The 127,039-nt window shown below is 59.8% G+C and overlaps 7 protein-coding genes, 1 long non-coding RNA gene and 2 pseudogenes across 39 annotated transcripts; 1 reads left to right on the top strand and 9 right to left on the bottom strand.

Annotated features, from left to right (window-relative positions):
* Positions 1 to 2,004: 2,004 nt before the first annotated feature.
* Positions 2,005 to 15,630, bottom strand: LOC127486922 (natural cytotoxicity triggering receptor 1-like; annotated as a pseudogene).
* Positions 15,631 to 23,685: 8,055 nt separating this feature from the next.
* On the bottom strand, positions 23,686 to 36,719 carry LOC138846779 (leukocyte immunoglobulin-like receptor subfamily A member 6). The gene is given in 10 exon segments (XM_070063484.1): positions 23,686 to 23,816; positions 23,929 to 23,979; positions 24,181 to 24,553; positions 24,620 to 24,921; positions 25,025 to 25,312; positions 31,339 to 31,563; positions 31,566 to 31,649; positions 31,820 to 31,852; positions 32,721 to 32,770; positions 36,619 to 36,719. Coding segments are annotated over 10 exon segments (1,638 nt in total).
* A 1,336-nt stretch (positions 36,720 to 38,055) lies between these two features.
* On the bottom strand, positions 38,056 to 46,849 carry LOC100347457 (natural cytotoxicity triggering receptor 1). The gene is given in 7 exon segments (XM_070063482.1): positions 38,056 to 38,150; positions 40,031 to 40,078; positions 40,233 to 40,265; positions 40,268 to 40,510; positions 41,353 to 41,763; positions 46,496 to 46,575; positions 46,836 to 46,849. Coding segments are annotated over 7 exon segments (924 nt in total).
* A 1,946-nt stretch (positions 46,850 to 48,795) lies between these two features.
* Positions 48,796 to 51,920, bottom strand: LOC100343623 (leukocyte immunoglobulin-like receptor subfamily A member 5). 2 transcript variants are annotated; one of them, XM_070062922.1, is made up of 5 exons: positions 51,514 to 51,914; positions 51,318 to 51,353; positions 50,861 to 51,148; positions 50,475 to 50,777; positions 48,796 to 50,109 (listed from the first exon to the last, which is right to left on the bottom strand). In XM_070062922.1, exons 1-5 carry the CDS (start codon positions 51,560 to 51,562, stop codon positions 49,973 to 49,975), a joined length of 813 nt encoding a protein of 270 aa, XP_069919023.1. In that variant the 5' UTR covers positions 51,563 to 51,914; the 3' UTR covers positions 48,796 to 49,972. The 2 variants fall into 2 exon arrangements, with proteins under 2 accessions (XP_069919023.1, XP_051684700.2); XM_051828740.2 differs by lacking the exon at positions 48,796 to 50,109 and having other exon boundaries at positions 50,197 to 50,777; positions 51,514 to 51,920.
* Positions 51,921 to 54,445: 2,525 nt separating this feature from the next.
* Positions 54,446 to 88,235, bottom strand: LOC103345057 (leukocyte immunoglobulin-like receptor subfamily A member 5). 28 transcript variants are annotated; one of them, XM_070062913.1, is made up of 7 exons: positions 86,358 to 88,235; positions 86,166 to 86,201; positions 85,715 to 85,999; positions 85,473 to 85,572; positions 84,598 to 84,648; positions 55,270 to 55,428; positions 54,446 to 54,707 (listed from the first exon to the last, which is right to left on the bottom strand). In XM_070062913.1, exons 1-7 carry the CDS (start codon positions 86,389 to 86,391, stop codon positions 54,518 to 54,520), a joined length of 855 nt encoding a protein of 284 aa, XP_069919014.1. In that variant the 5' UTR covers positions 86,392 to 88,235; the 3' UTR covers positions 54,446 to 54,517. The 28 variants fall into 28 exon arrangements, 22 of the variants coding, with proteins under 22 accessions (XP_069919014.1, XP_069919017.1, XP_069919002.1 ...); XR_011384157.1 differs by lacking the exons at positions 54,446 to 54,707; positions 55,270 to 55,428 and adding exons at positions 83,517 to 84,085; positions 85,239 to 85,325 and having other exon boundaries at positions 86,358 to 87,297; XR_011384156.1 differs by lacking the exons at positions 54,446 to 54,707; positions 55,270 to 55,428 and adding exons at positions 83,517 to 83,769; positions 83,907 to 84,085 and having other exon boundaries at positions 85,270 to 85,572; positions 86,358 to 87,274.
* LOC138846611 (natural cytotoxicity triggering receptor 1-like) lies at positions 75,259 to 79,855 on the bottom strand (annotated as a pseudogene).
* Positions 87,191 to 88,598, top strand: LOC138846614 (uncharacterized). The gene is made up of 2 exons (XR_011384159.1): positions 87,191 to 87,314; positions 88,223 to 88,598. It is a non-coding gene; the product is annotated as an uncharacterized lncRNA (long non-coding RNA).
* Positions 88,599 to 99,132: 10,534 nt separating this feature from the next.
* On the bottom strand, positions 99,133 to 106,975 carry LOC138846778 (leukocyte immunoglobulin-like receptor subfamily A member 6). The gene is made up of 8 exons (XM_070063481.1): positions 106,966 to 106,975; positions 105,296 to 105,607; positions 104,619 to 104,669; positions 104,415 to 104,511; positions 104,041 to 104,105; positions 99,976 to 100,050; positions 99,511 to 99,872; positions 99,133 to 99,429 (listed from the first exon to the last, which is right to left on the bottom strand). The coding sequence occupies exons 1-8, from the start codon at positions 106,973 to 106,975 to the stop codon at positions 99,133 to 99,135; spliced, it is 1,269 nt and encodes a 422-aa protein (XP_069919582.1).
* A 3,650-nt stretch (positions 106,976 to 110,625) lies between these two features.
* On the bottom strand, positions 110,626 to 116,154 carry LOC100347041 (leukocyte immunoglobulin-like receptor subfamily A member 4). 2 transcript variants are annotated; one of them, XM_070062920.1, is made up of 5 exons: positions 116,035 to 116,154; positions 113,476 to 113,778; positions 113,079 to 113,360; positions 112,563 to 112,862; positions 110,626 to 111,131 (listed from the first exon to the last, which is right to left on the bottom strand). In XM_070062920.1, the coding sequence occupies exons 2-5, from the start codon at positions 113,774 to 113,776 to the stop codon at positions 110,995 to 110,997; spliced, it is 1,020 nt and encodes a 339-aa protein (XP_069919021.1). In that variant the 5' UTR covers positions 113,777 to 113,778; positions 116,035 to 116,154; the 3' UTR covers positions 110,626 to 110,994. The 2 variants fall into 2 exon arrangements, with proteins under 2 accessions (XP_069919021.1, XP_069919022.1); XM_070062921.1 differs by lacking the exon at positions 116,035 to 116,154 and having other exon boundaries at positions 113,079 to 113,301; positions 113,476 to 113,657.
* A 1,883-nt stretch (positions 116,155 to 118,037) lies between these two features.
* LOC103347271 (leukocyte immunoglobulin-like receptor subfamily A member 5) lies at positions 118,038 to 123,399 on the bottom strand. 3 transcript variants are annotated; one of them, XM_070062896.1, is made up of 10 exons: positions 122,536 to 123,399; positions 122,338 to 122,373; positions 121,893 to 122,177; positions 121,449 to 121,751; positions 120,798 to 120,848; positions 120,119 to 120,235; positions 119,761 to 119,824; positions 119,646 to 119,683; positions 119,374 to 119,429; positions 118,039 to 118,403 (listed from the first exon to the last, which is right to left on the bottom strand). In XM_070062896.1, the coding sequence occupies exons 1-10, from the start codon at positions 122,567 to 122,569 to the stop codon at positions 118,335 to 118,337; spliced, it is 1,053 nt and encodes a 350-aa protein (XP_069918997.1). In that variant the 5' UTR covers positions 122,570 to 123,399; the 3' UTR covers positions 118,039 to 118,334. The 3 variants fall into 3 exon arrangements, with proteins under 3 accessions (XP_069918995.1, XP_069918997.1, XP_069918996.1); XM_070062894.1 differs by having other exon boundaries at positions 118,038 to 118,403; positions 120,119 to 120,137; positions 121,893 to 122,373; positions 122,536 to 122,629; XM_070062895.1 differs by having other exon boundaries at positions 118,189 to 118,403; positions 121,893 to 122,373; positions 122,536 to 122,629.
* Between the last annotated feature and the right edge of the window lie 3,640 nt (positions 123,400 to 127,039).

Genomic DNA, 127,039 nt, shown 5'->3' with positions numbered 1-127,039 from the left:
ACATCTGAGGAACCCCTGAGAGAGCCGGCCGGCGGTGTGCCGCTCCTCTGCGGAAGCGGGGGAAGCAGCGGGGGTGCCACCCCTCCGTGGAGGCTGGGTCGGGGGGAGCGGCAGCAAACCCGGGAAGGGCCGGGCAAAGAGAACAGCGCAGACTCCGGAGTCGTTCCTCCGTGAGTGGGGGAGTGACACATGTGTTCGTTGTCTTTCTGTTCCTTGAGAGCTGTCCATGGTGCACAGTTCTGAAGCTTTGGGGATGATCAATTCAGCCACTTTCTCCTTTGTTCCTTGTACTTTTGCCAACAGCTAAGATGCTGTGATGAAGTCTGAGGTCATATTTACCCAGGTATTTCCTTCTAGGAATGTTTAAAAAAACTTTTCAGAGACTGATTTATTTGAGAGGGAGAGACATAGAGAGGAGAGACAGCGACAGATTTCCCACCTGCTGGCTCACTCTCAGGCTGAAGCCAGAAGCCGGGAGCTTCTTCTGGGTCTCCCACGTGGGTGCAGGGACCCAAGCATTTGGGTCATATTCTACTGCTTTCCCAGGCACATTAGCAGGGAGCTGGATCTGAAGTGGAGCAGCCGAGATTCAAACTGGAGGCCATAATGATGCCGGTGCTGCAGGTGTTGGCTTTACTCCCTAAGCTACGCTGTGGTGGGGTGGAGTCCCCAGCCCCTTAACTGGAAACTCGGGAGAAGCATCCAGACACACACTTAACCCCGCCTCACTGAACTGTGTGGGAAATGCAGACTTGCAGAGTAATCAGCCATCAGAGGAAGCCGGCAGGCGTCCACACTCTTCCAGAACACCGGGTGCTGCCGTCCACCAGAGCCAACCGTGTTGTGGGGTTTATGTTAGGCGAGCACTGAGAAATCCAGATGACCTTGAACTTTCTGTGCCTGAAGAAACCCTGCACACACTTTCAGTCTTTCACTTCTGTGTGGTCCTCTGGGAAGGCGGAGTCCCACGTTCATCTCGGATTTTACCTTACAGTTTGATGAGCCACAAGTTTTTTAAAATATTTATTTGAAAGTCACAGTTACAGAGAGAAGGATTGAGAGAGGTATCCATCTGCTGGTTCAGTCCCAATGGGCCCTCACAGCCAGAGCTTGGCTGATCCCCAGCCAGGAGCCAGGTGCTTCTTCTGAGTCCCCCAGATGGATGCAGGGGCCTAAGCACTTGGGCCATCTTCTGCTGCTTTCCAAGGCCATAGCAGAGAGCTTGATTGGAAGTGGAGCAGCCAGGACTCGAACTGGTACCCACAGGGGATGCTGGCACCTCAGGCGGCAGCTTTTATGCATAACGCCACAGTGCCGGCCTGGATCCATTAACTGTGACCTCCCACATGTGAGCCCATGTGTCATCGCCTCCTCTGGTGAGTGCAATTTTGAATCCATCTTGAGTGACTGGTGTCCCGCCCATGTCCTGGCACAATTGCTAAAGATCAAGGGGAGCGAATCCTGGCATCACCACCCTCTAGATGGGCTCCTGTGGACACTCAGGGCCACTGAGCTGTGTGTGGTCCCTGGAGAGGAACAGCACAGAACCGCACGGGAGCCTGCAGGGCGGTGGGCAGGGCTGGGGGAGGCTGGGGCCCCTTCCCAGAATGTGCGTGGGAGCCCGGGGAAGCAGCACAGCCAGCCGCCCACCCGGGTCCCTGCCCCTGAGCAGCATTCCTGCAACCCCAGGTGAGCTCCGCCCGCTTCCCGAGGCTTCTCACCTTGCATGCCCGGCCTCCCCCCTCCACCGGGGCACAGCCTCACTGACCCAGCGCTGTCCTCTCTCCAGGTCATCGCTGGCCTGCGGCTCGGGTCCTTCTCTGGCTGTACCAAGCCTCGGCCAGCAGAAGCCCGAGGCCCAGCAGGACGCCACGCCCATGTGGATGAGGTTCTCCAGGGTGTGGTCCTGGGTGCTGGGGCTGGGGCGTGCATGGAGGGGTGTCCGAGGCCGGCCAGCCTCAGTCACCTGGGACCCCACCTCCCCGCAGCTGCCTGAGCCCTGGGTCAGGCCTTTAGCTCACTCACCAGTGGGGGAGCCTGGCTGGGGGTGCGAGGGGCTGCTGGTATCCGGTCCTCCTGAGAACAGGGACAGGACGTGAGGATGAAGAGACCCCAGCCCTGCCCCGGACTCTGTACTTCCAGGCCCCCATGTCTCACGACGCAGCTCAGCGTGGCCCTCTGATGAGCCGCCTCCACATCACCCTGTCGGGCTGCCCTGTGCTGCTGGGTCACCAGGGGAGCCCCATAGGGGCCGGGCCACGCAGCACCCACAGCCTGGCGAGCTTCTCCCTACAGCAGCCGGTCCAGGGCCCATACTGCACCATGGCCTGTGCCGCTGCGTCCCAGCAGTCTCTGACCTGGTCTAGAGACCCACTGAGCCTCAGGGGTGTGAGTGAGGCCCGTCCTGGGTGGGGCCTGTCCAGTGCTGCATCTACTCCGGCTTCTGTGGGAGCCTGGCCCAGGGCTGCCGGGAAGGGTGCTGGGCAGACCCCGAGATCCTGTGTGACCCCATCAACCCTCTGCAGGGACCACCAAGGGCCCTGCTGGGTCAGAAGGGAAGAGGGGCTGGGCTGCACCCTGGCTCCGACCACACCCTTCTCCCTCCTGCCCTGCAGTCCCACCACCCTCACTCTGGGTGTCTGGCCCAGGAGCCCAGGCCCCGCACCCAATTCCCATCTACGCCTTCTCTCAGCGTCCCCGTGACCTACCCAGCTCCTGCTCAGGTGTGGCTTCCTCACTGTCACCCCAGCTCCAGGGCGGCACTGGGCTCTGAGCAGCCAGCAGCGCTGAGGCAGACACAGCGGTAGCGCCCCGCGTACACCTCGGCCATGAGAGGGTGGGGAACTTGGCGTTGTTTCCGGGCTCCAGGGGCATCGCTCTGTCCCAGGGCTCTGGGATTCCCTCTCTATACAGACGACACTCCTGGGCCTCCAGGGTCCCCAACACCACAGGGCCCCAGGCCTGCCCAGGGCGATCACAGAGCCTGGCTCAGCCCGGAGGCTGGGTCTGGGGAGGGTCCCTGGAAGGAAACTAGAGGCTGGGTCCCAGGACCACGTCCCCTCGCAGGCCAGGACCCTCCCAGACGCCCTCCTCACCAGACAGGGCTGCTGTCCCCACCCCAGCTGCCCGGGGTGGCCCTTGTCCCATGGCGGGGGAGGGGACTGGCACAGTGGGGGCACGCTCACCTGCCTGCACTCGGGTCCTGGGGCCCGCACAGGCCTGGAGGAGAGCTCCCCGTGAGAGGGTTGCCCCTGCCCCTGTGCCCGTCCTCTCCTCCCCGGGGCTCCTGAGCCTGGGGTCTCCAGGGAGCAGGGCCTGGCTGTGGGCGGGGGCGGGGCGGGGGCGAGGTCCCTCCCAGAGCAGGGTCTCCCCTCCCCGTCTTTCAGACTCCCCCAGGCAGAGCAGGACCACCAGGGCGGGGTCATGGAGTCCTCTCCGCCGAGGATGCCGCTCCCACGCCCCTCAGCCACAGCTTCCCCTGACCCGACCACCCCGCTGCGGGGCCCTGAGGCCTCCCAGGACCTGCGCCGCCCCCTCCCTGCCGCCTGCCCTGACTCCCGGGGGAGGCGCCCTCACTGCGTCCCCTCACACACCCCTCTGCCCTGAGCCTCAGCTTCCCCGTGTGGGCGGACACGGACTCACCTGAGGCGGCCTCGCGCACTCGCACACCGACTCTGGACTGCGCATGCGCACGTCGTCAAGGGATTGCTCAGGCGCACACCGCCACTGGCCTCACGGACACAGCCTGACACGTGACTGTACGTGCGCACAAAACAGGACGACGCATGCATATGATGACACGCTACAGCACACACACCGACCCGTGACTGCGCAGGCGCACGCGGACATGCTGCGCTCACACGTCACTGAGGGGAGTGCGCGCTGCTTTGCCGCTGTCTCCGTAGAGGAAGAGTGCGGACCTTGTAGGAAACGTGAACCCTGACTGCTGCTCTGCGCGGCCCTGCAAGTCCTCGCCAGAGCAGGTGGGCGAGAAGAAGCCACAGAAGCGTCCGAATTGGGAAGGAAGAAGCCACGTCCGCTCTTTCCTGATGACGTTATCTTCTTACCTAAAGACAACCCAACGTCTCAACCAGAAACTGCCCTCACTGGTCACCGTCAGGTCGCAGGATCGCGGTCCACACACGAACTCCCGTCAGCGCTCCAAGGGAGATCCACACAGCTCCACTTAGCAGAGCCCAGACCTCCAGCAGCCTGGAGTAAAACAAAACTCATGATTTACATGGAACCACAAAAGCCCCAAATATTGAAACCACCCTGAGACTAAATCCCCAAGCAGAAGTGTCTCACAGTCTGATTCAAGACACACGACACAGCTGTGGTGTCCACACAGCATGGCAGCAAATACGAACACACGGGGACCGGGAACAGCAGAGAGAACCCAGACGGACGGTCACTGTTACAGTCTACTGATTTCTACAAGGGCATCGAGAACGCACACTGGGGAAGGAGAGGACCTGCGGTGTGCTTTGAAAACTGTTTCCATCTGCAGAAGACGGAATGAGAGCCCTGTCCATCGTGTGTTCAAAAGTCATGGCATTTTTATTGTTAGCCACCAAGGATGAATACATGTTTGAGGACTTAGATACGCTCCCTCTGGTCCGCATACAGACGTGGGTCAAAACATGACAGGACTCCCCATACGTATAAGTAATATTGGGTCACTTAAATATCTTTAGGTCTTACCACAATCATTTTAAATTATGTGAAAGGGAACTACGTGAAACCTGAGATAATGAAACTCCTTTTAGAAAACAGAGGGGAACCCCGTGACGGCGTCTGGGCAGTGATTGGTTGGCTGTGGCCACAGAAGCACAGACAACAGAAGCAAAATCCCACGAGTGGAGGAGGTCAATGCGGGGCAGCTGCTGGCGATGCTGGCATCCCAGTCCGAGTGCTGGCTTCCGGCCTGGCTGCCTCGCTTCAGACCCAGCGTCCCGCTGATGGGCCTGGGAAGGGAGCAGGAGACAGCATAGATAGACTCGGGCCCTGACACCCGCGAGGGAAGCAGGATGGAGCTCCAGGACCCTGGCTGAGCATGCTGCTGTTGCAGCCTTTTGGGGGGCTGAGTCACAGGAGGAGGATTCCTTCCCCTCTCTCTCTGCCTTCATAGAAATAAATGATAGATTTAAAAAATGGAATAATTTCAATTAAAACGTGCTTCACAGCAAAGGAACAGTCAGGAGAAGCAGAGGGAGACCCAGAGTGTGGAGAAAATATTCGCAGGTCACACAGCTGTTAAGGGGTTCACCTCAAAATACAGAAGGAATTCAGCAACTCATGCCAAGAAACAGGCTGCGCATGGGGGCAGTGGGCAAAGGACTTGCATTGACGTTCCGGAGAGAAGATGTGATGACTGACAGGTGGATGCAGAATCTCCCAGACAAAACAGCTCTGTCTGTGTCTGATGAGCTGTGACTTCTGGTAATGTATTGAACGCCATCGATTCTTTAGTATCAAGTGACCGGTGCCTGCCTTCACCACCAACAACCAACCGGTGTGGTCATGTCCCCTTTATTCCTCTCTTCTTATAGGAACGAGTATTCTTTGTGAGCGTTTTCTTGGGAGTCTAAGTTTATGGGAGCATCCGTCCCAGGATTTTGCCATCTAACAGTTTCTGTCTCTGGTTTTGATAGCACTTTCTCCGTGTCTGATAAAACGTTCCTTTTTTCTATCCTTGGGAACAGGGTATGTAAATTTTGGAGTGTGTGGGCATGCATGTGTATGTGTGTTTCCTACCTGCGTAAATGTGTGGGAGGAATTCCCATGAAGCTTTGCAGCCTGGCGTTTAGACTGAGGGAGAATGTTGGATTCCCGAGTCACGGCGTCGTCAGGTGTCTCAGGCACATTTTGGTCAGCTATAGACCACCTGAATGCTGGTGCCCCCAACATTCTAATGAAGCTGACAGCTGCCGGCCTGATCATACTCTTGCTGCACGGCTTCTGCGGGCAGAGTCCTAGATACACAGGTCTGCACCACTGCAGGAGGACGCCCGGCCCCCGGTGGATATTCTCATAGGAATACAGCAGCGAGCTCTGCCATTCCCAGCCCAGGAGTGAACGGCGGAGTTCAGAGCCCAGAGTGAAGTAGCTGCCATCATGCAGGTGTGTGCCGGGACTCCTTGATGTCCCATGACCAGACTCACCCGGCACAGGGTTCCTAGAGCCGATCCCCACCAGTACAGGACATGTGGGTGGATTTACTACAACTCCCTGTTCCCATAGTTCGGTTCCTTTTATTTATGTATTAAAGATTTATTTATCTATATTTTTGAAAGGCAGAGTTACCGGGGAAGAAGGGGGGGGGGATGTGGTCTTCCATCCACTGGTCCACTCTCCAGATGGCTGCAGTGGTTATGGTAGACCAAGCTGAAGTCAGGGGCTTGGAACTCCATCCAGGTTTCCACATGGGTGCAGGTGCCCAAGACATGGACTTCTCCCGCTGCTTTCTCAAGTGCATCAGCCGGGAACTGGATTCTGTGGAGCAGCTGGGACTCGAACCCGTGCTCCTGTGTGGGATGCTGGCATCTCAGCAGCACCTTCACTCACTGAGTCACAATGCCAGCCCAGGTTGAATTATTATTTTTCTCCCAAAGAAACCTTTCCTTTAATGAATACAAATTTCATAAGTACAACTTTAGGAATAGAGAGATTCTTCCCACACTCTCACTCCTCCTCCTCTACCCTCTCCCACTCCCAGTCCCATTCTCCACTAAGATTCATTTTCTATCAAATTTATTTTTGTAAAGATTTATGTATTTAGTTGAAAGTCAGAGTTACACAGAGAGAGAAGGAGAAGCAGAGAGAAAGAGTGAGAGAGGTCTTCCATCCACTGGTTCACTCCCCAATTGGCCGCAAGAGCTAGAGCTGCACCGATCTGAAGCAAGGAGCCAGGAGCTTCCCCTAGGTCTCCCAAATGAGTTCAGTGGCCCAGGAGTTGGGTCATCTTCTACTGCTTTCCCAGGCCATAGCAGAGAGCTGGATTGGAAGTGGAGCAGCCAGGACTTGAACCAGAGCCCATATAGGATGTCGGCGCTTCAGGCCAGGGTGTTAAACCACTGTGCCACTGTGCCATCCTCTTCAATCAATTTTCTACAGCAGACCAACTCTAGTAAATATTTAAAGAATTTGCACACACACAAGCGCACACACAGTGTTGAGAACTAGTTTTACAGTTAATTCTTATAATACAACTCATGAAGATCAGAGGTCCTGCATGGGGAGTTAGTGCATAGTGATTCCTGTTGTTGATTTAACAATTAACACTCTTATGTATGACGTCAGTGATCATCCGGGGCTGTTGACATGAGCTGCCTTGGCTATGAGATCCTTTTGGAGGCCAGCGCTGTGGCATAGTGGGTTAGGCTGCTGCCTGCAGTGCCGGCATTCCATATAGGCGTGAGTTCGAGTCCCGGCTGCTCCACTTCTGATCCGGCTCTCTACCAGGGCCTGGGAAAGCAGTAGAAGATGGCCCAAGTCCTTGGGCCCTGCACCTGCATGGGAGACCCGGAAGAAGCTCCTGGCTCTTGATTTCAGATCAGTGCAGCTCCAGCCATTGCGGCCAATTGGGAAGTGAACCAGTGGATGGAAGACCTCTCTCTCCCTGCCTCTCCTTCAATATCCATGTAACTCTGACTTTCAAATAAATAAATAATCTTTCTTTTTTTGATTTAAGAAAGCCTTTTGAGTCCGCAAACTGTCTGTATTTAGACAGGACCATGAGCAAAGTGGGAGTTCTCTCCTCCCTTCAGAGAAAGGCGCATCCTTCTTTCATGGCCCCTTCTTTCCACCAGGATCTCACCCACAGAGATCCTTCATGTAGGTCATTTTTTGTTTCATTTTCAGTTCTCTGAATCCTGAGGTGTTCGCTCTTCCTGTGACGACCCACATCCATGAGGTCACCCTGTGTCTGTATACAGGCAGGGTTTCGTCTGCTGCACGCAGAGAACACACCCTGCTACAGAGGGGAGTGGGACTGGATGGGCATCTCTCACGCAGAATCAAGCGGCCGCAGGGAGGGAGAGGATGCCAGCACCAGGGGAGTCACTGAATCGCACCCCGCAGGAGGGCTGCCACGGGCGAGGCCACGGGTGCCAGCGTTGGTGTGGTGGAGAGGGAAGCCTCAGGTGCTGCTGAGGGGACCTGGGATGGCGCAGTTGCTAAGGGAAAGAGGTTGCAGCTTCCTGCAAGAATTTAAGTGGGACCACGCTCGGACTCCCCAGTCCCATTCTGGGCGCTGAGATCAAGGGGCTGGTGCTGGGATGCAGCAGGTGAAGCCGCCGCCCACAACACCAGCATCCTGTACCAGAGCTCAGGTAGGGGTTCCGGCTGCTGCACTTCCGATCCAACTGAGCTGAAGCCAGCGGCTAGGAGCTTCTTCCAAGTCTCCTACGTGGGTGCAGGAGCCCCAGCACTTGGGCCATCCTCTGCTGCTTCCCCCAGCTGCATAGCAGGGAGCTGGACTGCAGGCAGAGAGGCTGAGACTCCTACTGGTGCTGCACTGTGGGGCACTGGTATCGCAGCTGGCGGCTTTAACCTGGGCCATGACCCCGTCTCCAGGCCCCACATTCTTTAACCTGGTCAGGAGCAGACCAGGAAACCAGTGCTCCCCAGATCCTGTGCCCACGGCTTGTCTTTGCAAGACCGAAAGAAGCCTTTGAAATTTGGAGCAAACCAGCATACGGGCCGGGACGCTTCGGGTCCGTGGGCTCAGCAGGGGTGGTCTTTGCCACCTGTGGGACACCGGGTGGTGCTTGGGGATGCTTGTGGGCTGCTGCTACCCACGCCTCAGTGCACAGAAGGCCCTGGCCAAAACCACACCACACGGAAGGTTCCAGAAACCCTGTTACAGAATGTGACAGTGGTCCTCAACCAGGGACACTTCTGCTCCCTAGGGGGTCACTGTTGGGGACAGGTTTTGTGGTAAAACAGAACAGGAGATTCGCCACACTCAGGGCTTCAAGGTGAACAGTGGGACATTAGGCGTTCACAGCACAGCTCCACCGCCCCCGCCCACTCTGAGAGCGTCTGCATCCAGCACAGGAGCCCCCACCCCAAGCGGCCCCTCTGCCCCCACCCTCACCCCCACCCCCTGAGTCTGCCAGTGAGATCGCACCTGGGGCAGTGAGACCCCACCCACATCGGTGAGACCTCTCCCACACAGGTCGGTGACACCCCAACCATATCGGGGAGACCCCAACAAGATAGTGAGACCCCACCTGGGACAGTGAAACCAAACCCACTATGGTGAGACCCTTTCCACCCACATCAGTGACACCCCACCTGGGTAGTTAGACCCCACCCAGGTCAGTGGGACCCCACCCACTATGGTGAGACCCCTCCCACCAGGTCAGTGACACCAAACCTATAACAGTAGGACCCCAGCCAGGACGGTGAGACCACACTCACGTTGGTGGGACCATACCACTGTCGGTGAGACCCCGCCGGGGTGGGAGAAGCTCTGGCACTTGGGCTGTGTCAGGACTGCAGACTCCAGGGCCACAGGTAACTCCGTTCCCCACCTCATTGGGCACAAAGGGCCCTGGAGGACGGGTATGGGGTCCTGAGCTCTGGTCTCAGCATGAGGGGAGGAGGGAGGCCCCGGTCTCAGGGAGTCCCAGGGTCCATCCCTCGCCCTGGGTGATCATCACTGGACTTCCAGGGTAGCAGCTAAACGAGCCTCTGTCCATCACCCAGCCTGTGGCACTCGGGTACAGCGGCGGGAAAGAGACTGGGGGGGGGCACCCCGCAGGCCAAGGGAGGGAGAGATCAGGACAAAGCACATGATGGGAAGCAGCACTGAAGCGACCTCAAATAGTTCATGGAAACCCAAGCTGTGCTGCGAGTGTGCGTGAAGTTTCAGCCGCAGCCTTGCTATGGAGGACAGGGCTGTTTGCTTTGTCAGGGGAGACCAGAGTGGGTCAGTGGTGGCGGAGCAGGTGCACACACCAAGGAGCGGATCTGCATCAGCAGGCCGTCACCTCCACCCCCGCCCCCCACTCCGTGCAGGTGACCCCCGCTCTGCGGCACAACGCAGACGTCGCAGTCCATGCCGGCCTGGGCACGGCTGGCTCCCTCCTGGGTCCTCCACCTGCAGAGCCAGTCTTCAGCCAGGAGCCACGTCAGAGCCACCAGGACCAGGACAGCCAGGCCGATCTGCAGGAGGTTCTGCATGGTGTGATCCCAGGCGGCTGGGGCTGGAGCAGAGGGGCCGCTGATGGGATGCAGCACTGCACCCACCCGCTCCTCTCCCCTCACCTCCCAGACCTTCCTCCTGCCCCCACCCCGCGTGAGCCCGGCTACTCACCGTCCTGGACTCTAGACACTGTGGTTCCGAGACGGGGTTTCCACGAGCCTGCTGTGGGAAGGGAGGGTCGGCTTTGGCTTCCGCCCACCCAGCCTCTCCACCCCATGCCTCACAGGGGTCCCAGCAGCCTCACCCCGCGGGCAGGGGCCCCCAGGACCCAGGCAGAAGCTGGCGTTGCACTATTGCACATGCTTCTCATGCCTCCCACCCCGACGGGGGCTCTGCGCCCCCCTCACGTGGGTCTTTCTCCACAAGGCGTCAAATCGAAAGCCAGGCACTCCCCTGGCGACCTGAGCCAGCCCCCTGCCCACCAGCCTCCTGGCCAGTCCCTTGTCACCTCCCCTTCCTGACTTCTGGCACTGCTGGTTCCCGCCCCTGTCTTTCTGGAAATCTCTTCGTTCTGAGAACCAATCGACTAACGGGCTCCGTCGGCCAGTGTTCACCCAGATGTCTCCTGCGTGTGCCCAGCCAGGCGGCCCTCTTTAGCCCTCCAAGGTCCCCCTTCCAGGTCACCACTGCTCCTTGTGTGCGACGCCAGGGGGCTTCTAAAACTTCACAGGACATGGAGTTAAAAGAGAAGTTTATGGGGCCAGCGCTGTGGTGTAATGGGCTAAACCCTCTGCCTATAGCACCAGCACCCCCTATGGGCACCGGTTCGAGTCCCCGCTGCTCCACTTCTCTCCAGCTCCCTGCTAATGTGCCTGGGAAAGCAGCAGAAGATGGCCCAGTCCTTTTACCCCTGCACTTTCCATGAGCTCTCTGAACTGCCCTCATATAACACATTTCTCTCTCCCGACATCCACCCATGGACGTTCCATCCACTTCAGCCAGGACGCTTGTGCCCCAGAGACCAGGAGGTTTTTCTGGCTGATGGGCACAGCTGTATGGGTTGCCCGTCCCTTATCCAAAATGCTAGGGCCCGGAAGTGCTCCAGATGGGCTTGTCCTGGGATTTGGAATATTCCCATACACACAGTGAGGTCTCCTGGAGACTGCGCCCATGTCTTAAACACAAGATTCCCTGCGTGTCACGGGCCCCGGGGACACAAGCTCTGGGTAACTTCTCATCATGTCCCTAGTGCACCTGTGTTCTGCATATGGACCAGCATGAGAGGGAGGGTGTGGGTTTCACTGCCGGCGGCTTGTGGGCACTGAACACCACCACACCTGGGGCACCTGCACTGCACTGTGCAGGCGGGGAAGCCCACGGCATCCACGGGCACACACAGGAAGGCTCCAGCTCTCCCGATCGTGGAGGAGCAAGCTACTCACCGGGAGCAGGGGCGGGGTCTGTGGGTTTCAGGCTGGGGTCTCCCACATCTGGAGACAGAGATGAAGAGGACAGGTCGGGGCTGGGGGCCTTCTCTGCCCCCCCCATTCTCCTTCCCTGGCCCCCTGGGGTGGACGTCCCTTCGACATGACCCTGGGGTTTCTTTAGGAGCCCAGGGAGGAGCTGGGAACTGGGGGCTTCCTCACCTGTGACCAGGAGCTTCACGGGCTCACTGGGGAAGGACCACACATGGCCGCTATAGGCGCCAAAACACCTGTACGTGCCTGTGTGTGCCGAGGTCACAGGGCCCACGGGGAACTCCACTGGCACCGCCTGGTGGCTGCCTGTGGGTGGCTGGGCCCGCCTTCCTGGAGCAGGAAGAAGGTGTTGGTCACCATCTCTAGCCGGCAGTAGAAGGTCACATTCTCTCCCGAGGTCACCGTGGGCCCTGGTTGAACCCATAGGGTGGGCGTGTCGTACATTCCTGCACAAGAAGGTGGCCGGTGTCTTCCTGCCTCCCAGGCTCCACCCCTACAACCTCAGACCCTCCTCCTGCCCCCACACCTGCCCCAGCCACAGACACGCCCTCCCCAGCCGTGCTCCCAGGTGGAGCCGCTCAGTGCCCCCAGCTTCCAGGAGCGAGGATCAGATTTTCTGGGAGCCGCTGTCCCCGGGGATTTCCCAGAGATTGGCCACTAGGACCACAACGCCAGCACGGCCTGGGGCAGCCGATGGCCAGGGGCCACCTCAGAGCCCCAGTCAGAGACTCGGGTGGGGCGGCTGTTTGCTTATGTCTTTGGGGGAAACATACATAATATAGAATTCAGCATCTTAACAGCTTTAATCTTCGCCTCGTGTCTCAACTTCTTTTGCAAGCTCAGCCCGTTCCCTCGCAGGCGGTGCAGCCCACGTTTGCCACGCATTCCCCAGGGGACACTCGGCTGCTTGCAGCTCTCGGCCCTTCTGATCCAGGCTGCGGTGACTCTGGGCCAAAGCTCTCTGTGTTTGTCACGAGCCCTCCTGCAGATCCTACCAAGTGCTTCAGTCTGAGACACAGGTCCCCGGCTGTAGGGAGCACCGTGGCCCGGACACCTTCCCTCCGTGGGAGCGGCCCTCCCACAGGACAAGCCTCTCTCTCTGCCCGGCCTGCTTCTCTCCCCTGTCCCAGGGACCCGGGTGCCGTCCTTGGTAGGAGTCCTGCACGATGCCCTGCTGGGCTTCCCTCTCCTACAGGCTCCTCCCAGAGGAAGCAGCCCCTGTTCTGACACCTGCAGAGCATGGCTGGGTGGGGCTGCCACCTGCCCCCACCACTGCATGGCAGCGGGCAGACTCACCGGTGACCACCAGATCCAGGGGCTCGCTGGGCTCCGACCAGAGCTTGCTCTGGGTCGCTTGGGCACAGGATGTGGTGGGTGAGGCCCTATGCCACTCACCCTGGGGATTTCACACTGACTTTCTTACAGGCGGGGTCGCAGCCCTCCTTCTGCCACCTGATCACGGCCCTATGGACATCCAACCACACCTGCGCCCTCGGTGTTCCTGTCAGCTTCAACACCACACCACTGCCTCCCCAGAGCTCCCATCCATTGCTGGCCTGGGTGGCTCCTGTCGTTTGGGTGCCCTAGGGCCAGGACTGGGTGGGTTCACAGCGCATCTGCAGCTCCAGAACAGGGGGGAAGGCAGATGGAGGAGCCCAGTCCTGGGGCGGCCCTGGGAGGTCACCGTGCTGTCCACATGCAGGGGAGACGAGGGAGGGCACAGGGTTTCGTGTCCCCCACTTAAACTCCTCTCGGCCGTGGAGACAAGTGAGACTCCGCACGCACCGCCCCCCGTCTGGAAAAGGGAGCGTGGGCTCTGTCTCCTTTCTGAGCAACAGAACCGGGAGGACCGCGGCCATCTCCCTGCAGGTGCAGGAGCGAGGGTGGGGACGAGAAGGCGGGTTTTCTGTGCTCCCAGGAAGTGACAGTGAACAAGGCTCCGCCTGTGTGACCTGGCTGGTGCCCCCAGGGCCCTGATCACATCTGTGCCTGTGAGTACTCGCCTTCGGGGAGATGACAGTGGCTGGATTTCAGAGACAGCATCGGGACTGAGGCAGGGCCGCTCTGGCTCCGGGGATGGACACCTGGGGCGGGTTTCTTCTCCTGTCCTGGGTTACTGGGACCGGCTCACCCCAAGTTCCCCCAACACAACTTTTTGCAAACACCGACCACGGAACTCAAGTCAACCCTGGCGTCGTGAGGATGAAGCCAAAGTCCCCACGGGGTCTCCTGGGGTGGGGGTCCAACTCTGGCTTTCACCTGAGTTTCTGATCTTCTATTTTTAAATTCAGAAAGTTTGGGAGGGAGGGAGGCAGAGAGAGAGAGAGAGAGAGAGAGAGAGAGAGAGAGAGCGAGCTCCTTCTGCTGGATCACTCCCCAAATGCCTGTGATGGCTGGGGTGAACCGGGCCAATGCCAGGGGCTAGGAGCTCCATCCACATCCCCACACGGGAGGCAGGAGCCCAGCTACCCAACCCGGGACCACGGCTCCAGGACCTACATGAGCAGGCAGCTGGACCCAGACCTGCAGCCGGGAATTGAACCCGGGCCTCCTGTTGCATCATGGGAGGGGTGTGTGTGTGGGGGGGTAAGTGCCATGTTTACATGACAAATAGACACAAATACAACCTTTGGCTTCAAAGTAACTATTCTTTAAAAGGAGAAAGTGTGCTGCCCTCACCCCTTCTCTCAGGCTCCTGTGACAAGCCCTGGCTGGCCGTGGATCAGGGTCTGGGGTGAGGCCAGGACAGAACATTTCCTTGCCATGTTGTTCCTCCTCCAGTGTCCTCTTGGATAAAGTTCCACTGAGCCCCCACCCCGGGGTGGGGGGAGGTCTCTTTGTTTCCTCCTGAGGCCGGTTGTTCTCTCTGAGGGTTTAGCTGCAGTGGGTTCTGCTCCCCGTGGAGGGCCCCAGCTCCCTTTCTGTGGTCTCCCCCAGTTCCCCCGGGGCTGGGTGCCCAGCAGGGGGCAGCTCTCCGGTGGACGCTGTGGGTGTGCAGGTTCCCACCCCACTCGGTCAGACTCAGCCTCGTGCTCTCGTGAAGGCCGCGGGTGTTGGGTTTCACAACTTTGCTTCCAGATCTGCAGGTGCACGCTCCCTGTATGTGGCCGGCTGGGGTGGTGACCGGAGCTTTTCCCTGTGGGCCGAGGGTCCTGACCGCTTTCTCTCCACAGCACTCGCTCTCTGGAGCTCTGCGGAGACCTTGGTTCAAAGCCCCCTCCTCAGGGACTTGGGGCGGGGTCTCTGTTCCCTGGGAGGTGCTAAACCCCATCATGTCCAACCTCCTGGGCAGTGTCTGCCGAGTACCCGCTTCCGCTCCCACTCGAGCCAGAAGCCTCTCAACTAAGCCTTCGTCTCCACCACTGGCTCTTTATTTCTGTGTCCTTGAAGCGAGATACCTATGGGATTGTTTCTAATGTGTCCTGTTGATGTGTGTACATATGTGTATGCATGTGTCTCTGTGTGGAGGTGTGTGCACCCATGTATGTGTGCATGTGTGTATGTGTGTCTTTGGGTGTAGGCATCTGTGCATGTCTGTGTGCATCTGTGTGTCTGCGTGTGAATGTCTGCGTGTGTGTGCCTGCGTGTGTGAGTGTGCTGATGGGTGCAGTTCTGTGCACGGCCTGACCAGCACTTCCTCTCGTGCAGCTGTGTGCCCAGCAGAGCTCAGCACATCCTGCCCCAAGGACCAGAGCCAGCCCATGGCCTCTCTGTGGATGGCCCGTGGGCTTAGCCTGTTTTCACATTTTCACGTGTCTAAGAGGAATCGATAGAAGTCTGTCCCGGGCCATGTGGACATGCTGTGACACGCAAACTTCAGCTCTCACCTGGCCCACTGGGACTCGACCATGCTCCAGCGTGTGCACCGCTCGTGGCTGCTGTGCTGTGCCCATGCCCACCTGGCTCAGCTGACCTCCTGTCCCCAGGGATACTGCCTGGGGGACGGCAGAGGACGTGAGCTGAATGTGGGGGGGTGGCAAGAAGCCACTCACGTCTCATCCTTGCCCGAGTTGTGGTTCCCTCTTCTGTGTTCCCATGCTCCTCTGCACACCCGTGCTGTGGACAGGGCCCTGGACAGCCAGCCAGGAGCCTCTGCTGAGGACACAGCATAGCTGAGAGACACCTACCTGTGACCACAAGCTCCAGGGCACCACTGGGGGCCGCCACACCTGGGGGCTGCCACGGTGGCAACCTCAGAGATGCGGGGTTTCCTAGGACCAGAGCCAAGGTTCCCTGGCCACCCTGGTGTTAGCACTGTGGTAGGGAGTCCTTCCCCCTGCCCCGGGGACTCACTGGAACTTTATCCAAGAGGACGCTGGAGGAGTTACAACATGGCAAGGAAATGTTCTGTCCTGGCCTCACCACAGACCCTGTTCCACGGCCAGGCAGGACTTGTCACAGGAGCCTGAGAGAAGGGGTGAGGGCAGCACACTTTCTCCTTTTAAAGAATAGTTACTTTGAAGCCAAAGGTTGTATTTGTGTCTATTTGTCATGTAAACATGAAACACGCACACACACGCACACACACACACAGAGTGGAAGAGCTAACCCAAGCTAGATAATGTGTGCATTACCTCACAGACGTATTGTGTGCTGGGAGCATCTGACACAGTTTTAAGCAATTTCAGCTGCCCATGCAGTGAGCGTTATTAACTACAGTTGCCATGACGCACACTACACCTCTAGACCTCTTCTCCCACGTGATTCTGTAGCTCTGCTCTCTGACCTGCGGATCCCACGCCCTCCCCTGGTGACCACCATGCTGCTCCCCAAGTCCCTCACAGCCCACACCTGAGTGACTTCCCGCGTGGGTTCTCCTCTGTGTGCAGGTGTGCACCCCCCTTCCAGAAACTCTAAGACACTGCACTTTTCTTCTGGAAACCGCAGACGCGCTCTTCCGTAAAGCAGGGGTCCCAGACACCCCCTCAAGATACATAGGTGGGGCCGCCCTGGGGGTAGAGCTGCATTGGAGCCTGTGCCACCCTGGGGGTAGAGCTGCAGAGGAGGCTGGGCCGAAGCAGGTGTGTGGCGCTCCAGTTCTCAGGTGTGCAGGTGTCTAAGGGTCTCCTCCCCATTAGCTCCTCCCCTGTGCCCAACATGGGCTAGGAGAAGGGAGCCGTGGGGGTCTGGGCCCGGAGGGGTGGTGCAGCCCAGGATCCCCTCTCTGTCCCACACTGTTGTGGACAAGTGAGCCAAGGAGCCGCCCATGCGCTCAGGGAGTTGGCACCGTCGAGAAGTAAAACCAGGAAGCGGGCGTGGTACCAAGGGCTCGAGGGGCAGGTGGGGCTGAAGGGGAAGCTGCCGGGTAGAGAGAAGGTTAATGGTGGACGGACCAGAAATGCCAGACGGGCTTTTCCGGAAACCCGGGAACCTAAGGCACGCGTGCAGAGACCCCAGTACCCTCCTGCGGAGACCTGCAGAGTTCAAACGTGCTCTTCAGGAGACCCCGGAATCTCGAGACCTCACACACCAACTTCCTGAAACTGAGAGACCCCGCACTTCTCTTCCGGAAACCCAGGGAGTTAGAAGCACTCTTCCACAAACCCCGCACACCCCCTTCCAGAAACTCAGAGACCCTGCACTTTTCTTCTGGAAACCACAGACGCGCTCTTCCAGAAAGCAGGGGTCCCAGACACCCCCTCAAGATACGTAGGCGGGGCCGCCCTGGGGGTAGAGCTGCAGAGGAGGCTGGGCCGGAGCAGGTGTGTGGCTCTCCACTTCTCAGTCGTGAGTTGTGTTATGCCCAGATAAGTAGCTCCCCAGGAAGTCATCAGCGACCAGATCACACCGAAATGCAAAGGCAAGGTTTATTTTAAAAGTACAAGACATGGCAGGAATTCATCTGACCAGGCGACACAGGGGAGGTCAGAGGAAGGCCCCGACCTTTGTTTAGGAGCACTTTTAAAGGAAAAAACCACAGGGTTACATCAGCCGGGGCTTACAGGACGGGGCTGTTCTGGGTTTTCTTATTCGGGGGGGGGGGGTCTCCATTTGGCTTGGATTCAGGGAGTTACCTCATTTGGTAATCTCTACTGAGCTGCCTTTGGTCTGCTGAGCTGTCTTTGGTAAGCTTTCATATCCCCGGAATGCCTGAATGCCTGCTTTTACAAGGACTCGGGTCTGCTATGGGAAATGGAAGCTGCTTTTTATTTAATTTTCTTTAAATGGAGTCACTTTGGTTCTTCAGGTTGCACATAGACTTCCTTGCACGCGGAAAGTGCTGGGGAGGAAGGGTGAGGCTCCCTTGGGAACCAGGTGCCCCAGATCCGCAGCAGCAGCCAGGCTCGTAGATCCTCTGGGTCCCTGCTGGGCTGTGCTGGGGACAGCTCTTTTCTCCCATCTTCTATGTAGTGACCCATCACCCAGTCCTGTCACACAGCTTCCCAGGGCGGGGTGTCCTTGATAGTCTGTGTCCATGTTCCTCAAAACTGTCATCAAGGTCATCACCAACAAGGGAATCGGAGAGTCTAAAGAGACAGAGAGAACCAGAGGCAGTATGAGATCCTGACGAGGATAAAGGATTAGGTTCCGACACAGGAAATCTAAATAAACCATGGACTAGTTGAGCTAAGGGAGCTGGGAAGAAATGTGCCATATTAACCTACAATGCTAACAGGGAGCTGGGTGAAGGGTCTATAGCAACCCCATGTGGTAACTTCTCATTTGTTCCCTAAAACCATTCTAGAAGTCTATTAAAAATCAGGTAAAATTCCCACATGAGGGCTGAAGACCCTGGATGTCTCCTCACCCAGCACCACCAACTCTAGGGCAACACTGGGGGCTGCCCAGGTGACGCTCCTTCTGTCAATACTGGTAACACCCTGGGGTGTTGTATCCTGTGAATCTGTGCTACGTTGCCACTGGTAACACCGTGCATTGTTGCATCTGTGGGAGTCCTCCCTATGTAGGCACTGGTAACACCGTGCAGTGTTGTATCCATGGGAGTACTCCCTCTATCACACTGTTAACACCTGGCAGTGTTATATCCTGTGAATCCTCCCTGTGTCTCACTGGTAACACTCTACAGTGTTACATCCGTGGGAGTCCTTTCTATGTCCCATGGTAACACCCTGCAGTGTTGTATCCATGGGAGTCCTGATGAATCAGCCTCCTTCTGCAACCCCAGTTCCTTCTCCACCACCTCGTGTGTGGCTTCCCAAGATCTCCAGTTGGTACAAGGAAGATTCAGGGGTTTCCTGGCACGGGATCTTCACACTCCCACTCCAGGCAATCACAGAACCTAGTCCGGCAGATATGATAGGAATAGGAAAACCCCTTGGAAGAAAATACAGCCTAGAGTTTGGTGGACTAGCAGAGAGAAACCATTTGTTCCCATTCTCGGGGAATGGGAGGGGCAGAAATAAATTAAGATGAGAGGCCTATCATTATTTTATTTTAAAATACTTATAATTTTGTTTGAAAGAGGAAGAGAAAGAGGGAGAGATCCGTTGTTTGCTGGTTCACCACCCAAATGCTGGTGATAGCCAGAGTTGCTCTAGGTTGTCAGGAGCCTGGAGCTGCAGCCAGATCTCCCTCCTGGAGGCAGGAACCAAGCATTGAGCCACTGCCTGTCTCCTAGGTGTGCAGTAATGGAAGCCACCTCAGAGGTAGATCTGGACCTAACCCAGGCACTCTGCTGTGGGATTCAGGCATCCCAAGAAGTGACTTAACTGCTGTCCCAACTCCTATAATTCTGTTGTAAAAATGTGTTAGGCCAGCGCTGCAGCTCACTAGGCTAATCCTCTGCCTGCGGCACCAGATCCCCAAGTTCTAGTCCTGTTTGGGGCGCCAGATTCTGTCCTGGTTGCTCCTCTTCCAGTCCAGCTCTCTGCTGAGGTCCAGGAAGGCATTGGAGGATGGCCCAAGTCCTCAGGCCCTGCACCCACATGGGAGACCAGGAGGGAGCACCTGGCTTCTGGCTTCAGATTGGTGCAGCCTGCCGGCCGTAGCAACCCTTAATGAAGTGAACCAATGGAAGGAAGACCTTTCTCTCTGTCTCTCTCTCTCTCACTATCTTTTTTTTTTATTTTTTGATAGGCAGAGTGGACAGTGAGAGAGAGAGACAGAGAGAAAAGTCTTCCTTTGCCGTTGGTTCACCCTCCAAGGGCTGCCACGGCCAGCGCACTGCAGCCGGCGCACCACGCTGATCCAATGGCAGGAGCCAGGTACTTATCCTGGTCTCCCATGGGGTGCAGGGCCCAAGTACTTGGGCCATCTTCCACTGCACTCCATGGCCACAGCAGAGGGCTGGCCCGGTAGAGGGGCAACCGGGACAGAATCCGGTGCCCCGACCGGGACTAGAACCCGGTGTGCCAGTGCCGCAAGGCGGAGGATTAGCCTAGTGTGCCGCGGCACCAGCTTCTCTCTCTCACTATCTAACTCTGCCTGTCAAAAAAATGTGTTAAAGAAACCCAGTCATTTGTGGAGAAATGGGTGGGACCGGAGAACATGAAGTGAAAGACGCCTTCCCAGGAATCCAATGTAAGTTCTCTCTTCTATGCGGAAGTTGGAAAAGTTGATCTCATAGCAGCACAGTAGGATGGTGATCAATAATGCATCAGAGCGTCTTGTGGGAGAGATGGAGGGAGGTTTGGTCCACAGGTCCCAAAGTGTAATCATATAGAAGGAATGGCTCTAGTCTGCACAGCACAAGGAGGCAACTGTCGCTCACATAACCTGTTGTGTGTGTGTGTGTGTGTGTGTGTGTGTGTGTGTGTTTGACAGGCAGAGTTATAGACAGTGAGAGAGAGACAGAGAGAAAGGTTTTCCTTCCTTTGGTTCACTCCCCTAATGGCCGCTACAGCCAGTGCTGAGCTGATTCGAAGCGAGGAGCTGGGTACTTCTTACCGGTCTCGCAACAGGTGCCGGGACCGAAGCACTTGGGTCAAAAACTGCTGCCACCCAGGCCACAGCAGAGAGTGGACTGGAAGGGGAACAACCGGGACTACTACCTGGCACCCCAACCAGTACTAGAATCCGGGGTGCCGGTGCCACTGGCGGAGGATTAGCCAAGTGAGCCACAGCGCCAGCCCTGTTGAGTGTTTTAATAAAGAACTCGACAAGAGGAGCTGGGGGCCTCAAACACAAGACATGATGAGATGGGAACACCCTGGTGAGATCAGCACACCTTCGAATTCCACGCTGCGCCTCCTAAATTATTATGTGTTCATTTAAAGGGAAAAATAGGTGGCAAAAATGTTTTTGGTAATTGTGTCTTCCTTCTTAATTGAGCTGAAATTCACAGAGCACAGATTACAGACCTGACAGAAATTTAATTCATGCTGTAGCTACCTCTCACATTCACTGTGTCGTGTACCCACCAGCACCTGTCACAAACATCTTCATTAGTGGAGACAGAAACCCCAGACCCACTCAGCAGGCACCTGCATGCTCCCTCCCCACACCCGAGTCCACGTTCTGCCCTCTGAATCTGCACCCCCGGGTACCTCTCAGAGCAAAAGCTGACCATGGTCTCTTTGTGATACCGGCTGATTTCTGTATTGTCATATCTTCAGGGTTTCTCCACGATTATCCAGACCCTCCTTCTTTTCTAACAGGAGAGTATCAGCCGTGTCTACAAACACCGCCTGTTGTGGACGCACACATCTGTTGCGCTTATTCTGGTTGCTGGCATCTTTGGGCTCATGTGAATGAGGCTGCTCTGAACCCGTGGATGCAAACACCGGCTTGGGTTCCTGCTTCAATCCCTGTGGTTATATGTGCAGGAGAGTGTCGCTCCCCCTCTTCATGGAGGAACGACATTAAACCCTGCCTAGGCTTCATATCCGAGTCACGGCACCATTATGTCACTCCCCGTCTTCCTGGAGGAACAACACAGGACCCTGCGCTGTTCTTTCATCTGCTCGGCCCTCCCCGGGTTTGCTGCTGGTTCTTCCCGGGTTGGCTACCGCCCCTCCACCTCCGTGGAGGGGCGGGCCCCCTGCCACTTTTCCCCACTTCCGCAGGGGAGCGGCACACCGCTGGCCGGCTCTCTCGGGGGCTGTACAGGTGTTCCTTCAGATAGATGTTCCCCTTAGATGTTCCTGGTGCATGTTGTCTCTCTCCTCCTTTATAGTCCTCTTCCACCAATCCCAACTCTGCTACCCACACGCCGAGTACGCTGCTCTCCTCCAATCAGGAGCAGGTCCCACAGTCTATTGGTTGAACTGGAGGCAGCTGTGTAGAAGCTGTTTCCCTTCTCAGCGCCATATTGTGGGAGAGCAGATGCATAGAATAAGTCTTAATTCCAGTAACTTAGTCTAGTCCGAGTTGCTCCCAGTTGCTCCCCACAGGAGAGGAATTGTTGGATTGTCAGGCACTTATGAGAAACAATGTTTTCCTTCTTTAGTGTGCTGAAATTCAAATAACATAAAACCAGCTCTTTAAAGTGTATAGTTTGCTGACTTTTAGTACATTCACAATATGTACAACTTTAACTTCTTTTTTTCTTTTTTTTTTTTTTTTTTTTTTTTTTTTTTTTTTTTTTTTTTTTTTTACAGGCAGAGTGGACAGTGAGAGAGAGAGACAGAGAGAAAGGTCTTCCTTTGCCGTTGGTTCACCCTCCAATGGCCGCCGCGGCCGGCGCGCTGCGGCCGGCGCACCGCGCTGATCCGATGGCAGGAGCCAGGAGCCAGGAGCCAGGAGCCAGGTGCTTTTCCTGGTCTCCCATGGGGTGCAGGGCCCAAGCACCTGGGCCATCCTCCACTGCACTCCCCGGCCACAGCAGAGAGCTGGCCTGGAAGAGGGGCAAGCGGGACAGAATCCGGCGCCCCAACCGGGACTAGAACCTGGTGTGCCGGCGCCGCTAGGCGGAGGATTAGCCTAGTGAGCCGCGGCGCCGGCCCAACTTTAACTTTTAAAAAAATTAATTTATTTGAAAGAGTTACAGAGCTAGATAGAGACCGAGAGAGAGAGAGAGAGAGAGAGAGAGAGAGAGAGAGAGAGAGAGAAAGTCTTCCATCTGCTGGTTCACTCCCCAAATGGCCACAAAGGCCTGAGCCAGGGCTATGCCATGAGCCAGGATCGTCTTCCCCATCTCCCGTGTGGGTGCAGGGGACCAGGGACTTGGACCACCTTCTGCTGCTTTCCCAGGTGCATTAGCAGGGAGCTAGAGCAGAAGTGAAGCAGCTGGGACTCAAAGCCACGCCCTATGGGGTGTTGGCCCTGCAGGCTGGGGATTTAATGTGGTGTGTACAGTAGCGGCCCCACATGAACTCTTCGCTCCATTGTCATCCCTCCAGTCACATGCCCCACACTGACTAAGCTGCTCCAGTCCCCCTTTGCCCTAAGTAACTGCTTGGCTTCCATGGAGTTTGGAGTTCTGCTTCCCTGCATATCACTATGCAGCAGGAACCCGAGGTGCACAGCGGGACCCTGACGGAGGAGCCCCCGGCACCCGGAAGGCAGCTGGGGGCGTCTCTTCCCAGCCCGCATCACAGACCTCACAGGGGCTCCTGGAGGGTGGCCGTAAGACGGCTAGCGGCACCCCCACAGAAAGCATGCTTGTTTCAGAGCGGCCGCTAAGCAGTGCCCAGACACCCGCCCGTCAGTCTCCCGGGCACCGGTTCCCGTGTGACCCTTCTGAGCCCCCACACGCAAGGCGTCCCAAGCCCAGGGAAGGACTCGGGGCCTGAGAGGCCGTGAGCGTCCCGTGTGGGATGGACCTCGCCCACCCTGAAATCCGATTTCGCTCGTTTCTTCCGTTACTTGGCGCAAGCTCCGTGTTCTTGGCTGGAAACGCGGATTCTCACGCATGCGCACTGGGAACTGCATTCACCAGAAACAGAGCCAAAGGCTCCCTGAGGGCGGAGCAAAGCAGAGGCGGGTGCGGGTCTACATGCGGCCTGCAGGTGGCGCTGTCCCACCGGAGAGCCAGGCAGGACAGGGCACAGCCACAGGGCAGAAGTCCACAGCTGAATAAACAGTCCCTGACGCCCCCAGACAGCTCCCAGCACCCACACCGTGGGGGACGGTTCCCCACTGTGCCCGCAGAATCTCCTAGTCTCTGCCCCTTAGGGCGTGGCTTCTCTGACCCAGCGCTGTCCTCTCTCCAGGTCACCGCCGGCCTGCAGCCCGGGTCCTCTTGTGGCTGTACCAAGCCTCCGCCAGCAGAAGTCCGAGGCCCAGCAGGACCAAGCCCGCCACGCCCATGCGGATGAGGTTCTCCAAGGTGTGGTCCTCGGGCGCTGGAGTGGGGGAGTACACGGAGGGGTCACCTAGGCCAGCCCGACCCAGTCACCCAGGACCCCACCTCCCCGCAGCAGCCTGAGCCCTCGGTCCGGCCTGAGGCTGACTCACCAGCGGGGGAGCCTGGCTGGGGGTGCGAGGAGCTGCTGGGCTCTGGTCCCCCTGAGAACAGGGATGGGACATGAGGAGGAGACCCTGCCCTCCCCGTGGACTCAGCACTGAGGACCCGGGCCCTCAGGCTGAAGTCCTCTGCTGTTCCAACTCCCTGGTGAACTACCCTAGGTCCTCTCCCCACCCAGCCCTCTCCTGGGGACAGCCCTTCACTGACCAGGACCACCGAGGACACAGGACTGGAACCCTCACCTGACACCTCGAGCTGCAGGGGTTCACTCGGCCATGACCACAGGTAGTGGTCGGTGCTGTGGCTGCCATAGCACCTGTAGGTGCCCCCGTGGGCCGAGGTCACAGGCCCCAGCGTGAAGGTGGCCTGAGCTGCCATGGCCGAGCCTGGGACACGCAGGCGCTGGGGAGGGGCGCCTGAGCCCACTTTGTGCAGGAGAAAGGTGTCCATCGCCTCCTCAGAGCCACAGCGCAGGGCCACCATTGCTCCCCAGGGCACCGAGGGCCCCGGCTGGGCCTGCAGGGAGGGTTTCCTGTGCATTCCTGGGAGAGAGGATGGCGTGTGGAGGGAGCATCCCACAGCCGGCAGGGTGTGCAGGTGTTCACCACTCCCGCAGGGTCAGCCTTCCTGCAACTCCCGCCCCACCCAGGCTCCATGGGCACCGGGCCCCTCACATGTGACCTGGAGATCCAGGGGCTCACTGGGCAGTGACCACACATGGGGCTGGCTGCTGTGAGCGCGGAAGCACCTGTAGATGCCCCCCTGGGTGCTGTCCACAGGGCCCAGGAGGAAGGTGGCCTGCCACACCCCAGCCCCATGGGAGAACCTGGCTTCCAGGCTGTGCAGGGGGCCGGCACTGCCCTCCTTCAGCAGATGGACAGTGCGGGCATCATCATACTCTGAGCGACAGGAGAGGGACACGGTCCCTCCTGACGCCACCACGGGGCTTGGCTGGGCTGACAGGGAGGGTGCCGGGAACATCCCTGCAGGGGAGGGCAGAGCTGTGTTGGGGGGCTGCCGCCCTGTGCACCCCACTTGGCTTCCTTCTGTGACCTGGAGCCACTCTAGACAGGGGACACCCCTTACCTGTCACCACCAGGATCAGGGGGTCACTGGGCTGGGAGAGGCCGAGCGGGGTCCGATACACACACCAGTACTGCCCTGAGTCGCAGGAGCTCATGGACATGGTGATGGGGAAGTCAGCCTTGTGTCTGGAGTCCTGCTGAGTCCGCACTTCCCAGGGCTGAGGGCTGCCCTCTTTATACACACGATAGACCTCAGCCTGCAGAGACCCCTGGCACCAGAGGGTCACAGGGCTCCCCACGGCGACCAGGGGGCCTGGGTCGGCCCAGATGGAGGGCTTGGGGAAGGTCACTGGAAGGGAATCAGAGCTGTAGACCCCGGGTGCCGCCCCTCCCCACCCCATTCCCCAGCTCCACTCCCAGCCCCTCCCAGCCATCACCATCAGCCCAGCCCCCCTGGGCTCCTTAACCTGAGCTGTCTGGATTCCCTGGCGCTGAGCCAGGTCAGGGGAGACTCACCCGCCTGTACCCCACCCCCTGGCACCCGGCACAGCCCAGGAAGAGAGGTCCCCGTGAGAGCTGCTCCCCACTCCCACCCCTGCTGAGACGCCCAGGCCTGCCCTGGTCCTCTGAGCCCTGGGGTCCCAGCTGGGGCAGGGCACTGTCCCCCCCGCACCTGTGAGGGGTCCCATTGTCCCCGTGTCCCCGGCTCACCCAGACAGAGGAGGGCAGTGAGGGCCGGGGTCTGGGCCCCGCCGCCCATGGTCCCGTGGAGCAGAGTAGCTGTGAGGGGCACAGGCCCAGAGCCCGGCTGGAGATGAGCGGGGAGACGTCACGGGTTCCTCATCTGCGGCCTCACAGGAAGGGAGCAGCCCCTCCCCGACCTCCCCCGCTGTCCCTCAGGATGGGTCCCAGGACACAGCGGGTTCTGGGGACAGCTAGGACCAGGCCCCCGCCTCCGCTGCCCCCTTCGCTGTGCCTGCCCAGCCTCCCTCCTCTCTGCCAGCCCCACCCAGGGTGTGCCCCTTGTGGGCGGGGCTCAGGAGCTGCCTGGTGAGGGTTTGGTTCTCCCTGCAGAGGCCGGGTGGCCGAGACATGCACTTCCCTTTCCTGACTGTTGAGTGCAGGTGTGGGGGCTGGGGCGGGGGGAGGGGAGGGGAGGGCTGGATCCCGTGGGGAGGGTGACGGAATCTTCCAGGCCTTTTGGAGCTGCCAGGAGCAAATGAAGAAGGCAGACCCTGCAGAGGTGTGGCTGAGCTGCAGCCCAGCTGTGCCTGTGGAAGGTGCAGGATGGCCCACAACAGGGGACACGGGCCTGGGTGCGGTCCTGCTGGCAGATGACTGGCCCGGGCCTGGTGGGGGCTTGAAGAGGGGAGGGTGTCTGGGGGCAGAGGCCCCTAGCTCCTCTGGGAACTGAGAGCATGGTGGTGCCCTGGTCCCAAGCCAGCCGGAGACTCATGGTGCATATACTGTGCCCGGTTTCTCATTTGATGGAGGGGGACTGGGAGCAGGTTCTAGGCTACTGCGTGGCCACAATCTGCGTAGGGCTGGGGGTCCCTGGCACCTGCTTCCTGAGCCCGCCACGGCCTCTCCTCCCCTGGTCTGAGCACCTGGGCTCCGTGCTCCTGGATGACATGGGGGTGCCGCTTCCTGAGCGACCTGAACAGGTGACGTCGTCCTCCAGCGTCTCTGTGGTGGGGGGATGCCCGACACCTGCCCTCTCTGGTTGGCCGTGGCTGCAACACTCCAGTCTCAGGGTCCTGCAGTGTCCCTTCCAGATTCAGACGTGGGGACAGCACCGTTCTGGTAGGGGCCGCTCCTCAGACGTCCCTAGGAGCGCCCAAGGACCCAAAGGTGAATCTGAAGCAGTGCCAGGTCCCAGACAGAATGGATGAACCCATCCTCAACCATGTTTGGGGGTGGAGGTGAGAGGGCAGGCTCTCAGCTGCCTGCTCTTGGGCGGGGGGCCCCAGGTGAGAACCCAGGACAGCATATCACAGGAAAGACACTGACAGGCATCTGTCCTTTCCTTAGCCCTGCGTCTGGTTGAGAGGAAGTCCCCCTCCCAGAAAACAGGGGCTGGCAAAGCGTGCATGCAGTGGGGTTCACAGCAGAGCTGCAGAAACGCAACCACCCCCTCTGGCCTCGCCCCAGAAGGAAGCCCCACACCATGCAGAGGCCAGCCCCGCCAGCCCTGCCCAGCCCCAGGGCTCTGTGGGCTCCCAGCCCTGGGTGTTTCTGGGAACAGTGCTATGTGGGGCCTTTGTGTGTGGCTGCACCCCATGCCACATGCATCCTCACTTCACGGCTTCCTGGGGCTCAGCAGAGTTCCTACGGAGACAGGGACCCACCTCCCTGAGCCCCGCATCTCCGGTGCACATCTGGCTCCTGTCCCTGGCGGATGCCTGTGTGCACAGTCCCTGGATGGTTGTCAGGGCTTCCCCCTGGCCCTCAGCAGTGAGAACGCTCCACAGAGCCTGCACTCAGCACACTGGTGAGCACTGCGCCTGTCCATGACCCTTGCCAGGATGTGGTTTGATGGGAGCGCCTGACTCCGTGCAGGGGGTGGGTTGCTCTGTGCTGTGCCGAGGCTGGGTCTGGTGCTTTGAGGAACTACGAGCCTCTTTCCACAGTGGCCAAACCTTTGCACATTTCAGCCGCATCTCAGCGCTGCGATTTCCCCACACCCTGACCACACTCAGCTTACTATGTCTTCCAGAAGTGACCAGTGTGGTGGGTGTTGGGGTTTTACTGGTGAATGGCAGGGTTTTTATCTTCGCGGAAGAAAGAATTCAGGTGTGAGACAGAGAGTAGTAGATAGTAAAATAGCAATGTTTATTAGGGAAGGGGCATCCGTAAGAACGGATGGGTCCCTCTCCAGACAGAACCTGAGAGAGTGCCCAGGCGCTCACACTGGGGGGAGCGCGAGGTTACATGCTTGAGTGGAGAGTACACCTGCCAGGCCAGTTGGGCAGCTCAGCAGTGAGGCAGAGGGCTGAGCTTGCAGCCTGGTTGAGGCCGGGAGTTTTTAAGGGGATGGGTCTTGCCTCCCTACCTCTGCTCCTCTTGAAACAAAGGACTTCTTGGATGCAAATAGAAAAACTCCTGAGTTTCCCCCCCTGAAGGTATCAGACAGGAGGAATTTGGCTGGCACCGCCCTGGGTTAGAGGAAGGGTGAGCAAGACGCCCTGGAAGATCAGGATCTGGAGCAGGGCATTTGAAATGCAGACACTGGGCTGCATCTGGAAGATGATCAGGCAGAAGGGGAGCGGACCCCACCTGGCAGGTTATCGGGTAGAAGGGGGCAGGGCAGGATGCAACTACTGGGCTGCCCCTGAACCGTTATCAGATGACTCTGAGATGCATATGCTGGTCCTAGAGGCCTTTGTCACACACACATAAGCTCTTATCTGACCTCCTACCTAACAGGGGGTGCCTCTCTGTGGCATTATTTTCCCTTCCCTTCCCTTGGGCTGAGTGAGTGGCAGCCTTGCTTTTCCTGCTGTGGCTTCCAGATCTTTACACAATGTGTTCCTTGTCTTTATGTTCCCTTGAGAGCTGTCCATGATGCACAGACTTCTGAAGTTTTGGGGGTGATCAATTCAGCCATTTTCCCATTTGTTCCTCATACTTTCAGAATCACAGCTAAGATGCTGTGATGAATTCTGAGATCACCTTTATCCAGGTATTTTCTTCTAGGTGTGTTAAATTTTTTTTAAAAGAATGATACATTTATTTGAGAGGGAGAGATACAGAGTGGGGAGAGACAGAGACAGAGGTTTCCCATCAGCTGGCTCACTCCCCAGATGGCTGGGCCAGGCTGAAGCCAGAAGCCAGGTGCTTCTTCTGGGTCTCCCACGTGGGTGCAGGGATGTGGTAGAATAAGAAGGCCATGCCAAGATGGCCACTGGCGATGTAGCCTGCCTGGCAACAGGCTGTGATTGGATGGCTATAGAAACTGCCTGGCAACAGGCTGTGATTGGTTAGGGCTTAAACCACCCTTGACGGGATTTGGTGCCTTGGCTATATAAGCTGCTGTCCCAACTGAAATAAATGAGTTGCAGGCTGCTTGCTTCTGGCCTGCTTTACCCAGCTCCCCGGGTCCGTGTGGTGACTCTGTGCCACTTGCCCCCAATGTGCTCCTCTTCACAGAACGAATCCACAGCAACACAGGGACCCAAGCACTTGGGCCATCCTCTACTACTTTCCCAGACACATAAGTAGGGAGCTGGATCGTCAGTGGAACAGCCAGGACTCCAACCGGTAGCCATATGTGATGCCAGCGCTGCAGCTGTTGGCTTTACTCCCTAAGCTACGCTGTGGTGGGGTGGAGTCCCCAGACCATTAATTGGAAACATGGGAGAAGTATCCAGGCACACCCTCAACTCTGCCTCACTGAACTGTGTGGGAAATGCAAACTTGCACCGCACAGACAAGCAGAATAATCAGCCATCAGAGGAAGCCGGGCAGGCATCCACACTCTTCCAGAACACCGGGTGCTGCCGTCCGCCAGAGCCAACCGTGTTGTAGGTTTACTTTAGGCGAGCACTGAGAAATCCAGGTGACCTTGAACTTTCTGTGCCTGAAGAAACCCTGCACACACTTTCAGTCTTTCACTTCTGTGTGGTCCTCTCAGAGGGCAGACGCCCATGGTCATCTGGGATTTTACCTTAGAGTTTGATGAGCCACAAGCTTTTTAAAATATTTATTTGAAAGTCAGAGTTATAGAGAGAAGGATTGAGAGAGGTATCCATCTGCTGGTTCAGTCCCAATGGGCCCTCACAGCCGGAGCTCGGCTGATCCCCAGCCAGGAGCCAGGTGCTTCTTCTGAGTCCCGCAGATGGATGCAGGGGCCTAAGCACTTGGGCCATCTGCTGCTGCTTTCCCAGACCATAGCATAGAACTGGATCGGAAGTGGAGCAGCCAGGACTCGAACTGGTACCCACAGGGGATGCCGGCACCACAGGCGGCAGCTTTTATGCATAACGCCACACTGCCAGCCTGGATCCTTTAACTGTGACCTCCCACATCTGAGCCCACGTGTCATCGCCTCCTCTGGTGAGTGCAATTTAGAATCCATCTTGAGTGACTGGAGTCCTGCCCATTTCCTGGCACAATTGCTAAAGGTCAAGGGGAGCGAATCCTGGCGTCACTGCCCTCTAGGTGGGCTCCTTTGGACACTCAGAGCCACTGAGCTGTGTGGGGTCCCTGCAGAGGAACAGCACAGAACCCCACGGGAGCCTGCAGGGCGGTGGGCAGGGCTGCGGGAGGCCGGAGCCCCTTCCCAGAATGTGCGTGGGAGCCCGGGGAAGCAGCACCGCCAGCCGCCCACCTGGGTCCCTGCCCCTGAGCAGGATTCCTGCAACCCCAGGTGAGCTCCGCCCGCTTCCCGGGGCTTCTCACCGTGCATGCCCGGCCTCCCCCATCCCCCGCCCCAGGGAGCAGCCTCTCTGACGTGTGTTGTCCAGCGGCCCAGGTCCTTCTCTGGCTGTACCAAGCCTAGGCCAGCAAAAGCCCGAGGCCCAGCAGGACCAAGCCTACCACGCCCATGCGGGTGAGGTTCTCCAAGGTGTGATCCTGGGTGCTGAGGCTGGGTGCGTGCACGGAGGGCTCACCTAGCCCCTCCAGCCTCAGTCAACCAGGACCCCACCTCCCCGCAGCTGCCTGAGCCCTGGGTCAGGCCTGTAGCTCACTAACCAGTGGAGGAGCCTGGCTGGGGGTGCGAGGGGCTACTGGGCTCCGGTCCCCCTGAGAACAGGGCGGGGACGGTGACAAAGAGGAGACCCTGGCCCTGCCGTGGACTTGTACTTCCAGGCCCCCATGTCTGGCGACGCAACTCAGCGTGGCCCTCTGATGAGCTGCCTCCATGTCACCCTGTCGGGCTGCCCTGTGCTGCTGGGTCACCAGGGGAGCCGCACAGGGGCCGGGCCACTCAGCACCCACAGCTTGGCAAGCTTCTCCCTATAGGAGCAGGTCCAGGGCCCATACTGCACCATGGCCTGTGCCGCTGCGTCCCCGCAGTCTGTGACCTGGTCTAGAGGCCCACAGCCCCTGGGGTGTGAGTGAGTCCCGTCCTGGGCAGGTCCTGTCCAGTGCTGCATCTACCTCAGCCCCTGTGGGAGCCTGGCCCGGGGCTGCCGGCCAGGGTGCTGGGCCGACCCCGAGTCCTGTGTGACCCCGTCAGGCCCTCTGCAGGGACCACTGAGGGCCCTGCTGGGTCAGGTGGGAAGAGGGGCGGGGCTGCACCCTGGCTCCGCCCACACCCTTCTCCCTCTTGCCCTGCAGTCCCACCACCCTCACTCTGGGTGTCTGGCCCAGGAGCCCAGGCCCCGCACCCAATTCCCATCTACGCCTCCTCTCAGCGTCCCTGTGACCTACCCAGCTCCTGCTCAGGTGTGGCTTCCTCACTGTCACCCCAGCTCCAGGGCGGCACTGGGCTCTGAGCAGCCAGCAGCACTGAGGCAGACACAGCGGTAGCGCCCCGCGTACACCTCGGCCATGAGAGGGTGGGGAACTTGGCCTTGTTTCCGGGCTCCAGGGGCATCGCTCTGTCCCAGGGCTCTGGGATTCCCTCTCTATAGAGACGGCACTCCTTGGCCTCCAGGGTCCCCGACACCACAGGGCCCCAGGCCTGCCCAGGGCGATCACAGAGCCTGGCTCAGCCCGGAGGCTAGGTCTGGGGAGGGTCCCTGGAAGGAAACCAGAGGCTGGGTCACAGGACCACGTCCCCTCGCAGGCCAGGACCCTCCCAGATGCCCTCCTCACCAGACAGGGCTGCTGTCCCCACCCCAGCTGCCCGGGGTGGCCCTTGTCCCATGGGGTGGGGGTGGGGGACCCGGCACAGTGGGGGCACGCTCACCTGCCTGCACTCGGGTCCTGGGCCCGCACAGCCCTGGAGGAGAGCTCCCCGTGAGGGGTTGCCCCTGCCCCTGCGCCTGTCCTCTCCTCCCTGGGGCTCCTGAGCCTGGTGTCTCCAAGGAGCAGGACCTGGCTGTGGGCGGGGCCGGGCGGTGGGCGGGGGCGGGGTCCCTCCCAGAGCAGGGTCTCCCCTCCCCGTCTTCCCGTCTCCCCCAGGCAGAGCAGGACCACGAGGGCGGGGTCATGGCGTCCTCTCCGCCGGCCCCAGCACAGCGCCCGCGGCACGGACACACACCGGGTGTGGACGCTCGGAGGCCGGGTCCTCCCAGCATCGCAGGGCTGTTCCGTCCACACCCCACAGGAAGGGGCACCGCCCCCACCGCAGCCAGGCCCTCAGTCCCCAGGATGGGGGCACAGACGCCCTGCAGGGATGGGGCCCCGCCCCGCCCCGCCCTGTCAGCCGGCTCCGCCCTCCTCTCCCAGGGCCAGGACCCAGCACCAAGGACACGGGCCTCCCGGAGCCGCCCCTCAGGTGGGCTGATGCGCCCCGGGGTGGGGTCGTTCCCGCCCTCAGCCCCTCCTGTGGGGTTGCAGCCCGGCCACTTCCGGAGGACGCAGGTGGGCACAGCCCCGCTCCCGCCCGGCCCGGAGGTCCCGGGGCCCGACCCAGGGCGGGGGAGGCCCGGACGCCCCCTCCGCCGCGGACGCCGCTCCCACGCCCCTCAGCCACAGCTTCCCCTGACCCGACCACCCCGCTGCGGGGCCCTGAGGCCTCCCAGGACCTGCGCCGCCCCCTCCCTGCCGCCTGCCCTGACTCCCGGGGGAGGCGCCCTCACTGCGTCCCCTCACACACCCCTCTGCCCTGAGCCTCAGCTTCCCCGTGTGGGCGGACACGGACTCACCTGAGGCGGCCTCGCGCACACGCACACCGACTCTGGACTGCGCATTAGTACTTTGACAAGGGATTGCGCAGGCGCACACCGCCACTGGCCTCGGGGACACAGCCCAACACGTGACTGTACAGGCGCAGAAGACAGGACTGCGCATGCGTACGATCACATGCTACTCAGACACACAACGACACGAGACTGCGCAGGCGCACGTGGACATGCTGCGCTCACACGTCACTGAGGGGAGTGCGCGCTGCTTTGCCGCTGTCTCCGTAGAGGAAGAGTGCGGACCTTGTAGGAAACGTGAACCCTGACTGCTGCTCTGCGCGGCCCTGCAAGTCCTCGCCAGACCAGGTGGGCGAGAAGAAGCCACAGAAGCGTCCATATTTGGAAGGAAGCCATGTCGGCTCTTTCCTGATGACGTCATCTTACCTAAAGACAACCCAACGTCTCAACCAGAAACTGCCCTCACTGGTCACAGTCAGGTCGCAGGATCGCGGTCCACACACGAACTCCCGTCAGCGCTCCAAGGGAAATCCACACAGCTCCACTTAGCAGAGCCCAGACCTCCAGCAGCCTGGAGTAAAACAAAACTCATGATTTACATGGAAACACAAAAGCCCCATTTGAGCAGTGGGCAAAGCACTTGAATTGACGTTCCGGAGAGAAGATGTGATGACTGACAGGAGGATGCAAAATCTCTCAGACAAAAACAGCTTTGTCTGTGTCTGATGAGCTGTGACTTCTGGTAATGTATTGAACGCCATCGATTCTTTAGTATCAAGCAACCCGTGCCTGCCTTCACCACCACCAACCAACCGGTGTGCTCATCTCCCCTGCATTCTCTCTTCTTATAGGAACGAGTAATCTTTGTGAGCGTTTTCTTGGGAGTCTAAGTTTACGGGAGTTCCGTCCAGGATTTCCCCATCTGACTGTTTCCGTCTCTGGTTTTGATTGCACTTTCTCCTTGCCTGATCCTGATATAACGTTCCTTTTTCCTGTCCTTGGGAACAGTGTATGTAAATTTGGGAGTGTGTGGGCATGCATGTGTATGTGTGTTTCCTACCTGAATAAATGTGTGGGAGGAATTCCCATGAAGCTTTGCAGCCTGGCGTTTAGACTGAGGGAGAATGTTGGATTCCCGAGTCACGGCGTCGTCAGGTGTCAGGGCACGTTTTGGTCAGCCACAGTCGCCTGTACGCCGGCGCCCCCAACATTCTAATGAAGCTGACAGCTGCCGACCTCATCGTACTCTTGCTGCGCGGCTTCTGCGGGCAGAGTCCTAGATACGCAGGTCTGCACCACTGCAGGAGGACGCCCGGCCCCCGGTGGATATTCTCATAGGAATACAGCAGCCAGCTCTGCCGTTCCCAGCCCAGGAGTGAACGGCGGAGTTCAGAGCCCAGAGTGAAGTAGGCGCCATCATGCAGGTGTGTGCCGGGACTCCTTGATGTCCCATGACCAGACTCACCCGGCACAGGGTTCCTAGAGCCGAGTCCCACCAGTACAGGACATGTGGGTGGATTTACTGCAACTCCCTGTTCCCATGAATTCAGTTCCTTTTATTTATTTATCTATATTTTTGAAGGGCAGAGTTACCGGGGAAGCGGGGGTATGTGGTCTTCCATCCACTGGTCCACTCCCCAGATGGCTGCAGTGGTTATGGTACACCAAGCTGAAGTCAGGGGCTTGGAACTCCATCCAGGTTTCCACATGGGTGCAGGTGCCCAAGCACGTGGACTTCTCCTGCTGCTTTCTCAAGTGCATCAGCTGGGAACTGGATTCTGTGGAGCAGCTGGGACTCGAACCCGTGCTCCCTTGTGGGATGCTGGCGTCTCAGGCAGCACCTTCACTCGCTGAGTCACAACGCCAGCCCACGTTCAATTATTATTTTTTTTACCAAAGAAACCTTTCATTTAATGAATACAAATTTCGTAAGTACAACTTTAGGAATAGAGAGATTCTTCCCACACTCCCACTCCTCCTCCTCCACACTCTCCCACTCCAAGTCCCATTCTCCACTAAGATTCATTTTCTATCAAATGTGTTTTTAAAAAAGATTTATGTATTTAGTTGAGAGTTACACAGAGAGAAAAGGAGAAGCAGAGAGAGACAGAGAAAGAGAGGTCTTCCATCCATTGGTTCACTCCCCAATTGGCCACAAGAGCTGGAGCTACACGGATATGCAGCAAGGAGCCAGGAGCTTCCTCTAGGTCTCCCAAATGAGTTCAGTGACCCAGGATTTGGGTCATCTTCTACTTCTTTCCCAGGCCATAGCAGAGAGCTGGAACAGAAGTGAAGCAGCTGGGACTTGAACCAGAGCCCATATAGGATGCCGGCGATTCAGGCCAGGGCGTTAAACTGCTGTGCCACAGCGCCGGCCCCTTCAATCAAATTTATACTAAGACCCACTCTATACTAAGTAAATATTTCAACAATTTGCACACACACACACACACACACACAGTGTGGAGAACTAGTTTTACAGTTAATTCTTATAATACAACTCATGAAGATAGAGGTCCTGCATGGGTTTTAGTGCACAGTGATTCCTGTTGTTGATTTAACAATTAACAGCGTCATCCCTGCTCCCCGAGGCTGAGAGGGCCAAGGGCCAACTCTGCCCAGTTCCCAGCTGCACTCAGGGGCGGGCTCCGTGGGACCGGGGTGCATGGGGGTCTGGGCGCAGCGTCCCATGCTCGGGCCCACAGAGCGTGCACTGCTCCCCGCGTATTTTAAAGGCGAGGGGCATCCGCCGTGCCCAGGGTGAGGTTTAGGAGGGTCCTGAGCTCATGGGTCCTGGGGCGGCGCTGCCCTAGAGCACCCACGTGCGCGCCTGTCCACGGCCCAGAGCACCCCTGAGTCCTGGCCTGGGTTTCCCAGGCGCTTCCTCTGGGCGGGCGAGTCGTTGGCCACCCCAGCCTCTGTCCCCTCTCGGAGGTCGGGGCTGGAAGGTCCACAGGCGAGCAAGGATGGCCCAGTGTGCCGTGGCTCCTCAGTCTTTGCAGACCCCGCCGTCTACCTCTCCCGTGTGGGAGACGAGGAGACGGCCTCTCCCCCGCCGGCTCTGGAGCTGTCCCAGACCCGAGAGCAGACGCCACCCGGTGAGCGAAAGTTCCTCAGAAACCACAGGGTGCGGGAGACAGAGTCACTGAGAGCCGAGCGCCCATTGGCTACCTCTCACCATGGCCGCATATACCCACAATACCCCGGGCGGCCTGGGGGCTGGGGTTGTACCTCAGCCCCACCCCCGAACTAGGAAGGTGGGGTCTGGGGGCAGGGCCAGAAACGTCAGCGGGTCTCATAGCAACGGCTGAGCCCACCTCCTGTTAAAGATGGGACGAGCTCATTCGGCCCCTGAGCAGGAAGTCCTGCCCCCTGCTGCATCCTGGGAGCCAATCACAGAGCTCGGGGGAAGTCCACTTCCTTTGGCCCAACCATGCACAGGCCGGAAGTCAATCCTAACCCGAAGGAAGTTTGTCTTCTAAGTTGAGCGTGGTTGGTGTTGGGTGTTTCCGGGAGTACATGTTCGCTCTGGGGTTTCTGGGAGGACTTTCTGGGTCTTGGAGCAGAACTGCCCTTTGTAAGCGCCGGTTTGGAGAGCAGGCTGCCAGCGGCTCTATTCAATGTTCTTTCCCTTCTAATATTTTCTAAGGCGCTTCATTAAATGTAACTTATATCCCAAAGAACCTACCCTGCACAGTGCTGACCCACAGAGCAGGTCCGTCACCTGTCAGCATCCCTTGGGCCCCCCGTGGAGACCTGCCCACCCCACCCCAGTGATTTGGGAGGAGGGGCTGCCCTCGCTCAGCCTCGCGCTGCCGGAGGCACTCAGGTGCCAGTCATGGAGGCTAAGGCTGGGCCGCACGGCTCACAGTTTATCATCTGGTGTCCAGCCCCACCCACGTACCTGCAGACACAGCCTGGGGGCCACTGCAGAGCCACCTGCTGCTGCCGCTCCGTGTGGCGGGGCCAGAACCCGCCGCCTCCAGCTGGGCCTTTGCCCTTCATTCTGGGTGGGATCAGCCCCGTGGTCGTGCTCAGAGAGAATGGCCTTGGCCAGAGGGAGGGTCCTCTCAGGGAGGACCCTGTGTGCTCCCTGCTGCCATGGCTCCCTGCACGCAAAGGCCTGGCAGTGGAAACCGGAAGCATCTGACCCTGTGAGCACCGGAGGTTAATTAAAATCCCCCACCAGCGATCATATCCGGGTGACGGGGAGGCACAGGGAGGGAGGACTCAGTGGCTGTCCACGGGGCGGCTCTGGGGCAGACCAGGAAACCAGTGCTCCCCAGATCCTGTGCCCACGGCTTGTCTGTGCAAGACCGAAAGAAGCCTTTGGAATCTGGAGCAAACCAGCATACGGGCCGGGACGCTTCGGGTCCGTGGGCTCAGCAGGGGTGGTCTTTGCCACCTGTGGGACACCGGGTGGTGCTTGGGGATGCTTGTGGGCTGCTGCTACCCACGCCTCAGTGCACAGAAGGCCCTGGCCAAAACCACACCACACGGAAGGTTCCAGAAACCCTGTTACAGAATGTGACAGTGGTCCTCAACCAGGGACACTTCTGCTCCCTAGGGAGGTCACTGTTGGAGACAGGTTTTGTGGCAAAACAGAACAGGAGATTCGCCACACTCAGGGCTTCAAGGTGAACAGTGGACATTAGGCGTTCACAGCACAGCTCCACCGCCCCCGCCCACTCTGAGAGCGTCTGCATCCAGCACAGGAGCCCCCCTCCCCAAGCGGCCCATCTGCCCCCACCCCCACCCCACCCCCTGAGTCTGCCAGTCTCTCTGTCACTAGGGATTCAACCAGTGAGATCGCACCTGGGACACCCCACCCACATCGGTGAGACCTCTCCCACACAGGTTGGTGACACCCCAGCCACATCGGGGAGACCCCACCAAGATAGTGATACTCCACCCGGGATGGTGAAACCCCACCCAGTATGGTGAGACCCTTCCACCCACGTCAGTGACACCCCACCTGGGGTAGTTAGACCCCACCCAGGTCAGTGGGACCCCACCCACTATGGTGAGACCCCTCCCACCAGGTCAGTGACACCAAACCTACAACAGTAGGACCCCAGCCAGGACGCGGAGACCCCACTCACGTTGGTGGGACCATACCACTGTCGGTGAGACCCAGCCGGGGTGGGAGAAGCTCTGGCACTTGGGCTGTGCCAGAGCTGCAGACTCCAGGGCCACCAGATAACTCCCTTCCCCACCTCATTGGGCACAAAGGGCCCTGGAGGACAGGTCTGGGGTCCCGAGTGCCGGTCTCAGCACAAGGGGAGGAGGGAAGCCCCGGTCTCAGGGAGTGCCTTGGTCCATCCCTCGCCCTGGGTGATCATCACTGGACTTCCAAGGTAGCAGAAACGAGCCTCTGTCCGTCACCCAGCCTGTGCCACTCGGGTACAGTGGCGGGAAAGAGATTGGGGGGGCATCCTACAGGCCAAGGGAGGGAGAGATCAGGACAAAGCCCACGACAGGAAGCAGCCCTGAAGCGACCTCAAATAGTTCACAGAAACCCAAGCTGCGTTCTGAGTGTGCGTGAAGTTTCAGCTGCAGCCTTGCTATGGAGGACAGGGCTGTTTACTTTTTCACGGGAGACCAGAGTGGGGCAGTGGTGGCCGAGCAGGTGCACACGCCAAGGAGCGGATCTGCCTCAGCAGGCCGTCACCTCCACCCCCGCCCCCCACTCCGTGCAGGTGACCCCGCTCTACGGCACAACTCAGACGTTGCAGTCCATGCCGGCCTGGGCACGGCCGGCTCCCTCCTGGGTCCTCCATCTGCAGAGCCAGTCTTCAGCCAGGAGCCACGTCAGAGCCACCAGGACCAGGACAGGCAGGCCGATCCGCAGGAGGTTCTGGGCGGTGTGATCCCAGGTGGCTGGGGCTGGGGCAGAGGGGCCGCTGATGGGATGCAGCACTGCACCCACCTGCTCCTCTCCCCTCACCTCCCAGACCTTCCTCCTGCCCACGATCCACGCAAGCCCGGCTACTCACCGTCCTGGACTCTGGACACTGTGGTTCCGAGACGGGGTTCCCGAGAGCCTGCTGTGGGAAGGGAGGATCGGCCTTGGCTTCTGCCCACCCAGCCTCTCCTTCCTCAGCCCAGCCCCGCCACACCCCGCGGCTGTGCAAGTCTCCACCCCATGCCTCACAGGGGTCCCAGCGGCCTCACCCCGCGGGCAGGGGCCCCCAGGCCCCAGGCAGAAGCTGGCGTTGCACTATTGCGCATGCGTCTCCATGCCTCGCACCCCGACGGGGGCTCTGCGCCCCCCTCATGAGGGTCTTTCTCCACACACGGCGTCAAATCCAAAGCCTGGCACTCCCCTGGGTGTCCTGAGCCAGCCCCCTCCCACCAGCCTCCTGGCCAGTCCCTCATCACCGAGTCCCCTTCCTGACTTCCGGCACTGCTGGGTCGCCACCTCTCTTTCTGGAAATCTCTTCATTCTGAGAACCAATCGACTAACGGGCTCCGTCGGCCAGTGTTCACCCAGATGTCTCCTGCGTGTGCCCAGCCAGGCGGCCCTGCTTAGCCCTCCAGGGTCCCCCTTCCAGGTCACCACTGCTCCTTGTGTGCGATGCCAGGGGGCTTCTAACCTTTCAGAGGACATGGAGTTAAAAGAGAAATTTATGGGGCCAGCGCTGTGGTGTAATGGGCTAAAGCCTCCGCCTATAGCACCAGCACCCGTTATGGGCACCGGTTTGAGTCCCTGCTGCTCCACTTCTCTCCAGCTCCCTGCTAATGTGCCTGGGAAAGCAGCAGAAGATGGCCCAGTCCTTTTACCCCTGCACTTTCCATGAGCTCTCTGAACTGCCCTCATATAACACATTTCTCTCTCCCGACACCCACCCATGGACATTCCATCCACTCCAGCCAGGATGCTTGTGCCCCAGAGACCAGGAGGTTTTTCTGGCTGACGGGCACAGCTGTATAGGTTGCCCATCTCTTATCCAAAATGCTAGGGACCGGAAGTGCTCCAGATGGGCTTGTCCTGGGATTTGGAATATTCCCATACACACAGTGAGGTCTCCTGGAGACTGCGCCCATGTCTTAAACACAAGATTCCCTGGGTGTCACGGGCCCCTAGGACACAAGCTCTGGGTAACTTCTCATCATGTCCCTAGTGCACCTGCGTTCTGCATATGGACCAGCATGAGAGGGAGGGTGTGGGTTTCACTGCGGTGGACTGTTGGCACTGAACACCACCACACCTGGGGCACCTGCACTGCACTGTGCGGGCGGGGAAGCCCACGGCACCCACGGGCACACACAGGAAGGCTCCAGCTCTCCCGAGTGTGGAGGAGAAAGCTCCTCACCGGGAGCAGGGGTCGGGTCTGTGGGTTCCAGGCTGGGGTCTCCCACATCTGGAGACAGAGATGAAGAGGACAGGTCGGGGCTGGGGGCTTCCTCTGCTCCCTCCATTCTCCTTCCCTGGCCCCCTGGGGTGGACATCCCTTCGACATGACCCTGGGTTTTCTTTAGGAGGCCAGGGAGGACCTGTGTTGGGGGCTTCCTCACCTGTGACCAGGAGCTTCACGGGCTCACTTGGAAGGACCACACGTGGGCGCTATAGGCACCACAACACCATTACATGCCTGTGTGTGCCGAGGTCACAGGGCCCCCGGGGAACTCCGCTGGCACCGCCCCGTGGCTGCCCTGTGCGTGGCTGGGCCCGCCTTCCCGGAGCAGGAAGAAGGTGTTGGTCACCGTCTCTAGCCGGCAGTAGAAGGTCACATTCTCTCCCGAGGTCACCGTGGGCCCTGGTTGAACCCATAGGGTGGGCGTGTCGTACATTCCTGCACAAGAAGGTGGCTGGTGTCTTCCTGCCTCCCAGGCTCCCCCCCTGCAACCTCAGACCCTCCTCCTCCCCCCACACCTGCCCCAGCCACAGATGCGCCCTCCCCAGCCGTGCTCCCAGGTGGAGGTGCTCAGTGCCAGGAGTGAGGATCAGACTCTCTGGGAGGCTCTGTCCACAGGGGGTTCCCAGAGATTGGCCATTATTTCCAAACGCCAGCATGGCCTGGGGCAGCCGATGGCCAGGGGCCACCTCAGAGCCACCAGTCAGAGACTCGGGTGGGGCGGCCATTTGCTTATGTTTTTTTGGGGAAACATACATAATATAGAATTCAGCATCTTAACAGCTTTAAGCGTCGCCCCGTGTCTCAACTTCTTTTGCAAGCTCAGCCCGTTCCCTCCCATGTGGTGCAGCCCACGTTTGCCACGCCTTCCCCAGGGGACACTCGGCTGCTTGCGGCTCTCGGCCCTTCTGATCCAGGCTGTGGTGACTCGGGGCCAAAGCTCTCTGTGTTTGTCACGAGCCCTCCTGCAGATCCTACCAAGTGCTTCAGTCTGAGACACAGGTCCCCGGCTGTAGGGAGCGCCCTGGCCCGGACACCTTTCCTCCGTGGGAGCCGCCCTCCCACAGGACAAGCCTCTCTCTCTGCCCGGCCTGCTTCTCTCCCCTGTCCCAGGGACCCGGGTGCTGTCCTCGGTAGGAGCCCTGCACCGATGCCCTGCTGGGCTTCCCTCTCCTACACGCTCCTCCCAGAGGAAGCAGCCCCCATTCTGACACCTGCAGAGCGTGGCCGGATGGGGCCACCACCTGCCCCCACCACTGCATGGCAGCGGGCAGACTCACCGGTGACCACCAGATCCAGGGGCTCGCTGGGCTCTGACCAGAGCTCCCCGCTGCGGCAGAAGCAGCGGTAGCGCCCTGCAGTACGCGAGGTCATGGCTGAGATGGGGAACCGGACTCCGCCCCTCCCTCTGGGTTGCTCAGGTCTCCCCCAGGCAGAGAGGCCCCCCTCGGAGTGCAGCTGGTACTCCTCGGCCCCGGGGAGCCCCTGGCACCAGATGGCTGCCGGCTTCCCCTCTGGAATCCTGGAGTCGGGCTCTGCCCAGATGCTGGGCCTGGTCAGTGCCTCTGGAAGGGAATCAGAACCTGCGTTTCCGGAAAGACCCCGACCCAGCCCCCCTCCCACTGGCAACAGCCCTGCCCACTCCCAGTTTTCCCAGTGGTGGTGACTTCCTGGGGACCTGGAGGGTGACCCTGGGGCGGTGAAGGGAGGACTCACGCTTCTGGGTGCTGATTCTCCAGCTCAGACACAGCCCTGGGAGGCAGGAACCATGGGTCGTGTTGCCCCCCAACCTGTAACCCTGGCCTCCATCACCCTCTTGTGCTGGGACTCACTGAGGCAGAGCAGAGCCGTGAGCGGGAATGGCATGGCACAGATTCAGGCGGGAGATGCAGCGTGGCCGGCCAGCAAGGAGCACAGCATGTGGCGGGCAAGGCCTTACGCCAGTCACCCAGGGGATGTTTTTACAGGCAGGGCTACAGCCCTCCCTCCGCCACCTGACCATGGCCCCACGACAAATCCAACCACACCTGCATCTGTTACTGGAGAAAAGCAGGGTTCTTGTCTTCACACGAGAAAGAATTCAGGTGTGAGGGGCCGGCACTGTGGCTCACTTGGTTAATCCTCCGCCTGCGGCGCCGGCATCCCATATGGGCGCCGGTTCTGGTCCCGGTTGCTCCTCTTCCAGTCCAGCTCTCTGCTGTGGACCAGGAGTGCAGTGGAGGATGGCCCAAGTGCTTGGCCCCTGCGCCCCACATGGGAGACCAGGAGGAAGCACCTGGCTCATGGCTTCGGATCAGCACAGCGTGCCAGCCGCAGCAGCCATTTGGGGGGTGAACCAACGGAAGGAGGACCTTTCTCTCTGTCTCTCTCTCTCTCTCACACTGTCTAACTCTGCCTAATAAAATTAAAAAAAAATAAACATTTAAAAAAAAAGAATTCAGGTGTGAGACAGAGTAGTGGGAGGTAAAATAGCAAGGTTTATTAGGGCAGGGACATCCATAAGGACGGATGGGCACCTCTCCAGAGAGAGCCTGAGAGTGCCCAGTCGCTTGGACTGGCAGGGGGTAGTGAGGTTACATGGTTGAGTGGAGAGAGTACACCTGAGCAGGCAGGCGGCTCAGTGGAGATGCAGAGGGCTGAGCGCACCATCCGGTTGAGGCCGGGGGTTTTTAAGGAGATGGGTCTCTGTCTTCACACAGCTCCTCCTGAAACAAAGGATTTTATGGCTGTAAATATTAAGAAGCTCCTATCTGAGTTTTCCCTTGAAGGTATCAGACAGGAGGAAGCCTAGCTGGCGCCATCCTGGGTTCAGAGGAAGGGTGAGCAGGACCCCCTAGAGAATGGGGATCTGGAGCAGGGTGTTTGAGATGCAGGTACCGGGCTGCACCTGGGAGACTGTGGAAGATTTGTCAGGCAGAAGGGGTGGGACCTCCACCTGGCAGGTTATCAGGTAGGAGGGGGCTTGCAGGATGCGAAGGCCGGGCTGCCCTGAAACATTATCGGGATGACTTTGAGATGCAGCATATGCTGGACATAGACGTCTTCTCTTTAGGCCTGTCATACACACATAAGCTCCCACGGAACACTTCCTACCCAACACAACCTCAGTGTCTGTCAGCTTCAACACCACGCCGCTCCCTCCCCAGAGCTCCTGTCCATTGCTGGCCTGGGTAGTTCCTGTCGTCTCTGGATGCCACAGGGCCGGGTCTGGTGGGTTCACAGTGCATCTGCAGCTCCAGAACAGGTGGATCAGACCGAGGGGCACAGTCACGGGGCAGCCCTGGGAGGTCACCGTGCCATCCACATGCAGGGGAGGTGAGGGAGAGAATGGGGGTTCTGTGACCCTTGCTTTAACGCCTCGCACCCGTGGAGAGATGTGGGACTCTGAACAGCACCCCCCCCATCTGGAAAAGGGAGCACGGGCTCCATCTCCTTTCTGAGCTACAGAACCTCGAGGACCACAGCCCTCTCCCTGCAGGTGCAGGAGGGAGGGTGGGGACAGGAAGGCAGGTTTTCTGTGCTCCCTGGAAGTGATGGTGAACAAGGTCCCGCCTGTCTGCCGTGGCTCGTGCTCCCAGGGCCTGAGCACTCGCCTTGGGGGAGATGAAAGGGCTGGATTTCAGAGACAGTGTTGGGGACTGAGGCAGGGCCGCTCTGGCTCCAGGGGTCGACACCTGGGGCTGGGTTTCTTCTGTCCTGTGGCACAGGGACCGGCTCACCCCGAGCTCCCCCAACACAAACTCTCTCCAAACACTGACCACGGAACTTGCGTCAACCCCTGGTGCTGTGAGGATGAGGCCAAAGTCCCCACGGGGTCTCCCGGTGTGGGGTCACCTCTGGCTTTTGTGGGAGTTTCTGAATTTTATTTTTATTTATTTATTTATTTATTTATTTATTTGTTTTTGACAGGCAGAGTGGACAGTGGGAGAGAGAGACAGAGAGAAAGGTCTTCCTTTTTGCTGTTGGTTCACCCTCCAATGGCTGCCGCAGCTAGTGCGCTGTGGCCAGCAAACCGCGCTGATCCGAAGCCAGGAGCCAGGTACTCCTCCTGGTCTCCCATTAGGTGCAGGGCCCAAGCACTTGGGCCATCCTCCACTGCACTCCTGGGCCACAGCAGTGAGCTGGCCTGGAAGAGGGGCAACTGGGACAGGATCCGGCGCCTCGACCAGGACTAGAAACCGGCATGCCAGGACCGCAAGGTGGAGGATTAGCCTAGTTAGCCGCGGCGGGGTCCCTGATTTTTTATTTTTAAATTCTGAAAATGTGAGAGGCAGAGAGAGAATGAGCGAGCCAGCTGCATCCATTGGGTCACTCCCTGAATGCTCTGATGGCTGGGGTGAACCAGGGCCAACGGCAGGGGCCATGAGCTCTATCCACACCCCCCCACATGGGAGGCAGGAACCCAGCTGCCCAGCCGGAGATCATGGCCCCAGGACCTGCATGAGCAAGGAGCTGGAGCCCAGACGTGCAGCTGAGAATTGAACCCGGGCCTTGCATCGTGGGGCCTTTGCTTCCTCCTGAGGCCGGTTGTTCTCACTGAGGGTTCAGCTGCAGTGGGTTCTGCTCCCTGTGGAGGGGCCCTGTGCCTTTCTGTGGTCTCTCCCAGTCCCCCAGGGGTTGGGTGCCCAGCAGGGGGCAGCTCTCTGGCAGACGCTGTGGGTGTGCAGGTTCCCACCCCACTAGGTCAGACTCAGCCTCATGCTCTCGTGAAGGCTGTGGGTGTTGGGTTTTCAGTACTTTGCTTCCAGATCTGCAGGTGCAGGCTCCCTGCATGTGGCCGGCTGGGGTGGTGACCGGAGCTTTTCCCTGAGGGCTGAGGGTCCTGACTGCTTTCTCTCTACAGCACCCACTCTCTTTAGTTCTGTGGAGACCTTGGTTCCAAGCCCCCTCCTCAGGGACTTTGGGCAGGGTCTCTGTTCCCTGGGGGTGCTAAACCCCATCAGGGCCCACCTCCTGGGCAGCGTCTGCCGAGTACCCGCACTTCCACTCCCACTTGAACCAGAAGGCTCTCAACTAAGCTTTTGTCTCCACCACTGGCTCTTTATTTCTGTGCCCTTGAGACCAGATACTTATGGAATTGTTTCTAATGTGTCCTGTTGATGTGTGTGCACGTGTGTTTGCACATTTGAAGGTCTGTGTGCATTTATGTATATGTGTTTCCCAGTGTGCAGCTGTGTGCATGTGCCTGCAGCTGTGTGCACACGTGTATGTGCGCATATGTGTATGTGTCTGCATCTGTGTGCACGTGTGTATTTCTCTGTATATTCGTGTATGTATCTGCATCTATGTGTATACACATGTGCATGTGTGCCTGTATGTCTGCATTTGTTTGCATGCATGTCTGTTTGCATGTGTGTATGAGTGCGTCTGGGTGTGCTTGTGTGTATGCGTTTCTGTGTTCTGTGTGCGCAATCTGTGCTTGTGTGTGCAAGTGTGTGCACGCATCTATTTATGTGTCCGTGTGTCTCTGTGCATGGATGTGTGTGTCTGCACATGTGTGCATGCTTGTGTACATGTGTTTATGTGTCTGCATGTGTGAATGTGTGTATATGCATGTGTGTGCATGTTCCTGTGTCTGCATGTGTGTGCATACGTGTGTGAGTGTGGTGATGGGCACAGCAGTCCTCTGCACGGCCTGAGCCAGCACTTCCTCTCACGCAGCTCTGTGCCCAGCAGAGGTCAGCACATCATGGCCCAAGGACCACAGCCAGCCTACGGCCTCTCTGTGGATGGCCCATGGGCTGAGTGTGTTTTCACATTTCTGTGTGTCTGAGACGAAATGAAAGAAGGCTATCCCGGGCCGTGTGGACATGCTGTGACACACAAACATCAGCTCTCACCTTGCTTACTGGGAATCGACCCTGTTCCAGTGTGTACACAGCTCGTGGTTGCTCTGCTGTTCCCAAGCCCAACTGGCTCAGCTGATCACCTGGGGGACGGCAGAGGACGTGTGCTGGAATGAGAAGGCCATGCCAAGATGGCCGCTGGCGAAAGAAAATGTCTGGAAACAGGCTGTGATTGGATGGCTTCGGAAACTGCCTGGCAACAGGCTGTGATTGGTTAGGGCATAGACCGCCCCTTGACTGGATTGGCTGCCTTGGCTATATAAGCTGCTGTAGCCACTGAAATAAATGAGTCTGCAGGCTGCTCGCCTCTGGCCTACTTTCACCCGACTCCCGGGGTCTGTGTGGTGACTAGCGCCTCTTGCCCCCAACACCTCCTCCTCCCAGAATCGAATCCATAGCAATAGATGTGAGCTGAGTTTGTGAGGGGGCAAGAAGCCATTCTTGTTGCATCCTTGCCCCAGACCAGGTGCACTCTGCTGTGTTCCTACGCTGCTCTGCACACCCCTGCTGTGGACAGGGCCTGCACAGCCAGCTGCGAGCCTCTGCCGAGGACACAGAGGGGCTGAGAGGCACCTACCTGTGACCATGAGCTCCAGGGCACCACTGGGGGCCGCCACACCTGGGGGCTGCCACGGTGGCTGTTGCTGTGGATTTGTTCTGAGAGGAGGAGCGTGGTGGGGGCAAGAGGCACAGAGTCACCACACAGACCCCGGGAGTCAGGTGAAAGCAGGCCAGAGGCGAGCAGCCCACAGACTTGTTTATTTCAGTTGGTACAGCAGCTTATATAGCTGAGGCAGCCAATCCAGTCAACGGGCAGTTTATGCCCTAACCAATCACATCCTGTTGCCAGGCAGACTCCATTTCCAGGTGGCTTCCAAGGGGGCTTCCGAAGCCATTCCTGAGTAACTGACGCCCACTTGCCAGTGTCCATCTTGGTATGGCCTTCTCATTCCACTACAGGTGGCGACTGCACAGATGCGGGGGTTCCCAGGACCAGAGCCAAGGTTCCTTGGGACCCCTTGCATCAGTGCTGTGGCAGGGAGCCATTTCCCCCCCGGACGCACTGGAACTTTATCAAGAGGACGCCGGAGGCAGAACAACATGGCAGGGAAATGTTTTGTCCTGACATAACCCCAGACCCTGATCCACAACAGGCAGGGCTTGTCACAGGAGCCTGAAAGAGAAGAGGAGAGGTCAACAAACTTTCTCCTTTTAAAGAAATTGTTGCTTTGATATTCAAAAGTTGTATTTCTGTATAATTGTCATGTAAACATCAAACACACAAACACACAACACACACGCACACAAACACACAACACACACGCACACAAACGTGGAAGAGCTAACCCAAGCTAGATAATGTGTGCATTACCTCACAGACTTATTGTGTGGTGGGAGCATCTGACACAGTTTTAAGCCATTTCAGCTGCCCGTGCCATGAGCGTTATTAACTACAGTCGCCATGACACACTACACCTCTAGACCTTCTTCTCCCACGTGATTCTGTAGCTCTGCTCTCTGACCTGCGGATCCCACACCCTCCCCTGGTGACCACCATGCTGCTCCCCGAGTCCCTCACAGCCCACACCTGAATGACTTCCCGCATGGGTTTTCCCTGTGCCTGGCTTGTTTCACTTCCACAGTGTCCGCAGTGCCTCGGTTTCCTGAAAACATCCGGGTTTCACTCTTCCATGGCCGAGTCTTATTGTACTGTGGGACACCTTGCTTCGGGCCCCATTCACCTCGGTTGATGATGACAGTGATGTGAGCTGTACCACAGGAACGCGGGCGCGCAGGTGTCTAAGGGTCTCCTCTCCCGTAGCTCCTCCCCTGTGCCCGACCTGGGCTAGGAGAAGGGAGCAGTGGGGGTCTGGGCCCCAGGATCCCCTCTCTGTCCCACACTGTTGCGGACAGGTGAGCCAAGGAGCCGCCCATGCGCTCAGGGAGTTGGCACCGTCGGGAACTAAAACCAGGAAGCAGGCATGATACCAAGGGTTCGAGGGGCCAGGTGGGGCTGAAGGAGGAGCTGCCGGGTAGAGAGAAGGTTAATGGTGGACGGACCGGAAATGCCAGACGGGCTCTTCCGGACACCTGGGAACCTCGGGCGGGGGTCCGGAGACCCCAGCCCCCTCTTAAGGAGTCCTACAGTGTTCAAATGTGCTCTTCCAGGAACCCGGGAATCTCGGGCTCGTGTCCGGAGACCCCAGGCCGCTCTTCCGTAGACCCAGGAATCCAGAGCGCTCTTCTGGAAGCCCTGCACACCCTCTTCCGGAAACTCAGAGACCCTGCACTTCTCTTCCAGAAACCACAGACGGGCTCCTCCAGAAAGCAGGGGTCCCAGATGCCCCCTTCGATACACGGGCTAGGCTGACCTTGGTTTAGAGCTACAGTGGAGGCACGGCTGGAGCAGGTGCGTTGCGCTCTACTTCTCAGGTGTCCGTTGCATGTAGACTTCCTTCCACACAGAAAGTGCCAGGGAAGAAGGAGGACGCTCCCTTGGGAACCAGGTGCCCCAGATCCGCAGCAGCCACGCTCATTTAGTGAAATACGCCTTCCCAGGAATCCAGTGTAAGTTCTCTCTTCCACGCAGAAGTTGGAAAAGTTGGTCTCATAGTAGCAGAGTAGGATGGTGACCACTATCGCTGAAAAGGGTCTCGGGGGAGAGATGAGGGAGGGTTGGTCCCTGGGTCCCAAGGTGGAGTCAGATAGAGGAACGGCTCTGTCTGCACAGCACAGGAGGCACCCATGGCTCACATAACCTGTTGAGTGTTTCTATAAAGAACTCGAGGAGAGGAGCTGGGCCCAAACACAAGACGTGACGAGATGGGAACACCCTGGTGTGATCAGCACACCCTCAAATACTACGCTGCACCTTCCAAATTATTATGTGTTCATTTAAAGGAAAAAATAGGTGGCAAAAATGGTGTCTGTGTCTTCCTCCTTTGTCGAGCTGAAATTCACAGAGCACAGATTACATACCTAACAGAAATTTAATTCATGCTGTAGCTACCTCTCACATTCACTGTGTTGTGTACCCACCAGCACCTGTCACAAACATCTTCATTAACAGAGACAGAAACCCCAGACCCACTCAGCAGGAGCCTGCACGCTCCCTCCCCACACCCGAGTCCACATTCTGCCCTCTGAATCTGCACCCCCGGGCACCTCTCAGAGCAGAATCAGACCATGGTCTCTTTGTGACACCGGCTGATTTCTCCACGATTATCCAGACCCTCCTTCTTTTCTAACAGGAGAGTATCAGCCGTGTCTACAAATACTGCCTGTTGTGGACGAACTCATCTGGTCTGCATATTCTGGTTGCTGGCATCTTTGGGCTCATGTGAATGAGGCTGCTATGAACCCGTGGATGCAAACACCTTCTTGGGTTCCTGCTTCAATCCCTGTGGTTATATGCAGGAGAGGAATTGTTGGATTGGATGGTAATTCCAAGGAACCATGTTTCCTTCTTTATTGTGCTGAAATTCAAATAACATAAAACCAGCCCTTTAAAGTGTATTATTTGCTGACTTGTAGTACATTACCAATGTTGTACACCATTAACTTTTTAAAAACATATATTTTATTTATTTGAAAGAGTTACAGAGCTAGATACAGACCGAGAGAGAGAGAGAGAGAGAGAGAAAGTCTTCCATCTGCTGGATCACTCCCCAGATGGATTGACCCTGCCCACCCTGAAATCCGATTTCGCTCGTTTATTCTGTTACTTGGAGTAAGCTCCGTGTTGTTGGCTGAAACTCGGATTCCCACGCATGCGCACTGGGAACTGAATTCACCAGAAACAGAGCAAAAGGCTCCGTGAAGAAAGAGCAAAGCGCGAGGCGCACATGAGTGCGGATCCACATTTGGTCTGCAGGGGGCGCTCTCGCACCTCAGGGCAGGAGAAGTCCATAAATGAATAGAGGAAGAGCCCCTGCTGCCCCCAGACAGTTCCCCCAATGGAATGCCTGAAGACGGTTCCCCACTGTGCTCACGCTCCCCCCTGCCCCACCCCCAGGGCTCGGCCTCTCTGACCCAGCGCTGTCCTCTCTCCAGGTCACCACCGGCCTGCAGCCCGGTTCCTTCTGTGGCTGTACCAAGCCTCTGCCAGCAGAAGCCCGAGGCCCAGCAGGACCAAGCCCGCCACGCCCATGCGGATGAGGTTCTCCAGGGTGTGGTCCTGGGGTGCTGGGGCTGGGGGTGTGCACGGAGGGGTCACCTAGGCTGGCCAGCCCCAGTAACACAGGACCCCACCTCCCCGAAGCAGCCTGAGCCCAGGGCTGCACATCTTTGTGCCTAGGGAGTCCCCTCGCCCAGCGTGGGCTTTGTGAGAGGCCTGTGCACCCAGCCCAGTTCCCTTCCCAATACCCCTGTTCCATCCACTCCACTTCCCACACAAACCCTGTGCCACACAGGGTGACCCGGGCCCCAGGGCTGAGACCTCTGCTGTTTCTCACTCCCTGTGACCTCCCCCAGGTCCCCTCCCCCAGCCCAGTCCTCCTGTGGGGACAGCCCTGCACTGACCATGAGGACTGATGAGACAGGGCTGGGGCCCTCACCTGACACCTCCAGCTGCAGGGGGTCACTGGGCAGTGACCACACACGGGTCTTGTTGGTGTCAGCACGGTAGCACCTGTAGATGCCCCTTTGGGTGCTGTCCACGGGGCCCAGGAGGAAGGTGGCCTGCCACAGCCCAGCCCCATGGGAGTATCTGGCTTCCAGGCTGTGCAGGGGGCCGGCTCCACCCTCCTTCAGCAGATGGGCAGTGCCCGCCTCATCTGAGCCACAGGAGAGGGACACGTTCTCTCCTGACGCCACCACAGGGCTTGGCTGGGCCGACAGGGAGGGCGCCGGGAACATCCCTGCAGGGGAAGCAAACCAATGTCTGGGCTGCTGCTCCGTGAAGTCCATGTTTCTTCTTCGGTGGGCAGGGGAAATACCTTACCCGTCACCACCAGGGTCAGGGGGTCACTGGGCTGGGAGTGGCCGAGCGAGGTCCAATACACACAACAGTACTGCCCTGTGTCATGGGAGCTCATGGACGTGATCACGGAGAAGCTGGCCTTGTGTCTGGAGTCCTGCTGGGGCCTCGTTTCCCAGGGATGACGGCCGCTCTCTGTATACATATGATAGACCTCAGCCTGCAGAGACCCCTGGCACCAGAGGGTCACAGGGCTTCCTACGGCGACCAGGGGGCCTGGGTCGGCCCAGATGGAGTGCTTGGGGAGGGTCCCTGGAAAGGAATCAAAGTTGCAGACCCCGGGTGCAGCCTCTCTCCCACCCCATTCCCCAGCTCCACTCCCAGCCCCTCCCAGCCATCACCATCAGCCCAGCCCCCCTGGGCTCCTTAACATGAGCTGTCTGGAGCCCCCGGGGCTGAGCCAGGTCAGGGGAGGACTCACCCGCCTGTGCCCCATCCCCTGGCACCCGGCACAGCCCTGGAAGAGAAGTCCCCGTGAGAGCTGCTCCCCACTCCCCACCCCTGCAGAGATGCCCAGGCCTGCCCTGGTCCTCTGAGCCCTGGGGTCAGAGCTGGGGCAGGGCGCTGTCCCCTCCTGCACCTGTAGGGGTCCCATTGTCCCCGTGTCCCCAGCTCACCCAGGCAGAGGAGGGCAGTGAGGGCTGGGGTCTGGGCCCCGCCGCCCATGGTCCCTGTGGAGCAGAGCAGCTGTGAGGGGCGCAGGCCCAGAGTCCGGCTGGAGATGAGCGGGGAGACGTCACGAGTTCCTCATCTGCGGCCTCACAGGAACGGGGGCAGCCCCTCCCCGATCTCCCCCGCTGTCCCTGAGGACGGGGCCCAGGAAACAGCGGACACTAGGGACAGCTAGGACCAGGCCTCCGCCTCTGCTGCCCCCTGTACTGTGCCTGCCCGGCCTCAATCCCCCACTCCAGCCCCACCCCTCCAGGAGTCCACTTTCTGTCCAGTTAGGGTTCTGGTTCTCCCTGCACAGGCCGGGTGGCCGAGACACGCACTTCCCTTTCCTGAGCGGTTGAGTGCAGTTGTGGGGGCTGGGGCGGGGGGAGGGGAGGGGGAGGGCTGGATCCCGTGGGGAGGGTGACAATCTTCCAGGCCTCTCAGAGCTGATGAGAGCAGATGAAGATGGCAGACGCTGCAGAGGTGTGGCTGAGCTGCAGCCCAGCTGTGGCTGTGGCAGGTGCAGGAGGGCCCACAACAGGGGACACGGGCCTGAGGTGGGGTCCTGGTGGTGGCTGGCTGGCTTGGGTCCCTGCTAGGGGCTTGAGGAGGGAGGGTGTCTTGGAGCACAGGCCCCGAGCTCCTCTGGGAACTGAGAGCATGGGATACCCTGGCCCCGGGCCAGCTGGTGACCCATGCCCCACACCCTGTGCTGGGTTTCTCTGATTGAGGGGAACTTGGAGCAGGGAACTGGGCTCGTGTGGAACCACACTCCACGTGGGGCTGGGGATCCCCAGCACCTGTGTCCTGAGCCCCCCACGGCCTCTCCTCCCCTGGTATGAGCACCTGGGCTCCGTGCTCCTGGATGACATGGGGGTGCCGCTTCCTGAGACCTGAACAGGTGACGTCGTCCCCCAGCGTCTCTGTGGTGGGGATGCCCGAGACCTCCCCTCTGGGTGGCCGTGGCTGCAGCACTCCGGTCTCAGGGTCCTGCAGTGTCCCTTCCAGATTCAGACGTGGGGACAGCACCGTTCTCGTAGGCACCCCTCCTCAGAAGTCCCTAGGAGCGCCCGCTGACCCCAGAGGTGAATCAGAAGCGGTCCCGGGTCCCAGACAGAATGGAAGACCCCATCCTCAGCCGTGTTTGGGGTGGAGGTAAGAGGGCAGGCTCTCCGCTGCCAGCTCTGGCGTGGGGGCCCCACGAGAGAATGCACGATGGCCCGTCACAGCCTCGGGTGCAAAGGCACTGACAGGCATCTGTCCTTTCCTTAGCCCTGCGTCTGGTTGAGTGGAAGTCCCCCTCCCAGAAACAGGAGCTGGCAAAGCGTGCATGCAGTGGGGTTCACAGCAGAGCCGCAGAAATGCAACGACCCCCTCTGGCCTCCACAGCCCTGCACAGCCCCAGGGCTCTGTGGGCTCCCAGCCCTGGGTGTTTCTGGGAAGGGTGCTATGTGGGGCCTTTGTGTGTGGCTGTGCCCCCAAGCCCCACGCATCCTCACTCTATGGCTTCCTGGGGCTCAGCAGAGTTCCTATGGAGCCAGGGACCCACCTCCCTGAGCCCCCATCCCCGGTGCACATCTGGCTCCTGTCCCTGGCCGGCCGTGCTTGGATAGATGCCTGTGTGCACAGTCCCTGGATGGTTGTCACAGCCTCCCCCTGGCCCTCGGTGGTGAGAACGCTCCACAGAGCCTGCACTCAGCACACTGGTGAGCACTGCGCCTGACCCTAACCCTTGCCAGGATGTCGGTCAATGCGAGCGCCTGACTCCATGCAGGGGGTGGGCTGCTCTGTGCTGTGCCTACACTGGGTCTGGTGCTTTGAGGAACTACGAGCCTCTTGCCGCAGTGGCCAAACCCTGCACATTCCAGCCGCGTCTCAGGGCTGCGATTTCCCCACACTCTGACCACACTCTGCCTACTGTGTCTTCGAGAAGTGACCAGTGAGGTGGCGTGGGGGGTGCCTCTCTCTGGCATTATTTGCACTTCCCTTCCCTTGTGCTGAGTGAGTTGCACCCTTGCTTTTCCTACTGTGGCTTCCAGATCTTCATACAATGTGTTCTTGTCTTTCTGTTCCCTTCGTAGCTGTCCACGGTGCACAGAGTTCTGAAGTTTTGAGGATGATCAATGCAGCCATTTTCCTGTTTGTTCCTCATACTTTCAGAATCACAGCTAAGACGCTGTGATGAAGTCTGAGGTCATATTTACCCAGGTATTTCCTTCTAGGAGTGTTTAAAAATTTTTTGTAAACTCTGATTTATTTATTCGAGAGGTAGGGACAGAGAGGAGAGACAGCAACAGAGATTTGCCACCTTCTGGCTCACTCCCCAGACGGCTGGGCCAGGCTGAAGCCAGGAGCTTCTTTTGGGTCTCCCACGTGGGTGCAGGGCCCCAAGCATTTGGGCCATCCTCTGCTGCTTTCCCAGGGGCATTAGCAGGGAGCTGGATCAGAAGTGGGGCAACCGAGATTGGAACTGGTGGTCATATGGGATGCCGGCGCTGCAGGTGTTGGCTTTACTCCCTCAGCTACGCTGTGGGGGGGTGGGGTCCCAGCCCATAACTGGAAACACTGGTGCAGAATCCACAGCGCTCTCTCAATCCCACCTCCCTGAACTCTGTGGGAAACGCAGACTTGCACCACACGGACAAGCAGAGTAACCAGCCACCAGAGGAAGCCGGGCAGGCATCCGCACTCTTCCAGAACACCGGGAGCTGCCGTCCGCCAGAGCCGCCGTGTTGTGGGGTTTATGTTAGTTGTGCATTGAGAAATCCAGATGACCTTGAACTTCCCGTGCCTGAAGAAACCCTGCACACACTTTCTTTCACTTCTGTGTGGTCCTCTCAGAGGGTGGATTCCCACGGTCATCTGGGATTTTACCTTAGAGTTTGATAAGCCACACGTTTTAAAAAATATTTATTTAAAAATCAGAGTTACAGAGAGAAGGAGAGAGAGAGGTATCCATCTGCTGGTTTAATCCCAATGGGTCCTCACAGCTGGAGCTTGTCTGATCTCCAGCCAGGAGCCAGGAGCCAGGAGCCAGGAGCCAGGGGCCAGGAGCCAGGAGCCAGGAGCCAGGAGCTTCTTCTGGGTCTCCCAGATGGATGCAGGGGCCCAAACTCTTGGGCCATCTTCTACTGCTTTCCCAGGCCATAGCAGAGAGCTGGATTGGACGTGGGGCAGCCAGGACTTGAACTGGCGCCCACAGGGGATGCCGGCACCTCAGGCAGCAGCTTTTATCCATTAAGCCACAGCACCAGCCCAGATCTATTGATTCTGACCTCCCACTTCTGGCCCCACCTGTCATGGCCTCCTTTTGGTGAGCAGAATTTTAAACCCATCTTGAGTGACAGGTGTCCCACCACATCCTGGCCCACTTGCTGAAGGTCAAGGGGAACGAATCCTGGCGTTACCCTCTCCGCGGGCGGCAGGGCCCGGGCTCCTGTGGACACTCAGGGCCACTGAGCTGTGTGCGGTCCCTGGAGAGGAACAGCACAGAACCGCACGGGAGCCTGCAGGGCGGTGGGCAGGGCTGCAGGAGGCCGGAGCCCCTTCCCAGAATGCGCATGGGAGCCCGGGGAAGCAGCACCGCCAGCAGCCCACCCGGGTCCCTGCCCCTGAGCAGGATTCCCACAACCCCAGGTGAGGTCCGCCCACTTCCCACAACTTCTCACCATGCATGCCCAGATCCCCCCTCCCCCGCACCAGGGCTTGGCCTCTCTGACCCAGCTCTGTCCTCTCTCCAGGTCACCGCTGGCCTGCAGCCCGGGTCCTTCTGTGGCTGTACCAAGCCTCCGCCAGCAGAAGCCCGAGGCCCAGCAGGACCAAGCCCGCCTCGCCCATGCGGATGAGGTTCTCCAGGGTGTGGTCCTGGGGCGCTGGGGCTGGGGGTGTGCATGGAGGGGTCACCGAGGCTGGCCAGCCCCAGTGACCCAGGACCCCACCTCCCCGCAGCAGCCTGAGCCCTGGGTCAGGCCTGTAGCTCACTCACCAGTGGGGGAGCCTTGCTGGGGGTGCGAGGGGCTGCTGGGCTCTGGTCCTCCTGAGAACAGGCACAGGACAGTGAGGAGAAGGAGACCCCGGCCTGCTCCGCACTGTGTGCTTCCCAGCCTCTCGTCTCGCGACGCAGTTCAGCGTGGTCCTCGTGTAAGTCGCCCACACATCACTCTGTCTGTGTTCTGGAGCCGCCAGGGAACTCCGCAGGGGCCGAGACATGTGGCAGCCAAGCCTGGCGAGCTTCTCCCTACAGGAGCAGGTCCCGGGCCCACCCTGGGCCATGACCAGGCCCCACTAGGCTCGATAGTCTCTGTCCTACTCTAATAGACACCCCGGGGTGTGAGGCCCGTCCTGGGTGGGTCCTGTCCAGTTCTGCAATGCTCGCCCGCTGTGGGAGCCCGGCCTGGGGCTGCCGGCCAGGGCGCTGGGCAGAGCCCGTCAGGCCCTCTGCAGGAACCACTGAGGGTCCTGCTGGGTCAGGAGGGAAGAGGGGCGGGGCTGCACACTGGCTCCGCCCACACCCTATCCCTCCTGCCCTGCAGTCCCACCGCCCTCACTCTGGGTGTCTGGCCCAGGAGCCCCAGGCCCCTTGCCCAGTTCCCATCTACGCCTCCTTTCAGTGTCTCCGTGACCTACCCAGCTCCTGCTCAGGCTGTGGCTTCCTCACCTGTCACCCCAGCTCCAGGGCGTCACTGGGCTCTGACCACACAGAAGGATTCTCCCTGTAGGAGCCATAGCATTGGAATGCCCACCTGCGACTGGGAGTCACAGGGCCCACAGGGAACAGGGCCTGGGACTGTGCACTAGGGCGTGGCTCTGAGCTCTGGGTCCTGGCAGCCCAGGGCGCCCCTTCCTCTGTCAGAATGAACCTGTGGAATCCCAGCTGGGAGCGGCACTGGAGGGTCACATTGCCCCCTGAGTTCACCACGGGGCTGGGCAGGGGCGAGAGGCTGGGCTTGCCGTAGGCTCCTGGGAGAGGAGGAGCAGTCATGTGAAGTAGGGCTCACCCCCCACGGTACCCCCAGGGCTGCGCTATGAGAGGGGGACCCCTGGGAGCAGACCCCTCCCTGAGGGCACAGCCTGTGGGGCTGGGACCCTGTGTGACCCTCACCTGACACCCCAGCTCCAGGGTGTCACTGGGCTCTGACCAGCCAGCAGCGCTGAGGCAGACACAGCAGTAGCGCCCGCGTACACCTCAGCCATGAGAGGGATGGAGAACTTGACTTTGTTTCTGGGCTCCAGGGGCATCTGTCTGTCCCAGGGCTCTGGGATTCTCTCTCTATACAGACGGCACTCCTGGGCCTCCAGGGTCCCCTGACACCACAGGGCTCCAGGCCTGCCCAGGGTGATCACAGAGCCTGGCTCAGCCCGAAGGCTGGGTCTGGGGAGGGTCCCTGGAAGGAAACCAGAGGCTGGGTCCCAGGACCACGTCCCCTCGCAAGCCAGGACCCTCCCAGACGCCCTCCTCACCAGACAGGGCTGGTCCCCACCCCAGCTGCCCAGGGTGGCCCTTGTCCCATGGAGGGGGGACCAGCACAGTGGGGGCATGCTCACCTGCCTGCACTCGGGTCCTGGGGCCTGCACACAGCCCTGGAGGAGAGCTCCCCGTGAGAGGTTTGCCCCTGTCCCCGTCCTCTCCTCCCCTGGGCTCCTGAGCTTGGGGTCTCCAGGGAGCAGGGCCTGGCAGTGGGCAGGGGCAGGGTCCCTCCCAGAGCAGGGTCTCCTCACCCTGTCTTCCAGTCTCCCCAGAGCAGGACCACGAAGGACAGGTTCATGGCGTCTCCTGACCGGCCCCGGCACAGCGCCCACGGCACGGACACACATCAGGTGTGGAAGCTTGGAGGCTGGGTCCTCCCAGAATTGCAGGGCTGTTCCACCCGCAGCCCCACAGGAAGGGAAACCGCACCTCACCCCCAGCCAGGCCCTCAGTCCCCAGGATGGGGAGGGCACAGGCTCCCTGCAGGGATGGGGGCCCCACCCCCGCCCTGTCAGCGGGCTCCGCCCTCCTCTCCCCAGGGCCAGGACCCAGCATCATGGACACGGGGCCTCCCTAGTGGCCCTCCTAGTGGGCTGACTCCTGCCCCGGGATGTCTTGTCTCCGCCTTCAGTTGCTGTGCACACAGCATGCAGGATCCCAGCCCCAGGCACATTTCCCGCCAGATGTTTCGCAAGGGCCAACTTCCTTCCTGCCGTGTCCGGGCACCACGTCCCCAGTGGGCACAGGGCGCCTCCATGTGTAGCCGTGTGCCAGGTGTGACATTTCATGGCTGAAACTGACAGGATCCTTCCTGGAATTTCCGGGCCCTAGACTCCTGCAGGGAGCTGTGACAAATACTCGGGTGGTGGGGGTTGGCGCTGTGGCGTAGTGCACTGGCATCCCATATGGGCACAGCTTCCTGGTCCAGAGCTGCTCTTCCGACCCCGCCCCCTGCCATGGCCGGGGAAGCAGTGGAAGGTGACCCCAGTGCTTGGGCCCTGCCCCAAAAGCGGCTCCAGGCTCCTGGCTTTGGATTGGCCCAGCTCCGGCCGTTGCAGCCATTTAGGGGGTGAACCAGCGGATGGAAGACCTTCCTCTCTGCCTCTCTCTAACTCTGCCTTCCAAACACATCTTTAACAAAAAAGATTCAGATGGTGGAGAACCCTCCTATGGTTTTGTAGGTTGCTGTGTTGGAGAAAGAGGGGCCTGGATCCACAAGAACAGGTGAGTGTGGGGGAGGGGCTTCCTGGGTGGGGGGGAGTGGCCGCACAAGCCCAGCCGCATCCAGGGATGAGCTGCTTGGAGCCCCAGTGTCCCCGCCTGGCAGGCCTCTCTGGGCTCTCAGGGGCGCTGAGACAGGAGCAGGCAGTGGGCAGTGGGCGGGCTGGGACACAGTCAGCTTGAGGTGGGAGGAGGGTGGGCGGCTGGTCAGCTCCAAGCCATTGGCTGCCGCCTGGCCACTTGGGCGAAGCCTGCACAAACAGCTCCAGAGCCACCAGGCCCTGCCTTCCCATGAGGAAACCACAAATTCCACAACGTTGTACATGCATACCTGCGCCAGCTGGAAACACCCAAGAGGGCCGCCTAAAGACACCCCCGGGACGACCATGGGGTCATCCCACGAAATTTCCGTGAGGGGTCCTCCCACTCCCATCATGCACCTCCACTCCCTGACACTTCCCCTTTTTCCAAAACAGAGCCTGGAAATGAGTGGTGCTCAAGCCCCACCCCAAACTCCACCCACTTTGAATATTCAATCAGGCCACACCCCAGAATGAGCACTTTGCCTCTGGCTGGCAGATGAGGCGTTGGGAGGAGGATTGGGCTGGGGACGTTGTTTCTCCCAAGGGCCGTTTGGATGTTGGCAGCATCATTCCGGGCCCGTCCTGCTCATCAACTTAAAGAATTCCCTGAGTTTGAGTCGCCTGTGGCTGCCGTGGCAGGGCCTGACCACGGGACTTCCTGGTCTCCCGTGGCCTGTAGGTTGCGTGCTCCCCTCCCCTGGATGACCTGGATCGCTGAGGCCCCCATGGAGGGTTTTCTCTATGGCGTGTGTTGTGCCTCTGTACTCACCTCTTTCTCTCGCTCCAGCTGGCCTGATCCTGGGGTGCACTCACGAACCCTGCGTTCCTGCACCCCTCGAGGCCTCCACGTGCATCCTTCCGTGCATAATGGAGGAAGAAGCCGTGAGTCCATTCTGGGGACCCCGCTGCCTGCCCCGCACGGAGCCGCCCATGAGGGGGCCGCCAACACCCCCATTGTTCACGTGGGCACTGGGCGTGGCTGTGGTTGGGTTTGCTATGGGGGCGGGGACACGTGTGTGGGGGCTGCATCACCAGCAACGAGGTGCGGGGATCACCGAGGGCCCTTCTGGGTCAGGAGGGAAGAGGGGCGGGGCTGCACGCTGGCTCTGCCCACACCCTTCTCCCGCCTGCCCTGCAGTCCCACCACCCTCACTCTGGGTGTCTGGCCCAGGAGCCCAGGCCCTGCACCCAATTCCCATCTACACCTCCTCTCAGCGTCCCCGTGACCTACCCAGCTCCTGCTCAGGTGTGGCTTCCTCACTGTCACCCCAGCTCCAGGGCGGCACTGGGCTCTGACCAGCATGCAGCGCTGAGGCAGACACAGCAGTAGCGCCCCGCGTACACCTCGGCCATGAGAGTGTGGGGAATTGGCCTTGTTTCTGGGCTCCAGGGGCATCGCTCTGTCCCAGGGCTCTGGGATTCCCTCCCTATACAAATGGCACTCCTGGGCCTCCAGGGTCCCCCACACCACAGGGCCCCAGGCCTGCCCAGGGCGATCACAGAGCCTGGCTCAGCCCAGAGGCTGGGTCTGTGGAGGGTCCCTGGAAGGAAACCAGAGGCTGGGTCCCAGGACCACGTTCCCTTGCAGGCCAGGACCCGCCCAGACGCCCTCCTCACCAGACAGGGCTGCTGTCCCCACCCCAGCTGCCTGGGGTGGCCCTTGTCCCATGGGGTGGGACCCGGCACAGTGGGGGCACGCTCACCTGCCTGCACTCGGGTCCTGGGCCCGCACAGCCCTGGAGGAGAGCTCCCCGTGAGAGGGTTGCCCCGGCCCCTGCGCATGCCCTCTCCTCCCCGGGGCTCCTGAGCCTGGGGTCTCCAGGGAGCAGGGCCTGGCTGTGGGGGGGGGGGACGGGGTCCATCCCAGAGCAGGGTCTCCCCTCCCCGTCTTCCCGTCTCCCCAGGCAGAGCAGGACCACGAGGGCGGGTGTCATTGCATCTCCTGACCGGCCCCGGCACAGCGCCCGCGGCACGGACACACACCGGGTGTGGACGCTCGGAGGCCGGGTCCTCCCAGCATCGTAGGGCTGTTCCGCCTGCAGCCCACAGGAAGGGGCACCGCCCCCACCCCAGCCAGGCCCTCAGTCCCCAGGATGGGGGCACAGGCGCCCTGCAGGGATGGGGCCCCGCCCCGCCCTGTCAGCCGGCTCCGCCCTCCTCTCCCAGGGCCAGGACCCAGCACCAAGGACACGGGCCTCCCGGAGCCGCCCCTCAGGTGGGCTGATGCGCCCCGGGGTGGGGTCGTCCCCGCCCTCAGCCCCTCCTGTGGGGTCGCAGCCCGGCCACTTCCGGAGGACGCAGGTGGGCACAGACCCGCTCCTGCCCGGCCCGGAGGTCCCGGGGCCCGACCCAGGGCGGGGGAGGCCCGGACGCCCCCTCCGCCGCGGACGCCGCTCCCACGCCCCTCAGCCACAGCTTCCCCTGACCCGACCACCCGCTGCGGGGCCCTGAGGCCTCCCAGGACCTGCGCCGCCCCCTCCCTGCCGCCTGCCCTGACTCCCGGGGGAGGCGCCCTCACTGCGTCCCCTCACACACCCCTCTGCCCTGAGCCTCAGCTTCCCCGTGTGGGCGGACACGGACTCACCTGAGGCGGCCTCGCGCACTCGCACACCGACTCTGGACTGCGCAGGCGCATCATGACGCGACTGGGCAGACGCACAGGGACTTTGGAGTGCGCAGGCGCTGCCAGCCAGGTGATTCGCAGACGCACACCGACAGGTGACTGCGCAGGCGCACACTTACACATGCCTGCAAAGGTGCACACCGACATGCGGCGCTCAGACGCCTCCTGAGGGGACTGTGCGCAGGGTTGCCTCCTTCTCTGTGAAGGAAGAGTGCAGGTCCTTGTAGGAAACGTGAACCCTGACTGCTGCTCTGCGCGGCCCTGCAAGTCCTCGCCAGACCAGGTGGGCGAGAAGAAGCCACAGAAGCGTCCGAATTGGGAAGGAAGAAGCCATGTCGGCTCTTTCCTCATGAGGCCTTCTTACCTAAGACTACCTCTTTCCTGATGACGTCATCTTACCTAAAGACAACCCAACGTCTCAACCAGAAACTGCCCTCACTGGTCACCGTCAGGTCGCAGGATCGCGGTCCACACACGAACTCCCGTCAGCGCTCCAAGGGAGATCCACACAGCTCCACTTAGCAGAGCCCAGACCTCCAGCAGCCGGGAGTGAATTCCTCTGCTGCAGGAGGTGAATGCAGAGACCCCGCGTGGGTTCACAGCGCATCTGCAGCTCCGGAACGGGGGCATCAGACCGAGGGGCGCAGTCGCGGGGCGGCCCTGGGAGGTCACTTGCCGTGCACATGCAGGGGAGACGAGGGAGGGAACGGGGGTTCCGTGTCCCCCGCTTTATCGCCTCGCAGCCGTGGAGAGACGTGGGACTCTGCACAGCACCTTCCCCGTCCGGAAAAGGGAGCACGGGCTCCGACTCCTTTCTGAGTTACAGAACTGCGAGGACCATGACCATCTCCCTGCAGGTGCAGGAGGGAGGGTGGGGGCGGGAAGGCGGGTTTTCTGTGCTCCCTGGAAGTGATGGCGAACAAGGCCCCGCCCACCTGCCCTGGCTTGTGCCCCCAAGGCCCTGAGTGCTCGCCTTGGGGGAGATGACAGTGGCTGGATTTCAGAGACAGCGTCAGGGACCGTGGCAGGGCCGCTCTAGCTCTGGGAGTCCACACCTGAGACTGGGTTTCTTCTCTTGTCCTGGGGCACAGGGACCGGCTCCCCCCACCTCCCCCAACACAAACTCTCTCCAAACACCGACCATCATTATGGAGTCAACCCCTGTGAGGATGAGGCCAATGTCCCCACGGAATCTCCCGGGGTGGCGCGGGGGTCCACCTCTGGTTTCACATGAGATTCTGATCTTCTATTTTTAAATTCTGAAAATTTGGGAGGCTGTGAGAAAGAGTGAGTGTGTGAGTGAGCGAGCTCCATCCACTGGTTCACTCCCCAAATGCCTATCATGGCCGGTTTGAACCAGGGCCAACACCAGGGGCCAGGAGCTCCATCCATGCCCCGACACAGGAGGCAGGAACCCAGCTACCCAACCAAGGACCACGGCTCCAGGACCTGCATGAGCAGGGAGCCGGGCCCAGACCTGCAGCCGAGAATTGAACCCGGGCCTCCCTTTGTATCGTGGGGCCTTTGTTTCCTCCTGAGGTCGGTGTTCTCGTTGAGGGTTCAGCTGCAGTGGGTTCTGCTCCCCATGGAGTGGCCCCAGCTCCCTTTCTGTGGTCTCCCCCAGTACCCCTGGGGGCTGGGTGCCCAGCAGACGGCAGCTCTCTGGTGGATAATGTGGGTTTGCAGGTTCCCCCCCACTTGGTCAGACTCAGCCTCGTGCTCTCGTGAAGGCCATGGGTGTTGATTTTTTTTTTTTTTGACAGGCAGAGTGGACAGTGAGAGAGACAGAGGAAAAGCTCTTCTTTTGCCGTTGGTTCACCCTCCAATGGCCGCCGCGGCCGGTACGCTGTGGCCGGCGCACCGCGCTGATCCGATGGCAGGAGCCAGGTACTTATCCTGGTCTCCCATGGGGTGCAGGGCCCAAGCACTTGGGCCATCCTCCACTGCATTCCCTGGCCACAGCAGAGAGCTGGCCTGGAAGAGGGGCAACCGGGACAGAATCCGGCGCCCCGACCGGGATTAGAACCTGGTGTGCTGGTGCCGCAAGGTGGAGGATTAGCCTAGTGAGCTGCAGCGCCGGCCCAGGTGTTGGGTTTTCAGGACTTTGCTTCCAGATCTGCAGGTGCAGGCTCCCTGCGTGTGGTTGCTGGGGTCCAGAGACCCCAGTCCCCTCCTCCGGAGACCTGCAGAGTTCAAACGCGCTCTTCCGGAGACCTGGGAATCTCGGGTGCTCTCTGGAGACCCCACACACCAACTTCCGGAAACTGAGAGACCCCACACTTCTCCTCCGGAAACCCGAGGAGTTAGAAGCACTCTTCCAGAAACCCCGCACACCCCCCTTCCAGAAACTCAGAGACCCTGCACTTTTCTTCTGGAAACCGCAGACGCACTCTTCCGGTTAGCAGGGGTGTCAGACACCCCCTCAAGATACATAGGCGGGCAGACATGGGGGTAGAGCTGCAGTGGAGCCTGGGCCTCCCTGGGGTAGAGCTGCAGAGGAGGCTGGGCCAGAGCAGGTGTGTGGCTCTCCACTTCTTAGGCGTGAGTTGTGTTATGCCCAGATAAGTAGCTCCCCAGGAAGCCATCAGCGACCAGATCACACCGAAATGCAAAGGCAAGGTTTATTTTAAAAGTACAAGACATGGCAGGAATTCATCTGGCCAGACGATGCAGCGTAGGTCAGAGGAAGGCCCCGGGCTTTGTTTAGGAGCACTTTTAAAGGAAAAAAACCACAGGGTTACATCAGCCGGGGCTTACAGGACGGGGCTGTTCTGGGTTTTTCTTATTCGAGGGGGGGGGGTGTCTCCGTTTGGCTTTGGATTCAGGGAGTTACCTCATTTGGTAATCTCTACTGAGCTGCCTTTGGTCTGCTGAGCTGTCCTTGGTAAGCTTTGATATCCCTGGAATGCCTGAATGCCTGCTTTTACAAGGACTCGGGTCTGCTATGGGAAATGGAGGCTGCTTTTTATTTAATTTTCTGTAAATGGAGTCACTTTGGTTCTTCAGGTTGCACGTAGTCTTCCTTCCACGCAGAAAGTGCTGGGGAGGAAGGGTGAGGCACCCTTGGCAACCAGGTGCCCCAGATCCGCAGCAGCAGCCACGCTCGTAGATCCTCTGGGTCCCTGCTGGGCTGTGCTGGGGACAGCTCTTTCCTCCCATCTTCTATGTAGTGACCCATCACCCAGTCCTGTCACACAGCTTCCCAGGGCGGGGCGTCCTTGAAAGTCTGTGTCCATGTTCCTCAAAACTGTCATCAAAGTCATCACCAACAAGGGAATCGGAGAGTCTAAAGAGACAGAGAGAACCAGAGGTAGTGTGAGATCTTAGAGAAGATAAAGGATTAGCTTCCAACTCAGGAAATCTAAATAAACCATGGACTAGTTGAGCTAAGGGAGCTGGGAAGAAATGTGCCATATTAACCTACAATGCTAACAGGGAGCTGTGTGAAGGGTCTATAGCAACCCCATGTGGTAACATCACATTTGTTCCCTAAAACCATTCTAGAAGTCTATTAAAAATCAGGTAAAATTCCCACATGAGGGCTGAAGACCTTGGCTGTCTCCTTACCCAGCACCACCAACTGTAGGACAACACTGGGGGCTGCCCAGGTGACGCTCCTTCTGTGGGCACTGGTAACACCTGGGGTGTTGTATCCGTGGGAGTCCTCGCTATGTCTCACTAGTAACACCCTGCAGTGTTGTATCCTGTGAATCCATGCCAGGTTGCCACTGGTAACACCGTGCATTGTTGCATCTGTGGGAGTCCTCCCTATGTCGGCACTGGTAACACCCTGCAGTGTTGTATCCATGGTAGTCCTGATGAATCAGCCTCCTTCTGCAACCCCAGTTCCTTCTCCAACACCTCGTGTGTGGCTTCCCAAGATCTCCAGTTGGGACAAGGAAGATACAGGGGTTTCCTGGCACGGGATCTTCACACTCCCACTCCAGGCAATCACAGAACCTAGTCCGGCAGATATGATAGGAATAGGAAAACCCCTTGGAAGAAAATACAGCCTAGAGTTTGGTGGACTAGCAGAGAGAAACCATTTGTTCCTGTTCTTGGGGAATGGGAGTGGCAGAAATAAATTTAGATGAGAGGCCTATCGTTATTTTATTTTAAAATACTTATAATTTTGTTTGAAAGAGGAAGAGAAAGAGGGAGAGATCTGTTGTTTGCTGGTTCACCACCCAAATGCTGGTAATAGCCAGAGCTGCTCTAGGTTGTCAGGAGCCTGGAGCTGCAGCCAATCTCCCTCCTGGAGGCAGGAACCAAGCATTGAGCCACTGCCTGTCTCCTAGGTGTGCAGTAATGGAAGCCACCTCAGAGGTAGATCTGGACCTAACCCAGGCACTCTGCTGTGGGATTCAGGCATCCCAATCAGGGACTTAACTGCTGTCCCAACTCCCACCCTATAATTCTGTTGTAAAAAAGTGTTAGGCCAGCGCCGCACCTCACTAGGCTAATCCTCCACCTGCGGCGCCAGAACCCTGAGTTTTTGTCCTGTTTGGGGTGCCAGATTCTGTCCTGGTTGCTCCTCTTCCAGTCCAGCTCTCTGCTGAGGTCCAGGAAGGCACTGGAGGATGGCCCAAGTTCTCAGGCCCTGCACCCACATGAGAGACCAGGAGGAAGCACCTGGCTTCTGGCTTCAGATCGGCGCAGCCCGCCGGCCGTAGCAACCATTAATGAAGTGAACCAACGGAAGGAAAACCTTTCTCTCTTTCTCTCTCTCTCACTATCTAACTCTGCCTGTCAAAAAAAAAAAATGTGTTAATGAAACCCAGTCATTTGTGGAGAAATGGGTGGGACCGGAGAAGATGAAGTGAAATACGCCTTCCCAGGAATCCAATGTAAGTTCTCTCTTCTATGCGGAAGTTAGAAAAGTTGATCTTGTAGCAGCACAGTAGGATGGTGATCAATAATGCATCAAAGGGTCTTGTGGGAGAGATGGAGGGAGGTTTGGTCCACAGGTCCCAAAGTGTAATCACATAGAAGGAATGGCTCTAGTCTGCAGAGCACAAGGAGGCAACTGTCATTCACATAACCTGGGGTGTGTGTGTGTGTTTGTGTGTGTTTGACAAGTAGAGTTATAGACAGTGAGGGATAGACAGAGAGAAAGGTTTTCCTTCCTTTGGTTCACTCCCCTAATGGCTGCTACAGCCAGTGCTGAGCTGATTCGAAGCGAGGAGCTGGGTACTTCTTACCGGTCTCCCATGTGGGTGCCAGGACCCAAGCACTTGGGTCAAAAACTGCTGCCACCCAGGCCACAGCAGAGAGTGGACTGGAAGAGGAACAACCGGGACTACTACATGGTGCCCCAACCGGGACTAGAATCTGGGGTGCCGGTGCCACTGGCGGAGGATTAGCCAAGTGAGCCACAGCACCAGCCCTGTTGAGTGTTTTAGTAAACAACTCGACAAGAGGAGCTGGGGGCCTCAAACACAAGACATGACGAGATGGGAACACCCTGGTGAGATGAGCACACCTTCGAATTCCACACTGCGCCTCCTAAATTATTACGTGTTCATTTAAAGGGAAAAATAGGTGGTAAAAATGTTTTTGCTAATTGTGTCTTCCTTCTTAATCGAGCTGAAATTCACAGAGCACAGATTACAGACCTAACAGAAATTTAACTCACGGCTGTAGCTGCCTCTCACATTCACTGTGTCGTGTACCCACCAGCACCTGTCACAAACATCTTCATTAGTGGAGACAGAAACCCCAGACCAACTCAGCAGGCACCTGCATGCTCCCTCCCCACACCCGAGTCCACGTTCTGCCCTCTGAATCTGCACCCCCGGGCACCTCTCAGAGCAGAATCAGAGCATGGTGTCTGTGACACCGGCTGATTTCTGTATTGTCATATCTTCAGGGTTTCTCCACGATTATCCAGAACCTCCTTCTTTTCTAACAGGAGAGTATCAGCCGTGTCTACAAACACCGCCTGTTGTGGACGCACTCATCTGTTGTGCTTCTTCTGGTTGCTGGCATCTTTGGGCTCATGTGAATGAGGCTGCTATGAACCCATGGATCTAAACACCTGCTTGGGTTCCTGCATCAATCCCTGTGGTTATATGTGCAGGAGACGAACTGTTGGATTGTAAGTTAGTTCCAAGAAACATAGTTTTCCTTCTTTATTGTGCTGAAATTCAAATAACATAAAACCAGCCCTTTAAAGTGTATAGTTTGCTGACTTTTAGTACATTCACAATATGTACAACTTTAGTTTTCTTAAAAAAATCATTTGTTTGAAAGAGTTACAGAGCTAGATAGAGACCAAGACAGAGAGAGAGAGAGAGAGAGAGAGAGAGAAAGTCTTTCATCTGCTGGTTCACGCACCAAATGGCCACAAAGGCCTGAGCCAGGGCTATGCCATGAGCAGGATCGTCTTCCCCATCTCCCGTGTGGGTGCAGGGGACCAGGGACTTGGACCACCTTCTGCTGCTTTCCCAGGTGCATTAGCAGGGAGCTAGAGCAGAAGTGAAGCAGCTGGGACTCAAAGCCACGCCCTATGGGGTGTTGGCCCTGCAGGCTGGGGATTTAATGTGGTGTGTACAGTGCCGGCCCCACATGAACTCTTCTAGCTCCATTGTCATCCCTCCAATCACATGCCCCACACTGACTAAGCTGCTCCAGTCCCCCTTTGCCCTAAGTAACTGCTTGGCTCCATGGAGTTTGGACTTCTGCTTCCCTGCATATCACTACGCAGCAGGAACCCGAGGTGCACAGCGGGGCCCTGACGGAGGAGCCCCCGGCACCCGGAAGGCAGCTGGGGGCGTCTCTTCCCAGCCCGCATCACAGACCTCACGGGGCTCCTGGAGGGTGGCCGTATGACGGCTAGCGGCACCCCCACAGAAAGCATGCTTGTTTCAGAGCGGCCGCTAAGCAGTGCCCAGACACCCGCCCGTCAGTCTCCCGGGCACCGGTTCCCGTGTGACCCTTCTGAGCCCCCACACGCAAGGCGTCCCAAGCCCAGGGAAGGACTCGGGGCCTGAGAGGCCGTGAGCGTCCCGTGTGGGATGGACCTCGCCCACCCTGAAATCCAGGCTGTGAGAGCCTGGCCCGGGCTGCAGGCCAGGGTGCTGGGCCGACCCCGAGTCCCTGTGTGACCCCATCAGGCCCTCTGCAGTGACCACTGAGGGCCCTGCTGGGTCAGGAGGGAAGAGGGGCGGAGCTGTATGCTGGCTCTGCCCACACCCTTCTCCCTCCTGCCCTGCAGTCCCACCGCCCTCACTCTGGGTGTCTGGCCCAGGAGCCCAGGCCCCGCACCCAATTCCCATCTACACCTCCTCTCAGCGTCCCCGTGACCTACCCAGCTCCTGCTCAGGTGTGGCTTCCTCACTGTCACCCCAGCTCCAGGGTGGCACTGGGCTCTGACCAGCCAGCAGTGCTGAGGCAGACACAGCGGTAGCGCCCCGCATACACCTCAGCCATGAGAGGGTGGGGAACTTGGCCTTGTTTCCGGGCTCCAGTGGCATCTGTGTGTCCCAGGGCTCTGGAATTCCCTCCCTATACAGACGGCACTCCTGGGCCTCCAGGGTCCCCAACACCACAGGGCCCCAGGCCTGCCCAGGGCGATCACAGAGCCTGGCTCAGCCCAGAGGCTGGGTCTGGGGAGGGTCCCTGGAAGGAAACCAGAGGCTGGGTCCCAGGACCACATCCCCTCGTAGGCCAGGACCCTCCCAGACGCCCTCCTCACCAGACAGGGCTGCTGTCCCCACCCCAGCTGCCCGGGGTGGCCCTTGTCCCATGGGGTGGGGGTGGGGGACCCGGCACAGTGGGGGCACGCTCACCTGCCTGCACTCGGGTCCTGGGCCAGCACAGCCCTGGAGGAGAGCTCCCCGTGAGAGGTTTCCCCTACCCCTGTGCCCGTCCTCTCCTCCCCGGGGCTCCTGAGCCTGGGGTCTCCAGGGAGCAGGGCCTGGCTGTGGGCGGGGCGGGGTCCCTCCCAGAGCAGGGTCCCCCCTCCCCGTCTTCCTGTCTCCCCAGGCAGAGCAGGACCACGAGGGCGGGGGTCATGGCGTCCTCTCTGCCAGCCACGGCACAGCGCCCACCGCACGGACACACACCGGGTGTGGACGCTCGGAGGCCGGGTCCTCCCAGCATCACAGGGCTGTTGCGTCCACACCCCACAGGAAGGAGCACCGCCCCCACCCCAGCCAGGCCCTCAGTCCCCAGATGAGGGGCACAGGCTCCCTGCAGGGATGGGGGCCCGCCCCGCCCTGTCAGCCGGCTCCGCCCTCCTCTCCCAGGGCCAGGACCCAGCACCAAGGACACGGACCTCCCGGAGCCGCCCCTCAGGTGGGCTGATGCGCCCCGGGGTCGTCCCCGCCCTCAGCCCCTCCTGTGGGGTCGCAGCCCGGCCACTTCCGGAGGACGCAGGTGGGCACAGCCCCGCTCCCGCCCGGCCCGGAGGTCCCGGGCCCGACCCAGGGCGGGGGAGGCCCGGACGCCCCCTCCGCCGCGGACGCCGCTCCCACGCCCCTCAGCCACAGCTTCCCCTGACCCGACCACCCCGCTGCGGGGCCCTGAGGCCTCCCAGGACCTGCGCCGCCCCCTCCCTGCCGCCTGCCCTGACTCCCGGGGGAGGCGCCCTCACTGCGTCCCCTCACACACCCCTCTGCCCTGAGCCTCAGCTTCCCCGTGTGGGTGCACACGGACTCACCTGAGGCGGCCTCGTGCAGATGCACACCGACTCTGGACTGCGCATGCGCACGTCAACAAGGGATTGCGCAGGCGCACACCACCACGGGCCTCGCGGACACAGCTCAACATGTGACTATACAGGCGCACAAGACAGGACTGCACACGCGCATGATGACAGGATACTGCACACACGACGACACGTGAGTGCGCAGGCGCACGCTGACATGCTGTGCTCAGACGTCACTGAGGGGAGTGCGCGCTGCTTTGCCGCTGTCTCCGTAGAGGAAGAGTGCGGACCTTGTAGGAAACGTGAACCCTGACTGCTGCTCTGCGCGGCCCTGCAAGTCCTCGCCAGAGCAGGTGGGCGAGAAGAAGCCTCAGAAGCGTCCGAATTGGGAAGGAAGAAGCCACGTCGGCTCTCTCCTGATGACGTTATCTTCTTACCTAAGACTACCTCTCTTTGCTGATGACGTCATCTTACCTAAAGACAACCCAACATCTCAACCGGAAGCTGCCCTCACTGGTCACCATCAGGTCACAAGATCGCGGTCCACACACGAACTCCCGTCAGCGCTCCAAGGGAGATCCACACAGCTCCACTTAGCAGAGCCCAGACCTCCAGCAGCCTGGAGTGAAACAAAACTCGTGATTTACATAGAAACACAAAAGCCCCATTTGAGCAGTGGGCAAAGCACTTGAATTGACGTTCCGGAGAGAAGATGTGATGACTGACAGGGGGATGCAAAATCTCTCAGACAAAAACAGCTTTGTCTGTGTCTGATGAGCTGTTTCTTCTGGTAATGTATTGAACGCCATCGATTCTTTAGTACCAAGCGACCGGTGCCTGCCTTCACCACCAACAACCAACCGGTGTGGTCGTGTCCCCTGCATTCTCTCTTCTTATAGGAACGAGTATTCTTTGTGAGCGTTTTCTTGGGAGTCTAAGTTTACGGGAGCATCCGTCCCAGGATTTCCCCATCTGACTGTTTCCGTCTCTGGTTTTGATAGCACTCTCTCCTTGCCTGATAAAACGTTCCTTTTTCCTGTCCTCGGGAACAGTGTATGTAAATTTGGGAGTGTGTGGGCATGCATGTGTATGTGTGTTTCCTACCTGAATAAATGTGTGAGGAATTCCCATGAAGCTTTGCAGCCTGGCGTTTAGATTGAGGGAGAATGTTGGATTCCCGAGTCACGGCATCGTCAGGTGTCAGGGCACGTTTTGGTCAGCCACAGTCGCCTGTACGCCGGCGCCCCCAACATTCTAATGAAGCTGACAGCTGCCGACCTCATCGCACTCTTGCTGCACGGCTTGTGCGTGCAGAGTCCTAGATACGCAGGTCTGCACCACTGCAGGAGGACGCCCGGCCCCCGGTGGATATTCTCATAGGAAAACAGCAGCGAGCTCTGACGTTCCCAGCCCAGGAGTGAACGGCGGAGTTCAGAGCCCAGAGTGAAGTAGCTGCCATCATGCAGTTGTGTGCCGGGACTCCTTGATGTCCCATGACCAGACTCACCCAGCACAGGTTCCTAGAGCCAATCCCCACCAGTACAGGTCACGTGGGTGGATTTACTGCAACTTCCTATTCCCATGAATTCAGTTCCTTTTATTTATTTGTTAAAGATTTATTTATCTATATATTTGAAAGGCAGAGTACCGGAGCGGGGTGGGGGGATGTAGTCTTCCATCCACTGGTCCACTCCCCAGATGGCTGCAGTGGTTATGGTAGACCAAGCTGTAGTCAGGGGCTTGGAACTCCATCCAGGTTTCCACATGGGTGCAGGTGCCCAAGACATGGACTTCTCCCGCTGCTTTCTCAAGTGCATCAGCCGGGAACTGGCTTGCTGTGGAGCAGCTGGGACTCGAACCCGTGCTCCCATGTGGGATGCTGGTGTCTCAGGCAGCACCTTCACTCGCTGAGTCACAACGCCAGCCCAGGTTCAATTATTATTTTTCTCCCAAAGAAACCTTTCCTTTAATGAATACAAATTTCATAAGTACAACTTTAGGAATAGAGAGATTCCTCCCACACTCTCACTCCTCCTCCTCCACCATCTCCCACTCCCAGTCCCATTCTCCACTAAGATGCATTTTCTATCAAATTTATTTTTTTAAAGATTTATGTATTTAGTTGAAAGTCAGAGTTACACACAGAGAGAAGGAGAAGCAGAGAGAGACAGAGCGAGAGGTCTTCCATTCACTGGTTCACTGCCCAATTGGCCACAAGAGCTGGAGCCGCTCCGATCTGAAGGAAGGAGCCAGGAGCTTCCTCTAGGTCTCCCAAATGGGTGCCGGGGCCCAAGCACTCGGGCCGTCTTCTACTGAGTTCCCAGGCCATAGCAGAGAGCTGGATCAGAAGTGGAGCAGCCGGGACTTGAACCCGAGCCCATATAGGATGCCGGCGCATCCAGCCAGGGCGTTAAACTGCTGTGCCACAGCGCCAGTCTCTCCAATCAATTTTACACTAAGACCAACTCTATACTAAATAAATATTTCAACAATTTGCACACACACACACATGCACACACAGTGTGGAGAACTAGTTTTACAGTTAATTTTTATAATACAACTCATGAAGATCAGAGGTCCTGCATGGGGAGTCAGTGCACAGAGATTCCTGTTGTTGATTTAACAATTAACATTCTTATGTATGATGTCAGTGATCATCCGGAGCTGTTGACATGAGCTGCCTTGGCTATGAGAGCCTTTTGGAGGCCGGCGCTGTGGCATAGTGGGTTAGGCCACTGCCTGAAGTGCCGGCATTCCATATAGGTATCAGTTCGAATCCCGGCTACTCCACTTCTGATCCAGCTCTCTGCCATGGCCTGGGAAAGCAGTAGAAGATGGCCCAAGTGCTTGGGCCCTGCACCTGCATGGAAGACCAGAGGAAGCTCCTGGCTCTTGATTTCAGATCAGTGCAGCTCCAGCCACTGCAGCCAATTGGGCACCAGTGGATGGAAGACCTCTCTCTCTGCCTCTCCTTCAATATCCATGTAACTCTGACTTTAAATAAATAAATAATCTTTCTTTTTTTATTTAAATAAAGCCTTTTGAGTCCACAAAAACTGTCTGTATTTAGACAGGGCCATGAGCAAAGTGGGAGTTCTCTCTTCCCTTCAGAGAAAGGCGCATCCTTCTTTGATGGTCCCTTCTTTCCACCAGGATCTCACCCACAGAGATCCTTCATGTAGGTCATTTTTTGTTTCATTGTCAGTTCTCAGAACCATGCAGTGTTCGCTCTTCCTGTGATGGCCTGCGTCCCTCAGGTCACCCTGTAACTGCCAGACAGGGTTTCGTCTGCTGCACGCAGAGAACAGCTCCTGCTACAGAGGGGAGAGGGACCAGACGGGCATCTCTCATGGAGAGAACAGACCCTGCTACAGAGGGGAGCGGGACTGGATGGGCATCTCTCACGCAGAGAACAAACCCTGCTACAGAGGGGAGCGGGACTGGACGGGCATCTCTCACACAGAATCAAGCGCCAACAAGGAGGGAGAGGATGCCATCGCCAGGGGAGCCACTGAATCCCACCCCGCAGGAGGAGTGCCCCCGAGCCCTGGGCTGGATTTCCCAGGCGCTTCCTTCGGTGGGCGCGTTGTGACCACTGAAGCCCTTGTCCCCTCTCGCAGGTCGGGGCTGGAAGGTCCACGCGCGAGCAAGGAGGGCCCAGCGTGACGTGGCTCCTCAGGCTTTGCAGACCCCGCCGTCAACCTCTCCCGCGTGGGAGACGAGGAGACGGCCTCTCCCCCGCCGGCTCTGGAGCTGTCCCAGAACCGAGAGCAGACGCCACCGGTGAGCGAAAGGTTCCTCCCAGCGCCTCAGAAACCACAGGGTGCGGGAGACAGAGTCACTGAGAGCCGAGCGCCCATTGGCTACCTCTCACCATGGCCGCATATACCCACAATACCCCGGGCGGCCTGGGGGGTGGGGTTGTACCTCAGCCCCACCCCCGAACTAGGAAGGCTTTGTCTGAGGGCAGGCGAGGAGTTGTCAGCAGGTCTCATAGCAACGGCTGAGCCCACCTCCTGTTAAAGATGGGACGACCTCATTTGGCCCCTGAGCAGGAAGTCCTGCCCCCTGCTGCATCCTGGGAGCCAATCACAGAGCTCGGGGGAAGTCCACTTCCTTTGGCCCAACCATGCACAGGCCGGAAGTCAATCCTAACCCGAAGGAAGTTTGTCTTCTAAGTTGAGCGTGGTTGCTCTTGGGTGTTTCTGGGCGTCCATGTTCGCTCTGGGGCTTCTGGGAGGATTTTCTGGGTCTTGGAGCAGAACTGCCTTTGTAAGCGCTGGTTTGGAGAGGATCTGCCAGCGGCTCTATGCAATGTTCTTTCCCTTCTAATATTTTCTAAGGAGCTTCATTAAATATAACTTATATCCCATAGAACCTACCCTGCACAGTGCTGACCCACAGAGCAGGTCCGCCACCTGTCAGCATCCCTTGGGCCCCCCGTGGAGACCTGCCCCACCCGACCCCAGTGATTTGGGAGGAGGGGCTGCCCTCGCTCAGCCTCGCGCTGCCAGAGGCACTCAGGTGCCAGTCATGGAGGCTAAGGCTGGGCTGCACGGCTCACAGTTTATCGTCTGGTGTCCACGCCCACTACGTGCCTGCAGACACAGTGTGAGGGCCACTGCAGAGCCACCTGCTGCTGCCGCTCCGTGTGGCGGGCCAAAACCCGCCGCCTCCAGCTGGGCCTTTGCCCTTCATTCTGGGTGGGATCAGCCCCGTTGTCGTGCTCAGAGAGAATGGCCTTGGCCAGAGGGAGGGTCCTCTCAGGGAGGACCCTGTGTGCTCCCTGCTGCCAGGGCTCCTTGCACGCAAAGGCCTGGCAGTGGGAACCGGAAGCATCTGACGCTATGAGCACCGGAGTTTAATTAAAATCCCCCACCAGCGATCATATCCGGGTGACGGGGAGGCACAGGGAGGGAGGACTCAGTGGCTGTCCACGGGGCGGCTCTGGGGCAGACCAGGAAACCAGTGCTCCCCAGATCCTGTGCCCACGGCTTGTCTTTGCAAGACCGAAAGAAGCCTTTGGAATCTGGAGCAAACCAGCATACGGGCCGGGACGCTTCGGGTCCGTGGGCTCAGCAGGGGTGGTCTTTGCCACCTGTGGGACGCCGGGTGGTGCTTGGGGATGCTCGTGGGCTGCTGCTACCCACGCCTCAGTGCACAGAAGGCCCTGGCCAAAACCACACCACACGGAAGGTTCCAGAAACCCTGTTACAGAATGTGACAGTGGTCCTCAACCAGGGACACTTCTGCTCCCTAGGGGGTCACTGTTGGAGACAGGTTTTGTGGCAAAACAGAACAGGAGATTCGCCACACTCAGGGCTTCAAGGTGAACAGTGGCACATTAGGCGTTCACAGCACAGCTCCACCGCCCCCGCCCACTCTGAGAGCGTCTGCATCCAGCACAGGAGCCCCCCTCCCCAAGCGGCCCATCTGCCCCCACCCTCACCCCCACCCCCTGAGTCTGCCAGTCTCTCTGTCACTAGGGATTCAACCAGTGAGATCGCACTTGGGCAGTGAGACCCCACCCACATCGGTGAGACCTCTCCCACACAGGTTGGTGACACCCCAACCATATCGGGGAGACCCCACCAAGATAGTTAGACCCCACCCAGGTCAGTGGAACCCCACCCACTATGGTGAGACCCCTCCCACCAGGTCAGTGACACCAAACCTACAACAGTAGGACCCCAGCCAGGATGGTGAGACCCCACTCACGTTGGTGGGACCATACCACTGTCAGTGAGACCCCGCCGGGGTGGGAGAAGCTCCGGCACTTGGGCTGTGCCAGGGCTGCAGACTCCAGGGCCACCGGGATAACTCCGTTCCCCACCTCATTGGGGACAAAGGGCCCTGGAGGATGGGTTTGGGGTCCCGAGCTGTGGTCTCAGCACGAGGGGAGGAGGGAAGCCCCGGTCTCAGGGAGTCCCAGGGTCCATCCTCGCCCTTGGTGATCATCACTGAACTTCCAGGGTAGCAGCTAAACGAGCCTCTGTCCGTCACCCAGCCTGTGGCACTCGAGTACAGTGGTGGGAAAGAGACTGGGGGGGTACCCCGCAGGCCAAGGGAGGGAGAGATCAGGATAAAGCCCATGATGGGAAGCAGCCCTGAAGCGACCTCAAATAGTTCACGGAAACCCAAGCTGCGCTGCGAGTGTGCATGAAGTTTCAGCCGCAGCCTTGCTATGGAGGACAGGGCTGTTTGCTTTGTCAGGGGAGACCAGAGTGGGGCAGCAGTGGCTGAGCAGGTGCACACGCCAAGGAGCGGATCTGCATCAGCAGGCCGTCACCTCCACCCCCGCCCCCACTCCGTGCAGGTGACCCCCGCTCTGGGGCACAGCACAGACGTCACAGTCCATGCTGGCCTGGGCACGGCCGGCTCCCTCCCGGGTCCTCCATCTGCAGAGCCAGTCTTCAGCCAGGAGCCACGTCAGAGCCACCAGGACCAGGACAGCCAGGCCGATCCGCAGGAGGTTCTGGGCGGTGTGATCCCAGGCGGCTGGGGCTGGGGCAGAGGGGCCGCTGATGGGATGCAGCACTGCACCCACCCGCTCCTCTCCCCTCACCTCCCAGACCTTTCTCCTGCCCCCACCCTGCGGGAGCCCGGCTACTCACCGTCCTGGACTCTGGACACTGTGGTTCCGAGACGGGGTTCCCGAGAGCCTGCTGTGGGAAGGGAGAGTCGACGTTGGCTTCCGCCCACCCAGCCTCTCCACCCCACACATCACAGGGGTCTCAGCATCCTCACCCCGTGGGCAGGGGCCCCCAGGACCCAGGCAGAAGCCGGCGCTGCACTATTGCGTGTGCGTCTCCGTGCCTCGCACTCCGATGGGGGCTCTGCGCCCTCAAAACGCGGGCCTTTCTCCACACACGGCGTCAAATCCAAAGCCTGGTGGTCCCCTGGGTGTCCTGAGCCACCCCCTCCAACCAGCCTCCTGGCCAGTCCCTTGTCACCGGGTCCCCTTCCTGGCTTCTGGTACTGCTGGGTCGCCCCCTCTCTTTCTGGAAATCTCTTCATTCTGAGAAACATGCGGCTAACAGGCTCAGTCGGCCAGTGTTCACCCAGATGTCTCCTGCGTGTGACCAGCCAGGCAGCCCTGCTTAGCCCTCCAGGGTCCCCCTTCCAGGTCACCAGCGGTCCTTGTGTGCGATGCCAGGGGGCTTCTAAAACTTCATGGGACACGGAGTTAAAAGAGAAGTTTATGGGGCCAGCGCTGTGGTGTAATGGGCTAAAGCCTCCGCCTATAGCACCAGCACCCCTTATGGGCACCGGTTCGAGTCCCCACTGCTCCACTTCTCTCCAGCTCCCTGCTAATGTGCCTGGGAAAGCGGCAGAAGATGGCCCAGTCCTTTTACCCCTGCACTTTCCATGAGCTCTCTGAACTGCACTCATATAACACATTTCTCTCTCCTGACACCCACCCACGGATGCTCCATCCACTCTGGCCGGAACGCTCATGCCCCAGATGTTTTTCTGGGTGACGGGCACAGCTGTATGGGTTGCCCGTCCCTTATCCAAAATGCTAGGGACAGTAAGTGCTCCAGATGGGCTTGTCCTGGGATTTGGAATATTCCCATACACACAGTGAGGTCTCCTGGAGACTGCGCCCATGTCTTAAACACAAGATTCCCTGCGTGTCACAGGCCCAGGGACACAGCCTCTGGGTAACTTCTCATCATGTCCCTAGTGCACCTGCATTCTGCATATGGACCAGCATGAGAGGGAGGGTGCGGGTTTCACTGCCGGTGGCTTGTGGGCACTGAACACCACCACACCTGGGGCACCTGCACTGCACTGTGCAGGCGGGGAAGACCATGGCGCCCACAGGCACGCACAGGAAGGCTCCAGCTCTCCCAAGTGCGAGGGAGCAAGCTAATCATGAGGAGCAAGGGCGGGGTCTGTGGGTTCCAGGCTGGGGTCTCCCACATCTGGAGACGGAGATGAAGAGGACAGGTCGGGGCTGGGGGCTTCCTCTGCTCCCTCCATTCTCCTTCCCTGGCACCCTGGGGTGGACGTCCCTTCGACATGACCCTGGGGTTTCTTTAGGAGCCCAGGGAGGACCTGGGTTGGGGGCTTCCTCACCTGTGACCAGGAGCTTCACGGGCTCACTGGGGAAGGACCACACATGGGCACTATAGGTGCCAAAACACCTGTACGTGCCTGTGTGTGCCCAGGTCACAGGGCCCCCGGGGAACTCCGCTGGCACCGCCCCGTGGCTGCCCTGTGTGTGGCTGGGCCCGCCTTCCCGGAGCAGGAAGAAGGTGTTGGTCACCGTCTCTAGCCGGCAGTAGAAGGTCACATTCTCTCCCGAGGTAACCCTGGGCCCTGGTTGAACCCATAGGGTGGGCGTGTCGTACATTCCTGCAGGAGAAGGTGGCCGGTGTCTTCCTGCCTCCCAGGCTCCACCCCTGCAACCTCAGACCCTCCTCCTGCCCCCACACCTGCCCCAGCCACAGACGCGCCCTCCCCAGCCGTGCTCCCAGGTGCAGCCGCTCAGTGCCAGGAGTGAGGATCGGACTCTCTGGGAGCTGCTGTCCACGGGGGGTTCCCAGAGATTGGCAGCTAGGACCACAACGCCAGCACGGCCTGGGGCAGCCGATGGCCAGGGGCCACCTCAGAGCCACCAGTGAGAGACTCAGGTGGGGCGGCCGTTTGCTTATGTCTTTGGGGGAAACATACATAACATAGAATTCAGCATCTTAACAGCTTTAAGCTTCGCCCCGTGTCTCAACTTCTTTTGCAAGCTCAGCCCGTTCCCTCGCATGCGGCGCAGCCCACGTTTGCCACGCATTCCCCAGGGGACACTCGGCTGCTTGCAGCTCTCAGCCCTTCTGATCCAGGCTGCGGTGACTCGGGGCCAAAGCTCTCTGTGTTTGTCACGAGCCCTCCTGCAGATCCTACCAAGTGCTTCAGTCTGAGACACAGGTCCCCGGCTGTAGGGAGCGCCCTGGCCCGGACACCTTCCCTCCGTGGGAGCGGCCCTCCCACAGGACAAGCCTCTCTGTCTGCCCGGCCTGCTTCTCTCCCCTGTCCCAGGGACCCGGGTGCCGTCCTCGGTAGGAGCCCTGCACCTATGCCCTGCTGGGCTTCCCTCTCCTACAGGCTCCTCCCAGAGGAAGCAGCCCCCATTCTGACACCCGCAGAGCTTGGCTGGGTTGGGCCGCCCCCCACCCCCCGCCCCCCACCACAGCCCGGCAGCGGGCAGTCTCACAAGTGACCACCAGATTCAGGGGCTCGCTGGGCTCTGACCAGAGCTCCCCGCTGCAGCAGAAGCAGCGGTAGCGCCCTGTAGTGCGCGAGGTCAGGGACATCCGTAAGGACAGATGGGCACCTCTCCAGACAGAGCCTGAGAGTGCCTGAGAGTACTCAGATTGTCGGGGGGTAGTGAGGTTACATGGTTGAGTGGAGAGAGTACACCTGGGCGGGCAGGCCGGTGGCTCAGCGGAGAGGCAGAGGGCTGAGCGCACCGTCCAGTTGAGGCCGGGGGTTTTTAAGGAGATGGGCCTTCACACATCTCCTCCTGAAACAAAGGATTTTATGGCTGTAAATATTAAGAAGCTCCTATCTGATTTTCCCCTGAAGGTATCAGACAGGAGGAAGCCTAGCTGGCGCCATCCTGGGTTCAGAGGAAGGGTGAGCAGGACCCCCTAGAGAATGGGGATCCGGAGCAGGGTGTTTGAAATGCAGGTACTGGGCTGCATCTGGGAGATTGTGGAAGATTTGTCAGGCAGAAGGGGCGGGACCTCCACCTGGCAGGTTATCAGGTAGGAGGGGGCAGGCAGGATGCGAAGGCCGGGCTGCCCTGAAACATCATCGGGATGACTTTGAGATGCAGCATAAGCTGGACGTAGACGTCTTCTCTTTAGGCCTGTCATACACACATAAGCTCCTACCCAACTTCCTACCCAACACAACCTCAGTGTCTGTCAGCTTCAACACCACGCCGCTCCCTCCCCAGAGCTCCTGTCCATTGCTGGCCTGGGTAGCTCCTGTCATCTCTGGATGCCACAGGGCTGGGTCTGGGTGGGTTCACAGTGCCTCTGAAGCTGCTGAACAGGGGGATCAGACCGAGTGGTGCAGTCACGGGGCAGCCCTGGGAGATCACCGTGCCATCCACATGCAGGGGAGGTGAGGGAGAGAATGGGGGTTCTGTGACCCCCGCTTTAATGCCTTAAGCCATGGAGAGACGTGGGACTCTGCACAGCACCGCCCCCCGTCTGGAAAAGGGAGCACGGGCTCCATCTCCTTTCTGAGCTACAGAACCTCGAGGACCACAGCCCTCACCCTGCAGGTACAGGAGGGAGGGCGGGGACAGGAAGGCAGGTTTTCTGTGCTCCCTGGAAGTGATGGCGAACAAGGTCCCGCCTGTCTGCCCCGGCTCGTGCTCCCAGGGCCTGAGCACTTGCCTTGGGGGAGATGAAAGGGCTGGATTTCAGAGACAGCATCAGGACTGAGGCAGGGCCGCTCTGGCTCCAGGGGTCGACCCCTGGGGCTGGGTTTCCTCTCCTGTCCTGTGGCACAGGGACCAGCTCTTCCCCAAGCTGCCCCAACACAAACTCTCTCCAAACACCGACCACAGAACTCAAGTAAACCCCTGGCGCCGTGAGGACGAGGCCAAAATCCCCACGGTGTCTCCCGGGGTGGGGTCACCTCTGGCTTTTGCGCAAGTTTCTGATTTTTTATTTTTAAATTCTGAAATTGTGAGAGGCGGAGAGAGAGCGAGCAAGCCAGATCCATCCATTGGGTCACTCCCCGAATGCTCTGATGGCTGGGGTGAACCAGGTCCAACGCCAGGGGCCATGAGCTCTATCCATGACCCCACCTGGGAGGCAGGAACCCAGCTGCCCAGCCGGAGACCATGGCCCCAGGACCTGCCTGAGCAAGGAGCTGGAGCCCAGTCACAGCAACAGACGTGAGCTGAGTTTGTGAGGGGGCAAGAAGCCATTTTCGTTGCATCCTTGCCCGAGTCCAGGTGCCCTCTGCTTCATTCCTACGCTGCTCTGCACACCCCTGCTGTGGACAGGGCTCTGCACAGCCAGCTGCGAGTCTCTGTCAAGGACACAGCGGGGCTGAGAGGCACCTACCTGTGACCATGACCTCAGGGCACCACTGGGGGCCACCACACCTGGGGGCTGCCATGGTGGCTGTTGCTGTGGATTGGTTCTGAGAGGAGGAGCATGGTGGGGGCAAGAGGCGCAGAGTCACCACACAGACCCCAGGAGTCAGGTGAAAGCAGACCAGAGGTGAGCAGTCCACAGACTCGTTTATTTCAGTTGGTACAGTAGCTTATATAGCCAAGGCAGCCAATCCAGTCAATGGGCAGTTTATGCCCTAACCAATCACATCCTGTTGCCAGGCTTACTCCATTTCCAGGTGGCTTCCAAGGGGGCTTCCGAAGCCATTCCTGAGTAACTGAGGCTCACTTGCGTGTGGCCATCTTGGTATGGCCTTCTCATTCCACTACAGGTGGTGACCGCAGAGATGCGGGGGTTTCCCAGACCAGAGCCAAGGTTCCCTGGAACCCCTTGCATCAGCGCTGTGGCAGGAAGCCATTTCACTCCGGGCTCACTGGATCTTTATCAAGAGGATGCTGGAGGAGGAACAACATGGCAGGGAAATGTTCTGTCCTGACTAACCCCAGACCCTGATCCACAACAGGCAGGGCTCATCACAGGAGCCTGAAAGAGAAGAGTAGAGGTCGACAAACTTTCTCCTTTTAAAGAAATCATTGCTTTGATATTCAAAAGTTGTATTTCTGTATAATTGTCATGTAAACATCAAACACACAAGCACACAACACAGACACGCACACAAACGTGGAAGAGCTAACCCAAGCTAGATAACGTGTGCATTACCTCACAGACTTATTGTGTGGTGGGAGCATCTGACACAGTTTTAAGCATTTTCAGCTGCCCATGCCGTGAGTGTTATTAACTACAGTCGCCATGACACACACTACACCTCTAGACCTCTTCTCCCACGTGATTCTGTAGCTCTGCACTCTGACCTGAGGATCCCAGCACCCACGCCTTCCCCTGGTGACCACCATGCTGCTCCCCGAGTCCCTCACAGCCCACCTCTGAGTGACTTCCCGTGTGGGTTCTCCTCTGTGCCTGGCTTGTTTCACTTCCACAGTGTCCGCAGTGCCTCGGTTTTTTGAAAACACCCGGGTTTCACTCGTTTCATGGCCGAGTCTTATTCCACTGTGGGATGCCTTGCTTCTGGCCCCATTCATCTCGGTTGATGATGACAGTGATGTGGCAAGGCACGGACAGGCATCTGTCCTTTCCTTAGCCCTGCATCTGGTTGAGTGGAAGTCCCCCTCCCAGAAACAGGAGCTGGCAAAGCGTGCATGCAGTGGGGTTCACAGCAGAGACGCAGAAATGCAACGACCCCCTCTGGCCTCCACAGCCCTGCACAGCCCCAGGGCTCTGTGGGCTTCCAGCCCTGGGTGTTTCTGGGAAGGGTGCTATGCAAGGCCCATTGTGTGTGGCTGTGCCCCTAAGCCCCACACATCCTCACTTCACAGCTTCCTGGGGCTCATCAGAGTTCCTACAGAGACAAAGACTCAGCTCCCTGAGCCCCGCATCACCGGTGCACATCTGGCTCCTGTCCCTGGCCGGCTGTGCTTGGACAGATGCCTGTGTGCACAGTCCCTGGGTGGTTGTCAGAGCCTCCCCCTGGCCCTCGGTGGTGAGAACACTCCACGGAGCCTGCACTCAGCACACTGGTGAGCGCTGCGCCTGACCCTGACCCTTGCCAGGATGTGGGTCAACGGGAGCGCCTGCCTCCGTGCAGGGGGTGGGTTGCTCTGTGCTGTGCCTACACTGGGTCTGGTGCTTTGAGGAACTATAAGCCTCTTGACACAGTGGCTGAACCCTGCACATTCCAGCCGCGTCTCAGGGCTGTGATTTCCCCACACCCTGACCACACTGCCTACTGTGTCTTCGAGAAGTCACCAGTGAGGTGGCATGGGGGGTGCCTCTCTCTGGCATTATTTGCACTTCCCTTCCCTTGTGCTGAGTGAGTTGCACCCTTGCTTTTCCTACTGTGGCTTCCAGATCTGCATCCAATGTGTTCGTTGTCTTTCTGTTCCCTTCATAGCTGTCCATGGTGCACAGAGTTCTGAAGTTTTGAGGATGATCAATGCAGCCATTTTCCTGTTTGTTCCTCATACTTTCAGAATCACAGCTAAGATGCTGTGATGAAGTCTGAGGTCATATTTACCCAGGTATTTCCTTCTAGGAGTGTTTAAAAATTTTTTTGTAAACTCTGATTTATTTATTCGAGAGGTAGGGACATAGAGAGGAGAGACAGCAACAGAGATTTGCCACCTTCTGGCTCACTCCCCAGATGGCTGGGCCAGCCTGAAGCCAGGAGCTTCTTCTGGGTCTCCCACGTGGGTGCAGGGCCCCAAGCATTTGGGCCATCCTCTGCTGCTTTCCCAGGGGCATTAGCAGGGAGCTGGATCAGAAGTGGGGCAACCGAGATTGGAACTGGTGGTCATATGGGATGCTGGCGCTGCAGGTGTTGGCTTTACTCCTTCAGCTACGCTGTGGTGGGGTGGGGTCCCAGCCCGTAACTGGAAACACTGGTGCAGAATCCACAGCGCTCTCTCAATCCCCCTCCCTGTACTATGTGAGAAAATCAGACTTGCACCGCACGGACAAACAGAGTAATCAGACACCAGAGGAAGCCGGGCAGGCATCCGCACTCTTCCAGAACACCGGGTGCTGCCGTCTGCCAGAGCCGCCGTGTTGTGGGGTTTATGTTAGTTGTGCATTGAGAAATCCAGATGACCTTGAACTTCCCGTGCCTGAAGAAACCCTGCACACACTTTCTTTCACTTCTGTGTGGTCCTCTCAGAGGGTGGATTCCCACGGTCATCTGGGATTTTACCTTAGAGTTTGATAAGCCACACGTTTTAAAAAATATTTATTTAAAAATCAGAGTTACAGAGAGAAGGAGAGAGAGAGGTATCCATCTGCTGGTTTAATCCCAATGGGTCCTCACAGCTGGAGCTTGTCTGATCTCCAGCCAGGAGCCAGGAGCCAGGAGCCAGGAGCCAGGAGCCAAGAGCCAGGGGCCAGGAGCTTCTTCTGGGTCTCCCAGATGGATGCAGGGGCCCAAACACTTGGGCCATCTTCTACTGCTTTCCCAGGCCACAGCAGAGAGCTGGATTGGACGTGGGGCAGCCAGGACTTGAACCGGTGCCCACAGGGGATGCCGGAACCGCAGGCAGCAGCTTTTATCCATTAAGCCACAGCAACAGCCCAGATCTATTGATTCTGACCTCCCACATCTGGCCCCACCTGTCATGGCCTCCTTTTTGTGAGCAGAATTTTAAATCCATCCTGAGTGACAGGTGTCCCACCACATCCTGGCCCACTTGCTGAAGGTCAAGGGGAGCAAATCCTGGCATTACCCTCTCCGTGGGCGGCAGAGCTCGGGCTCCTGTGGACACTCAGGGCCACTGAGCTGTGTGCGGTCCCTGGAGAGGAACAGGACGGAACCGCACGGGAGCCTGCAGGGCGGTGGGCAGGGCTGCGGGAGGCCAGAGCCCCTTCCCAGAATGCGCATGGGAGCCCAGGGGAGCAGCACTGCCAGCAGCCCACCAGGGTCCCTGCCCCTGAGCAGGATTCCCACAACCCCAGGTGAGCTCTTCCCACTTCCCACAGCTTCTCACCATGCATGCCCGGATCCCCCCTCCCCCGCACCAGGGCTTGGCCTCTCTGACCCAGCTCTGTCCTCTCTCCAGGTCACCGCTGGCCTGCAGCCCGGGTCCTTCTCTGGCTGTACCAAGCCTCTGCCAGCAGAAGCCCGAGGCCCAGCAGGACCAAGCCCGCCACGCCCATGCGGATGAGGTTCTCCAGGGAGTGGTCCTGGGGCGCTGGGGCTGGGGGTGTGCACGGAGGGGTCATCAGGCCGGCCAGCCCCAGTAACACAGAACCCCCTACTCCCCTCAGTAGCCTGAGCCCTGGGTCAGGCCTGTGGCTCACTCACCAGCGGGGGAGCCTGGCTGGGGGTGCGAGGGGCTGCTGGGCTCTGGTCCTCCTGAGAACAGGTACAGGACAGTGAGGAGGAGGAGACCCCGGCCTGCTCCACACTCTGTGCTTCCCAGCCTCTCGTCTCGCGACGCAGTTCAGCGTGGTCCTCGTGTAAGTCGCCCACACATCACTCTGTCTGTGTTCTGGAGCCGCCAGGGAACTCCGCAGGGGCCGAGACATGTGGCAGCCAAGCCTGGCGAGCTTCTCCCTACAGGAGCAGGTCCCGGGCCCACCCTGGGCCATGACCAGGCCCCACTGGGCTCCACAGTCTCTGTCCTACTCTAATAGACACCCCGGGGTGTGAGGCCCGTCCTGGGTGGGTCCTGTCCAGTTCTGCAATGCTCGCCCGCTGTGGGAGCCCGGCCTGGGGCTGCCGGCCAGGGCGCTGGGCAGAACCCATCAGGCCCTCTGCAGGGACCACTGAGGGTCCTGCTGGGTCAGGAGGGAAGAGGGGCGGGGCTGCACACTGGCTCCGCCCACACCCTATCCCTCCTGCCCTGCAGTCCCACCGCCCTCACTCTGGGTGTCTGGCCCAGGAGCCCCAGGCCCCTTGCCCAGTTCCCATCTACGCCTCCTCTCAGTGTCTCCGTGACCTACCCAGCTCCTGCTCAGGCTGTGGCTTCCTCACCTGTCACCCCCAGCTCCAGGGCGTCACTGGGCTCTGACCACACAGAAGGATTCTCCCTGTAGGAGCCATAGCATTGGAACGCCCACCTGCGGCCAGGAGTCACAGGGCCCACAGGGAACAGGGCCTGGGACTGCGCACTAGGGTGTGGCTCTGAGCTCCGGGTCCTGGCAGCCCAGGGCACCCCCTCCTCTGTCAGAATGAACCTGTGGAATCCCAGCTGGGAGCGGCACTGGAGGGTCACATTGTCCCCTGAGGTCACCACGGGGCTGGGCAGGGCCGAGAGGCTGGGCTTGCCGTAGGCTCCTGGGAGAGGAGGAGCAGTCATGTGAAGCAGGGCTCACCACCCACGGTACCCCCAGGGCTGCGCTATGAGAGGGGGGCCCCTGGGAGCAGACCCCTCCCTGAGGGCACAGCCTGTGGGGCAGGGACCCTGCGTGACCCTCACCTGACACCCGCAGCTCCAGGGCATCACTGGGCTCTGACCAGCCAGCAGTGCTGAGGCAGACACAGCTGTAGCGCCCCGTGTACACCTCAGCCATGAGAGGGATGGAGAACTTGACCTTGTTTCTGCGCTCCAGGGGCATCACTCTGTCCCAGGGCTCTGGGATTCCCTCTTTATACAGACGGCACTCCTGGGCCTCCAGGGTCCCCTGACACCACAGGGTCCCAGGGCTGCCCAGGGCGATCACAGAGCCTGGCTCAGCCCAGAGGATGGGTCTGGGGAGGGTCCCTGGAAGGAAACCAGAGGCTGGGTCCCAGGACCACGTCCCCTCGTAGGCCAGGACCCTCCCAGACGCCCTCCTCACCAGACAGGGCTGCTGTCCCCACCCAGGCTGCCTGGGGTGGCCCTTGTCCCATGGGGGGGAGGGGACCTGCACAGTGGGGGGCACGCTCACCTGCCTGCACTCGGGTCCTGGGACCTGCACACAGCCCTGGAGGAGAGCTCCCCGTGAGAGGTTTGCCCCTGTCCCCGTCCTCTCCTCCCCTGGGCTCCTGAGCTTGGGGTCTCCAGGGAGCAGGGCCTGGCAGTGGGCAGGGGCGGGGTCCCTCCCAGAGCAGGGTCTCCTCACCCTCTCTTCCAGTCTCACCCAGGCAGAGCAGGACCATGAAGGACGGGTTCATGGCGTCTCCTGACCAGCCCCGGCACAGCGCCCACGGCACGGGCACACACCGGGTGTGGAAGCTCGGAGGCCGGGTCTTCCCAGCATCGCAGGGCTGTTCCACCCACAGCCCCACAGGAAGGGAAACCGCACCTCACCCCCAGCCATGCCCTCAGTCCCCAGGATGGGGAGGGCACAGGCTCCCTGCAGGGATGGGGCCCCGCCCCCGCCCTGTCAGCCGGCTCCGCCCTCCTCTCCCAGGGCCAGGACCCAGCACCAAGGACACGGGCCTCCCTAGTGGCCCTCCTAGTGGGCTGACTCCTGCCCCGGGGTGTCTTGTCTCCGCCTTCAGTTGCTGTGCACACAGCATGCAGGATCCCAGCCCCAGGCACATTTCCCGCCAGATGTTTCGCAAGGGCCAACTTCCTTCCTGCCGTGTCCGGGCACCACGTCCCCAGCGGGCACAGGGCGCCTGCACGTGTAGCCGTGTGCCAGGTGTGACATTTCATGGCTGAAACTGACAGGATCCTTCCTGGAATTCCCGGGCCCTAGACTCCTGCAGGGAGCTGTGACAAATACTCGGGTGGTGGGGGCTGGCGCTGTGGCGTAGTGCGCTGGCATCCCATATGGGCACAGCTTCCTGGTCCAGAGCTGCTCTTCCGACCCCGCCCCCTGCCATGGCCGGGGAAGCAGTGGAAGGTGACCCCAGTGCTTGGGCCCTGCCCCAAAAGCGGCTCCAGGCTCCTGGCTTTGGATTGGCCCAGCTCCGGCCGTTGCAGCCATTTAGGGGGTGAACCAGCAGATGGAAGACCTCCCTCTCTGCCTCTCTCTAACTCTGCCTTCCAAACTCATCTGTAACAAAACAGATTCAGATGGTGGAGAACCCTCCTACGGTTTTGTAGGTTGCTGTGTCGGAGAAAGAGGGGCCTGGATCCACAAGAACAGGTGAGTGTGGGGAGGGGCATCCTGGGGGGGGGGAGCGGCCACAGGAGCCCGGCCGCATCCAGGGATGAGCTGCTCGGAGCCCCAGTGTCCCCGCCTGGCAGGCATCTCAGGCTCTCAGGGGCGCTGAGACAGGAGCAGGCAGTGGGCAGTGGGCGGGCAGGGACACAGTCATCTTGAGGTGAGAGGAGGGTGGGTGGCTAGGGGAAGCAGCAGGGTCCCAGAGCCCCAACCCAACTGCTGCTGGTCAGCTCCAAGCCATTGGCTGCCGCCTGGCCACTTGGGCTAAGCCTGCACAAACAGCTCCAGAGCCACCAGGCCCTGCCTTCCCATGAGGAAACCACAAATTCCACCATGTTGTACATGCATACCTGCGCCAGCTGGAAACACCCAAGAGGGCCGCCTAAAGACACCCCTGGGACGACCATGGGGTCATCCCACGAAATTTCCGTGAGGGGTCCTCCCACTCCCATCATGCACCTCCACTCCCTGACACTTCCCCTTTTTCCAAAACAGAGCCTGGAAATGAGTGGTGCTCAAGCCCCACCCAAACTCCACCCACTTTGAATATTCAATCAAGCCACACCCCAGAATGAGCACTTTGCCTCTGGCTGGCAGATGAGGCGTGGGGAGGAGGATGGGGCTGGGGACGTTGTTTCTCCCAAGGGCCGTTTGGATGTTGGCAGCATCATTCCGGGCCCGTCCTGCTCATCAACTTAAAGAATTCCCTGAGTTTGAGTCGCCTGTGGCTGCCGTGGCAGGGCCTGACCACGGGACTTCCTGGTCTCCCGTGGCCTGTAGGTTGCGTGCTCCCCTCCCCTGGATGACCTGGATCGCTGAGGCCCCCATGGAGGGTTTTCTCTATGGCGTGTGTGTTGTGCCCCTGTACTCACCTCTTTCTCTCGCTCCAGCTGGCCTGATCCTGGGGTGCACTCACGAACCCTGCGTTCCTGCACCCCTCGAGGCCTCCACGTGCATCCTTCCGTGCATAATGGAGGAAGAAGCCGTGAGTCCAGTCTGGTGACCCCGCTGCCCGCCCCGCACGGAGCCACCCATGAGGGGGCCGCCAACACCCCCACTGTTCACATGGGCCCTGGACGTGGCTGTGGTTGGGTTTGCTATGGGGGCAGGGACACGTGTGTGGGGGCTGCATCACCAGCAACGAGGGGCAGAGACACTGGTGTTTGGTTGGAGGAAGGTGCAGACCAGCGGTGAGATTCAGATCCGGGAAGGGGGGGGGTGGATACGACGGGGGTGGGGTGTGATGAAATAAAGTATTCACAGGGAGTGAGCAGGTGCACGGGGACTGGGGTGGAGCTGTCTGGCGGGGTTCACGGGGTTCACAGGTGGTGAGTGAGGGGCCCCTGCCTGCCCTGCTTCCACGCAGGCATCACGGGACCCCGAGGAGGGGACCCTGGGCAGGGCTTCTGTGACAGCCACTGACTCAGAGGGAGTTCCCACGGTCTGGGCGTGTGGTTTTGTTTCTCCCAGCCTCCTCCCTCTGACCTCCTCAGCACCTCCTCCTCCCTCCATCGCCACCTCCCGGTCATTTCTGCCCCTCAGTGCTCAGTCCCCTCCCTGTCTCAGACCCTGCTCAGTGGGGCTCTGGGAGAACTGGCCTCTGGGTCACTGTCAGTCGCCCTGTGCCCCGGGAACTCAGACCCGGGTCTGCCTCAGGACCAGAGTTGAGCTGGGACCCCGGGTCTCAGGCTGAGAGAGAAGATGGCCCAGGCCAGTGAGGGCGGAGCCGTGGGCACTGCCTGCTCAGCCTGGGACACAGCTCAGCCCCTGCCCTGCCGAGTCAGCCCTGACCAGGACTCAGCGCTGGGCTCCGGGCCCACGGCTGGGGGAAGGGTTGGCGTCGGGGCTCCCGAGTGTCAGGAGCTAGAGGGGACATGTCGGGGCTGCCACCCTCCCTGCACCTCAGCCAGTGCACCTGCTGCTCCGCCTCCCTTTGTCTCTGGCTGGCGCACAGCTGTGTTAGAAACACAGGCAGCACACACAGGTGAGTCGCGCTCACGGTGCCCCTCAGCCGGCTGCTGCCCGTGATGCACAAAACTGTGTGTGTGGGGCCGGCGCTGTGGCGTAGCCGATTACGCTGCCGCCTGCAGCCCGGCATCCCATATGGGTGCCAGTTCATGTCCCGATTGCTCCACTTCCGTTCTAGCTCCCTACTGTTGCACCTGGGAAAGCAGTGAGGATGACCCAAGTGCTTGGGCCCTGCACCCATGTGGGAGACCTGGAAGAAGCTCCTGGCTCCAAACATACCCAGACCTGGTCGTTGTGGCCATTTGGGAGGTGAAACAGCAAATGGAGGACCTCTCTCTGTGTCTCTCCTCTCTATCTGAAAGATTTATTTATCAGAGGCAGAGTGCGTGCACGCGCACACACGCACACACACACACACCAGCCATCAGAGGGAGACCACATTAGAAACTCGGCACCAGGTTCGATCCTGACAGCCAGACCCACGCCCTCCTGGGAGCGGAGCTCTGACTTAGACACACAGGGACAGAGGACCAGGCCGGTCAGGTGTCGGGGCCATGACGATGCTGTGATGGGGGTGCACGACACACGTCACACACGCAAACACCAACACGCCCCCAGCTCGTGACAGCCTGGATCCCAAGCACACGGGACAGAAGACAGCACCAGGCTTCCTCTGTAGTCACGCATAAACTACACCCGCCCCAGATACGGGAGAGGATTTCCCACGCTGACGCACCCAGTGCCCCCGGTGACCTCTGCCCGTGAAACGACTGCTGGGAAAGTCAGGAGCAGGGCCCCCCACGCACAGGGGTGCAAGGAACACGCGGGCTGGAGAGAGTGGACCCACACCTGCAGGCAGAGGCCCGGCGACCCAGGCGAGCAGGTGCACGGCCCCTCCTGGGCTTCACATGTGCCTCCAGCATGGAGGCCGCCAGGGGAGCTCCGCAGGGGCGGGGCCACAGGGACCCACAGCACGGCGAACTTCTCCCTACAGCAGCAGGTCTGGGGCCCTCCCTGGGCAGGGCCAGGGTCCACTGAGCCCGAGCAGAATCTGTCCTGCTCTAGAAGCCCACCGAGCCCCCGGGGTGTGAGTGAGACCCGTCCTGGGTGGGGTCCTGTCTAGTGCTGCATCTGCTCCCCCGCTGTGGGAGCCCGGCCTGGAGCAGCTGGCCAGGGCGCTGGGCAGACCCCGAGTCCCTGTGTGACCCCGTCAGGGCCTCTGCAGGGATCAACCAGGGCACTGCTGGGTCAGGAGGGAAGAGGGGTGGGGCTGCACCCTGGCTCCGCCCACACCCTTCTCCCTCCTGCCCTGCAGTCCCACCGCCCTCACTCTGGGTGTCTGGCCTAGGAGCCCAGGCCCCGCACCCAATTCCCATCTACACCTCCTCTCAGCGTCTCCGTGACCTACCCAGCTCCTGCTCAGGTGTGGCTTCCTCACTGTCACCCCAGCTCCAGGGCGGCACTGGGCTCTGAGCAGCCAGCAGCGCTGAGGCAGACACAGAGGTAGCGCCCCGCGTACACCTCAGCCATGAGAGGGTGGGGAACTTGGCCTTGTTTCCGGGCTCCAGGAGCATCGCTCTGTCCCAGGGCTCTAGGATTCCCTCTCTATACAGACGGCACTCCTGGGCCTCCAGGGTCCCCTGACACCACAGGGCCCCAGGCCTGCCCAGGGCGATCACAGAGCCTGGCTCAGCCCGGACGCTGGGTCTGGGGAGGGTGCCTGGAAGGCAACCAGAGGCTGGGTCCCAGGACCACGTCCCCTCACAGGCCAGGACCCTCCCAGACGCCCTCCTCACCAGACAGGGCTGCTGTCCCCACCCCAGCTGCCCGGGGTGGCCCTTGTCCCATGATGGGGAGGGGGAACCGGCAGTGCACCCATCCCAGCCAGGCCCTCAGTTCCCAGGATGGGGGCACAGGCTCCCTGCAGGGATGGGGCCCCGCCCCCGCCCTGTCAGCCGGCTCCGCCCTCCTCTCCCAGGGCCAGGACCCAGCACCAAGGACACGGGCCTCCCGGAGCCGCTCCTCAGGTGGGCTGATGCGCCCCGGGGTGGGGTCGTCCCCGCCCTCAGCCCCTCCTGTGGGGTCGCAGCCCGGCCACTTCCGGAGGACGCAGGTGGGCACAGCCCCGCTCCCGCCCGGCCCGGAGGTCCCGGGGCCCGACCCAGTGCGGGGGAGGCCCGGACGCCCCCTCCGCCGCGGACGCCGCTCCCACGCCCCTCAGCCACAGCTTCCCCTGACCCGACCACCCCGCTGCGGGGCCCTGAGGCCTCCCAGGACCTGCGCCGCCCCCTCCCTGCCGCCTGCCCTGACTCCCGGGGGAGGCGCCCTCACTGCGTCCCCTCACACACCCCTCTGCCCTGAGCCTCAGCTTCCCCGTGTGGGCGGACACGGACTCACCTGAGGCGGCCTCGCGCACACGCACACCGACTCTGGACTGCGCATGTGCACGTCAACAAGGGATTGCGCAGGCGCACACCACCACAGGCCTCGGGGACACAGCCCAACACGTGACTGTACATATGCACAAGACAGGACTGCGCATGCGCATGATGACACGCTACTGCGCATACGACGACAAGTGACTGCGCAGGTGCACGCCGACATGCTGCGCTCACACGTCACTGAGGGGAGTGCGCGCTGCTTTGCCGCTGTCTCCGTAGAGGAAGAGTGCGGGTCCTTGTAGGAAACGTGAACCCTGACTGCTGCTCTGCGCGGCCCTGCAAGTCCTCGCCAGAGCAGGTGGGCGAGAAGAAGCCTCAGAAGCGTCCGAATTGGGAAGGAAGAAGCCATGTCGTTTCTCTTGGCTGATGACGCCATCTTACCTAAGACTACCTCTCTTTGCTGATGACGTCATCCTACCTAAAGACAACCCAACGTCTCAACCAGAAACTGCCTTCACTGGTCACCGTCAGGTCGCAGGATGGCAGTGAACACACGAACTCCCGTCAGCGCTCCAAGGGAGATCCACACAGCTCCACTTAGCAGAGCCCAGACCTCCAGCAGCCTGGAGTAAATTCCTCTGCTGCAGGAGGTGAATGCAGGGACCCCGCGTGGGTTCACAGCGCATCTGCGGCTCGGGAACAGGGGGATCAGTCCGAGGGGCGCACTCGGGGGGCGGCCCTGGGAGGTCACCGTGCTGTCCACATGCAGGGGATTAGAGGAAGGGAACTCAACCATGCTCCAGCGTGTGCACCGCTCGTGGCTGCTGTGCTGTGCCCAAGCCCACCTGGCTCAGCTGACCTCCTGTCCCCAGGGATACTGACTGGGGGAGGGCAGAGGATGTGAGCTGAATGTGGTGGTGGGGGGGCGAGAAGCCATTCTCGTCGCATCCTTGCCCGAGTCGTGGTGCCCTCTACTGCATTCCCACGCTCCTCTTCACACCCCTGCTGTGGACAGGGCCCTGGACAGCCAGCCGCGGTTCTCTGCCAAGGACACAGCGGGTCTGAGAGACACCTACCTGTGAGTACTAGCTCCAGGGCACCACTGGGGGCCGCCACACCTGGGGGCTGCCACGGTGGCAACTACAGAGATACGGGGGTTCTAGGACCAGAGCCAAGGGTCCCCGGCACCCCTGGTGTCAGCGCTGTGGCAGGGAGCCATTTCCCTCTGGGCTCACTGGAACTTATCCAAGAGGACGCTGGAGAGGAAATCACAGGAAAATGTTCTGTCCTGGCCTCACACCAGACCCTGTTCCACGGCCAGGCAGGGCTTGTCACAGGAGCCTGAGAGAAGGGGTGAGGGCAGCACACTTTCTCCTTTTAAAGAATAGTTACTTTGAAGCCAAAGGTTGTATTTGTGTCTATTTGTCAGGTAAACATGAAACACACACAAAGAGTGGAAGAGCTAACCCAAGCTAGATAACATGGGCATTACCTCACAGACGTATTGTGTGCTGGGAGCATCTGACACAGTTTTAAGCAATTTCAGCTGCCCATGCCATGAACGTTATTAACTAAGTCGCCATGACGCACACTACACCTCTAGACCTCTCCTCCCACGTGATTCTGTAGCTCTGCTCTCTGACCTGCGGATCCCACGCCCTCCCCTGGTGACCACCATGGTGCTCCCCGAGTCCCTCACAGCCCACACCTGAGTGACTTCCCGCGTGGGTTCTCCTCTGTGCCTGGCTTGTTTCACTCCCACAGTGTCCGCAGTGCCTCGGTTTGCTGCAAACGTCCGGATTTCACTCGTTCCACGGCGGAGTCTTATTCCACTGTGTGGACGCCTTGCTTCGGGCCCCATTCGCCTCGGTTGATTGATGACAGCGATGTGAGCTGCACCGCAGGAACGCGGGCGGCAGGTGTCTAAGGGTCTCCTCCCCGTTAGCTCCTCCCCTGTGCCCAACCTGCGCTAGGAGAAGGGAGCGGTGGGGGTCTGGGCCCGGAGGGGTGGTGCAGCCCAGGATCCCCTCTCTGTCCCACACTGTTGCGGACAGGTGAGCCAAGGAGCCGCCCACGCGCTCAGGGAGTTGGCACCGTCGAGAAGTAAACCAGGAAGCGGGCGTGGTACCAAGGGTTGGAGGGGCCAGGTGGGGCTGAAGGAAGAGCTGCCGTGTAGAGAGAATGTTCATGGACCGGAAATGCCAGACGCGCTCTTCCGGAAACCCGGGATCCTCGGGCGTGCATATAAAGACCCCAGTCCCCTCTGCCGGATAGCTGCAGTATCAGACACGCTCTTCCGGAGACCCCCCCTACACACTATCTTTAGGAACCACAAAAGTTCTCTTCCGGAAACCCGGGAATCTCGGGTGCTCTCTGGAGACCCCACACACCAACTTCATGAAATTAAGAGACCCTGCACTTCTCTTCCAGAATCCCCAGACGTGCTCCTCTGAAAAGCAGGGGGCCTAGACGCCCCCTCCAGATACAGCAGGTTGGGCCGCCCTGGGGGTAGAGCTAGAGTGAAGGCTGGGCCGGAGCAGGTGCGTTGCGCTCCACTTCTCAGACGTGGGTTGACGTAGACTTCCTTCCACACAGAATGTGCCGGGAGGAAGGGTGACGCTCCCTTGGGAACCAGGTGCCCCAGATCCGCAGCAGCAGCCAGGCTCCTGCATCCTCTGGGTCCCTGCTGGGCTGTGCTTGGGGCAGCCCTTTTCTGGCATCTTCTGCGTAGTGACCCATCACCCAGTCCTGTCACACAGCTTCCCAGGGCGGGGCGTCCTTGAAGGTCTTGCACATGTTTTTGAAAATTGTCATCAAGGTCAACGCCAACAAGGGAATTGAAGGGCCTAAAGAGACAGAGAGAACCAGAGGCAGTGTGAGATCCTGGAGAAGATAAAGGATTAGGTTCCAACACAGGAAATCTAAATAAACCATGGACTAGTTGAGCTAAGGGTGCTGGGAAGAAATGTGCCATATTAACCTACAATGCTAACAGGGAGCTGGGTGAAGGGTCTATAGCAACCCCATGTGGTAACTTCACATTTGTTCCCTAAAACTGTTCTCGAAGTCTATTAAAAATCAGGTAAGATTCCCACATGAGGGCTGAAGACCCTGGCTGTCTCCTTACCCAGCACCACCTACTCTAGGGCAACACTGGGGGCTGCCCAGGTGACGCTCCCTCTGTCAATACTGGTAACACCTGGGGTGTTGTATCCGTGGGAGTCCTCCCTATGTCTCACTAGTAACACCCTGCAGTGTGGCATCCTGTGAATCCTACTCTGTCGGCACTGATAACACCATGTATTGTTGTAATTGTGCGAGTCCTCCCTATGTCACACTGGGAACACCCTGCAGTATTGTATTCATGGGAATCCATCTGTCGGTACTGGGAACACCCTGCATGGTTGTATCCGTGGGAGTCCTGATGAATCAGCCTCCTTCTGCAACCCCAGTTCCTTCTCCACCACCTCATGTGTGGCTTCCCAGGATCTCCAGTTGGGACAAGGAACATACAGGGGTTTCCTGCCACGGGATCTTCACACACCCACTCAAGGGAATTGGTGAACCTAGTATGGCAGATATGATAGGACTGGCAATATCCCTTGGAAAAAATGCAGCCTAGACTTCGATGGACTGTCGGAGAGACACCATTTTTCCCTGTTCTTGGGGGGTGGGGCAGAAATAAATTAAAATGAAAGGCCTATCATTTTCTTTTGAAATACTTATAATTTTATTTGATAGGGGAAGAGAGAGGGAGAGATGTTTTGTTTGCTGGTTCACCCCCCAAATGCTGGCAATAGCCAGGGCTGTGCTACGCAGTCAGGAGCCTGGAGCTGCAGCCAATCTCCCTCCTGGGGCAGGAACCAAGCACTGAGCCACTGCCTGTCTCCTAGGTGTGCAGTAATGGAAGCCACCTCAGAGGCAGATCTGGACCTAACCCAGGCACTCTGCTGTGGCATTCAGGCATCCAATCAGGGACTTAACTGCTGTACCAACTCCCACCCTATAATTCTGTTCTCAAAAAGTGTTAGTGAAACCCAGTCATTTGTGGAGAAATGGCTGGGACTGGAGAACATTAAGTGAAATACGCCTTCCCAGGAATCCAGTGTAAGTTCTCCCTTCTACGCAGAAGTTGGAAGAGTTGGTCACATAGTAGCAGAGTAGGATGGTGACCACTATCACTGAAAAGGGTCTGGGGGGAGAGATGAGGGAGGTTTGGTCCCCGGGTCCCAAGGTGGAGTCAGATAGAGGAACGGCTCTGTCTGCACAGCACAGGAGGCACCCATGGCTCACATAACCTGTTGAGTGTTCCTACAAAGAACTCGAGGAGAGGAGCTGGGCCCAAACACAAGACATGACGAGATGGGAACGTCCTGGTGTGATCAGCACACCTTCAAATCCCACGCTGTACCTCCCAAATTATTACGTGTTCATTTAAAGGGAAAAATAGGTGGCAAATATGTTTTTGGTGTTTGTGTCTTCCTCCTTTGTCGAGCTGAAATTCACAGAGCACAGATTACAGACCTGACAGAAATTTAATTCATGCTGCAGCTACTTCTCACGTTCACTGTGTCGTGTACCCACGAGCACCTGTCACAAACATCTTCATTAGCAGAGACAGAAACCCCAGACCCACTCAGCAGGAGCCTGCACTTTCCCTCCCCACACCCGAGTCCACGTTCTGCCCTCTGAATCTGCACCCCCGGGCACCTCTCAGAGCAGAGGCTGACCATGGTCTCTTTGTGATACCGGCTGATTTCTGTATTGTCATATCTCAGGGTTTCTCCACGATTATCCAGACCCTCCTTCTTTTCTAACAGGAGAGTATCAGCCGTGTCTACAAACACCGCCTGTTGTGGACGCACTCACCTGTTGTGCTTCTTCTGGTTGCTGGCATCTTTGGGCTCATGTGAATGAGGCTGCTATGAACCCGTGGATGCAACACCTGCTTGGGTTCCTGCTTCAATCCCTGTGGTTATATGTGCAGGAGAGGAACTGTTGGACTGTCAGGCACTTATGAGAAACAATGTTTTCCTTCTTTAGTGTGCCGAAATTCAAATAACATTAAACCAGCCCTTTAAAGTGTATACTGTGCTGACTTACTACATTAACAATGTTGTACACCATTAACTCTTTAAAAATATATTTTATTTATTTGAAAGAGTTACGGATCTAGATAGAGACGACAGAGAGAGAGAGAGAGAGAGAGAGAGAGGTCTTCCATCTGCTGGTTCACTCCCCAAGTGGCCACAAAGTGCAGAGCCAGGGCTATCTGGGGCCAGGAACCAGGATCTTCTCCCCATCCCCCCTGCGGGTGCAGGGACCAGGGACTTGGACCACCTTCTGCTGCTCTCCCAGGTGCATTAGCAGGGAGCGGGAGTGGATGTGGAGCAGCTGGGACTCCAACCCTGGCCCCTATGGGATGGCAGCCCTGCAGGCTGGGATTGAACCTGCACTGCCACAGTGCCGGCCCCACATGAACTCTTCTAGCTCCATTGTCATCCCCCCAAATGCCCACACTCACTAAGCTGCTCCCAGTCCCTCCTCGTCCCTAAGGCACTGCTTGGCCTCCATGGAGTTTGGAGTTCTGCTTCCCCGGGAATCCCTCCCCATGCCCGACTCTGCTCTGCACTCTCAGAGGGCGGGGCTGGTGCTTGGAGAACCCTCGCCACTCAGTACCACAGCTGAGACCACGCAAGCCCGGGCTGGAAGCTGGGGACATCTCAGTCCAGACTCTGAGCTTTCTACTCGGCAAGGGGGGAGCGCCCAGTCCTGGCACAGTCAGAACCACTAACACAGGGCCTGCACAAGTGTGATTCGCGCTTTGGGACAGGACAGAGGGTGGGGCGTGGGGACGGCACAGTTCCAGGAGCAGGATTCAGCCCAGGCTGCGGGAGGCCAGGAGGCAAGCAAGCAGCCTGGATTGAGTCATTCAAGCCGCCAGCCCTGAACAGGGACGCTGCGTCTTGAAGCCCTCTGTTCTCAGCTGGACCCCGACCCAGGGGAGGCGCCCACCTCACGCTGCCTCCCCTTATCCACGTGCTTCTCTGTTAGCCCCTTAGCACCGAGCCCGACTGAGCTCTGTGCAGAGACCGAGGGCAGTGTGCCACGTGCCCCAGGACGGTTGGGAAGCAGACACACCTGGTGCGGGTGGGGCCGAGGGAGCCGATTTTGTCCATAGAAGCAGGGGAGGACTCCTTGTACTTGGTGCCGTCACCCTGACTAGGAAGTAGCACTGCCTTCACGCGGCAGGAACCCGAGGTGCACAGCGGGGACCTGACGGTGGAGCCCCCGGCACCCGGCAGGCAGCTGGGGGCGTCTCTTCCCAGCCCGCATCACAGACCTCACGGGGCTCCTGGAGGGTGGCCGTATGACGGCTAGCGGCACCCCCACAGAAAGCATGCTTGTTTCAGAGCGGCCGCTAAGCAGTGCCCAGACACCCCCCCATCAGTCTCCCGGGCACCGGTTCCCGTGTGACCCTTCTGAGCCCCCACACGCAAGGCGTCCCAAGCCCAGGGAAGGACTCGGGGCCTGAGAGGCCGTGAGCGTCCCGTGTGGGATGGACCTCGCCCACCCTAAAATCCGATTTCGCTCGTTTCTTCTGTTACTTGGCGCAAGCTCCGTGTTCTTGGCTGGAAACGCGGATTCTCACGCATGCGCACTGGGAACTGCATTCACCAGAAACAGAGTAAAAGGCTCCATGAGAGTGGAGCAAGGCGGGAGGCGGGTGCGGGTCCACATGCGGCCTGCAGGTGGCGCTGTCCCACCGGAGAGCCAGGCGGGACAGGGCACAGCCACAGGGCAGAAGTCCACAGCTGAATGGAGGAAGAGGCCCTGATGCCCCAGACAGCCTCCAACACCCACACTAGGGGGGACAGTTCCCCACTGTGCACCCGACTCCCCCTGCCCCGCCCCCAGGGAGCGGCCTCAGACCCAGGCTGTCCTCTCTCCAGGTCACTGCCGGCCTGCAGCCCGGGTCCTCTTGTGGCTGTACCAAGCCTCCTCCAGCAAAAGATGGAGGCCCAGCAGGACCAGGCCTGCCATGCCTATGCGGATGAGGTTCTCCAGGGTGTGGTCCTGGGGCGCTGGGTCTGGGGGTGTGCACGGAGGGGTCACCTAGGCTGGCCAGACCCAGTCACCCAGGACCCCACCTCCCTGCAGCTGCCTGAGCCCTGGGTCGAGCCTGTAGCTCACTCACCAGCGGGGGAGCCTGGCTGGGGGTGCGAGGGGCTGCTGGGCTCCGATCCCCCTGAGAACAGGGACGTGATGGTGAGGAGGAGACCCTGCCCTTCCATGCACTCAGCACTGAGGACCTGGGCCCTCGGGCTAAAGTCTTCTGCTGTTCCAACTCCCTGGTGACCTCCCCTGGGGCCTATCCCCACCCAGCCCTCTCCTGGGGACAGCCCTGAACTGACCAGCATGACCAAGGACACAGGGCTGGGGCCCTCACCTCACACCTCGAGCTGCAGGGGGTCACTGGGCCATGACCACAGGGAGGGGTCAGTGCTGTGGGCACCGTAGCACCTGTAGGTGCTCCCGTGGGCTGAGGTCACAGGACCCAGCATGAAGGTGGCCTCAGCAGCCATGGCCGAGCCCAGGACATGCAGGCGCTGGGGAGGGGTGCCTGAGCCCACTTTGTGCAGGAGAAAGGTGTCCATCGCCTCCTCAGAGCCACAACGCAGGGCCACCGTCACTCCCCAGGGCACCGAGGGCTCCGGCTGGGCCTGCAGGGAGGGGTTCCTGTACATTCCTGGGAGAGAGGACGGCGTGTGGACGGATCATCCCGCAGCCGGCAGGGTGTGCAGGTGTTCACCGGTCCCGCGGGGTCAGCGTTCCTGCAACTCCCGCCCCACCCAGGCTCCATGGGCACCGGGCCCCTCACCTGTGACCTGGAGCTCCAGGGGCTCACTGGGCAGTGACCACACATGGGGCTGGCTGCTGTGAGTGCGGTAGCACCTGTAGATGCCCCCCTGGGTGCTGTCCACAGGGCCCAGGAGGAAGGTGGCCTGCCACACCCCAGCCCCATGGGAGAACCTGGCTTCCAGGCTGTGTAGGGGGCCGGCTCCGCCCTCCTTCCACGGATGGACAGTGCGGGCATCATCATACTCTGAGCGACAGGAGAGGGACACGTTCCCTCCTGACACCACCACGGGGCTTGGCTGGGCTGACAGGGAGGGTGCCGGGAACATCCCTGCAGTGGAGGGCAGAGCCGTGTTGGTGGGCTGCCACCCCATATACCCCACTTGGCTTCCTTCTGTGACCTGGAGCCACTCTAGACTGGGGACACCCCTTACCTGTCACCACCAGGGTCAGGGGGTCACTGGGCTGGCAGGGGCCGAGCCGGGTCCGATACACACACCAGTACTGCCCTGTTTTTTAGGAGCTCATGGACATGGTGATGGGGAAGTCAGCCTTGTGTCTGGAGTCCTGTTGGGCCCACATTTCCCAGGGCAGAGGGCTGCCCTCTTTATACACAAGATAATACTCAGCCTGCAGAGACCCCTGGCACCAGAGGGTCACAGGGCTCCCCACGGCGACCAGGGGGCCTGGGTCGGCCCAGATGGAGGGCTTGGGGAGGGCCCCTGGAAGGGAATCAGAGCTGCAGACCCCAGGGTGCCGCCCCTCCCCCGCCCCATTCCCCAGCTCCACTCCCAGTCCCTCCCAGCCATCACCATCAGCCCAGCCCCACTGGGCTCCTTAACCCTGAGCTGCCTGGGCCCCTGGGGCTGAGCCAGGTCAGCGGAGGACTCACCTGCCTGTGCCCCATCCCCTGGCACCCGGCACAGTCCTGGAAGAGAGGTCCCTGTGAGAGCTGCTCCCCATTCCCAGCCCTGCAGAGATGCCCAGGCCTGCCCTGGTCCTCTGAGTCCTGGGGTCCCAGCTTGGGCAGGGCGCTGTCCCCTCCCACACCTGTGAGGGGTCCCATTGTCCCCGTGTCCCCGGCTCACCCAGACAGAGGAGGGCAGTGAGGGCCAGGGTCTGGGTCCCGCCACCCATCGTCTTGTGGAGCAGAGCAGCTGTGAGGGCCACAAGCCCAGAGCCCGGCTGGAGATGAGCGGGGAGACGTCACGGGTGCCTCATCTGCGGCCTCACAGGAAGGGAGCAGCCCCTCCCCGACCTCCCCCGCCATCCCTCAGGACGGGTTCGGGACACAGCTGGCTCTGGGGACAGCTAGGACCAGGCCCCTGCCTCCACTGCCCCCTTCGCTGTGCCTGCCCGGCCTCCCTCCACTCTGCCAGCCCCACCCAGGGTGTGCCCCTCATGGGCTGGGCTCAGGAGCTGCCCAGTTAGGGTTCTGGTTCTCCCTGCACAGGCCGGGTGGCCTGAGGCAGGCACTTCCCTTTCCTGACTGTTGAGTGCAGGTGTGAGGCTGGGGTGGGGGGAGGGGAGGGGGAGGGCTGGATCCCGTGGGGAGGGTGACGGAATCTTCCAGATCTCTTGGAGCTGCCAGGAGCAGATGAAAAAGGCAGACCCTGCAGAGGTGTGGCTGAGCTGCAGCCCAGCTGTGGCTGTGGGAGGTGCAGGAGGGCCCACAACAGAGGACATGGGCCTGGGTGCGGTCCTGCTGGCAGATGACTGGCCCTGGCCTGGTGGGGGCTTGAAGAGGGGAGGGTGTCTGGGGGCAGAGGCCCCTAGCTCCTCTGGGAACTGAGAACATGGTGGTGCCCTGGTCCCAAGCCAGCCGGAGACTCATGGTGCATATACTGTGCCCGGTTTCTCATTTGATGGAGGGGGACTGGGAGCAGGTTCTAGGCTACTGCGTGGCCACAATCTGTGTAGGGCTGCGGGTCCCTGGCACCTGCTTCCTGAGCCCCCCGTGGCCTGTCCTCCCCTGATCTGAGCACCTGGGCTCCGTGCTCCTGGATGACATGGGGGTACCTCTTCCTGAGCGACCTGAACAGGTGATGTCGTCCTCCAGCGTCTCTGTGGTGGGAAGATGCCTGAGACCTCCCCTTCTGGGTGACACTCTGGTCTCAGGGTCCTGCAGTGTCCCTTCCAGATTCAGACGTGGGGACAGCACCGTTCTGGTAGGCACCCCTCCTCAGAAGTCCCTAGGAGCGCCCGCTGACCCCAGAGGTGAATCAGAAGTGGTTCCGGGTTCCAGACAGAATGGAAGACCCCATCCTCAGCCGTGTTTGGGGGTGGAGCTCTCAGCTGCCTGCTCTGGGGTGGGGGCCCCATGAGAGAACGCACGGTGGCTCGTCACAGCCTCGGGTGCAAAGGCACTGACAGGCATCTGTCCTTTCCTTAGCCCTGCGTCTGGTTGAGAGGAAGTCCCCCTCCCAGAAACAGGAGCTGGCAAAGCGTGCATGCAGTGGGGTTCACAGCAGAGCCACAGAAATGCAACGACCCCCTCTGGCCTCCACAGCCCTGCACAGCCCCAGGGCTCTGTGGGCTTCCAGCCCTGGGTGTTTCTGGGAAGGGTGCTATGCGAGGCCCATTGTGTGTGGCTGTGCCCCCAAGCCCCTCACATCCTCACTTCATGGCTTCCTGGGGCTCATCAGAATTCCTACGGAGCCAGGGACCCACCTCCCTGAGCCCGGCATCCCCAGTGCACATCTGGCTCCTGTCCCTGGCTGGCCGTGCTTGGATGGATGCCTGTGTGCACAGTCCCTGGGTGGTTGTCAGGGCCTCCCCCTGGCCCTCGGTGGTGAGAACACTCCACAGAGCCTGCACTCAGCACACTGGTGAGCACTGCGCCTGACCCTGACCCTTGCCAGGATGTGGGTCAACGGGAGCGCCTGCCTCCGTGCAGGGGGTGGGTTGCTCTGTGCTGTGCTGACGCTGGGTCTGGTGCTTTGAGGAACTACAGGTCTCTTGCCGCAGTGGCAGAACCCTGCACATTCCAGCCGCGTCTCAGGGCTGTGATTTCCCCACTTCCTGACCACACTCTGTCTACTGTGTCTTCGAGAAGTGACCAGTGAGGTGGCGTGGGGGGTGCCTCTCTCTGGCATTATTCGCACTTCCCTTCCCTTGTGCTGAGTGAGTTGCACCCTTGCTTTTCCTACTGTGGCTTCCAGATCTGCATCCAATGTGTTCGTTGTCTTCCTGTTCCCTTCATAGCTGTCCACGGTGCACAAGAGTTCTGAAGTTTTGAGGATGATCAATGCAGCCATTTTCCTGTTTGTTCCTCATACTTTCAGAATCACAGCTAAGACGCTGTGATGTAGTCTGAGGTCATATTTACCCAGGTATTTCCTTCTAGGAGTGTTTAAAAAAATTTTTGTAAACTCTGATTTATTTATTCGAGAGGTAGGGACATAGAGAGGAGAAACGGCAACAGAGATTTGCCACCTTCTGGCTCACTCCCCAGATGGCTGGGCCAGGCTGTTCCAGGAGCTTCTTTTGGGTCTCCCACGTGGGTGCAGGGCCCCAAGCATTTGGGCCATCCTCTGCTGCTTTCCCAGGGGCATTAGCAGGGAGCTGGATCAGAAGTGGGGCATCCGAGATTGGAACTGGTGGTCATATGGGATGCCGGCGCTGCAGGTGTTGGCTTTACTCCCTCAGCTACGCTGTGGGGGGGTGGGGTCCCAGCCCATAACTGGAAACACTGGTGCAGAATCCACAGCGCTCTCTCAATCCCACCTCCCTGAACTCTGTGGGAAACGCAGACTTGCACCACACGGACAAGCAGAGTAACCAGCCACCAGAGGAAGCCGGGCAGGCATCCGCACTCTTCCAGAACACCGGGTGCTGCCGTCCGCCAGAACCGCCGTGTCGTGGGGTTTATGTTAGTTGTGCATTGAGAAATCCACATGACCCTTGAACTTCCCGTGCCTGAAGAAACCCTGCACACACTTTCTTTCACTTCTGTGTGGTCCTCTCAGAGGGTGGATTCCCACGGTCATCTGGGATTTTACCTTAGAGTTTGATAAGCCACACGTTTTTAAAAATATTTATTTAAAAATCAGAGTTACAGAGAGAAGGAGAGAGAGAGGTATCCATCTGCTGGTTTAATCCCAATGGGTCCTCACAGCTGGAGCTTGTCTGATCTCCAACCAGGAGCCAGGAGCCAGGAGCCAGGAGCTTCTTCTGGGTCTCCCAGATGGATGCCGGGGCCCAAACACTTGGGCCATCTTCTACCGCTTTCCTAGGCCATAGCAGAGAGCTGGATTGGACGTGGGGCAGCCAGGACTTGAACCGGTGCCCACAGGGGATGCTGGCACCTGAGGCAGCAGCTTTTATCCATTAAGCCACAGCACCAGCCCAGATCTATTGATTCTGACCTCCCACATCTGGCCCCACCTGTCATGGCCTCCTTTTGGTGAGCAGAATTTTAAATCCATCTTGAGTGACAGGTGTCCCACCACATCCTGGCCCACTTGCTGAAGGTCAAGGGGAACGAATCCTGGCGTTACCCTCTCCGCGGGTGGCAGGGCCCGGGCTCCTGTGGAGACTCAGGGCCACTGAGCTGTGTGCGGTCCTTGGAGAGGAACAAGACAGAACCGCACGGGAGCCTGCAGGGCGGTGGGCAGGGCTGGTGGAGGCTGGGGCCCCTTCGTAGAATGTGCGTGGGAGCCCAGGGAAGCAGCACTGCCAGCGGCCCACCAGGGTCCCTGCCCCTGAGCAGGATTCCTGCAACCCCAGGTGAGCTCCGCCCACTTCCCTAGGCTTCTCACCACTCCTGCCTGATCCACCCTCCCCCGCCTCCAGGGCTTGGCCTCTCTGACCCAGCTCTGTCCTCTCTCCAGGTCACTGCCGGCCTGCAGCCCGGGTCCTTCTCTGGCTGTACCAAGCCTCCTCCAGCAGAAGCCCGAGGCCCAGCAGGACCAAGCCCGCCACACTCATGTGGATGAGGTTCTCCAGGGTGAGGTCCTGGGGTGCTGGGGCTGGGGGTGTGCATGGAGGGGTCACCGAGGCTGGCCAGATCCAGTGACCCAGGACCCCACCTCCCCACAGCTGCCTGAGCCCTGGGTCCAGCCTGTAGCACACTCACCAGCAGGGGAGCCTGGCTGGGGGTGCGAGGGGCTGCTGGGCTCCGGTCCTCCTGAGAACAGGGACAGGACGGTGAGGAGGAGGAGACCCCGGCTTGCTCCGCACTCCGCGCTTCCGGGTCCCCACATCATGCCTCAGAGATCAACCTGGCCCTCGGTGAGCCGCCTCCACGTTACTCTGTCGGGCTCCCTGTGCTCTGGGGCCGCCAGGGGAGCTGCGCAGGGGACAGGCCACGTGGCACCTACAACCTGGCGAGCTTCTCCCTACAGGAGCAGATCTGGGGCCCACCCTGGGCCAAGGCCAGGGCAAACTGTGCCTGTGCAGTCTCTGTCCTGGTCTAGAGGCCCACAGCGTCCGGGGTGTGAGGACAGTCATGCGCAGGGCCTGTCCAGCACTGCATCTACTCCAGCCCCTGTGGGAGCCTGGCCTGGGGCTGCCGGCCAGGGCGCTGGGCCGACCCCAAGTCCCTGTGTGACCCCGTCAGACCCTCTGCAGGGACCACCGAGGGCCCTGCTGGGTCAGGAGGGAAGAGGGAGCGGGGCTGCACCTGGATCCGCCCACACCCTTCTCCCTCCTGCCCTGCAGTCCCACTGCCCTCACTCTGGGTGTCTGGCCCAGGAGCCCAAGCCCCGCACCCAATTCCCATCTACGCCTCCTCTCAGCGTCCCCGTGACCTACCCAGCTCCTGCTCAGGTGTGGCTTCCTCACTGTCACCCCAGCTCCAGGGCGGCACTGGGCTCTGAGCAGCCAGCAGTGCTGAGGCAGACACAGCGGTAGCACCCCGCGTACACCTCAGCCATGAGAGGGTGGGGAACTTGGCCTTGTTTCCGGGCTCCAGGGGCATCGCTCTGTCCCAGGGCTCTGGGATTCCCTCTTTATACAGACGGCACTCCTGGGCCTCCAGGGTCCCCTGACACCACAGGGCCCCAGGCCTGCCCAGGGCGATCACAGAGCCTGGCTCAGCCCGGACGATGGGTCTGGGGAGGGTCCCTGGAAGGAAACCAGAGGCTGGGTCCCAGGACCACGTCCCCTCACAGGCCAGGACCCTCCCAGATGCCCTCCTCAGCAGACAGGGCTGCTCTCCCCACCCCAGCTGCCCGGGGTGGCCCTTGTCTCATGGCGGGGGAGGGGACCGGCAAGTGGGGGCACGCTCACCCACCTGCACTCGGGTCCTGGGGCCAGCACAGCCCTGGAGGGGAGAGCTCCCCGTGAGAGATTGCCCCTGCCCCTGCGCAGGTCTTCTCCCCGGGGCTCCTGAGCCTGGGGTCTCCAGGGAGCAGGGCCTGGCTGTGGGGGGCAGGGTCCCTCCCAGAGCAGGGTCTCCCCTCCCCGTCTTCCCGTCTCCCCAGGCAGAGCAGGACCATGAGGGCAGGGTCATGGTGTCCTCTCCGCCGGCCCCGGCACAGCACCCGTGGCACGGACACACACCGGGTGTGGACGCTTAGCAGAGCCCAGACCTCCAGCAGCCTGGAGTGAAACGAAACTCATGATTTACATGGAAACACAAAAGCCGCAAACATGGCATCGTCAGGTGTCTCAGGCACGTTTTGGTCAGCCACAGTCGCCTGTACGCCGGCGCCCCCAACATTCTAATGAAGCTGGCAGCTGCCGACCTCATCGTACTCTTGCTGCACGGCTTCTGTGTGCAGAGTCCTAGATACGCAGATCTGCACCACTGCAGGAGGACGCCCGGCCCCCGGTGGATATTCTCATAGGAATACAGCAGCGAGCTCTGCCGTTCCCAGCCCAGGAGTGAACGGCAGAGTTCAGAGCCCAGAGTGAAGTAGGTGCCATTCTGCAGGTGTGTGCTGGGACTCCTTGATGTCCCATGACCAGACTCACCCGGCACAGGGTTCCTAGAGCCTATCCCCACCATTACAGGACACATGGATGGATTTAATGCACACAAGATGAATGCCACACACTGTAAGGCTGCAGAGTTCTTAACATATGGGCCTGAAATCACTGTGCTGTTTTGTGCTGTTATTTGTTCTGAAAGCGTGTGTAGGATCTGTAGTGCTGCCTCCTGCTTCCCTCACCATGGAAGTGGGTTCAACTGGGTTTCTTTGCTGGTCCTGGTGGTTGGGGCTAGCGATTGCTGTTTGTGCTGCCCAGAGTTAACCTTCTCCTCTGTCGTGTTCTGCTTGTCCTCACAGGTAGCTGCCAATATCATAATATTTCCTTCTGTGTACTCTCATGGAGATAACTTAGTATTCTTTTGAAGAATTCTTGTTCTGACCCTATGTTCATTGAATTTTTTGGTCTTTTTTCTTTTCTAATGTATCCATTGGTAATTCTTGAATACCCAGCTTCACAGTTTCACATGTAATGCTAACATCCTCACTCACCTGAAAACATGGTCTGGGGCTGGTGCTGCGGCGTAGCAGGTGAAGCCACTGCCTGAAGTGCCGGCATCCCATATGGGCACCAGTTTGAGTCCTGGCTGGTCCACTTCCAATCCAGTTCTCTGCTGTGGCCTGGAAAAGCAGTAGAGGGTGGCCCAAGTCCTTGGGTTCCTGCACCCTCATGGGAGACCTGAAAGAAGCTCCTGGCTCCTGTCTTCAGATCAGATCAGCACTGGCCATTGCAGCCTATTGTGGAGTGAACCAATAGGTGGAAGACCATTCTCTCTCTCTCTCTCTCTCTCGCTCTCTCTCTCTCTCTCTCTCCCTGTCTCTCCTTTTCTCTCTGTGTAACACTGATTTTCAAATAAATAATCTTAAAAAAAAACAAACATGATGTCACTTCTGTTTTCTCAGATTTCTCACTGATGGTTGAGAAACCTCTTGCTTTATTTCCAAAACAGAGATATGAGTTATCTGTGGCCACAGAATCACGTGTGTCCCAGGGTTCCCAGAATCTCTCCTGCTGGTGTACAGGAGGGGTCCCCAGGGGCAACTCCTGTACCCTCCATGCAGTGAGGGATCGGGGTCCTTCCTGGCAGGGATCCAGGGCAGTGAACTTGTTGGGCTCAGGCAGGGCTCTGACCAGAAGGAAGCTTGGCAGCTGCCTACTATGTGGGCGTCAGAGTACACAGCTGGGCATAGGTCACATTCAGGGACACCTCGGGGGCTGAAGCCTGGTGAGCAGAGAGTGAGAGGGAAGTTACACAGCTGGGGGCAGGGTGCTGGGGGGCCAGGACCCAGGTGATGGTGCACCTGCCTGTCCTCTTCTGCTGGCCTGTCCTTCCCCCCTGGCAATCCCCTGTGCAGGTGGGAAAGGGAGAGGTCTCCTCCCCTCTGGAGTCTGCGGGGGTTCACCTGGGCATATCTCACTCCCTGGGGGGCTTCACCCCATAGGCTCTGCTGGGAAGAGACAGCAGGGGGGAGCTCCCTGATTCCACTCTGGACCCTTCAGGCAATTTTAGAGCTGTGGCCAGAGTGACCGCCTTAAAATGTGTGACCCTCTTGGTGGGGTCTTTGGAGGATTCTGAAATCCTCTGAGGGTCTGGACGCTGCCTCCCCCGGTCACAGCTGAGCTGAGACAGGAAGCAGTAAGTCAGCGAGGACCCTCTCAGGACACTCATGGGGACACCAACACCCTCTGGGCAGAGGCCCCTGGGACCTACTTGCTGCTGAGATGGGACTTGTGGGTGGGGGGCTGGAACCCCCACAGGAACCTGAGACTGAGGAAAGGAGACAGGTGAAGGTGGGGGCTTCTCCTGTAGCCCCCCACTCCCAAACTCTTCTCTTGCATGTGGCCCGCAGCCTCCTAGGAATCTCTCTCACCCTGGACCCAGTGTTGAGGGCTGGGGATGGTGGGTGGGCCTGCCCTCTAGGGATGAGCCTCCTAGATGACCCCCCAGAGCCCCTTCTGGGACTCCAGGATCCCCTGACACCACAGGGCCCCAGGCCTCCCCAGGGCGATCACAGAGCCTGGCTCAGCCTGGAGGCTGTGTCTGGGGAGGGTCCCTGGAAGGAAACCAGAGGCTGGGTCCCAGGACCACGTCCCATTACAGGCCAGGATCCTCCCAGACACCCTCCTCATCAGACAGGGCTGCTGTCCCCACCCCAGCTGCCCGGGTGGCCCTTGTCCTATGGGGGGGTACCCTGCACAGTGGGGGCATGCTCACCTGCCTGCACTCGTGTCCTGGGGCCCACACAGCCCTGGGGGAGAGCTCCTCGTGAGAGGGTTGGCCCCGCCCTTGCGCATGTCCTCTGCTCCCCCAGGCTCCTGAGCCTGGGGTTCGAGGGATCAGGGCCTGGCAGTGGGCATGGGTGGGGCGGGGTCCCTCCCAGACCAGGATCTCCCTTCCCCGTCTTCCAGTCTCCCCCAGGCAGAGCAGGACCATGAGGGTGGGGGTCATGCCATCTCTTCACCGGCCCCAGCACAGAGCCTGGCAGGACGGACACATACAGGGGGTGGCGCTGGGAGGCTGGGTCCTCGCGGCCATGGGGTTGTGCCATCAGCAGGCCCACAGGAAGAGGAACTGACCCTCTCCCCCACCCAGGGGCTGGAAGCATCCTCGCCCAGGCTCCTTCCACCAGCCACAGCCCGGCCACACTTCAGTTATTTCCTGATGACCCTTAGTACATTAACAATGTTGTACATTAACTCTTCTTTATTAAAAGAATATTTATTTACTTGAAAGAGTTACGGGGGGGGAGAGAGAGAGAGAGAGAGAGAGAGAGAGAGAGGTCTTCCATCTGCTGGTTCACTCCCCAAGTGGCCACAAAGTGCAGAGCCAGGGCTATCTGGGGCCAGGAACCAGGATCTTCTCCCCATCCCCCCTGCGGGTGCAGGGACCAGGGACTTGGACCACCTTCTGCTGCTCTCCCAGGTGCATTAGCAGGGAGCGGGAGCGGATGTGGAGCAGCTGGGACTCCAACCCTGGCCCCTATGGGATGGCAGCCCTGCAGGCTGGGATTGAACCTGCACTGCCACAGTGCCGGCCCCACATGAACTCTTCTAGCTCCATTGTCATCCCCCCAAATGCCCCACACTCACTAAGCTGCTCCCAGTCCCTCCTCGTCCCTAAGGCACTGCTTGGCCTCCATGGAGTTTGGAGTTCTGCTTCCCCGGGAATCCCTCCCCATGCCCGACTCTGCTCTGCACTCTCAGAGGGCGGGGCTGGCGCTTGGAGAACCCTCGCCACTCGCTCAGTACCACAGCTGAGACCACGCAAGCCCGGGCTGGAAGCTGGGAACATCTCAGTCCAGATTCTGAGCTTTCTACTCCGCAAGGGGGGCGCGCCCAGTCCTGGCACAGTCAGAACCAGTAACACAGGGCCTGCACAAGTGTGATTCGCGCTTTGGGACAGGACAGAGGGTGGGGCGTGGGGATGGCACAGTTCCAGGAGCAGGATTCAGCCCGGGCTGCGGGAGGCCAGGAGGCAAGCAAGCAGCCTGGATTGAGTCATTCAAGCCGCCAGCCCTGAACAGGGACTCCGCGTCTTGAAGCCCTCTGTTCTCAGCTGGACCCCGACCCAGGGGAGGCGCCCACCTCACGCTGCCTCCCCTTATCCACGTGCTTCTCTGTTAGCCCCTTAGCACCGAGCCCGACTGAGCTCTGTGCAGAGACCGAGGGCAGTGTGCCACGTGCCCCAGGACGGTTGGGAGGCAGACACACCTGGTGCGGGTGGGGCCGAGGGAGCCGATTTTGTCCATCGAAGCAGGGGAGGACTCCTTGTACTCGGTGCCGTCACCCTGACTAGGAAGTAGCACTGCCTTCACGCGGCAGGAACCCGAGGTGCACAGCGGGGACCTGACGGTGGAGCCCCCGGCACCCGGCAGGCAGCTGGGGGCGTCTCTTCCCAGCCCGCATCACAGACCTCACGGGGGTCCTGGAGGGTGGCCGTATGACGGCTAGCGGCACCCCCACAGAAAGCATGCTTGTTTCAGAGCGGCCGCTAAGCAGTGCCCAGACACCCCCCCATCAGTCTCCCGGGCACCGGTTCCCGTGTGACCCTTCTGAGCCCCCACACGCAAGGCGTCCCAAGCCCAGGGAAGGACTCCGGGCCTGAGAGGCCGTGAGCGTCCCGTGTGGGATGGACCTCGCCCACCCTGAAATCCGATTTCGCTCGTTTATTCTGTTACTTGGCGCAAGCTCCGTGTTCTTGGCTGGAAACGCGGATTCTCACGCATGCGCACTGGGAACTGCATGCACCAGAAACAGAGCAAAAGGCTCCATGAGGGCGGAGCAAGAGGGAGGCGGGTGCGGGTCCACATGCGGCCTGCAGGTGGTGCTGTCCCACCGGAGAGCCAGGCGGGACAGGGCACAGCCACAGGGCAGAAGTCCACAGCTGAATAAAGAGCCCCTGACGCCCCCAGACAGCTCCCAGCACCCACACTAGGGGGGACAGTTCCCCACTGTGCACCCGACTCCCCCCTCCCCGCCCCCAGGGAGCGGCCTCTGACCCAGGCTGTCCTCTCTCCAGGTCACTGCTGGCCTGCAGCCCGGGTCCTCTTGTGGCTGTACCAAGCATCTGCCAGCAGAAGCCCAATGCCCAGCAGGACCAAGCCCGCCACGCCTATGCGGATGAGGTTCTCCAGGGTGTGGTCCTCGGGCGCTGAGGCTGGGGGCGTACACGGAGGGGTCACCTAGGCTGGCTCACCGGAGTCCACCTCCCCGCAGCAGCCTGAGCTCTGGGTCCGGCCTGTAGCTCACTCACCAGTGGGGGAGTCTGGCTGCGGGTGCGAGGGGCTGCTAGGCTCCGGTCCTCCTGAGAACAGGGACGGGACGGTGAGGAGGAGAAGACCCCACCCTCCCCATGCACTCAGCACTGAGGACCCGGGCCCACAGCTGGCGGGGGCCATCAGGGGCTCCTGAGTGTCAGAGACACAGAGGGGCAACGTCCAGGGCAGCCTCCCCTCCCCCACACCTCAGCCTGTGCACCTGCTGCTCCACCCTCTTTATCTGTGGTCAACTAAGTCTTCATTATCTTGACACAGCCACCATGGGACACACACACACACACACACACACACACACACGTGTTTCCTAAGCGGTGGTGCTCCACTGTGTTCCACAATCACTATTCCTGAGTGAGAAGACCTGGAACAACCAGGTCACAGTGTAGACCTCGGTGACTATCGGTAGTTACAAGCTCAGGGACACAACTCACAGTGAACATGGACACAGACAGCACACATCACAGTGGGCACTGTGCAGGGACGCAGCTACAGACGTGCGCATACTGAAACAGGCCAGGCTGCCCAGGGATCGGGAAGCCAGGAAGTGAGATGTCCCTTCCCTCTGGGCTGATGGGAACTTTGTCAGGAAATCAGAGCCCAACCAGGGTCGGGGGAAGGAGTCCCCACAGGAACAAACGCTCCACTGCTGCTCCTCCACTGAGCTGCTCTTCAGGAGAATAAGGGGCCCAGACCTCCCTGAGGGTTGTCACAGGGGGCGGGGCTTGGGAGCCATTGCACCTGCAGGTCCCCACCCCTCCCCGGATGAGGGCGCAGTATGGGCAGGACTGGGCCTTGCTCTGCCAGTTCTGACCTGAGGCGCAGGGCAGGGAGGGCGCCCCTGCGTCCAGGTGCCCTTGTGAGTGGGAAACAGCACCGTGCACTGAGCACTGCTGTGCCCCAGGCACACGCTGGGTCTCTGCATTCACCCCCTGAGCCGCCACCACCTCACAGCCCACACGGCCACCCCTCCCCTCTCCCCAGGGACCTGGACCCGGAGGAGTCCCCGCCAGGGGCCAGCTGACCCAGGGCTACACACCTTTGTGTCTAGGGAGTCCCCTCGCCCTTGTGGGCTCCATGAGAGGCCTGTGCACCCAGCCCAGTTCCCATCTCAACTCTAGGGCCCCTGATCCATCCACTCCACTGCCCACCCAAACCCCATACCACAGAGGGTGACCTGGGCCCCGGAGCTGGAGACCTCTGCTGCTCCCTGCTCCCTGGTGACCTCCCCTGGGGCCCCTCCCCAGCCCAGCCCTCTCCTGGGGACAGCCCTGCACTGACCAGGACCACCGTGGGGACAGGGCTGGGGCCCTCACCTGACACCTCGAGCTGCAGGGGGTCGCTGGGCTGGGACAACAGGTAGGGGTCAGTGCTGTGGGCACCGTAGCACCTGTAGGTGCCCCCGTGGGCTGAGGTCACAGGACCCAGCATGAAGGTGGCCTGAGCAGCTGTGGCCGAGCCCAGGACACGCAGGCGCTGGGGAGGGGCGCCTGAGTCCACTTTGTGCAGGAGAAAGGTGTCCATCGCCTCCTCAGAGCCACAGCGCAGGGCCACCATTGCTCCCCTGGGCACCGAGGGCCCCGGCTGGGCCTGCAGGGAGGGGTTCCTGTACATTCCTGGGAGAGAGGACGGCATGTGGAGGGAGCAGCCCCTCCCTCCCCTCAGGGCAGCTTGGGTCTCCTGGGGTCCCTGTCCCTGCTGGCTCCACTCCCCTCCCAGGAACAGGACCCCACTTGGCCTCTGGCCCAGGACTCTAAGGACCCCACACCCCCATGGCAAAACCCCGGGTCTAGCCTGGGGCAGACAGGATGGGGCGGGGAGGGGCTCCCCACCTGCAACCAGCACGTCCAGGGGGTTGCTGGGGGCCGACCATGCGTAGGGGCCCTGGCGTCCACCGTAGCACCTGTACCGGCCCCCAAGGGAGCCGCTCACGGGGCCCAGGAGGAAGTCGGGGCTGGGCTGCCCGGCAAGGTGCTGGGGGGACGTGTCCCCCTCGGGCCTGGTCAGCGCGTATCTGTCACAGCTGGGCTCACAGTGACACCGCAGGGTCAGGCTCTGTCCCAGGAGCAGCAGTGAGGCCGGCAGGGCCGAGAGGGAGGGCTCCCTGTGCAGCCCTGAGAGGGGGTGGGGCGAGGAGGGCAGGGTCTGCAGCCTTTCACCGCCCCCACGGGGTCAGAGTTCCTGAATCCCCCACCCCCACCCAGGCTCCCTGGGCACTGGACCCCTCACCTGTGACCTGGAGCTCCAGGGGGTCGCTGGGCAGGGACCACACATGGTGCTCCACAGTGTCAGCGCGGTAGCACCTGTAAATGCCCCCGTGGGTGCTGTCCACGGGGCCCAGGAGGAAGGTGGCCTGCCACACCCCAGCAACTTGGGAGAACCTGGCTTCCGGGCTGTGTAGGGGGCCGGCTCCGCCCTCCTTCAGCAGATGGGCAGTGCCCACCCTATGTGAGCCACAGGAGAGGGACACGTGCCCTCCTGACGCCACCACGGGGCTTGGCTGGGCTGACAGGGAGGGCCCCGGGAACATCCCTGCAGGGGAGGGCAGAGCCGTGTTGGGGGGCTGCTGCCCCGTGCACCCCACTTGGCTTCCTTCTGTGACCTGGAGCCACTCTAGGCAGGGGACACCCCTTACCTGTCACCACCAGGGTCAGGGGGTCACTGGGCTGGGAGGGGCCGAGCGAGGTCAGATACACACACCAGTACTGCCCTGAGTCGTAGGAGCTCATGGACTGGATGATGGAAAAGCTAGCCTTGTGTCTGGAGTCCTGCTGGGCCTGCACTACCCAGGGCTGGAGGCCGCCCTCTTTATACATACGATAGACCTCAGCCTGCAGAGACCCCTGGCACCAGAGGGTCACAGGACTCCCCACGGCGACCAGGGGGCCTGAGTCGGCCCAGATGGAAGGCTTGGGGAGGGTCCCTGGAAAGGAATCAAAGTTGCAGACCCCGGGTGCTGCCCCTCTCCCACCCCATTCCCCAGCTCCACTCCCAGCCCCTCCCAGCCATCACCATCAGCCCAGCCACCCTGGGCTCCTTAACCCTGAGCTGCCTGGGCCCCTGGGGCTGAGCCAGGTCAGGGGAGGACTCACCCGCCTGTGCCTTATCCCATGGCGCCCGGCAAAGCCCTGGAAGAGAGGTCCCCGTGAGAGCTGCTCCCCACTCACCACCCCTGCAGAGATGCCCAGGCCTGCCCTGGTCCTCTGAGCCCTGGGGTCCCAGCTGGGGCAGGGTGCTGTCCCCCCACACCTGTGAGGGGTCCCACTGTCCCCGTGTCCCTGACTCACCCAGGCAGAGGAGGGCAGTGAGGGCCGGGGTCTGGGCCCCGCCACCCATCGTCTCACGTCTCATGGAGCAGAGCAGCTGTGAGGGCCACAGGCCCAGAGCCCGGCTGGAGATGAGCGGGGAGACGTCACGGGTTCCTCATCTGCGGCCTCACAGGAACGGGGGCAGCCCCTCCCCGACCTCCCCCGCTGTCCCTGAGGACAGGCCCAGGACACAGCGGGCTCTGGGGACAGCTAGGGCCAGGCCCCCGCCTCCACAGCCCCCTGCGCTGTGCCTGCCCGGCCTCCCTCCCCCACTCCAGCCCTACCCCTCCAGGAGTCCACTTTCTGTCCAGTTAGGGTTCTGGTTCTGCCTGCACAGGCCGGGTGGCCGAGACACGCACTTCCCCTTCCTGAGCTGTTGAGTGCAGTTGTGGGGGCTGGGGCGGGGGGAGGGGAGTGGGGAGGGCTGGATCCCGTGGGGAGGGTGACGGAATCTTCCAGGCCTCTCGGAGCTGATGAGAGCAGATGAAGAAGGCACAGACGCTGCAGAGGTGTGGCTGAGCTGCAGCCCATCTGTGTCTGTGGCAGGTGCAGGAGGGCCCACAACAGGGGACACGGGCCTGGGTGGGGTCCTGCTGGGGGCTGGCGGGCCCGAGGCCTGGCGAGCACTTGTGAGGGAGGGAGGGTGTCTGGGGGCAGAGGCCCGAGCTCCCCCGGGAACTGAGAGCGTGGGGGCACCGCGGGCCAGCCGGGTCCCGTGCCGCACACCCTGTGCCGGGTTTCTCGGTGAGGGAGGGGACTGGCATTAGGGCAGCAGGGGCAGGTGTCTGTCGCCAGAGGAGCAGCACCTGCCCGCTCAGGCTGTGGGAGGCTGGGCCATGAGAGCCCCGCCCACAGTCCAGGCTCCTCCTCCCTGGGCTCCTGCACTGATCCCTCTCTGTGTGGGGCCAGGGGTTCCCAGCACCCATGGCCCCAGCACTTCTGCACTGCACAGGGGTGGGGGTGTCCGTGGGGCCCCGGTGTCTGCCGTGTTGGGGGTGGGTCCAGGAGCGGCCGTGGGGGCAGGGCCCTGTGAGGCACCTCAGCCCGGCCCGGAGGTCCCGGGGCCCGACCCAGCACCAAGGACACGGGCCTCCTGGAGCCGCCCCTCAGGTGGGCTGATGCGCCCCGGGGTGGGGTCGTCCCCGCCCTCAGCCCCTCCTGTGGGGTCGCAGCCCGGCCACTTCCGGAGGACGCAGGTGGGCACAGCCCCGCTCCCGCCCGGCCCGGAGGTCCCGGGGCCCGACCCAGGGCGGGGGAGGCCCGGACGCCCCCTCCGCCGCGGACGCCGCTCCCACGCCCCTCAGCCACAGCTTCCCCTGACCCGACCACCCCGCTGCGGGGCCCTGAGGCCTCCCAGGACCTGCGCCGCCCCCTCCCTGCCGCCTGCCCTGACTCCCGGGGGAGGCGCCCTCACTGCGTCCCCTCACACACCCCTCTGCCCTGAGCCTCAGCTTCCCCGTGTGGGCGGACACGGACTCACCTGAGGCGGCCTCGCGCTACTGCACAACGATGAACGCACAGGACTGCGCAGGCGCAGAACGACACGTGACTCGCAGATGCCCACTGAGGGGCTGCGCGCGTGGTAGCCGCTGTCTCCGTGGAGGAAGAGAGCGGGTCCTTGTAGGAAACGTGAACCCTGACTGCTGCTCTGCGCGGCCCTGCAAGTCCTCGCCAGAGCAGGCGGGCGAGAAGAAGCCACAGAAGCGTCCGAATTGGGAAGGAAGAAGCCACGTCGGCTCTCTCCTGATGACGTCATCTTACCTAAGACTACCTCTCTTTGCTGATGACGTCATCCTACCTAAAGACAACCCAACGTCTCAACCAGAAACTGCCCTCACTGGTCACCGTCAGGTCGCAGGTTCGCGGTCCACACACGAACTCCCGTCAGCGCTCCAAGGGAGATCCACACAGCTCCACTTAGCAGAGCCCAGACCTCCAGCAGCCGGGAGTGAATTCCTTCCGGAAATGAGAGAGCGACGCCTGCAAACAGAGTCCCTGAGGAAGGGAACTGAACTGGACAGGAAGTAATGGGAGATCGCCGTGGTCAGGGCTGGGACATCAGCACTGTTAGGACTTTCAGTACTGCCCGGATATCTGTCAGAATATCTGTGACGTTCTTCACAGATAGAAAACAAAACTCATGATACACATGGAACCACAAAAGCCCCAAATATTAAAACCACCCTGAGACTAAAGCCCCAAGCCGAGGTATCTCACAGTCTGATTCAAGACACACGACACAGCTGCGGTGTCCACACAGCATGGCAGCAGATACGAACACACGGGGACACTGGACAGCAGAGAGAACCCAGACGGACGGTCACTGTTACAGTCTACTGGTTTCTACAAGGGCATCGAGAACGCACACTGGGGAAGGAGAGGACCTGCGGTGTGCTTTGAAAACTGTTTCCATCTGCAGAAGACAGAATGACAGCCCTGTCTCATCGTGTGTGCAAAAATCAACTCAACATCCATGACACATGAACAGAAGACGCAAACTCTGAAACTAAATGAAGAAATTTAAGGGAAGCACTTCTGATCATTTAGGAAAAGATTATTTTTTGGATACACCTTAAAAACACAAGCAAAAATGTGAAAGCTGGTAATTGGGAGTTGTCAAACTAAGAAACTTCTGTCCATCAGGGAAGCAATCAGCAGAGCAGAGACAACCTGAAGAGTGGGAGAACTTAGTTTCAAATTATTCATCCGACAAGGGATTCATTTTCAGAGTGAATAAAGAATTGAAACAGCAAACAGAGATAACCTGATTCAAAAATGGATGCATGACATCTGTAGCTACTTCTCATAAGAGAATACACAGAGGATCAACGAGTGTATGCTGCTCCACTTTTTTTTTTTTTTTTTTACAGGCAGAGTGGACAGTGAGAGAGAGAGACAGAGAAAGGTCTTCCTTTGCCATTGGTTCACCCTCCAATGGCCACCGCAGCCGGCACACTGTGGCCGGCGCACCGCGCTGATCTGAAAGCAGGAGCCAGGTGCTTCTCCTGGTCTCCCATGGGGTGCAGGGCCCAAGCACTTGGGCCATCCTCCACTGCACTCCCGGGCCACAGCAGAGAGCTGGCCTGGAAGAGGGGCAACCGGGACAGAATCCGGCGCCCCGACCAGGACTAGAACCCGGTGTGCCGGCGCCGCAAGGCGGAGGATTAGCCTAGTGAGCCGCGGCGCCAGCCTGCTCCACTTACCATCCAGCTCTCTGCTGTGGCCTGGGAAGGCAGTAGAAGATGGCCCAAGTCCTTGGGCCCCTGTACCTGTGTGGGAGACCAAGGAAGAAGCTCCTGGCTCCTGGCTTTGGATTGACACAGCTCCGGCCGCTGCAACCAACTGGGGAGTGAACCAGCAGATGGAAGACCTCTCTCTTTCTTTCTCTCTCTTTCTCTCTCTCTCTCTCTCTCTCTGCCTCTCCTTCTCTCTGTGTGTAACTCTGACTTTCAAATAAATAAATAAATCTTTAAAAAACATGGTCTCACTTCTGTTTTCTCAGATTTCTCACTGATGGTTGAGAAACCTCTTGCTTTATTTCCAAAACAGAGACATGAGTTGTCTGTGGCCACAGAATCACGTGTGTCCCAGGGTTCCCCATCTCTCCTGCTGCTCTCCACAACGGGTCCAGGCTGGCCAGCGTCCTAACTTGGTGTCCCCTGGGGCAGCTCCAGTGCCCTCCGTGCAGTGAGGGGCCGGGGTCCCTCCTGGCAGGGGTCCAGAGCAGTGAACTCACTGGGCTCAGGCAGGGCTCTGACCAGAAGGAAGCTTGGCAGCTGCCTACTGTGTGGGCGTCAGGCTGCACAGCTGGGCGTAGATCACGTTCAGGGGCGCCTCGGGGGCTGCAGCCTGGTGAGCAGAGAGTGAGAGGGAAGCTACACAGCTGGGGGCAGGGCGCTGGGGGGCCCAGGACACAGGTGATGGTGCACCTGCCCGTCCTCTTCTGCTGGCCTGTCCTTCCCCCCTGGCAATCCCCTGTGCAGGTGGGAATGGGAGAGGTCTCCTCCCCTCTGGAGTCTGCGGGGGTTCACTTGGGCATATGTCACTCCCTGAGGGGTTTCACCCTGTAGGCTCTGCTGGGAAGAGACAGCAGGGGGGAGCTCCCTGATTCCACTCTGGACCCTTCAGTCAATTTTACAGCTGTGGCCAGAGTGACCGCCTTAAAATGTCGACCCCATGTGTAACCCTCTTGGTGGGGTCTTCGGAGGATTCTGAAGTCCTCTGAGGGTCGGACGCTGCCCCCCTGCAGCTCTGAGCGCAGCCTGACACCGACCTCTGCCCACCTGGCTGCAGACACACAGCCCCGCCTCCTCAGAGAGCCAGCTCCGGCTCAGGGCCTTTGCACAGGCTGTGTCCCCCACCTGCGGGGGCTCCTCCGTCTCTGAGTGTGGCCCTCGCTGCCCCCACACCCCTCCCCTTCCCGGGGTTACTTCCCTCTGCAGCGCCGGCGCGGGGTGTGGTGCGCGGTGTGCACGCAATCTCGCCCACGGGTGAGCCCAGGGAGCTTCGAGGCTTTGCTCACAGCTGTGCCCGCAGCTCCAACATGGAGCCTCATCAAGAGGAGCCCCCAGTCCCAGGGATGAATGAATGCCGGGGGCTGCGGGCCCAGGGTGCATTAATTCACGCCTCCTCCTAGGCCTGGGCCCTCAGACAGGGGACCAGGGGCCGGGAGGGAGGGCCAGAGTCCCAGCATGAGGGGCCAGCGAGCCCGGAGCGGGGGGGCTCACTGTGGACACCCTAGCGAGCTGTGCACAGGGACAGAGGCTCCTGCACTAAACTGGGCCGGAGGCTCCTTGGAGGCCTGCACACAGGGCCTCACCTGGCTGCTGACCAGCTCCAGCCCGCGCCCAGGTTGGCTGCCCTTCACGGTGGCATCTGCAGGGGCAAAGCAAGCGGTCATTTCCTGTCCAGGCGCTGGGAGCTCGCAGCTCTCCCCTGACTGCTGCACACGGGGACACTGGGCTCCAGGGAGCGGGGATGTCCCCGGGCAGTGTCAGGTTCACCCTGAGCCCAGGACGCTGCCCATGCTGTCCCCTCCCCAGCTGGCCTGAAACCCTGGCCCCGCCCCCCCAGGCGGCCCCTCCCTCTCACAGAGGTTTTCTTCCTGGGTGGCAGCAGCTGGGCCGGAGCTGGGGAGGACACAGGTGCGTTAGGGGTTGGGGGGGGCGGTGTGGGGGACAGGCCGGGGTCCTGGGCCAGGACTCACCTCCTGGGCAGGCCTCCAGCCTTGGGCTCGGGCGCAGGACGCTGAGCACCAGCCTCCCTGTGGTCTGGGTGAGACAGACAGAGGGGCTCAGCCCCGGGAGGGTCAGCGTCGGCCCCTGCTCAGGCCCCAGGAGAAGAAGGGACCGTCACACCCCGCACGCACACGGATGCTCAGGGGACTGCACGGAGGACAGTGGGAGCTGGACTCCACGCCGCTGCTGATGCTGGCGCTGGGCTGTGCACTCTGGGCCCTGCTCGGGGGTCCGGTTTCCCTGTGGCTGCAGCCCTGAGCCCACCCTGGGCCGTCCCACAGGGAACCCCCACCCCCCTGAGCCCAGGTCACCGCACGCCCTGCTCACCCGACTTCCTGCGCTTGTCCTGACGCCGGTGTCGCAGGAGGAGGAGGAGGAAGAGGCAGAATAGCAGGAGGCAGGCCACAGAGACTCCGATCAGAATGGCCACAGAGCTTTGGAGACCTTGGGCATGAGTGACGTCGTGGAGGAGGGCGGGGTCACTGCACACCTACTGTGCACCGGGCATGAGCTCGGCCTGTGCATGTCAGCCCCAGCCCCACACGCTCTGCAACATGCGATCACCCTCGCCCCTCCCCATTTCACAGAGGAAGCAACTGAGGCCCACAGGGGGCGCATCTCCTGCCCCAGGTCACCCGCAGGAAGTGACCGCTTGCGCTGCCCCTGGGAGGCCGACTTGCAGCCTTGCTCTCTGTGATGCCCCTGAGCTGGAAGGGAGGAGCCTGAGGGACCTGGACCATGGCCCTGTCCCTGCCCCGCCGTGGCACTGCCACAGACTGGGACCTGGAGGCTTCCCGGGGAGGTTGCCTCTCCCAGGAGGTCACAGCTGAGGTCAGCACTACATGGACCTCCAGGTTTGGGCAAGCCCCTCCCTCTTTCCTGTGCACCCAGAAATGCAGCCCAGACAGGGAGGGGCTTGTCTACGTCACCATCTCCAGAGCTCAACCCAGGGCAGACCCCAGCCCCTGCCTCCCCTGGACCCCTCCCAGCCCAGCCCCTCACTCACCACTGGGTGGGGCGGGCTCCTTGGGGGTGAGCGGCTGACCCTCAGGGCCTCCTGGGGTGGGGACAGGGACAGGCGGTGAGGGCTGGGGCTGCCATGCTCCCTACATGGCCTGCTGGCTCCTCTCCCAGGCCGGGCCCAGCACCCCCTCTGCCCCAGGCCCACCCTCATTCAGCTCAGCCCCAGGACCCCACCAGCGGCACTGCCAGACCCTGGGACCCGGTCACAGCCGAGCTGAGACAGGAAGTAGTAGGTCAGCAAGGACCCTCTCAGGACACTCATGGGGACACCAACACCCTCTGGGCAGAGGCCCCAAGACCCACCTGCTGCTGAGATGGGGCTTATGGGGGGGGGCTGGGACCCCCACAGGAGCCTGAGACTGAGGACAGGAGATAGGTGAGGGTTGGGGCTTCCCCTGGAGCCCCCCCACTCCCAAACTCTTCTCCTGCGTGTGCCCCGCAGCCTCCCAGGGCCCTCCCTCACCTTGGACCCAGCGTCGAGGCCTGGGGGGCGGTGGGTGAGCCTCCCCTCTGGGGGATGAGCCTCCTGGATGACCCCCCCCAGCGCCCCTCCCTCCCAGCCCCGCCCAGCACTCTCCTGGGCCAGGGTCCCAGGGACCCGCTGAGCTCAGGAGGAGGAGGTCAGGGCCCTCACCTGTCACCCTCAGCTCCAGGGGGTCACTGGGCTCTGACCACACAGAAGGATTCTCCCTGTAGGAGCCATAGCATCGGAACGCCCACCTGCGGCCGGGAGTCACAGGGCCCACAGGGAACAGGGTCTGGGACTGTGCACTAGGGTGTGGCTCTGAGCTCCGGGTCCTGGCAGCCCAGGGCGCCCCCTCCTCTGTCAGAATGAACCTGTGGAATCCCAGCTGGGAGCGGCACTGGAGGGTCACATTGGCCCCTGAGGTCACCACGGGGATGGGCAGGGCCGAGAGGCTGGGCTTGCCGTAGGCTCCTGGGAGAGGAGGAGCAGTCATGTGAAGCAGGGTTCATCCCCCACGGTACCCCCAGGGCTGCGCTATGAGAGGGGAACCCTGGGAGCAGACCCCTCCCTGAGGGCACAGCCTGTGGGGCAGGGACCCTGTGTGACCCTCACCTGACATCCGCAGCTCCAGGGCATCACTGTGCTCTGACCAGCCAGCAGCGCTGAGGCAGACACAGCGGTAGCGCCCCACATACACCTCAACCATGAGAGGGATGGAGAATTTGGCCTTGTTTCTGGGCTCCAGTGGCATCTGTCTGTCCCAGGGCTCTGGGATTCCCTCCCTATACAGACGGCACTCCTGGGCCTCCAGGGTCCCCTGACACCACAGGGTCCCAGGCCTGCCCAGGGTGATCACAGAGCCTGGTTCAGCCCAGAGGCTGGGTCTGGGGAGGGTGCCTGGAAGGAAACCAGAGGCTGGGTCCCAGGACCACGTCCCCTCGCAAGCCAGGACCCTCCCAGATGCCCTCCTCACCAGACAGGGCTGGTCCCCACCCCAGCTGCCCAGGGTGGCCCTTGTCCCATGGGGGGGGGACCAGCACAGTGGGGGCATGCTCACCTGCCTGCACTCGGGTCCTGGGACCTGCACACAGCCCTGGAGGAGAGCTCCCCATGAGAGGGTTGCCCCTGCCCCTGCGCCCATCCTCTCCTCCCCGGGGCTCCTGAGCCTGGGGTCTCCAGGGAGCAGGGCCTGGCTGTGAGTGGGGGCGGGGTCCCTCCCAGAGCAGGGTCTCCCCTCCCCGTCTTCCAGTCTTACCCAGGCAGAGCAGGACCACGAGGGTGGGGGTCATGATGTCTCCTCCACTGGCCCCGAACACTGTGCCCAGCAGGACGGACACACACCGGGTGTGGACGCTCGGAGACTGGCCCCTCCCAGTCACGAGGTTGTTCCATCAACAGCGCCACAGGAAGGGGAACAGCTCCCCCCAGGAGCCTGGCCCACATTCCCCCAGGGCTCAGGCTGTGCCTGGGGCGGGCACAGGCTCCCTGCAGACTTTTCACACGCTGAGATGGGGGCACCCATCCTGGCCCCAGGCTCTGCCGGTGTGGTTTAACTCTTTTTTATGCTGCAGTGTCAACAGATAATTATGGAACATTTGCCACGTGCAGGTTCGTCACTTGGAAGGAAGATCGAAACCTCGGGCTTGCTGTAGTCAGGTTAGCGTGGATTAGTGACTTCCCGCACACCAGCTCCCGCTCTGCTCCGAGAAGACACCGCCAACTCGCTGGCTGGCGCAATGGCGCAGGTGTGTCCCTCACCGCTCCGTGGTCTCCCTGGGCTGGAATCCCGCTGCGCTGGGGGCCAGAGAAGGCTCCCCCGCATTCCTCCTGCAGCTCCTTCACATCTGCCTCTCGCGTTGCCTCTTCACCCTCTCCATCTCCGTAGTCCAGGCTCCGCGTCCATCCTCCCCAGCCCCCTCACTCGCCCGGACCCTCCTGCCTTCCTCTTTGACTTCTAAGGCGGCCGGCCGATGGTGTTGAAGCACCAACAGAAATGCTCAGGCAACATGTCTGTGATTCAGCCCAATTGCAGCCATCCCGCAGCGTACACACACTTCAAAGCCCCCCGTGCTACACCACCAACATGAAAACATGTGGGAGATGCAATCAAAAGACAAGTTTCAGGGCTGGGTGCTGCGGTGCAGCGGGTTCAGTCACCACCTGCGACACCGGTATCCCATAGGGTGCTGGTTCCAGCTCCCCGCTAATGCACCTGGGAAGGCAGCAGAGGATGACCGTAGGCCCCTGCCACCCACATGGGAGACTCGAATGAAGCTCCTGGCCCAGCCTGGCCCAGCCCTGGCTATTGTAGCCATTTGGGGAGTGAACCAGCAGATGGAAGAATTGATTCATGGATCACCGATGCTCCATTTAGAACACGTATTACCGAATAACAAGGTGACCCCACATGGGGATAATGGATGAGCAGCAAAATGGTTAATGACTGGCCAATTTCTCTCAGATGCTTGATTTTCAAATATGTATAAAGAAACTATGGAAGTCACATGCCAGTCAAGACCATGGGATGCTACGTGAGTCATGGAATCACTCGCGGCTGATTGTTGTCCCCAATGCCTGCATTAAACACTCACCACTAAGTGACACATCAGTCACACGCCAGCCAGATGTCCCATCGTGGGGAACTGCAACCACGCACCGCAGGGCTCTTCCGGAGATGCGGGAGCGCGCGGAGCATCGGCCCTGTGTGGGTGTCTGTTCCTCGCCCTGACATTATCGTAGGAAGCCACACAGCGATTTTCCAACGTAAGCCTCTACTGTGGCCCCCAGAAGGCCCCAACTTCTGCTTTTATGAAGGCGATTTCTGGTGTAAACACTCAGCCCATGTTTCAGACACTCTCCAAAATGCCCCCAGGAAGGAGGACCGGTGACCGAGGCCTCAGCTGCAGGGTGGGCTCCGTGACGTCACCTCGCCCCACACTCCAGTGTCTGTGCCCTGCCTCCCTGGGCCATGGAACCTGTCTGGATGAATCCTGTTTAAAGCAAGTGTGCAAACAGAGCCTTTGGGTGCCCTTGACCCTTGTTTTAATTATTAAAGATTTACTTACTTATTTCAAAGACAGAGTGACAGAGAGATGGAGAGAGAGATAGAGAGATCATCCAACCCTCTGGTTCACTCCCCAAATGGCCACAAAAGCCAGGGCTGGGCCAGGCCGAATCCAGGAGCCAGGAGCTTCTTCCAGGTCTCCCACATGGGTGTGTGCAGGGGCCCAAGGACTTGGGCCATCTTCCACTGCTTCCTCAGGTGCATTAGAAGAGGGCTGGATCAGAAGTGGAGCGGCCGGCACCGCGGCTCACTAGGCTAATCCTCCGCCTGCGGAGCCGGCACACTGGGTTCTAGTCCCGGTCGGGGCACTGGATTCTGTCCCGGTTACTCCTCTTCCAGTCCAGCTCTCTGCTGTGGCCAGGGAGTGCAGTGGAGGATGGCCAAGTCCTTGGGCCCTGCACCCCATGGGAGACCAGAAGAAGCACCTGGCTCCTGGCTTCGGATCAGCGTGGTGCGCCGGCCGCAGCGGCCATTGTGGGGTGAACCAACAGTAAAGGAAGACCTTTCTCTCTGTCTCTCTCTCTCACTGTCCACTCTGCCTGTCAAAAAAAAAAAAAAAAAAAGGAAGAAGAAGAGAAGTGGAGCAGCCAGGACTTGAACACACGCCCATGTGGGAAGCCAACCTCATGGGCAGCTGCTTAACCCACGGACACAACACCAGCCCCTGCACATTGATTTGTATGTGGCCCAGTTTCCCTCAAGATTGCAGCCCCTGCACCAAGGAGCTGGCGCCGACTCCGCCTCCGTCTCCGAGCCCCATGGGCCCTGCACCCAGGCAGCCCGAGAATGTCTCTCCCCCACAGCCTTCCCTCTTCAAGTGCACCTGTGCCTTGCCAGAGGCTGCACCCAGGATTCTAATCATTTTCTTTTTTTAAATTCCCAAATACGTTCTTCATAGGAGGGGACTTTATAAAGCTTGTGGGAAATGGAACTAAGATAAGTCCATTTTGATGAAAAGTATTTTGAAATCCATACCTGGATTTTTCTCTTTTTTTAAAGATTTATTTATTTAGAATCTTGATATGAATGGAAGAGGAGAGCGAGCGGGAGAGGGGAGGGTTGTGTGTGGGAGGGAAGTTATGGGGGAGAAAAAGCCATTGTAATCCATAAGATGTACTTTGAAAATTTATATTCATTAAATAAAAGTTTAAAAATGCATATTATGAGAAAAAAATAAAAAAAGATTTATTTATTTGAGAGGCAGAGTTACAGAGAGAGGGAGAGACAGAGAGCAAGGTTTTCCATCCACTGGTTCACTCCCCAAATGGCTGCAGCAGCTGGAGCTGGGCTGAACCCAAGCCAGGAGCCAAGAGCTTCTTCCAAGTCTCTCACATGAGTGCAGGGGCCCAAGGACTTGGGCCATCTTCCACTGCTTTCTCAGGCCACAGCAGAGAGCTGGATGGGAAGTGGAGCAGCCAGGACTAGAACCTGCGCCCATATGGGATGCCAGTGCTGCAAGCAGAGGCTTAACCTACTGGAAGCCCCTGGATTTTTCATAATGTGCATTTTTTCCATCAATTTTTTGAAGACCCACTTATTTGAAGACATTTTTCCCTCCATTGTTTCTTCTGAGCCCTGACTAAAGTGGCCCACACCAAGACAGGGGCTGGAAAATGCCACGAGGTTTTGTCCTGGCGTGATCCTGTTCCAACCACAACACCCCTTGCCTTAACCAGTCCAGGGCTTCCCGTATGTTGCTCATTCATCCTTTCACCCCTCTCCACTTCAGAGATGTTTAAGGATGTCAACCTGTGGCCATCCCCGACGTGCAGATAAAACCACGCTGATACATTTCCTGCCATCTTGGGAGGCCTAGTGTCCCAGGGGAAAAGGAGATTCATAAAACGACTACCCTAAACAGCTCTAAGGTCGGAACTAGAATTCATCCTCTGAAGGAAATGTTTAAAGTAATGATAAGGACAGAGAGGTGGGGATAAAGATTAAAGACAGAGACAGTGATGGAGATAGAAACAGACATGATGGAGAGACAGAAATAGGGGACCACGAAGTTTTTGAAGTGCCTCTCATATATGGAAGAATTTTTTAATCTGGAATTTTCCCAAGTTTTCCAAGTTTGTAGATGGCCTTTTGAGTGTGGGAGACCAATGCAGTTTAATTTTTCACAAAACCTCCTTCCATCAAATTGTCCATTCTCAACCTGAGTCACTCCCCTGCTCCACATGCCCAGCGTCTCCGAAACACCGGGCGTCTGCAGAGCTTCCAAGGGTGGACGCTCCCTCAACTTCCGTCTCGCTGTCTGCAGGTTTTAGGCTGCGGCTGCGCAGGCTCCCCTCCTCCACTCTGTGACCAGGCGACACCAGCGCCAAACCCCTGGGATGGCTGGAATGGCGTCTGCTGAGAAAAGAGCTGAAACTCCTCCACCCTGGTACAGGCGCCTGGACAGGAGTACTGCTGTCGTGCTCCTGGGCAGGTCCAGAACCCCCAAGTACGATTTCCACAGAGAAAGAAGAGAGGAGAGGACTGGTCAGAGTTTACAGGGGAGTTGACAGGACGTGGGAGCCAGGAGATCACTTCTCACGCTGTGATCGATCGATTGATCGATCTATCTATCTATCCACCCACCCACCCACCCATCCATCCATCCATCCATCCACCCATCCATCCATCCATCCACCCATCCATCCATCCAACCATCCATCCACCCACCCACCCATCCAACCATCCACCCATCCAT

This window comes from Oryctolagus cuniculus, chromosome 18, assembly GCF_964237555.1.
Source record: "Oryctolagus cuniculus chromosome 18, mOryCun1.1, whole genome shotgun sequence".
NCBI lineage: Eukaryota > Metazoa > Chordata > Mammalia > Lagomorpha > Leporidae > Oryctolagus > Oryctolagus cuniculus.
Note: the sequence above shows the minus strand (reverse complement) of the source record. Positions and strands in the feature narration are given on the sequence as shown.

Excerpts from the sequence above, each read along its gene's own strand:
- LOC100343623 (XM_051828740.2), bottom strand. The coding sequence starts at position 51,562 with ATGGGCGGCGGGGCCCAGACCCCAGCCCTCACTGCCCTCCTCTGCCTG. Across the intron at positions 51,149-51,317 it reads AGGGGATGGGGCACAGGCGG|GGACCCTCCCCAAGCACTCC; the intron begins GTGAGTCCTCCC and ends ATTCCTTTCCAG. Across the intron at positions 50,778-50,860 it reads CCTGACCCTGGTGGTGACGG|GGATGTTCCCGGCGCCCTCC; the intron begins GTAAGGTATTTC and ends CTTCCCCTGCAG.
- LOC103345057 (XM_070062901.1), bottom strand. The coding sequence starts at position 86,878 with ATGAAATGTCACACCTGGCACACGGCTACACGTGCAGGCGCCCTGTGC. Across the intron at positions 85,942-86,357 it reads CATGGTCCTGCTCTGCCTGG|CCCTGGGACCCTGTGGTGTC; the intron begins GTGAGACTGGAA and ends CGCCCTGGGCAG. Across the intron at positions 84,649-85,269 it reads CCTGGAGCTGGGGGTGACAG|GAGGACCAGAGCCCAGCAGC; the intron begins GTGAGGAAGCCA and ends ACCTGTTCTCAG.
- LOC138846778 (XM_070063481.1), bottom strand. Across the intron at positions 104,670-105,295 it reads CACACCTGAGCAGGAGCTGG|GAGGACCGGAGCCCAGCAGC; the intron begins GTAGGTCACGGG and ends CCCTGTTCTCAG. Across the intron at positions 99,430-99,510 it reads GGCGGGAGTTGCAGGAACGC|ATGTACAGGAACCCCTCCCT; the intron begins TGACCCCGCGGG and ends TCTCTCCCAGGA.
- LOC100347041 (XM_070062920.1), bottom strand. The coding sequence starts at position 113,776 with ATGTTCCCGGGGCCCTCCCTGTCAGCCCAGCCAAGCCCCGTGGTGGCG. Across the intron at positions 113,361-113,475 it reads CCTGGAGCTCCAGGTCACAG|GGCTGCACAGGGAGCCCTCC; the intron begins GTGAGGGGTCCA and ends ACCCCCTCTCAG. Across the intron at positions 111,132-112,562 it reads CCTGCAGCTCGAGGTGTCAG|CCTCAGCGCCCGAGGACCAC; the intron begins GTGAGGGCCCCA and ends GTACGCCCCCAG.
- LOC103347271 (XM_070062894.1), bottom strand. The coding sequence starts at position 122,331 with ATGCCCCCACTGTGCTGGTCCCCCCCCCATGGGACAAGGGCCACCCTG. Across the intron at positions 119,430-119,645 it reads CACCCAGGAAGAAAACCTCT|ATGCCACCGTGAAGGGCAGC; the intron begins GTGAGAGGGAGG and ends TTGCCCCTGCAG. Across the intron at positions 118,404-119,373 it reads TGGAGCTGGTCAGCAGCCAG|GCTGCAGCCCCCGAGGCGCC; the intron begins GTGAGGCCCTGT and ends TCTGCTCACCAG.